This window comes from Gallinula chloropus (genome assembly GCF_964237585.1).
Source record: "Gallinula chloropus genome assembly, chromosome: 14".
Taxonomy (NCBI): Eukaryota; Metazoa; Chordata; class Aves; order Gruiformes; family Rallidae; genus Gallinula; species Gallinula chloropus.
Genome location: NC_140099.1, coordinates 1853804 through 1975699, shown reverse-complemented (window position 1 = coordinate 1975699; position 121896 = coordinate 1853804). Strand labels below are relative to the sequence as shown.

Below are 121896 nucleotides of genomic sequence, written 5' to 3'. Positions count from 1 at the left end.
AAGCACAAAAGAATGATAGCTAAATCCTATGGCTGATTTCAAAATACCTGATCAGAGAGTATGTCCCAGCACACCCCGGATGACTTGGTCCCAGAGTAAGACCTGCCTGAGCACTGCTGCTCTTGAACCCTGATTTCAATGGAAGGAAGATGAAAACCTGCAAGAGAGATCAGATCCCCACAGTCCCCAAATTTGTCCCAGCCTAGAAGGTGAGGATGACCATGCCCTAGCACAGTATGGCCCAGCTGAAACCACAGGGAAATGTGGGTCCAATCTGTGAAACCAGCAGGGCTTGGCCAAACAGAGCTCTCCTTGCACTGTGCATGATATTTTTTCCCTTCACTTTCTCCTCAGGGTTAATACCTTGAATTTGGCTGCTTTGAAGAAGGCTGTTTTGCTGGACTCCTAGCACTATGGAGCAGAGGGATACATTAACAGCAGCTGGAGAAGTCATAAGATGGAAAAATCTCAGATATCCATCCAAATATCCCATTAATTGTCAAGAAAAATCGTAGCAGAATGGGAAGGTGGAGCAGGAGAGAGCTGGAGGAGGAAGATGATGGCTATGAGACCACATCAGTTTCCTCCAGAGAATCCTTTCCTCACTTCCCATGAGTTAAAGCCAGTGGGGCTAAAAACTTTGCTGCTCTGAGTGATTTGTGTAGTAATTTCAGAGCTGACAGGCACTACATGGCAAATCCGAGTTCCACTTTTAGCCCCGTTAAGAGATAAGGAACAGTGATTATTATAATTACCATGTGGTTACTTTATTGGTTAAATTAACATTTCGTTGTTGGGGTTGCTGTGCAATACACAATATTATTTTACCTACTGTGCCTTCAAAGTCATCTTGTCACAGCAACAGCGTGGCAGCATGGAAAAAGCCTTTTAACAAGTAGGTAAATACATGCCTTTGGGGAAGTCAGAGCGATAATTATGTCAGCTTCAGTACATTTGACAGAGAAAAAGAGGCTAAAAATAAGTTGAAACAAAAATGATAGAAAATATTGAATGTTTTAAATAAAGTCACTGGAATTCAAAAGGTGCAAAGAATTTAATACAGTGACATTGCCCTTTGGATGGGTTGTCAGTAGTCCCAACTACTCACACTGCTAGGGTGGCTTTAGGCTTACAAGGGTGTGTAAAGGGATCCTACTCCCCTTTCTTTGGGGATAGATAAAGATTTATTGCTAATCCCATCTAAAATAGGTAGAACAGCTCCTTCCATACATGACCTTGTATTTGCAAAAGCCAGCCAGTGGACACCTTTCATCTCCATCCTTCCCTGGTGCATGATGTTTCTCCAGGTTCCACTGCAGAATGTGATTTAGCTGGACACTGAGAGGGGCACCTGTAGATTTTTGCTTGAGCAAGTTGTTTAGGTTGTGCTTTTGTGAAACTTGCATTGTGCAAGAGACAAAACAAAAATGGTCCTTGCTTTAGGGCTGCACCGTCACCCAGACAGAGGAGGGGAAAAGGGACCATGGAAGGACAGTGACAGAAGGGATGTTTTATGCCAGTTTTGGGCTATCAGAAGGAAGACAAAGCTACACCTCCTTGTAGGCACACAAGTCTTGCAGCAGTAGCTTTGCTGCTCAGAGTGGTCTCATTGCAAATCAATCTGGTACAGCTTGGCAGATCAAGGTGGACCCTGGGCATCGTCCCAGATATTAAGGCTGGCTGAGTATGACATCAAACCACCAGCACAGGTTAGAGTTGCTGTGGCTTGTTCCAACCTTTGGTGCCTGGGAAGAGCCAGAATAGAACATGCACGTGTTTGCTGTGGGATGCACCTTGCTGGATTGCTTTGGGACTGACTCTCCTGTTCCTTCTGCAGTGTGGGGCAGGAGAGATGTTGTGGCCCATGGAGTGCCCCCCTTTGGGATCTACAGGCCAAAGATCACCCCTAAAATGCTCTTGCATTTCATGACTGTTTTGCCACAGCTCCTGCCTGGTACCACAACCAGGCTGAACAAATGGGGCTTCGAACTGTTGGGGAAGAAGAGTGCTGGAGGCTCACAGCTTTCTAAAGGCAAGACCTGGGCATGCAGATCATCAGCAGCCTCACCAGCCAAGGGCGCCTAACACACAAATCCCACCCCAGGGGTCTGTGCTGAGCCTGGGGCAGGGGTCAGCACTCCCCAGACCTGAGGATGAAGGACTGGCAGCTGCCCTCTCTCACTTGTCTTTGTTTTCACTCTGCCCCCAGATGTCAAGGAAAGGAGAAGGGAAACACAGAAGCACTGAGGAAGTCCTCCTGTGAACAAGCACTCCCTTGGCTCTGGTCTGTGGGCCAGCAGGCATGAGCAGCAGGAGAGAGAAAAGGGATTTGGGGCTTAGCTTTCCCAAAGAACTGACAAGGACAGAGCTGGATTTGAGGTCATTACTGCAAAAAACCATCAGCCCCAGCCCTGCTCTCTGCTGTGCACACCGGCACACAAGAGCCGAGGAGGAGGCTGCCAGTGGGTATTGTTCCTGGGTAGTAGCAGGCCCCAAGCTTTATAGGTCCAAATCCTGGAGATGGTGCCCCCTGCTTGGACATCTGAGGTCAGAACCCTCCCCAAATACACAAGTCCTGGCGTGGGACCCGCTGCACTGGAGCCAGCACTGCCACGAGAGAGGAACTACTGCGCTTAATCGCTGTAATTATTCTTCCAGTTAAAACCATTCACTTGGGCTTTAGCTGGGCACGTTTCCCTTTTCTTTCCCCCAAAATTTTATCCCATAGATGCATCAGTGCTTTATTACCTATAAAATAAAATCTGGGACGCTAGTCAGAAGAAGGATGTTTCATGATGGGCGTATGAATTGCTCCTTGTCTCCGCTCCCCCAGCTCAGCTTCCCCTCCCTCTCCTTCTCCACATCTTATTTAAAGTCAAAAGGTTCAGTGGAAATTGCAGCTATGAACATGCAATTACTCTTTTTACAAGCTAACGAATATCCCATGCATATGTGATCACTATATTCAATTACACAACCACTTAAACAATACCCACACACTAGTTTGCATCTGTATAAAGCTTTGATTGGACACTTTGCAGGGCTTGTTTGCTGTGTACCCTGGTCTCCGGGAAGGAAAGCAGCAGGACTTTTTGCATAAAGCACACATCAAGTCAGCCATATGCATAAAATGACATTATTTTTCAAGAGAACTCGATTTGGGATCAGGGAAAATCCTGTGTACTGTGCTTTTTCCTAAAAAGAAGGAGTCCTGGGGGGGGTGAAAGCTTTCTCCCAAGTGTAATCTTCAAACCTTGAGTTTCCTTTCATGAGGCTGGGAGCGGGAAATAATGGGGATTTTTTTCGTCCCCCCACAATCATAAAATCATAGACTGGTCTGGGTTGGAAGGAACCCCAAGGATCACAGAGCTCCAACCCCCCTGTCACAGGCAGGGACACCAACCTCCAGGCCTGGAGCTACACAAGATTGCCCAGGGCCCCATCCAACCTGGCCTTGAACACCTCCAGGGACGGGACACCCACCACCTCTCTGGGCAGCCTGTTCCAGCCCCTCACCACTCTGGAAAAATCTTCTCCCTAATATCTAATTTAAACCTTCCCTCCTTCAGCTTTAACCCGTTCCCCCGTGTCCTGCCACAATAAAATACTTGTTTCTGCCAGTCTTCCCTCCGCACGGCACAGCCCATCCAGAGCAGCCTAAGATGGGACTAATCTACCTCCAACACTTCAATAAATAAAATGTAAATGTTTGTGGTAATAATGCCTCCATTGTCAGCACCATCCCGGGATTTTTCAACCTCTGACTCCCGGCGATGACCGGCTGAGTAGCAACAGCCGAGTGCTGAAAGAATTTTTCAACAGCAATTTGCTTGTTCCAATTTGCTTTTCAGGGCTGGTGCTCAGGATTGCTGGCCAGCCTGTAAAAGGATCTCATCCTATTAATTTGGCCCAGCCTCTCCTCTTGTTCTCGTCATATTTAGTTTCTCCGGTAGTTCCAGTGAGTAAGTTAATTGAATTAGAAGTGCCACCGGGAGCTTGCCTGTGGATCTACGGTTTCAGGTAGGAAAGTAGCTCCCTTTGGCTGCAGAAAGGGATACGTGCACCTGTTGAGAAGGTGAAGAAATGCCTAGAGATGACTTATTCCCCCCGGTGATAGCTCCTGATTCACTTCTCAAATCGGTTGGACAATGAACCTCCCTTCATCTGGCACCGGTTCTTCTCCAGCCTGCTCCTTGGACCAACACAAATGAGGCTGAGAAGCATAATCAACGTGTTAGAGGAAGGGTTGGGAGTCTGGTGATTCAAAAAGTGATTTCTGTGGGAATGGATTGATGTTGTTTCATGCTGCTTGTTCTCTCTGTGTCTCGAGGCCAAATGTGTCTGGTTTAAATGAAGCATTATTTTTCTAATCACTTAGTCTGCAATCTCAGCTTATGCACCAGTATCAATAAATACAGTGGTACCAACTGGAGTCTGTTGGCTTTCGGTTAAGCTCAGGGTTAAGTATGGACACACTTTTTCTGCCAGTAAGTAGATCAATGAATCGCAGAATCACAGAATCGTAGGGGTTAGAAGGGATCTCAGGAGATCATCGTGTCCAACCCCCCTGCCAAGGCAGATTCCTTAGGACAGAAATGAAAACAACTCCTCTCTCATGCTTGCTATTGCATTTTTACTGCAGTTTAGGGGTCAAAGGCTCATGGTATTGAGATCCTGAGCGCTGCAGGTATTGCATCTGGAAACTGGTAGAAACCTCAAAGAAGTCCTTGAAGTGGCAAAAACATTTTAGTAGCAATTTGAGAATATAACCCTGAATCCATTGCAAACCTTTGCACAGCTTGTCGTCTCATCAGGGGTTTTCCCAGCATGATGCACCTCTGCTCACCTGGATGATCACAGGGAGCTGCTGTGGCCTGGGCTGCAGATACATTTGCTCCAGGCTTGGAGGGTACTGGAGCTGCTGTGGAGAATTAAGTTGAGAATCAGCCTGAATATTTGCAATGCTCCCACTATACAAGGGTGCAGCAAACCAGTTGCACTAGTGGCCTGCAGGACAACCCACAGGACATATACAAGCAACATCGACAATCGATAACCCCAGACACTAGTGGGCTTCCCCAGGGCTCTTGTTTAGGGCCAGTTCTTTTTAACATTTCCAGAAATGACCTGGATTCAGGACTAGAGGGTGTCTTAAGTAAATATGCACGTGACACCGAACTGGGAGGAGCTGTTGACTCCACTGAGGTGTCGAAGCCTTATAGAGAGACCTGGACAGATTAGAGAGCTGGTCAATCACCACTGGCAATAAGTTTAACAAGGGCAAGTGCACCTGGAAAGGGGCAACCCCGGCTACAGATACAGACTGGGGGATCAGATGCTGGAGGCCAGACATGCTGAGAGGGATTTGGGGGTCTTGGTCAACAGCAAGTTACCCATGAGCCAGCATGGCCAGCTGGTCCAGGGAGGGGACTGTCCCGCTCTGCACTGCGCTGGTGCAGCCTCACCTCAGCACTGGGGGCAGTTTTGGGTGCCACAGGACAAGAGGGACACTAAACTACTGGAGAGTGTTCAGAGGAGGGCAACAAGGATGGGGAAGGGTGTGGAGGGGAAGGCTTACAAGGAGAGGCTGAAGTCCCTGGGTTTGTGCAGCCCAGAGAAGAGGAGGCTGAGGGGAGACCTCATGGGGTCTGTGGCTTCCTGATGAGGGGGAGCAAAGGGGCAGGGGCTGATCTCCTCTCTTTGGGGAGCAGGGATAGAACCCGAGGGAATGGTGTGAAGCTGCGACAGGGGAGGTTTATGCTGGATATTAGGAAGAGGTTCTGTACTGAGAGGGGGTCAGACACTGGCTCAGACTCCCCAGGGAAGTCGTCACAGCTCCAGGCTGGGCTGAGGTCAAGAAGCACCTGGACAATGCCCTCAGTCCTGTGCTCTGACTTGGCTGGTCCTGTGTGGAGCCAGGAGATGGACTTGATGATCCTTATGGGTCCCTTCCAACACAGGATTCCATGATTCTCTGAAATGACAAGTGAGAAGCCACCCCTCCTGCAAGGCTGAGGCTCGCCTTGAGTGCCACCACCGGGGGGCAGGAAAGGCCTTTGCAGAGCATCAGCCTTCCCCAAGAAAACGGCCCTGTGGCTCCGGTATAACAAAGTTCTTCCTTTATTGATATATCCCGCCTTTCCTTGAAATTAGGAGGTTGACCTGTTGTACTTTGCATGTAAATCAGAGCTCGGGGGCAGAGGTTTAAGGTGTTTCTCCTCTGGAAGAGCTGCTGAGGGCCGAAAAGAGAAATGATCCACGTACGGAGGATGTTGGAGGTCTCCTGGTTTTGAACAAACCCTTATTTCTTAAGAAACTGAGCGACAGACCCCTGTGATTAATTAGGAAAGAGCTTTTAATGTAACCAGGATAGAATAACACCCTGTATTATGCATTTGGTGACAGTTTGCTACCGCTCCATGTGGGGAAAAGCGAGATGGAGTAATGCCAGTCAGGTGTTTTGCCTTAAGATGTTTCCCATCTTATTTGTTCCACGTCCTTATGTGTATGTTGTATATATGTGAACACAGTCTCACACTGCAGAGGAAAAACACCCCCCTACACACACCCCCCACACACACACCCCTCCACATTTTCCTATTTGCTTAAAATCTCCAGTGAAGCAGTTGAGGCGTTTTCTGTATCTTACCTAAACACAACCCAATCTTCCTGAATAGTATTTGGGAAATATATTTCTTTCATTAGGGAATTTGAGTCATGGATTCTCTGTCCCCAGTGAGGCAGCACGGAGACCAGCACGGGGCCTGTGGGTCCTTGCTTTGCTCGCTTGGGGTCACGGTGTTGGATTGGTTAGGCCGTAACAACAGGCAGACAACAGCCCAGACTTATTTTCAAAGCTTAAATTTCTCTCCCTCCCTGGCTCATTGCAGAGTTCATATAGTCAATATAATAAATACAGAACAGATTTTTAAATCCTCCCTTTTTATTTTTACTGGGTCAGAAGGACGTGTAACATTATATTTACCAGCAAGACCCTAAAGCTGTGCAGACTATCACGTTACTCCAGATTTTGGCCTTTCTTAAAAGGGATTTTTTTTTTTCCCCCTTAAACCTACTACACTGTAATGGCTCTTAAGAAGCTGTTACTGTCTCGAGTGCAAATCCTTCTTAGTTTGTGTATTATTGACCTGATCGAGTGTGATGGGGGCCTTCGATGAGCCTTTGGGGGGGGGGGGGGGGCGGATTTTACAGCTCTTGTGTGCAAGGAGTCCTGCAAGGAAAGACTGGAAATTTTCATTGGGAACAGGAGTGAATGAGGAGGGGATGCAGCCAGGTTTGGGGATGGGGAGGGGATGTCACCAGCACAGGCTACAGCCCCCTCACATGAAAATATCTGCTCTGCGGAGAATCTTTTTAAAAACTCATACTATTTGACACAAAGGAATTAAAAAGCCAATAACATATGTGAAGGATGGTTTATAGGCTGCTTGTGGAACACAGAAATGCCAGAATACAGCCCCCGGTTCTGCAAAGACATATGTACATGTGTTTGCTTGAGGTGGTTGATTTTAACAGATTCTGCAGACAAAGAATTTGTTTGAGCAACTGCCTGATATTTCAGGATAGGTAAAGTCCTAAAAGTGGAATACAGTATTTTTTCTCCCCTCTCTCAAGCATGTTTACACACAGAACCACCCCCCCTAAAATCAGGGAGCTCAGAGTCAAAATCCAAACGGCCACTTTAACCAAAAGAAAAAGAAGAGGAGCAAAACCTGCAAATGATCTTGTTCCGCCTTTCCACTGGCAATAAGAAAATACAGCTTTACACCCAATCCTGTAATCAGATTCTCACGGGCTGACCCAGCTAAGCCCTGGATCAGGACCGCGCTCCCGTGGTGCCGTCTGGATCACGGCAGCAGTTTTTTGTGGTGTACCCTTCTACAAAATGATGTCATAATTCAGCAAAAAAACCCAACACGTTGGTGAATGCAAAGGGAAAAAAAAAAACCCAAAAAATATATTGCTTCAGATGTCAGGCAGCCTTAAATCTTTTCTTTTAGCCAGCTATTGCTGTAATCTGCCGCGATGTGTTTTCCTTCAGGAGCAGGCTTGGGCACAGAAGTATTGCACCATGCCTGTACTCGCTGGAGAAGAGGGAGAGAAAAAAGAAATAGTAATTAATATTGTTTGCTAATTAATAATAACAAGCAAAGTGAATCCTGAGGAATATTATTGAACAGATGAAAACGTTGCGCCTTATCTGCCTTCTCAAAAGCAGAGATCTCCTACACGCGCCTCGTGCTGACCTGAAATAAAGCTTCAGCTTTGCAGGAGGGAGGCAAAAACCCAGCTGCAAAACAAGGTCTGGGGTAGGTCACAGCACAAATCAGTTAGTGGGAATATCTTGGGTTTGAAGACGATGTCTCAGCCGTTCGTCCCGTTCCGTCAGGACCAAACACCATTTGGTATTCAATTGACTTTCTAACTTAGGAGACAGGACTTTCCATCTTCAAATACTGAAAATAGATTGCATTCTTGGCCCTTCGCTTTGAACGGTTGGGGAGAATAAACGCACACCCTGGTCGTGTTCTAGTGATCTCCCTAATCTCGGTTGCACTTTGTCAGGACGAGGTAACTGGTAGTTAAGTGAAATACCTTAGATCAAAGGGGGATTAATCGCCAACTGAATCCTTGCTGAATAAACCTGTCATTCAAGAAAATTATTTCCACTGAACTTAGCAGAGGATTGAAGGTATTTGCATAACAGGGACCAACGTACTTCAGCCAGGTTAAAAGGTTCAGAATTCAGGCAGTGTTTAGCTTTTTGGCTCCTTTTCCTTTCAGCGGCCCTGTACAATGGTTTTTAATCTGATAATACAGCTAACTATCTAAATGATGTCAGAACAGGAAAGTATTGCAAAGTTTGGCTGAGGGATGGATCAATTTCACTTTCAGTAACTCCTAAATCTGATTTGTTGGAATTTAAGATGTAATCCTTAAAAAAAAAAAAAAAAAAGTCCCTTTAAAGCAGAGGGCTGTTTATTAACATCCTTTTCTTATTTGACCTTTGTCTTAGAAACACCAGGTCTTGCCTGCTGCCTTTCCCGGGGCTCTTTGGGATCGCTTCGGGCAGGTTTATACCCGTGGCTGGAAGCGATGCCCGCGGATCCGTGTGCCCGCCACACGCGTGGGTCTGGGCAAACACAGGCACACAAACAGATTTTCAGGCTTTGGGGTTTTTTTTTGGGGGGGGGGGGGGTTGTTTTTTAGTCTTTTTAAGCTCATCTTTCAGAGGTCACGCTGGATCTGAATGTGAGACGGAGATGGTTAAATAACGGGACCCATCAGGCTGCCACTGATCAGTCCTCGGAAGAGGTTTAAGCACTGCAGTCCTCTTCAGGGCTTGTCTTGTGGTTGTGGCAACAATTTTTAACTGGATAAATTATCCCTGCTCTATGGCAGTCGCTTTTCGCTGTCACTTTTCACAGAGAATTCATTTCTTGAAGAGAGAAGGACTCTTCCAGGGCTGGAAGGCAACAGCTCTTTACTCTGCTCTTTAAGAATTGGGGAAAAACAGGTCAAAGAAACAGATTTCTGGAGAATGTTTTCTTGCCGTCTCTCTCCCTAGCCTTCCTGGGGTTCCTTTACCAGCACTTCCACTTCTCCTGCCTTTTGGGCGCATGGAAGGATGTCAAACTCCACGGAGGACGCCAGGTTTCATAATCAGATTTTGACAATAAATGGAATTCAGCCACTTCTGCATCTAGCCCGTGCCTGACGCCATCCATTCTTTCGGTGGGCGCAGCTCATATTCATCGCAAACTCAAAGCATCTTTCAAGTTATAAAAAATCACAAAGAATGGTTATCAAAGAAAATGAATAAAATCCATATTGAGATAATTTTTTAGAAAATGATTGAAGTTTTAACCCAAGAAAGGACTCTTAGAGTTTCTTATAGCTTAGAATAAGAACATGTCAATCACGATTAAGCTTCTGGAATTGGAATCCCTTTGAAATGCAGCTGTTTCTTCTTTAATTGTGGCAGCGGACTCAAAAGAAAAGAAAGGTCCAGCCTTAAAGATGAGTAAGGAATACAAAATAGCTCGGGATTAGTTGTGGAGTTCAAAGGTCGCTAATTACACTAAGGAGTTCCCAGACACAGGGAAAACATTAAACAGGTCACCTACCAAACGGGAAACAGACTTTGACTTCAAAAAAAAAGGGAAAAAAAAAAAAAGGAAAAAAGGGAAAAAAAAGATCCTGAAAAGATAGGTTTCTAGAGAAAATCAGAAGCGACCAGCTGATCTTATTGGGAAGAAAATGGGTTGGGTTTAGTTCTCTGCTGTTACGTGGTGCTACAGATGGCATCAGGGTTTCCAAAAACTATCTAGAGCTCAACCAGGTTTCTAGGAGGCTCTGTGAAAGCAAGAAGGGGAAAAGAGGGCAGGCCTTTGCCTTAAAATACGTGGGTTTTAGTCACGTTGTGCGTTGTGATTCCCTGCAAAGAAACCCACAAGGGTTGAGAACCCCCCATCAGTGTTTGACTCGATTCGTTGAGGATGAGGCATCTGTGCGAATGGGCACATCTTGGATGGGGAGCCTTTTGGGAGAGCACTGCAGCCTCTTTGTGAGTGGAGAGGTGAGGTTTGGGGCACAGTGGGGACAGCCCTTCCCATTGGAGAAGCACAGCTCCTCTGTTTTTCAGCTCCTGTCCATTTGGGATGGACTGATGGGACTGCTGATCCTCCGGGCATTCTGCTGATGAAGCGACCCACGATGGACCAGCATTCAAGTTCCAAGGGTGCTACTTTCTCCTGAAAGCCTCTTGGAAACACGCTGCTGGTTGTCCTGTCTCCTGGAAGGCTGTAGTAAGCAAAGAACTTCTGGTCCTCTGGATCTGGGTGTGAGTGGAGAGAGCCAGTGGCTTTATTGCCAGTTTGCCCATAAGAGAGAGAACTCAGCTTGCTGGGAGAGGAGAGCCTTTTCTTTTTCCTCTCAGATGCTGCTACCTTGCGTAAACCATCATCTTATTCTTGCAAAAGCTGGCAGATTGGTTTGTGGAAATAATTAAAGTGATTTTTAGATAATTGAGGCAATGCACCTATGTGAGTGGGCTATGCTGGGGCCATACAGGGTCCTACTTGTGCCCAAGGAAATTTTAGCATTGATATCAACAGGAGTCAGACTGAGAGTTAACACTCTAATTTCTGTTCTCTGAATAACTTGTGGTGGAATGAAGGGAAGGGTGTTTAGGAGCAACCCCAAGGTGCCTCTCTGGGATCCCATGCTATTCTATACTATAGCAGCTCTTCCAAGGAAGCTTGCACTCCCCAAACTGGGATCCACAAAACTCCCACCTAACCTTTGGGATTCAGAGCTGCAGGGATGTCCTGCCATGGTGCTGTCAGGATGGACACAGTTCTGTGTGGCCTTGGTTTTCTCTGTCCTAAGAGGTGCTGTCAGTAATACCTTGTATTTTCACAGAATCCAGGCACTCATCCTGCATTTTGTGTATTCAGGGAGCACCCAGGGTCTGGCCACAGCAATGCACACCTAATCCACCTTTAGGTCTTTCTGACACTCTTTGGCCCCCTTTTCCTCTCAGCCTGTACCAAAGGCATCTGTTCCCAGATCCACACCTTTCCACCTCCTTGTGCTGGAACATCTTGTTATTGTTATTATTATTTTTCCCTGAGACATTGAATCCATCAGTGTTTCACTGAGGACTTCAGCTCCTTCAGTTGAAAGAGCCCAGCCAGGGCTCTTCCTTATGAGGAGAGGCAGAGGGAGCTGGGCCTCTTTAGCCTGGAGAAGAGACTGAGGGGTGACCTTATTCATGTTTATAGATATGTAAAGGGTGAGAGTCAGGAGGCTGGAGCCAGGCTCTGCTCAGGGGTGGCAGCGACAGGACAAGGGGCAGCGGGTGCAGCTGGAGCAGAGGAAGCTCCATGGGAATGTCAGGAGGAGCTTTGTCACTGTGAGGGTGCCAGAGCCCTGGGACAGGCTGCCCAGAGAGGCTGTGGAGTCTCCTTCTCTGGAGACATTCAAACCCATCTGGATGTGTTCCTGTGGGATTTAGTGTGGGTGATCCTGCTCTGGCAGGGGGGTTGGACTAGATGAGCTTTTGAGGTCCCCTCCAACTCCTGACCTTCTGTGATTCTGTGATTGCACCTACTGCAAACTTCATTCTTCACTTCTTCAGATTCCCCATGTCTTTCCACACCTTCCACAACGTGTTAAATAACAGCCAGTCTCCAGTTCCCCATTGCCACTGCATTTGGAAGCATCAGCCTGTGTTAACTCTTTCACAGGTTACACATGGACTTTGGATTATTTTAGTTTCTTTGAGGTCTGTTACATCAATTCTCTTTGCTGCTGCATGTGCACTCTCATCTAAAAAGTTTGACTGTGTATATTTGCTCCAAATTCCTGTTAATTGGCACTAGTTGCATTCCCCTAAAATTTTAATGAAATTAAGCAAGCTCATTTTATTAATGAAGTGAGTTGTCTATTAACTTCTTATACCCTTTATTTTGTTTGGGAATATGTAAGTCCTTCTGTTTATTCTTTTCCAGGGTTTGCATATACTGAGTTTTCTTCCAGCCTGCTGAAATCCAGTCCTAAGTCTGGGGAACTCTCTGGCCACCTCTTTTGAAAGTCTCTGGGCAAAGCTTTCTGCAGAGATCTCATACAGTCAATGCCTGTAATGAAATTATAAACTACCAGGAACAGAGACATGGACAGCAGGGTTTAGTCATTTACAACTCCTTGACTGTGTATTTATAACTCCAGTGTCACCTTCCCAATGTCTCCACTTGACCTCCAGCCCTGGAGACTCCCAAAGCCTCTGCACATCACTCTCTTCTCTCCACACCTTGTGTGCTGCAGGTTATGCTGAAGGCACCTCACTCATGACCAACCTGAGTCGCTAGCCATCTAGTTTACTAAGCTTCCCAAGTTTACTACTAAGCTTGCTTTTACTAGCTTAGTCAGATTTATGAAGCATCTGGGCCCTTCCTAGAAGCCAAGTGCAGCCATCAGACCGGGAGAAAGGCTTTGTCTGACTTTCTCCACCAGTGTGGGTGTCTCACAGTTGCACAAGAGTGATGGATTACAGTGTGTGCCAACTTTAACCTGATCTGTTTTGCTGTCTGACTTATTCATGGGTGCTAGAGATGCAATCAAGCAGTTTATGGATATGGATTTATTTATCCCTTATAATAATTTAAAACAGGTGGTGGCTTGCATGAAGTTGCAGAAAACTGCTCAGGGCATACAGAACCACAACCTAAATCCTTCAGAGAGAACCTCCCCTTCCTCACTCACACCGTGGTGTCCAGGCAGGCAGACAACAGTAACGTGGAGGGGCTGGATTAAGGTGAAATCCTTAATTCACCTTTTGCCTGATAATGACAGTGGCCACATCACCCAAGTGAAACAGATCACAGTGTAGCTCCAGTTTCTAAGTTTGCACTGTTGTTTCAGCTGAACGGTGTTTCACATGAATCAATCCACCTTTTAGGACATTTAACCAATCAAGTAGTTTTATATCTCAATCTAAGCATTTTTTTAAATTATAGCTTAGTGGTTATGTAAGGAGGAGAAGTTTTAACCTTACTTAGCACACAGTGTACAGTGAAGCAAGAGGTAGGGCAGGAGCAGCCGGCACGCTCGGTTATTAGACAGCATTCTTCTCTTCTTTTGTGCTGCTCTCCAGGTTCTCTCAGTTTTTCCCCAGCCTTTCAGAACTTGCTCATTTCCTGATAACTCTCTTAAAGTCCATTTCCTGTGTCCCTGCAGATACCAATTTTCTACTCAAAATTGGGTCTGCCTCTGTAAACTGAGTCCTTTTCTTTTGTGAGTATTTTTTTCCAGGGAAAGGGCTCAGTGTTGGTTTTGGGGGCCTCCAGCTAACCCTACTCAGTCTTGTGATTTGAAAAACCAGGTTCACACCTCTGGATCCTCACAAATACCAACTTGCACTGAAAGAACTGGGGCTGTTCAGCCTTGAGAAGAGAAGGTTAAGAGGGGATCTTATTAATGTTTATAAATATCTGAAGGGTGGGACACAGGGGGACATGGGCAGCCTCTTCTCAGTGTCTGTGGGGACAGGACAAGGGGTGATGGGCTCAAGTTGGAGCACAGGGAGTTCCACACCAATGTGGGGAAGAACTTCTTCCCAGTGAGGGTGAGGGAGCCCTGGGACAGGCTGCCCAGGGGGTGTGGAGTCTCCTTCTCTGGAGATATTCAAGACCCATCTGGATACTGACCTGTGTGACCTGTCCTAGGGACCCTGCTTTGGCAGGGAGTTGGACCCCATGGGCTCTGGAGGTCCCTTCCAACCCCTGTGATTCTGTGATTCACAACAATGCAGCTTCCAGACACAGAGGAAGGGGACACAGTAAAGGCTCCTGTGTCATCTCCACTTCTAGAAGCACTACTTGTGCCATACTTCCACTCTTAAAATTCTTGTAAATTATGGACTCACATGTATTCTGTTCATGAAAAAAACAGCCGATTTGCTTTTAACTGTCCTGTTCTCCTGGGGTCTCATCAGATTTTTATGACAGGAATAAGCCATTGAAAGCTTTCACATCCTGTGAGCTCTTACAAAACAAGGGAAGGAACTGGGAGACCTCATGGCAGACATACCCAGTCGTGCCAGCCTGTGTCCTAGGTACTTGTTTTGTACCAGTTAATATTACAGAATCACAAGGTGGGACAGCACTGCATGCTGATTACCCTTCTGCTCTAAATCATGTAAAATTATCTCTAAGATAGTTGCCCTATGTTTGCTTGTCCCCCACAAACACTGCAAAGTAATAATCTGATGGAATAGGGGTGTGCCCAGGGCCAGAAACAAATCTCTCAGATCTAGCAGCACTACCTGTGATTGGTAGGTCTTGATAATGACTATCATTAATTATGTGTAACATCATAGTTCTTAACTGTAGTACACCACCATTAATGCATCTGTTAAAAGCTTTAGGGCCATCAGGTTTGAAACAGATGACTTCCAATCACCGAATCATTAGGTAAAATTAACAATGGTCACAGTAAGCACATCTCAGATTGTCTTCTCCACGTGGCTATCCAGGACTAAACAATTTAAAACCAACTTCTGTTTTTAAGAGAAGTGACTTTCTTTTTATCCTCAACAGAAATTTTTAATCAAACATACAAGGTACAAGTGCTGGAGTATATTTATTTTCACTGTATCATGACCTCACTCTCATTAGGTGTCTTGTTTAAATACACAACTCATTTACAAGCACATCAGTCGAGTAAGGTTTTGTACACCCTAGGTGCTGGTGCGTTGGAATTCCAGATGTAGTAATCAGTAGAAATCAGTTCCCGGCCTAAAAAAACAAAAGCATGAAAAAAATAAGCATTACAGGGGGCCTCACAATCAGACATTCCTTCATCCAAGTTAAGAGACTTCTAATCCATCCTGACTAGTTTACAGAAAAGGTATAATGGCCTCTTTAAACTGTAAGGCTCTTATTATTATTTGAAAATCGTTTCTGATAATGAGACATTTAAAGTCTCAGCTTCAATTACCTTTACTAATGTATCAGTCATGAGCTTAAAATTCAAACAGAGGTTAAGTCAAAAGCAGGTGGATGGCTTGGATTGTGTTCAATGAATATAAATTGCACTCCATATAAAACATACAGTATGAAAACGTTGCCTTTTTTTGTGATACAATTTGAGACCAAACCTGACCTGTCAGGAAATTAACAGTGTAAATCACAGATCTCACAGGGTATTTACAGACTTCTGCTAACATGACTGACAGGAGTTGTAACAGATAGATGGCAACAAATAAAACTGCTTCCATTAGACAGCACTGCTCAGATTTAATGAGCCCCTACTGTGCTCCCAATCAATGTATTTTTGGTGCAGACTTGGAAGTAGCCACATGTTAACTTGAGAAGAAGCAGATTTGGTTTCTGCTCCACAGATTCACTGTAGAGCTGCATCCACCAAGGGGTGCTGATGACACCGACAGCAACAGCCTCCTCTGGCAGGCAGGAGCTGAGTTCTGTGCCTGGGTGTTGCCAATCCACATCTCTGACAAAAGTGTCCTAAAAGTGTCCTGAAGACATTCTCTGCCCCCACCGCAGTAGAAGTTCTGCTGTTATACCAACCATAGTAAAACAGAGAAGGGGAGAGAGCCCAATAAAGAGCCCACCTTTGTAACTGAGTGCTAAGCTTTTATCTGAAAAGGAGATCCCAGTCCCTACCCAGGGACTCTTTAAGCAACAACAACAAAAAACCCAACCAAAAAAAAAAAAACCCACCAAAAAACAAAACAGGGAACAAAATTTCTGGGATGTCCCAAGCAAATCAGGAAAAAGCTTTGTCCAACTTCAGCTATGCAGTTTTAGTCACTGACATCCAGTTCATATCTTCAATAGGCAGTCACAGTTAAATAAATGACATTTTTAGCAACTCACATGTGGTAATTTTGGGTTTTCCTGGCGCAAAGATCTGAATGGAATGCTGGTCTACAGAACATCCAGTAAGTGTGAAATCTGGGATCCTAAAGTACAGCTATAAAAAGAAGGGAAAACACAATCAGATGCACATTGTCATGCCTGCTGCACAAACACTGCCAATCTGTGTGACATGCTCTCGGTGTGCAAGCGTTCTGCTAAATGACAGGATGTCAAACCCTGTAAGGAAGAGAAAACTCCATGCTGAGAACAATTATGTCTGATTTACAATCAACACACATTTTCCTAGTAAATTTAAGATAATAAAAAAATGACTGCTAAGGCCTCTTTTCACAGAGCCTGTGACTTACTTTGACATAAGCAGCGTTGCCAGTGCAAACATTATCAGTTGGGTGCTCTTTGCCTGTGGTGCCAAAAGACACGGTTCCAGTCAGAGAAACTTCCAAAGATTTAGGGAACTTCTGTCCTAAAGGCAGAAACAGCATCCATAGAAATTAGGCACAGAATAACAGAATGGTTCATGCTGGAAGGGACCTTAAAGATCACCAAGTTCCAACCCCCTGCCATGGGCAGGGACACCTCTCACCAAACCAGGCTGCTCAAGGGCCCATCCAACCCGGCCTTGAACACCTCCAGGGAGGGGGCAGCCAGCACCTCCCTGGGCAGCCTGTTCCAGTGCCTCACCACCCTCAGAGTGAAGAATTTCTTCCTAATATCCAATCTAAATCTACCCCTTTCCAATTTAAAACCATTCCCTCTTGTCCTATCACTCCAGGCTCTTCTAAAAAATCCCTCCCTGGCTTTTCTGTAGCCCCTTCAGGTACTGGAAGGCTGCTATAAGGTGTCTCTGGAGCTTTCTCTTCTCCAGCCTGAACAAGCCCAATGGGAACTCCAGAACTGGACACAGTACTCCAGGTGGAGTCTCACAAGAGCCAAGCCAGAGGGGCAGAATCACCTCCCTTGACCTGCTGGCCACACTCCTTTTGTTGCAGCCCAGGATACAGTTGGCCTTCACTGTGCCTATGCTACACCAAACTGACTGAGGGAGGAAGGAGGAGTGCACAGGGATATTCTGCTTACCGATGGCCCAAACCAGCAGGCTCTTCTCTCGTGACAAATCCAGTTGGCCGTAACTAACTTTGTATTCTAATTGAGAGATTGGTCCCCTATAGTACGACAGAGGAGAAATAAAACCACTGGAATTAGTATCATTCAGTATTTTTTTAAGATCCATTTTGTTAAAGAAAGCAAGAAAATGCTGGAAGACATTATTTGTGTGCACACAGGCAAACCACACCTATCCGAGCACAGGGCTAATTTATGGAAAGAAACTACAGAGCAGGAGGAAATCACCATGGGCTCAACCCAGTAATCACAAAAGAGCTGTTGATATTTTACTGTCTTTAGTAAAACACTGCCAGTAAACTAATGCTATGATCAGCATTGTCTCATCTCATCTCTGAATCCTCATGATAATTACGTGACAGAGTAATCATGGCAGTTGTCAGAGGGGCTTAAATGAAAGCTATCGTTTTAATTTTAAATAACTATATTTTTGATAAGCTGATCTGTAGCTAGGATTAGCAGTATTAAGGAACAGGTAACCCTGGGTTGGAAGTGATCTCAAGGCTTAATCCACCTGGAGGATTGTGGCACAATCCAAAACACCACAATGAAACAGGATGTGCAACAGAAGAATTCAGAATGATATCAAGTAGTCTGGTATGATTCTGTATTCTGGAAATCACAAGAATTCCAGGGGACTTCCCCACATTTACAAGGTCAGTGTCCATTTGGAGTACTTTGCTGGAGCACAATCTGTCACACTGACCCCTGACAGGTTGACTTCAGGACAATCACAGAGAAATGGAAGAAATTTACTTAGGATTTCTTTATTCTTACCTGTTATCAAAAGGTATATAGGCTTTACAGTAGTCAAAAGAATTCTTTATGCTTTCATGAAGCTTTAAATTAACAGTTATTTTTAACTGTGAACCCTCTTCAATGAGTTGATAACCTCCCAAAATTGGTGGAACAGGAACCTAGAAAAAACTATATTCATTCTCAAGATAAATCAACACCATCATCAGAAGATCAGTTATACACTCGTTTAACTGCTCAAGTACTTTAAAAAAACAACAAACACATTAATTGCTGACTGCTTTTGAACAGCATATGCCAAGCTCTACAGGTGGCTTGTGACAGATCTGTGCTACATGCACTTGGATTCCTTTTGTCTAATTCAGGCATCGTTTGAAGGAAGAGGAGCTGTGCCAAGCAGGCAAAGGTGCTGGCACCTCCTGAACACGACTCAGGTGAATCACATCTTGAAGTGCCTCCCAAGCAGTTTATCATACCAAAAAGCATTTTAACTGCCTGAACTGGACTGAAACTCATTTGGACACAAGTGGTTTTATTCCCTGTTTGAAGACTGGAGTAAAATGAGGGTCAAGGATGGGCTTACCTGGGAAGTGTAGTAGCACAAGTCGAACGAGACTGAAGGAGGAACAAAAGGGAATTTGTAAGGTCCATTGAACACAGAATCATCCAGTGGCTCAATACTGCTGGACAGCAGCATGGCAGGGTCAACAGAAGTCACACAATGATGCACCACGATGTCTTGGAGCGGAGGGGCGTTAGTGGGGAGATTCAGAGTGAGGGTTACGTTTGGTGCAGCTCCCTCGATGTCACACTTGAAATAACGAAGTGAGGAAGTTATTCTAAAGAGTCTCCCTCAAGTCTGAGTTAGATGTTCAAAAAATCGAATACAAGCATTCCAAAAAGTCTCACTGAAACCTTTCAGGTGGCTTCAAACATCAGGATTGATAAATAATTTCAAAATACAGTCCCTTTCCCATTTCTGCAGCCTTTCTGACAGTGGGGCCAGTGATGCAGCCTTAGCTACATGTCTGTTAACTGACAGGAACACAGCAGATAAGCGAGCCACAGACTTACTGCACAGCTACACCATGACAAACGTTATGTAAACCCACTAGGTGATAGCCTAATTAACACAGTTACTTTTACAACATCCACTTAATGGATTCGAGCATGCTATTAATGGCCACCAAGGTCCCATGTCAGCTTCCTCATGGTAACCATGTGCAGCTCATCCATTGTCTCATCCCTCCCTGTGCCAGCTCAGCAGCACACGATTACACCAGGGCTTTCTCCTTATGTAAGGCCATCCACTCTGCAAGATGACCTAGAAACTTGTCCCTCAGAGCAGGAAGCTGTGCACCCCCATACTCCCTACCACCACAGCTGGTGGGAAATCACCTAGTCTTTGGAAGCGCAGTACTTATGTGGGCTTCCTTTGGAAGATGAGCATCCCACCTCTTGCAAATAATTAAACTACCATCATCCTCTTTATTAGGTCTTTCCCTTCTTAAAATACTGGCAGTTAAAAATACAGTGTTTCCTAAGTGTAACTCAGGACAAAGAATGTGAAATACATCAATTACAGAAAACACAAAATTTAAAGCATTTCATAATTGCTACTGATCTACTTCACCAATATCCACCAATCTTCAGCATTAAACAATGAAAAACCATTGTCACATTAAAAATAATTACACAATCACATTATGTACCAGAAGTTGTTACGTCAGCCAAACCAACAGCATTTGTGGATTTGAAATGTTGTAATAAAATAGAAGAAAAGATTAAACTTTCCCTTGATAGGAAAATTAATTAAAAATGCTGACACAAAGGCACTTGTAGAAGACATTCAGAAATTCTGTCTCTGATCATTATTTAACACACTGCTTATTAGATAGCTGGAAATAAACTCCATACAAGACTACCATTTCTTAGCCTCTAGACACAAAGACCATATGAAATTATTTCTCCCTATTTAATTTAAAATAAGAAAAAATTGGGAAAACACATGCACTGAAGCTACTGCTGGAAATTCAAGTGCCACAGTCACTGAGAAACACATGAAGCATGTGGGAAAAACCAGCAGAGATGAAAACGAAGTATGTAAAAGTTTGTCATGCTTCTAAGTATTACAGTGTTGCAAATTCACTGATCACATCCCAAAGGAAAACAACAGGTGTATTTACTTTCCCAGAGTGCCTGCATGAATAATACTCTGGTCACACTTGCACAAAAGAACCTTCTCACCTTGCAATTTACAGCTCCATACACTTGCCACGTGTCCACAACGTCCCTTCTGTCATACTGCTTGCTCTTGACTTTTTCAGTGATGCAGACATTAACCTGAGGTTTGCCTCTGTAGGTGCTGGATCTCCAGGCCGGTTGGTTCTCATCTGTGGGCATCTCCTGAATGTCATCAAGCGAGCCGTTTAAGCTGCGGATGTTGGTGTTCAGGGGGGTGCCCAGCGGGCAGGCCTGGATCAGCAGAGTTCGAAGCTGGCCTATTTTTGCAGTCACCTCAGCTTCGTTCTTCCGGCTTGGAGAGAGGTAGTCCAGGATGCCTAACAGAAGAGCCAGGCCTTGTGAGAGTCCCGGGACGGTAAGGAGAGGCGGCTGCGGCTCCAAGGTCTCCTCGACCAGGGGAAGGCAGGCGTAGATCAGACCGCTCTTCTGAAAGGCCAGCACGGGCCAGAGATCCCCTCCGTCGGTGCGGACCGAATGCACACAGGAGTGGTTGATTCGAGTGCACGTGTCCCGATGCTCCACAAAGACATGGTCGTCTACCAGCCTCAGTTCAAGAAGCAGGGCTTTAAGGAACGCACTGTCGGACGGCACGGGCACGTGTGTGGACCCGTTGAGGGTCTCAGCACGTATTTCCACGGTTGGGTAACGCCTGCAACAGGGAAATCAGAACATCTCAGCGCTACTCAACTTCTCCCGCCCAAAACATCGCACCAGCAGAGCTCCCAGAGCCACACAACCCCTCTTCTGGCAGTCAGAGAATGCTAGAGCATTATAAATTTTTTGGCATATTGGTGTAATCAAGGATGGGTTTCTCTCAAATAACTCCCAAAGGTTCCTCTGGTCTTAAAAGGAACCTTGTGTAGGTGGAAACCAGGTGTCCCATCCCGAGAGAAACAGGGATGGGATCAGAATCTAAACCACTCTCAATAAAACTATTTCACACTGTTAATTAGGAATCACTCTAGCAGGTGGATCTGTACTGGAAACTTTGAGGAAATACATTTGCATTAAGAAAAACCCCAATAATCTGTCTATCTACCCTTCCAGTTGCACAAGGGTACAGGATGTTTAAAGGACACTAACAAACCCAAGCATGACTCACCTTCAACAGCACAATATTTCTACGAGGCCAGATGACACTGAAGGGAAGTTTTCAGACAGTTAAGAAAACAGATGCTCCACACCATAAAATTCAGCTGTAACAACTTTTTGCCTAGATATAGTACAGTACTGGTACAGCTTTGCTGCCCTACTAAATACTGCATTTACAAGACAATATAAATTACTTAAACATAGGGTTCTCATTGCTGCTCTGAGCTTACACAATTGATCTGCGACAGTTGCTTCAATTGACTAACAAGATTTATAATTAATCTTTTCACTGTATCTAAGTCCAACTTTTCCAGCAAGGGCTGCATGGTTGAAAGGACACAGGGGCACACAAAATGGATTCCAAGCTGCATGTGCAATATATAGATGATTTAAAGCTATTTCATGACTATTTCTCTCCTGACTATTTCCTAATTTCATTTTTTTCAACGATTTAAGACGTAATCACAATATCAGAGACAGGAGGTTTTGTATATCTGCTGTGCTCCATCACCATAATGTATTTCATTTCAAATTTCCTAGAGATAATATTTCAGAAAAGGCATGCCAGCAGTTTAATGCTACATCTGGGATTTTTTTTTCTTCTGAAGCACTATTACTGTTTTAAAGGAGAGAGGGATGAATTTCTTCTCAAGCTAACCTAAATCTATCAAGAGGAAATGAAGGGTTGTCATTTAATAGCCAGGAAAAGAAAAATTTCCACTAATGCACTGATTTTCATCCTTTTTTGGAACTGCAGGCTCCCCTGAATCTCTCCTACACCAAGTTTTCTAACAGGCTAGCTTTTCTGTATTCTCTTTTGTGGATTCCCTTGGTGGGTATCCACAGACCTTCCAAGTGTCTGTCACAGGTTATACGCCAGGCAACTGGTTAAATCACTTTATGCATCATGTTGTAGCAGATCTGTTCTCAGGCTGGATGTTTGCTTGGACTGAGCCATGCTTACACACAAACACGGGAGAAAAAAAAATTAGAGATACATAAATGCCTTCATTTATTCCCCTTTTTACATCATCTTTCTAAAGACACCTTGACAGCCTGTTTCTTAAACTGCTGTGGAACTTGTAATCCCAGCAGTGTGGTACTTTGATCTGTCTTCGACCTGAATACGTAGTGTTCTCCTCCTGCCCCTCAACCGTAGCATGGTTCTTATCTTGTTGCCCACAAGTCCCACCTACACCATCTTTTCTTAACTGAGTAGCAGAGTCTCTTGCTGGAGGCAACACCACTTCCTCAGGCTTATTTTCAGCAACTGTGCTGTTCTTGTTTGATTCCTCACCAGGCATCTAGAGCTTTTTTTATTTAGTAAGGAAAAAAACAAGTCAGAGAGAAGCCAGAGCTATGAGACCTGTAAACATGATATAGATGACACTAAAACACCTCCCTTCAGGCTCACTTTTGTTTTGAAGAGCAAAGAAACAAAGTGTTCTTTGCAGCTCAAAAAATTTGAGAGCTTCCAGGGCAAAGGTGTTGATAAGAAGCTGTGTAACCTTGGTGTGCACCACTGATTTTTGGCTGCTGTTTCCAAAACAAAGGAAGAGGTGATATTTCAGTCTGGTTTTGTCTTACTTACACCCCAATCTGTCTGCTCCATTTGCTGAAGCTGTCCCCATGTCACAGCAATCTTCTCCTCCCACTGAATCTTCCCAGCTTTAGCTGAGTCATTAGATGATTAGTTAGCCCTTCAGATCTCAGTTTTTCAGTATTCCCTTCCAGAAAGTGATGAAAACTTAAAAAGATGAAAGTTTCCAGGGGATGAATGAGCTTTAGGCGATTCAAGAGAGACCATACGTGTTGCCTGAATTAAGTTATGATCAGCTCAGAAAAAAAGTGGAATGCTTTGATGTCCCAGATGTCTTCCCTGAGGTTAAAGATCAGGGCTCACGCATCTCCAGCCGAGTGCGTAAGTCCCGACACCAACAGTTTCCATGTGCTCCGGCATTCTTTGTATTGTCTGTGCGCTTTGTTGAATTTAAGGTCAGTTAGGAGGATAAACTTGGGGCTTCTACAGACCTATTATTTCCTCTGGGAACTTGAAAGATCTAAGTCTGGAAATCACTTGAAGTATCAAGTCTAGCTTGCCCTTTTCAAAGGAGCGCTATCCCCTGTCTCTGCCGCTTACTGTGTGACAAGTTACTTCACATACCCCTGTCACTAGCCACCCCCCCTCCTTCTTCCATGGCGATTACACTCAGATTTTTGGGACAAGGCTTTCTCTTTCTCTCTGTTTGTAGAAGGGAGGCCTCATCTCTAGTCTTGTAGGTAATACAAGGACCATAATACTAATCCTAAAACAATCAGAGGAATGCCCAATGCAGAGATCTGTCTGCACCAGAAGCTGGAAGAACGTCTACTTACTCTTTTTTTTCTTCCCTCAGCCTCCTCCTAGGTTCTTTCTTCAGTTTTATTGAACCCAGACTAGGACTGTGTAAGTGACATCTCTTTATCCAGGTCTCAGTACTTTTACTTTCCCTAGTCTCAGTTATTTTTCCTTGCATTCTCTGGAACTGCATCCTCTGAAATCACAGAGACTTGGTGGAAAGGGCAATGCAAGCAGTCTGCCTGGCTCAAAGTCTTACCTCAAACCCTGTAACACTGAACAAACACTCCTCCTTTGCTTCACTAGCTTAAAAAAAACCCCTGTCTTTGTATGCAACAATTAAAATCAACCTGAAAGTTAAATTTCTGCTTTAAAATACCGCACTTTTTGTACAGCTCCAAACCAAAGAGAATATAAACAATACATAAGCTGTCTACGTGGGCTGTTTTGTTCATCTGGCAGTCCTTGGCAGGACAGAGGAGAGCTGGGGAAGGTCTCTGCAGCAGCTAACAGAAAGAGGAACGGAAAGTCATGTGCAAAACGCAGGAACTGCAAAAAAACCCAAACCCCCAGTAAAACAGATTCAGCTAAAAGCACATTATCCGAGCCCCGGCGGGTCCAGAGGTGTACAGCGGCCAGCGGGGCTCTGAGGAGCGAAGGGACTTCTGAGGCATCCGGCTGTTTCGGCATCTCTCCGCCGGCTTCGGGACCCCGAGGCAGCCCCGGCTGCTGCGATTCCCCGGCGCCCCCGCCGCGAACCCGCCAGCGTTTCTCTCTTTCCCCCCCTTACCGAGCCCAGAAGCCGGACGAGCAGCGCTCGGCCCGGGGAGAGGCGGCCACCTGCCAGCGCGGCTACAAAGCCCCAGCCCCCGGAGGGCGCTCGGGCCCAGCCCCGCCGCCCCCTCCCCACACAGGCCCAGCACGCCGCCGTTACCTGGAGAAGAGCACGGCACCGCCGGTCCCAGGGTCGTGCCTCAGGAGCCAGAGCGCCCGCAGAGCCATGGCTGTGGCAGCGCTGAGGGCGGCCGGAGCTCTGCGGAGGGGAGGCCGGGGAGGGGCCGGGAGCTGCGCACGGCGGCGGCCGCCCGGCGCAGGCCCATTTCCGGCGGGTGGAGGCGGCGCCGCGGCGGCTGCTGCTGCTGCTGCCGGGACACAATGGGCGGCAGCGGCGGGGTGGTGGCGGCGGGTCGCTGAGTGGTCCCGCCGCCCTCCCCGCCGTCATGGCGACCACGGCCGAGCTCTTCGAGGTGGGTGCGGGTGGCGCCGGGGCTCCCTGCGGGCTTTCCCGCGCGGAGGGGGCCGCGCTGTGCTTGGGGGTGGTGAGGCGGCGGCGGGGCCGGGCGGCTCAGGGGCGATGCGGCGGCCTCCTTCAGCCTCAGCCGCGGCTGCGGCGCAGCAAGCGGGGCGAGCTGCGAGGCCGCGGGGAGGGAAACGGGCCTTCCCGCCTGGGGCGAGCGGCGCCGTGCCGGAGCCTGAGGGAGCGGGGCGTCCGTGCGGGAGGCTGAGGGATCGGCGGGGCGAGCGTGAGTGGTGCCTGGGGAGGATGCGGTCCCTCACCTTACCCCGGGCTAGGGTTGGCGGTGCCGGTCCTGAACGCCGGGGCCTCCCTTCCCCAGGGCTCCCGGGTCGTGGCAGGGGATGGGGGAAGCTGCTCTCAGCAGGGTCACAGGCCATGCCAGGCCCGACCGCCAAGCAGATAACGTGACTCTTCCTCTCCCGAAGGCACACGCACTCAGTTGACCCCAGCACAGTTTCTACCTCTGTGAAATAAGGAAACAACTTTGCCCTCCCTTTAGCAGCTCTGGAACTGAGGCAGAAGAAGCCCGATAGCTCATCCCAGCCCGTGTGGGAGCAGGGCAGGATCACAGCAGCAGCTTGGCAAATTCTTCTCTCCTGGCCTTGACTGCAGGCTCTAGCGATGGGAGCTGTGATTAGCAGAGTGTTTGTCCCGGGCTGTTAAGCACATGGGGACGTGGTATCCTTTCCAGGTATCCTGTGTGTGCTCTGAGTCACTCAAGAGGCGGGTTGTTCATTTTATGTCTCAACCCTGGGACGCTCAGCCCAGCGTGCAGGACAGATCTTGCTGTTTCCCTGCAAGGTCCTGTGGCTGTGGGTTTATATAAATGCGCCGTGTGCGCCTGTGTGTGTGAATCATGACACGAGCCTTGTGATTCACATCTTTTGGCTTGCACGGTTTAAAAGCTAGCAAGGCTAACATGCCGTGTTTTGAGGAGCTAGATGACAGGTTTTATAGCCTCTCTACACCTTTCTTGCTGCCCTTAGAGTCGGGTGATTTCTCAGTGTGATGACAGCGCAGTTCTGTGCTTTGTGAGATGCTGGGTGTGAGATTAATTGGGACGTGGAAGGAGGACTCTTACGTGTTTTGGCTTCTTTGGAGCATGCAACAATTTGTTCCCTTTTGCATTGGCAATAAAGATGAAATTGCAAAGTTGGTGAGATCTTTGCTTAGTGATAGGGCTTGGAATGGTGTTTTCCAACATGGAAACCAGTATTTATTTCTCTCCTGCCCACTTCTCTCAGTCCAAAGGCAAGAGAAATTTTTGTTGGTGTTCACTTAACTACCTACCTACTACTTACCTACTGTCTTAGTTTGAAGTCACAGCCATGGAGGTTAGAACATGAAAACCTATACTTCTCATGGGAGTATCCCTCAACTGCATACCGAGGGTGGTATTTGCCTGCCATGTTTGCATGACAGCGTGTTTGAAAAGCATTTTCAGCATAGGTATGTGACATTGTGTAGAAGGATCTATGCTGAAAGTGGACGCAACCTGGTCTCAATTCCCCCTCATGTAACTCAAAGCATAATTTAACAATGATTACTTCTAAACTGGATTTTGATGTGATAGTCCCAGTTTAGTTTCATTTACATTGGCCAGATCAAACCAGGTTACCATCCCCTTCAGTCATATCTCTTATTAAATCAGTAGTATTGGCTGAACGGCTGGGATCACGTTAATTCATCTAGAGCAAGAGGGAAGTTCAAAGCTCTGAAGAAATTGACTGTTGGGGCTCATCTGATAACAGGCAAAGGACTTGCAAATGACATTTGTAATAGCTGATTTTCAGCGATTTCTGCAGAATTGGATAGGAGGCTTTTAAAAGAGGAGTTAGGCTGTCAGCTGTGGGTAACCCCATCATCAGGGTAGCCTTAGAAAGAGCACTTGTGTAGGGGAGATGCAGTATATGAACAAAAAAAGGTTTGGATTTGCAGTGGAACCTGTGAAGTCATGTCTTAAAATGACACTGCTGAACTTCATTTGTTCTCTACTTATAAAGTAGATTTTTAGCACACTTTTTTTTGAAGGAAAAAAGCCCATTTTGTTTCTCTGTTGGTTGATATTCTGCATGTAATTATATCCCCTGTGGTTACTGTGAAGTAATACAGAACAGGATTTATATGATTTAAAAAAAAAATAAGGACAGGTCTCCTATGTAAGTGTTCTTGAAAAACAGACCTTTCCCAGGTTTCCCCTTTATTATATCCTTACACCTGCCTGTAGCAGTGATTCTGCCATCACTTAGGTCCAACTAAGCTAATTAAGAGGATGAGGTGGCCATACATGAGTGCCCGTGCTATGGTAAGGGCAATGGAGAGGACTGGGCTGCTACTGGTTCAGTTTGGCTTCGTGACTGGTCAAGTGACATCAGGTTTGGGGTCAACCACAGCATTTGTTGCCATGTGCCCAGCTAGCCTTTGGGATGCAGGAGAGGGAGCTGCAGGTACTCTGTGTACACAAAGGAGCACTAGAGGAATATAGACTCATAATGGATAGAGCAAAGCTGGTGTTGGTATGTTTTCTGAGGGTCTAGGACACGTATATCAGGTTTCCTTATGAGAGCAGAGGCTTGCAGAAAAGCTCTAAATGTCATTCTGCCAAAAAAAAAGGACAAAAGGGGGGGGGGGGGAAGTCAAGGTCATGATGTGCACGCACGTGAATTATCTTGTAGTGCAAGCATCTGAACTAAGGAAATGGTTTATACACACATGGAGCATCAGTAAAGTGTGTCCTTTACACAGGGTTCTTCTGTAGAACTGTCCTGGGCACTGGTACCCTTGTAACTTGAGTGGTACTCCTGCTGCACTAGAGATCTTTGGAAGAAAGATTGTGGCTGTGATTTTCATATAAAGAAGAGCCCTAAGATAATTAGGAAGCTGGAGGACTCCCCTGAAGGGAATGTTACTCTATTCAATGGCTCATTTCACCTATAATTAGGAGAACATGAGGAGGGAATTTACACTTGATATGAAAGGGATTGCATTATAACTTTGGATGGAAAGGATTCACATAAAGGAAACTTAACGTGATGTTTCAGGAAGAACTGGGTTAGAGATGAGTGACTTACAGAGAAATTGTTTGTATTTGGTGTCATCCAGGTGGTTTTGAAGCTTAACCAGTGAGGCTGAGCAAAACACAGTTACTTTAGTCGGTGAATGAGGAGTTGCTGAGTGATCTGTTAAAAGGGTGAAACTTCTGTCCTGTCTAGGAGGGCTTAGCATGTTGCAGAGTCTGTTTGAGGAACTTCTGTGTGTCTGTTTAATAGCTGGGCCTGGCTGGATAGGGCATAATGTGCTTTGAGGAATAATGTGCTTGAACTAGCAATGTTTGCTTTCCACCCCGTGTTTTTAGTTATTCATACTGTAAACTGCTGGTTTATTTCCCTCCCTGTCACTCTGGCAAGGTTTTAGATCTATTGATACAGAACCAATTTGATACCTGTGGACATAAATTTTTTCTTTATTACTTTTATATTTAGAAACCAAGCTTTATTGAAAGCTGTGGTGGCATCTTCACACGTTTCACTATCAGAAATGAGCCGTGGCAAATAGCAGTATTGACCAGAGCTACTCCTGGCTCTGTGTTGGGCTGGGTTTCACAGTTTTAGAAACACTGCTGCATGTAAATTAGGTTTTCTATGAAAACCTGGTGGTTTTGAGGCTGCTTTGCATACGGATCTTAGATGTGCTAGTGTTAGCACCTAAACAGAGCTGCTAGATTGCCAGTGAAACTGAAGTGGTAAATACTAGCTTTTTAAAGGGTAGGTGTTGGACCCTGTTTTGGGTATTTAATATTATCTATGTGAAGAAATATTTGAGCTGATTTAAGTATTAGGCCAACTAAAATTGAAACTCTTGGTTTTATGATGAGGCCTCTGGCTTCAGAAGACATTGCTGGGTCTAAAAGTATTCTGAACTCTCCACCACTCTGTGTGTTTTGCTTTTTTTTTTTGTTTGTTTGCTTAATGGAAGCCCCAGCAAATATTTGGAAGACACTTGAGTAATCTTGTGTTTCTAGCATCACTCACGCCCTGGTTTTTTTTCCCTTTGTGGGAAGGTCAAGTCCATCATCTGTTTTTGTCTGCTTGCTTTGTTGTTTGGGTTGGTTTTTTCCCCTTTTAATCAGCTGTGTTTCTGCAGCTGCAGTGTGATGTTGTATAGTGGCCAGTGGCAATCTCGTCCTGTTTTTGCCAGGGGGTAGTGCCTTGGTCAGTTCTCTTGTTATGGTATGTGAACTGCACCAGAGGTTTGAGTGACTAAGGAAAACTAACTTTGCCACAAAACTTTTCAGACAGATCAGTTCTCCTATCTGATTTCCCTCACAGCTGATGGCTGGGCCTTGTGATGGGAATACCTCAGATCAGCATAGCTGCTGCGTGGTGCAGACACCTTGTAATGACAAGCTGTAAGCTCAGCTGGAAATAAGGATGGGTAATTTAGAGCCAACTCATCACAGCCCTGCAGCAAATCCTTTGCTAGCAGCCTGACAATCTCCAGACTAGATGTTCAAACCCACCATATTAAGAACAGTGTTCTCTATATTAAGTATGTAAACATAAGAGGTGACGGGGTAATTGTCAACACTGTACTTGCTCTTGATTGTAGTAAAGCTTCTAAACACTTTCAAAATGATGTGTAAGCAGCTGCTTAAGGAACAACCTGCTGTGGCACATTGTAAGGAGTTTTTATTCTGTGGCTAGGAGCCTTTTGTGGCAGATGAATACATTGAACGCCTGGCATGGAGAACACCTGGAGGAGGTTCCAGAGGTGGAGAAGCTTTTGATCCGAAAAGGTAAAATGAAATTGCATAATGGTCAAAGTGAATGTATCTCTAATTGTACTGTTTTATTACATGTGTAACAAAAAGCCTGTGTGTGGTGTTGGTGTGTGTCCAAGGAGGTTTTCATTTGGGAGAATTGCTAGAATTTCTGACCATGAGCCAATCATTCAGAACCAATTACTCAGTAACGAGAGTGGGGAAAGTCGCTTTCTGATTTAGACCTTTTGAATGAAGGAGAATTGATGTTGTTTGTCCTTACCAGGCATGAATGTTCCAAAGCACTAGAGTTGCTGGATTAAAGTATAATATGAGGCTTCACTGCTATGATAGTAAATTAATTTAACGAGTTTCTCGCTAGTTTAGCTCCTGGAGCTACTTCTAGTAAGACCTAATACTTTATAATCACGTTGCAAATAAAATGCACAGATAGGTAGGGTGGGAAGAAAGGCAGGAACTTTCCCAAGTGTTGATTTAGATTGTTTAAACTGAATCAGCATGAATTTATATAGCCTGACTCAAATGAACAGATTGCAGCTGCTGAATGGAGATGGTCTTGTGCCCTTCTTCCTTGCTCTTGGCTCCGTGCTGCAGTGTCTCATCTTTAGCTAGCTCTAAACACATGATCTCATGTTAAACTAACCTAACTCAGTGAAGTGTCAGGAAACTAACCTGGCAAGAAAAAGAAATCAACAGGGTGGGTTTTGTTTTGTTTGGGTTTTGTGTAGCTGCCTTAGCAATTTTGGGGGACTGGAAGAGCCTGGGAGCAGGTGCAAAAGGAGGAGATTGTGTGTCCTTGAGCAGGTGGTGAGAAGGAATATGGGTTTGGAAAGGAGCAAGGGGAGGGGAAGTGGGGAAGGAAGAGGTAGTAAAGGACCTTCTTTTGTATGTGGTGAGCGGGTTTGGCTCTGAGAAACCTCACCCTAAGAAGCAAGCCCTGTGGTTACTGGGTCAGCATTGGGGGTGCATTGCTAACTCAGGGGCATGGTTTTATATGCCATTGTTCAACATCTGAGCTGCTCTGCCCCAAACCTCTGGGTCCTCTTTTGTTTTGAAAAGTGACTGTTTCACAAACACTACTTTGTAGTTTTTGTGCCAGTGTTGGTATTCTTTCTGAAGATGTAATTAACTGAAGTGTTTTCACTTTTCACTTGATTGTAACCAGGCAGATGATCTTGACCTTCTTCCTCTTATGGTTATTGTAACATGGTTGAGCTAGCAGGCTTCACAAAAAGCTTAGCTACCTGAATGTTAATCTAGGTTCTGGTGATGGGAATTCAAAACTGCAATAGCCTGTTCCTCAGTGACTTCTGCCCAACAGGATCTTATTCCAGGCTGAGATTGATTGTAGTAACCTGAGCTGGAAGTCTTAAATTTAGGTATTGCCAACTTCAGAGAGAAGGTTTTTTTTGCTACTCAGAAGCAGATAAGAAAAAGCTTCAGTAGCATGGTCAAAGGACATTCCTTCTGCAGCAATCTGGCTCTTTGGAGGCTATGAGAGGAGGAAGGATATTGTTGGGAGTCCTAGCAAGGTGCTTGAACCCTTGACATTCTGCGTCCTATGCAGAGCTGTACATGTGAGTGAAGCAGGAAGAAGCCTGGAAATACACAACATTTCCACCCAGTTGTGCCTAGTATATATTTTAGGGTAGTTAATGGTTTGTTCTGATACTGAGTTCAACCAATCTTCAATATTTCTGTTGTTTTGCTTGTGTTAACTTCTGTGGAGTGCTCTTGTATTTTTCAGGACCAGCAGAGAAGCCTGCAAGAGTAAATATTTTTTCTTGTGGGATCTTCTAGTATTGGGCAGGGAGCCAAAATTAGTATCAAAAAGAAACAGACCTTTAGGTGTATATATTTTTTCTTTTCTGTTTTTTGGAGATCATGCTTTTTGGCAGAAAGAACACTATATTCTTTATTTCTAGTTTGAGAAACTTGACCAGCAGCTACCTCTTCTACTTGAGCATTCTTTCCCCTCTTGCTGTATTGAATACTTTTTCAGAATAAATGCTGAGTTGGCACAATACCTGTTTAAAAACCAAAGCCCAAACTGAACTGAATCAGCTTGTTAAAATTAATAGAAACTATCTGCACTTCTCTAGGCTTTTGTTTCAGAGTGTGCTTTGTGTCACTAACTGCTGTTTAAATTTTATTTTTAAAATACTTCTGTAAATTTAAGTCTGTGACTTGTGGTTTTCTGTGGACTCTAATGCAATGTGCTTACTCTTGGGCTCCTGGCAAGCAGGAAGTAGAGAGAAGTTACAAACATCTGTGCCAATCCAGTTTTCAGTTGTTTTCAGTCACTTACAGTTACTTACTGTTGTAAAGATAAAGACTTGGAAGACAATTCTAGACCAGTACAGGCAGCAGAAACGCAGCTCGTGTGCTCCAAGCAGCAGGGGAAAAGCCAGTTCTTTTAGCAGCAGAAGGTAAAACTGAAAATATAGAGACCCTCCATGCAGCTGAAGAGAATCTCTTCAGTATCATGTAGGTGTTGCTCAGGGAAAGCTGTGGATGTTGTGCAGTAGAGGTGCAGTAGGTGTTACTGGGTGGGAGGCACGTGAGGGTGCAGTAATACATTCTGATTCTCCCCTCTGGTTGCCAAGAGCCTCTGGTCTGTACGTGGGGAGCCAGGAGGGGAACAGTGTGCTCACCCTTCCTTTCAGCACCACTGCACCCTGGAATGGCTTTGCATTCCCACTGTACCTGCTGAACAGAGTGTGTGGAAAATGCAGATTCTGGGGTAGTCCACAAATAGCTCCCTGGAAGGGATTCCTATTTCCTCTCCTTTTCTGCTTTGACATTAAAACTGGACAGCAGAGCACTCAGATCTTTCATGTTTTCAGTTATCAGCATGAATTTTATGGCTGTGGAGGTTCTGGGAATAGTGCAATCCTTGAGCATCAGTGACTGGCATGTTTAGAAAAGTATAAGCTGAAAAGGTGACTGGAATGGGACAGAATGGACAAAAATAGGAATGAGAGAGAGACATTGAGAATGGAATGAAGGTAGAGGAAATTTAAGAATGCAGTCAGATGTATAGTGTTTGGGAAGAGTAAAAAGTGACTGAAAGAAAAATCAGAGATGGGAAAAGGCAGGAAAAAACCCAGCATTAAAATGATATGTGTTAAAGGAATTAAAGAAGCAAAGTCAGGAAGCAACATGGCTATAATCAAACAACATCATGAGACTGTGTGATTGTATTCATTTCATTGCCTGTTAATCACAGAATCAGTGAACATGAGCAGTTAGAAGGGACCTTGCAAGATCATCTAGTTCAACAATAGGATGCTGATTTACAAGTTTACTATGTACAGTCAAGCTAAAGTCTGCTTTCTTTTGTTTTATCTTCTATCAGATTATTGGAAGAATTTGTGAATCATATCCAAGAATTACAGGTGATGGATGAAAGGATTCAGAGGAAGGTGGAAAAACTAGAACAGCAGTGCCAGAAAGAAGCAAAGGAATTTGCCAAGAAAGTACAAGAGCTGCAGAAAAGTAACCAGGTAAAAACTAAGCTGTGCAAGTTCTAAAAGCATCACAGGGTCTATTAACATTTCTTGGTACAGCGTGCTACTCCTTGAGATAAGAATAAAGAGGGTTCGATGGAAAACAGTTTTCCCCTGTCAAAGGAGGCTTATCTGCATGTTCCCTTAATGAGTGTTGGCTGTTCTGGAAGCATTGAGTCTTCACAGTAGTTTAGAGGAGGACACTACGTTTTAAGCAGTGCTGTGTACTTGATCGGTGGTTCTGGGGTACAGCAGCTGGGAAGTTGATGCCTGCATTTGCTCTGCTTCTTACTGAAGTACATCTAGCATTTCCTAAAGTACAGCAAATGGAAACTGTGACTTTTGTGTCCATGTCTCTGTTCTCCCAGGTTGCCTTCCAGCATTTCCAAGAACTAGATGAGCACATCAGCTATGTAGCGACTAAGGTCTGTCACCTTGGCGACCAACTGGAGGGGGTAAACACGCCACGGCAACGGGCTGTGGAGGCTCAGAAGCTGATGAAATACTTTAATGAGTTTCTGGATGGAGAGCTGAAGTCTGATGTTTTTACAAACTCTGAAAAGGTAAGAGCTGTCAGCGGGATGAAAGCAGTTCAAAGCAATAAGCAGTACTGCCCTAATTACAAGCTGCTACCATGACTTACCATGGTCAGACTTCAAACCAGTGAGTGACTGACTTGTTAAAGTTTCATTGTTCTGAAATGTAAATTAACAACACTAGGCTGCAGATTGCTGATAAAGCATTTGTATTCAGTGATGCTTAATGTGGCAATGTTGGCATTTTTCATTTTATGAAATTATCAGAGATTTGTGAAGTGCTGGGAGGGCAACTGCAGACTGCATACAATATCTGCCTCTTTCCTTTGAACCCCTTGCCTCAGATCCACCCTGTAATGCAGCGTGCTTCTGAATGCCACTTCTTTGTGAAACTTCACTCTGTTGGGTCAGTCCACTGGCCTTGGATACCTTTTTGTCACAGCATGCCTTTGGGCTTTGTATAGTCCTGTGGTTATGTCTCCACCCTCTGAATTTAGAGGAACCGGGCAGGAAAACTTCAAAGAACTGTTAAAGCATTTTGTTTTTCTTATGCCTCAAGAGCATGTTCATGAAGCAAATATAATCTGAACAGTGTGGCTAATAGAAATAAACTGAAGGAAAAGTGTCCAGCTGTCAGTGCAAGGGCACATAACTAGATTTCCCTGTGCAGTTTGGAAGATAGGTAAAATTGCTTGTTTGGGTTTTGTTGGGGTGGGGTTTTTTTTTTTTGAGGTATGTCCTGAAGAAGAATCTTCCTGGTCTCCATAAATTCTGTGTAGTGATATGATTGTAGTCAGGAAAAAAATACAGTATGTGGGAACAGCAAAAGTTTGGTTTGCAGATTTGGCAAAAAAAAAAGGTGCTTGAAATGCATCTTATAAGGGACCTGAAAATAAGTTAATAGCCATTGCCTCTCTACTGAGCTGAAGTTTCTCAGGGAGACAAAAAACAGTTTCATATAGCTGTATTCCCAAGAAGTCACATACATAGTAACTTTTGATTCAGGAGATGTGGATATATGGCAATTACCAGTTAACAGCTTGCCACAATTAAAAACTGAGCATGTAAAATCTTCTCTGACTTCCAAGGAAAACAGAAAGGTTTCAGCATTACAAAAGTTCTTCTATGGACAGCCTTTTCCAGATCTGCATCAGCTTACTTAATTTTTCCCCTAAGTAGAAAGAAAACATGCATTTAAAAAATATTTAATGGCAACATGGTAAATAACAAAGTGTAAGTTAGAGAGTTAACGTGTTGTCTGGTCAAGAGTCTCATATGGAATTGAACTTTCACTTTGCTTTGTAATGTTTTCTTTTGGAAGATCTGAAAAAATCTATTAGATAACTTGGTTAAACCTGGAAATTGCTAAACAAATTCATCTTTACACATCCTGAAAGAATAATAAGACATTCATCAAATCTGGAGGAAGACAGATACAGTAAAGGCCAGAAGTCTTGTGCCAGTCTGCAAAGGAAGTGTGTGGGAACACAAACAAGCTTTTCTGGATATAAGTTTTCTTACTGAGGCTTATTTCAGTCTAGATGGGTTAGTACTGTTCTGTAGCTTTTTGCCTTCTAGTTTAAATAGTAAGAAGTAGTATTTATAGAAAAACCTGCCTAGACATGTGCTACCACATCTTAATGCATCTTTGGACTAAAATTAGTTCTGAAGTATGAGATAGCAACAGATGTTTTTACATGTAAAATCTTAATGTCTTGTCAATGTCTTTTGATCTTCAAACTGATTTGGGTATTAGATAGAGTTTTGGAGGATGTTGCTGTTTCCTGTGCTATACTGTCCCTAATAACTGTGAATTTTTTTTGACACATTGAGGGCAGAGGATACTGTGAAAGGAGAGGCAAGAAAATAATTATAATGCAGTTATTTCTTAGGGAATTCATGTTTTTCTCAGTTGTGTCAGGTCCTAAAGTCTGTTGTATTCCTTTTGCCCCTATACTCAATCTGTTGCTTCCCACATTATTTTCTTCTAGCTGTACTGAGCAATTTCTAACTTACTGTCTCTGTGAAGGTTTTTTACTCACTGTCTTGTCCCATATTATGTATTATCTGTCTTCATCCTCTGAATCCTTATAATTTCCTTTGCACTGCCAGCTCCTGTACTGAAGAGTCTTAAATTGAGCAAATCATGCTGGTTCAAAGAATTAAACTACCAAAATGATAGCAGCTCACTTGTTCACCATGCAGCAGTGTTGCCTTGTGTTTAATGTGTTTGCTATTATCCTTACACCTTTTCCTCCACTGCTGTTCTGTACTCAGCATTATTCCATTATGCCCTAACATGTTCATAAAACACTTTATGCATTAATTCTCTCTTGCTATTATTATTTGTCTATGATTTTTCAGTTGTATTTTTTCAATGTTACAGCCTTTAAGTTGTATTTTACAGAATATATATTTATTTTGATTAAATGTTTACTGAAACCTGATTCAATTAAAAATTAAATATGTCCAGATTTAAGCAGAAACCACGGAAAATCGATTTGCCATGGCTTCTGTTGTGCATAAGAAAAGGACCTGAATTCAGTAAAATCCAAGTTATGGCTGTTGTTTGAAGAGGAGACAAAGAAAATGTTTTGCTTTGGGGTGGTTTTTTTCCTTTTTTTCTTTTTTTTTTCAGTAACACCTGTGAATAACTGCTAATATATAGACTATTCTAATGACATCAGTATTGATCACAGTTGTTACTTAGGTATTAAGGTTGCTGTAAGCTAATAGAAATAGCTGCTGTTTCATTGGATTTATTTGAGGAGCGAGGCTGCTTTTGACTTAAGAGGCTATTGTAAGCTGACAGTTCAAAACATAAGCTGCTCTTAATAAGCAGAATGGATACGCTTTATGAGAGCCCCTGTTTTTGCTGAACACCCAGCCTAGCATGATGCCTGTGCTCTGTATTCTTACCTGTGTGTCTTGTTCTAGTCTTGAAAAAGTTTTAATCCCAACCTGCTCTAAGTGGGAGGAGAATAGGTTTTTGTCAATTCCTTTCCTCTTGCTCCAGTTCCCTGGAACATGACTAGCAGGAAGAACAAGATAAACTGCATCTTCTCCATGTTCTCTGTTGTGTCAGCTTACAAAGGGTTTGCTTCAATGTAGTAGCTAGAGTTTTCATGGAGCACCCTTCAGGGTTCCTTCCAGTCGTCAGGGCAGCATGATAAAGCCTCTGAAACCATCCCAGTGCTGTGTCTTGTCTGGGTTTGGCAACGCTTTGTGTGTGTTGAACCCACTGAACTTCAGTTGCAGCCAGCCTCGTCCCCCACAGGCCAGGTCAGCCCAGTGACACAGTTGCTATATCCACTTTGATGAGCCTCCCATGCTGATTCATCAGGGGAGAATAAATGATAAAAGGTTTTGCTGTGCAGGACAGAGGAGAAATTTGCATGCTATGTTACTTGTCAGCTGTTGTATTGCCATGACTGTTCCTATTCTGTAGGTGCACGGTTAACTAACTTTGATCTCGATCTTTCCATCAGACCTAGGAGTCTCTAATTTCTAATACAGCTTCCATTTCTCCTTCCCTGGGGGAATTTGAACTAGTCCAACTGTGCTCTGCTTGGATCCCCTTCTTCCCCTCTCCATGCTGAGCATTGGCTTTTTTGGATACAGCTATAACAGCTAAATTCATCAACGGCAAAGAATTCCATAGTGCTTTTCCTGACACATCCAAAAGAGTTGCTAACACTTTACTTCTCAGTTGAAGAGCTCTCTTCTGGTTGGGCATAAGGCAGTAAGATTTATATCCATAAACCCTTATGAAGTACAATATTGCAGCCAGCTTGGTGTTACAGTTATACATTTTATTCCCCAATAGGAAGGTGCACATTTTTTGTGAGGTTGCACATTCCTAGGGAGCCTGCTTTGGCAGGGGAGTTGGACTCAATGATCTCTTGAGGTCCCTTCCAACCCCTACGGTTCTGTGATTCTCATCTGATCTAATCTGTCCACATTTGCATCTAATCAGCCCTGAGGAGTCTTTGGTCTGCAAGCTGTGTCACTGTGTTGGCGTAGTGCAGTGATGAGCTATTTGTCCAGGTAGCTTAGACACCTACACAGGCATGCCCAATGTGAACATAAAAGACTTTATCATGGTTTGATTTCTATAACTTTTATGTTTAAAAACAAAACCCAAAAAAACCCCACAACCTTAGGCATGGTAAAAGTACATACAGGAACTTTGAGGGGCTTGATCTCTTCCATGGGTGTATCAACTGAACCAGCTATAGAAATAGGAACTATGTATATAAAAATTGGGCAGGAGTGGGAGGAAAGGAATAGCCCATTATCACCATCAGACCTTCTTTAATAATTCTGTCGTGTTTTACTCTTAACAGATTAAAGAGGCAGCTGACATTATTCAGAAGCTGCATTTGATTGCACAGGAGCTGCCTTTTGACAGGTAAAATTCTATCTGAACATCTTAAAAAAATATTCACATAGGTCTAATTTCCTGATGCTTCCCTTGTCTGCTTCTTCGGTGCTTTACTTAGTGATTCACGTAGCTTTTGAGATGGATTGTGTGCTTATTTCTCTCTCCTCTATTCTCAGATTTGTATTCACGCACTCATGTTGTAGGATCATCTTCACATACACATCCTAAACTGCTTAACAGACTTTTAATGGGATAATTCTGCTGTGCTGACTTAATGCTAGATTTGAATTAGATGCTTGTAGGTTTTTATGGATATAAAGCGTGTAACTTTTCTGTCGTCTTTGTGTTACATGTTTTCATTTTTAAGTAGAGTGCCTGTTACTCATGATCTAGGATGTCTGATTTCTCTGGTGATGTGGATTTGAATTTAATCATGGATTTTTTTTTTTGTTGTTAACAGGTTTTCTGAAGTAAAATCAAAGATAGCAAGTAAGTTATCTCTCCAGTTCAATCCATATTTGTGTATTTGAATTGTTAAAGATGATTAACAAAGTATGCAATACTGTCAGCATTACAGTTTTTGTCAGTGCTTGTATTGCATAGCTTGATGGAATTTTGTTGTTATCCCTTTTCCTCTCCAGGTAAGTACCATGATTTAGAGTGCCAGCTAATTCAAGAGTTTACCAGTGCACAGCGGAGAGGAGAAATCTCCAGAATGAGAGAAGTAGCAGCTGTTTTGCTTCATTTTAAGGTAAAAACTGAGGGGGTTAACTTAAATGCATAAATAGAAATACCCACAATAAAATGAGTACCTGTTTTAAGTGAATATACTTGAATGGACAAAACCACCGTGTCAGATAACAGGTGTAACTTGAAAAATACTGAGGTGTTCTGTCTGCAATGAAATGCAGTGGAATAAAGGAGGCAGGTGATGTGGGATCTGAGGCAGTGTCAGTAGAGACCACTTCAAGATAATCTTTTCTTGTATATGTGTGAACTGACTTCTGTATTTGAGGGAGATTGTTGAAACCTGTGGTGATAAGCGAAGTTTCATTAGGTTAATGACAAAAATGGCTTTGGAAGAGTCTATGCTTCCAATGAATCTGCTTTTCTTAGCAAAAACTCTTTCACAGGGGTTGTATTTCCTTGATTTCATGCTATACTGAAAGCATGGAGAACCTGCTCTAACACTGAGTCGTTCTGCTCCTTCCACAGGGCTATTCCCATTGCGTTGATGTGTACATAAAACAGTGTCAAGAGGTAATACATTTTGTTTTACATGTACCTCTCTCAGTTTTGATTTATTTAGATGTGTAGGTCGTAAATATATTATGAAATGTGCTTCTGAAACCCTAGGGTGCGTTCCTGAGGAACGATGTCTTTGAAGATGCTGCTATTCTCTGCCAGCGAGTGAACAAGCAAGTTGGAGAAGTCTTTAGCAATCCAGAGACTGTGCTAGCCAAGCTCATTCAAAATATCTTTGAGGTTAAACTTCAGGTATTTCAAATTTTAAGATGTTGAAGTTCACTGGGGAGACTTTTCATGCAAAGATACTATACTGAGTAATAACAATTAATGAGATTTTACAATGTTTGTAATCTTGTTTAAGGAAGTATGATCGTAGCTGATTGGTTGTAACGCTTCAGATAATCAAGTCTATATCAAATAAAGCTGCTTGTATTCTGAATACAACACAACTGAAAATACTCAAGTTCAATATATAAAATTAGAAGGGAATCAGCATGTTCATTGGGTATTCATAAGATATCATATGCATGTTTGATTTGTGCTGTATGCCCCCTGCCAGGGAAAGAAATTTTACATTTCATAAGTATCTTTAATCTGTTCACTCTTGGAACTGGGCTTTGTGTGTTAGGTTAGCACTGAACAATTGAAAATAACTTCTGTTGTGAGTACTGTATTGCAATATTCATATGGAAGTTTGGGATAGTTGAAAATACTGAGTTTTCCATCCTGCAAATAAACTCCAGTGTGTGAAGTCGACAACACGACTGTTTGTTGCAAAAGCAATTTCCCTGTTGATGTTGTTCTCCTGATGTGGAGATTAAGCTCATCTTTCAATCCCAAATTTGTGTGTCAGTTTTGACTTAGCATTTTATGGTAAATAATATTTTTTTAATCCAAATATTTAATGGCAGGAAGGCACTAAGCTTGTATCTGCTTTGTGTGTGAAGAACGATAAGCAAGTATGAGAGCATCTCCTTTGCTTACTCTCAGTTGCAGAAATGCCCCTAGGCCTCCAGTGCTTTTGATTCTTAGAAAGAGGGGATTGTGTGTTTGTTGGTCAAGCTTGTTTTCCAAGTAATCTGTCTTTTTGTCTTTGCTTCACACACTACTGCTTTGTATTATTAAATATTTTTCTTCTAAAAGATGCATTTAACTCAATCTGTAGATAATGCAGGATCTGTAAATCAGAGATTTCAAAACAAAGAATATAAGAATTACCTGAAGAAAGATGTATGCTTTGCATTAAACTATGTATAGTCTAGCAAGTAGTGAGTAGGACCTGTGGCTGATACTTACTTTTCTAACAGATGTTCCAAAATTTTGCAGAGTTATGTGAAGGACCAGCTAGAAGAACACAGGAAATCAGATGCAGAACAGTATCTTAAGAATCTCTATGATCTGTATACAAGGTATTTGTCTACTGATGATGAAATTGCCATTGTAGATATCATCTTGTAATAGATTAATATTAAAATGTAGCCAAAAATAAATGTTTCTCAGAAATTATGGCCACTAACCTTTACAATGTTTGCTTTCCTAAAGGAAATTTAAAATTGCCAGTGTTATTTTTAATGGGAAGTGTTTAGCCTAGTGAACTTTAAGAGTAAGTTTAAAACTCTGCAGAAGCCAGTCCTCTGCATTTCACTGGCAATTGCAGTTTTACTGTATGTAATTAAACATTAATAATGCAAAATTCTTTACTTAAATGTAAATCTGGTAGATGTCTTAATCACAATCAGGATTCCATTGTTCTGTGTGCTTTATAAACATGTAATGCTGTTCATAGAAATTCAACCTTCTCTTCCTCTCCTCTTCTTTGGTTTTGTTTTTCTCTTTTTTTTTTTTTTGGCCTTTTTTGCATAAAGGACTACTAATCTGTCAAGCAAATTGATGGAATTTAACTTGGGTACTGATAAGCAGACTTTCTTGTCTAAGCTTATCAAATCCATTTTCATTTCCTACTTGGAGAATTACATTGAGGTGGAGATTGGTTATTTGAAGAGTAGGAGTGCTATGATTCTGCAACGCTATTATGATTCCAAAAACCACCAGAAGAGGTCCATTGGCACTGGAGGGTAAGTTTCTTCTGTGAAGTTTCATAGTTCTTAAAAGGGAAGGGAGGTGGTGTGGGGAGAACCACAGGGTTTGCCCTGTCAGAATTAGTGATGAACTGCAAAAGAGCAGGCTTCTGAAATGACCTACAGCTTTTTATAACTTGCTATCACTTTATGTTAACTTCTGCTAAAAAGTGTATTGCTCTTGATACATGTGAAAGGTGATGCATGGTGTTTAAACACTCATGGGAAATGAAAAATACCAGTTAAACCTATGTTTCAACTTAGGATCCAGATCCACAAAAGGACTGAAGCAAAATTAAGGTACCTAAAGCATGTATATGTGTGTATCTAAAAGCATACATTTTTTTTCACCTGCCCAGGTCTTGTGGTCCCCTCCCAAGACCTAGGAAGGGGAAAAGACCCATAGCAATGTCAGTGAGAAAGCTCTTAATGAGCCCAGAAGATGCAATGGACTTAGAGAAAGGTAAAACAAGACTTCATTATCCTCAGGGTAGAGAAACTCTAATAAAGGAGAAGTGGGAAAGGAAGAATTAAAACTTGTGTGAAGCAGAGGTGATAAGACTACTGCGCCTTTCAAGGAGCCACTGGGTTCAGTGTGTGAGGCATGAACAGAGATTTGGAGAGAGCAGCAGCAGCAAAGTAATTAAATGAATTAAAAAACAAAGATGAAAATTTAATTTTCTTGGGGAAAATTAAATTGATTGTAGTGATCGACTTTATGGGTTGTTTTATGCATGGAAATGTGTTGGAGCATGCTTGACTAAATCAGGACTGCTGAGGTAGTGGATGAGGATGAGAGATTTGTGGGTGTGGATGAAACAGAAAGCTCTCAGTAGTGTTTTGAAAGTACAGAGGGACAGAATGTGTGCAGGCTAAACTTTGTCCACAGAGCATAAGCGCCGTAGGATTCGAGTGCAACCGCTCTCATTCCACAGTGGGAATAGCTGGTCCCGTGGTGTGGACGTGCTGTGGTAGAACACACGTGACCATGGGTTCAGAGGTGATAGTTCTGCACTTACTGGCAATTCTGTTAAGCTTGCAAGACTCTGTTAATGCTTGCACATCCTAAACTGTGTCTTGGATTCTGTTTTTTTTAAGTTAACAACTAAAATGCCCTAAATCACTTATTGAATTTGAGCCTGGAGATTTCCATCCAATGACACCTTCTTTTGGTGTGTTTTTGTTGTAGCATTCAAGACCTGAAAGAGAGAATAAGGCAACGTACAAACTTGCCGTTGGGGCCAAGTATTGACACACATGGAGAAACTTTCCTGTCGCAAGAAGTGGTGGTTAACCTTTTGCAAGAAACTAAACAAGCTTTTGAAAGATGTCACAGGGTGAGTTTCCTCCCTCTGATCTCCATTCATGATAGAATTTTGTGCCTGAAATGAAATCTTGAGGTTCTGTTTTCATTTGAAGTGTGATACGAAGAAAGGGAGGACATCATTAAACACGTTTATTCTCTCTTGTATTTTTCCTTGTGTCAGGGTCATGGTGGAAGCATTTGCTTTCTGAACGTGGATCTAGTTTTGTTTTCTAGTTTTTAATAATGTCTATTTTTGGAAGAAGTGGGGAGGGTTAAACCAATTGTCTACATTTGCTTTCCTCACTAAATTAGACCCAAGATTTGAGAAGCCTTCAGCATATATGTTTTTCCTGCTTAAAAATACAGACAGTAGATCTAGCTTTTATGTGTCAAGTGCAGTTTCTTCTAACATGGGGAAATAGATTGCTGAGCAGAATAAGCTTTAACATGGCCTGCCTTGGTAAACCTCTACTGTTCTTTAAATGTTTTAGACTAACAAAAAAGAGGTGTCTTCCTACTGATTAAATCACTGTTTGTTTACTCGCTTTTACTGTAGTGTAAACGAAAACCCTTGAAACTTAATTGCAAACTTAAATGCTGGGGTTGTGTTCATTAGCTAACTGCACTGATTTCTAACAAATTTTAGTGCCTCTAACATTCTAAATTAGCCTAGAGTAGGAAAAACTAAAATTTCTAAATACTTTGAGTGGCCAAAGATAATACACAGTATGGGCAGAGGACTGGGCACACTGGTATGACCACCTTCCTAGTGGTGAAAGTCAGTGAGTGGTATTTGCTGGAAACAGTAAATTCATGACAAATAGACTTTCTCCAGTTGTGTGCAGCTTGTTGCTCTCTTTTTGTCCCCCCTGCTTATTTTTTTTTTTCCTGTTGGGATCAGAATTTTTCATACTTGGCCTTAAAACAACTGTTTGTGTTGTGGTTGAAACCAGTGCTAAGATCTCAGAATCACAAGGTGGGAAAAGACCTTTAAGATCCTCGAGTCCAACCATTCCTGTCCTGTGCTAAACCATATCCCTAAGTACCTAATCCACCTGTATAAAGAGATTTTTAGAATTACAGGTGTATGAATTCCCTGTTACCATAGCTGCTGCTAGCATTTTATTTGTGATCAGGGCAACTCACTGCCTGAAGAAAGTTGGATATGTGCCTGGATAAGGAATTGTAATACTAATACTGCATAAGGGATGTGTGCAGATATGCTGTGTGTCCCAAATATGACTCTTTTAGGAAAAATAAGGTGGTGATTGTGAAGATAACCGTATACTGCAACGTTTTGGTGTTTAGAAATCTCTGCAGCAGTGTTTTGTTGGGGTTTTGGGTTTTGTGTGGGTGTGTGTTTTATTTCTTTCTGGAATTCAGCAGAGATCTTTGGGAGTGTTTCATGAACTCCTTGAATTGCAATAATAACCTTTCGTACTCCTGGCTTCGTAAAGTCTTCACCTAATTCCTTAAAAACCAAAGCTGTGTTTCTTATGTGCAAAAACCCTATTGCTTTTTTTTTCTTTAGAGAAGGGATTTACTGACAGGTTGCTGTCAAAATCCCATGTCGCTTACAGCTCATGAAGGTACAGATGCTCTGTGTGTATGTGGGCATTACTTCACTTAATAAAAACGTTCATGCTCTGTTGACTCCAGCTGAACTGTGATAAATGTAGCTCAAGTTCAGTTTGGATTATCTTTTTCTTTTTTTTTTTCCTACAGCACCATGGCAGTGCAAAAAGAACATCAATGCTGGGTGAAACTAAGGTCCATCTGAACCAGCATCCTGTCTCTTACTGTGGCTGTAGCAGAAGCTTAGTAAAACAAAAAAAGGCAGGGCATGGATACAGGCATTTTCCATGTGGATGTTTTTCCAGCATCCAGTGGGATGCAGTTTAGGCAATTCCTGAGATTGCAACTGGAGAATTGTGTTTTAAGGACTAATTAATTAATATCTTCCTTTATTATTATGTTTATCATTAGAAAGTCTCTATGCTTTTGCTTTTCGGTAGCACCCCATGGCATGCTAGCTTCAGTTGACTTGTTAACACTGAAGTGTCTATCGATATCACAGGCTGTTCCTGAATAGTCAGTTCTCTGGATGGATCCTTTTAAATAAGAATAAAATTCCAATTATTCTGGAATAGTTATTGCATGTTAAGCTTATCCCCTTTGCAATCTCAGATAAACTTTAAAATGTTTGCAGAACTGACCTTTAGGACACTTTTTTTCCCTTCAAAGCTCTCTGATCCATCTGACTTACCGAAGAATGCTTTCAGAATCTTCTCTATGCTTGTAGACTTCTTGTGTACTGAACACATCGATTATGCATTAGAAACAGGCCTTGCTGGTGAGTATATTTTCTGAGCATTTCATCTCATTGGCCTTTTTGTGCAGATGATCTTTGCAGGTCCTTGCTGTGACTTATTGATTTGCCTCGTTCAGGGCGTATCGGTTAAATGAAATTTGGTTTGTGTATTCAGGAATCAGCATTTAATGTATTCTGAAGTGTAACTGCCATTCAGGGAATTGATACAACAGAAATATTTGTGTCACAGAAATTGGGGCACAGCACTCCCTACCTCTTTTAATTGGTCTCAGTGCCACAGCTGGAGAACATTTCTATATGAAGGCTTAGTGTCTTACATTTTATAACAATTCCATGCTTGTTTGTAAACCTGTGCATTTTGAAGGGTGACAGTAAACACAAAACCTGCTGGTGTTAAAGAAGTTAAAATCTTGACAGTGAGAGCCCGTCTTTCCTACATGAAATCCCAACATTTGTGTTCTGAATTTAAGTTGGCTGTTCTGTTTTGCTCTAAAATTTCTAAAAAGCAAGATATTTTTATGGTTATTTCCTGATATAGCTACAAGAAGTATTCTATATATGGCACCGTGGTGAACTTCTGCTACTCTAAGCCTGTGATTTTAAGTATTCATGGAAAAATTCTGCATATTTAAAAAAATCATCATGCTAATTGTAAGAACTACATATCATTATAATCCTAATGAAACCTTCTTTGCTTAAGGCATTCCCTCATCTGATTCAAAGAACGCGAATCTCTATTTCTTGGATGTTGTCCACCAAGCCAATACTATCTTCCATTTATTTGACAAGCAGTTTAATGATCATCTGATGCCATTGATCAGGTACCTGATTTTGATTATCATTTCTTTCAGTGCAGAAAATACTTATTTTGAATTCTTTTCTTTGCATTCCTCATGTCTATTTGGAGGACATTGTTCTTGGAATGGTTCATCTTGATATTGTGGGAGGACAAAATGCTGTAATGAGAGAGGGAAGAAGGGAAGTTAAATTGATAACTTGGAGAACTAATGGGAGAGAGGGAGCACCAGGAGCGTGGATAGGAAGGAGAGACATGTTGCTCCTTGCAGACCTCATTGCAGCATTACAGGCCAGGAGTAGAGGGGGTCTTTGGGGTGAGCTGGCAATGTTGGGGCTTCAGAGATTCCTGGGGGAACCTCACAGGCTCTGCAGAGGGAGCATCTGGCTGGGTTGCAGAAGCTGTGTATGAACTAAACAGAAGCTGTATGTTGTTAAGGGCCATGGGCTGGATACAGCACTGATGTGCTGTCAGTTAGTGTGTGAGAAGCTGAGTTTGCCAGGCAGCACTGCTCAGTAGGTACAGTGCTGCCTCAAGCCTCCTGCAGTACACTACAGTACTGCCCATTGGCACTCAGCAAATCCTGCTCAAGTTCTGGTGCTGCTGGGGCTGTTGGTTTATTGTTCTGAAGCCCCCTAGCTCCATCTAAAGTAGCCCGTTCTGATGGGACAGGAAATCTTTGCAAAGTCCTGTTTCAAGTGGCAGGCCCAGCAGACAAATTTGTTTCAATGTTTTAATACTCTGTCCCACACCCAACCCTTTTATAATCTTGCAGTTCTTCTCCTAAATTATCTGAATGCCTTCAGAAGAAAAAGGATATCATAGAACAAATGGAAGTCAAGCTGGACATGGGCATCGATAGGCAAGTAGAGATTTCAACTTTCTGTTAATCATTGATTCTTCTTTATGATGGACATTAGCTTTCCTTCCAGTGATGAATTATTTCTGAGCACAAAATTGATTTTATTTTTCTAAAATGTGTGGTTATGCATAGAAAATTTAGATTTATTTTTTTTAGATCTGGGGCCTGCAGTACAAGAAAGATGTAGAACTGTTGGAGAGGGTTCAGGGGAGGCACGAAGATGCTCAGAGGGCTGGAGCAGCTCCCCTACGGAGAGAGGCTGAGGGAGCTGGGCTGGGTCAGCCTGGAGAAGTGAAGGCTGTGGGGGGACCTCACTGCAGCCTCCCCGTCCCTGAAGGGAGCAGAAGAACAGGAGGGAAATCAGCTTTTTAAAAGGGTAGATAATGGCAGGACAAGGGGGAATGGATTAAAACTAAAGGAAGGAAGGTTTAGATGAGATATTAGGGGGAAGTTCTTTGCAGAGAGAGTGGTGAGGGGCTGGAACAGGCTGCTCAGAGAGGGGGTGGGTGCCCCATCCCTGGGGGTGTTCAAGGCCAGGTTGGTTGGGGCCCTGGGCAACCTTGTGTAGCTCCAGGGCTGGAGGTTGGTGGCCCTGCCTATGACAGGGGGTTTGGAATTCTGTGACCCTTGGGGTCCCTTCCAATCCATGCCATTCTATGACTCTATGATTCTATGCTTTTGTTTGTTTAGAGGGTCATGTTACTCATGACTGCTTTCTGACCCATAAATACTTCTGGAAGGATGTTAAGGGATTATGTCAAAAGAGAGCAGTAATTCACTTCTACCCTACTGTCTCAAACTACTACTTTTCAACTTTAAAGGAATGAGGAATGATGATTGAAATAGGTTAAAGACTTGCAGGATTTCCATTAGGAGCAAAGTTTGACAAAAATAGGTTAGATGATTTGCTTGAATCTGTGCAGTGCTATGGATTAGACCTAGTCACAGAAGTCTGTAGACCTGGAATAATTTTGATTCTGACATTGACTTGCTTTGAGGTTGTGACTCATTTAATCTCTCTTCTTTTTTAATATATTTTTTTTTCCTCCAAATAAAAATGAGGGGGCAGCTGTAAAAATTGTAAATTAAAATCATAGCTGTTTTGCAGCAGAGGAAAATAACAAACTAACAAGCTTAGTACTAAGAGATGGAACTGTTGCATGATGCCCTACTTTAGGCTGGGAAGCATGTAGGATTCACATATTTCGAGGTGGCATTAGTCAATCCAGAAGATCTTACCTAAGCTTTCTGTGTCTTTTCTTTCTGTGGTGGTGGATCCTGTGGGTAATGAGGGCTACTCTGGAAATGAATTTTTGAGGATTTTATAAGGATCCTGGAGAGGGATGTGGAACAGCACCATGTAGAAAAGCAGGCATTGCATTTGTGTGCTACTGGGTCCTTCCTTAGAGATGAGGAAGGGATTTGATATGTTGTTTGCTCTGGAGTTTTCTGTAGGTGCATTAAAAAACGGTTGGAGACAGAGGGATCTGTAAGTGGCATTTGAGATGTTTGGGGTTTTTTTTTTAGCTGCTTCTCATGGAAGAGACCTTAGAGGTTTTAAACATGAGGTTTGAAATCCTTGAACCATTGAGGCCATAAGCTTAAATCTATACAGGTGTAGATCTGTCATCAGCATTGCAATAGTTTGTTTGTGCAAAATAATTAATCTCTTTAAAATGATAATAAGACATAGGAGAACGAGTCCCAGTTGGAAAATGGTACCTTCAGAGGTTTGTGGATGGAGACTTCAAAACATTTGTGCTTTGGAACGTACAAAAGAGATTAGTTTTGAGATGAATGTTACATGTAAAATGAGTTTGTGTGCCTGCTTATATGCTGCATCGTGCTGATGCTGTTGAGAATGTCTCTTCTTGCTTAAAGGAATGTTCTTCTTTAAAAGCAGATTTCTAAATGTTGGTGGTTTAAATGTTATCTAACCTGAGAAAGTCCAATAACAGCTTCTTGAATGGCATTCATATCAGTTGTCTGTCTCTGAGAAAGTGACTTAGCCAAAGAAAATCAGTTCAACTGGGGTTTTTTTTTCTGAATTTTTCCTTTTTTTTAAAAAAAAACCTACTTGCATAAAATAAAGATTTGTTTTTCTCTAGAGTATTAGATTGCAACTTCAGTATAGTGTGTGTGAATGTCTGTTAAATGAAGTCATGTCCTAGCACCACTTGCTTCTTATGAGTAAGTGCTTTTAGTCCATCTTAATGTAGATTACAGTAATGTTAGGTAGTGGGGTTTTTTCTCATTGCTTTATGCTATTTACTTTTGTGTAGAATTATAATAATACATGAAAATGTAAGGAAATTAAAGTGTTCCCTTCAAAACTCAGTCTGTATTTGTAACTTTAAAGGACACTGAATTGTATGATTGGACAAATGAAGCACATCTTGGCTGCAGAGCAAAAGAAGACAGATTTTAAACCAGAAGATGAAAACAATGTTTTGATTCAATATACTAATGTAAGTAAGTCAAGTCCCCAGCTCCTCAGTATAGCCTCAAAGGCTCACCAGTGTTGCCAGGTACAAGGTGTTCCTTTCCAACACATGGTAGATAACACATGCATTTGATTATGTAGCTCTTCCATCTTGCACTAATCACCTCCAGTCTCTGTTCTGGACTATTTTCTCAAGCTGAAAAAGAACATTAACAGTATTAAATCTACTGTCAGTCAGGAATCAGGTGTTAGGCAAAATGGCACATTCTTTCCCCTCCCAAGAGGGCCAGACTTGGAGCAAGGTGTTTAGCTGATAGTTAAGCTTTTAGCTATCAGTTTTGGAAAACCAGTTACCAGGTACTCTCTAGTTGCTGGACAGTTTTTCCCCTTAGAATGGCAGGAGCATGACAAAGCATCACAAGTATAGCATGAACATTCATTGCTGTTGAGAGACAGCAAAGAACAGTTGTCTCTACCACTGAATCTGTCTGAATCCCAGCTGCTGAGAGTTACATTAGGCTTTTGTTAGGGAGCAATGCAGAGAGTAGGGAACAAAACAAAGTTAATGGGAACAAATGAGAGTGTCTGCAGCTATGTGGGAATAGGAGACTTTGGTGAGGCCCTGGCACAAGTTACCCAGAGAGGCTGTGGATCCCTGGGAGGATTCAAGGATGGGGTTTTGGGCACTCTGGGGTAATGGAGGGTGTTCTGGCCCACAGCTGGGGTTTGGAATGAGATGGCATGTAAGGTTCCTTCCAACACAAACCATTCTATAAGTCTATGAAGTGGAGCACTAGAGTGTCATGCTACATAGGGAGCATGAAGATGAGATGCCTGTATGGCTATTCATTAGGGTTTATAATTGCAGCTGGCAAGAGGGTTGTAATATCACATAGAAAACTATTAATTATTAATGTCAGTGATGTGGGAAGTTAAAGACTTGGTGACTGATGTTCAGCTTGTGATGTGGAAACCACTTTGAGAACACATTTCTAGAATACAAAATCACCTACTTCTTTTTGGATTTTTTTAGGCTTGTGTTAAAGTCTGTGGCTATGTTAGAAAGCAGGTGGAAAAGATTAGGAATTCTATGGATGGTAAGAATGTGGACACGGTTTTGATGGAGCTTGGAGTTCGTTTCCATCGACTTATCTATGAACACCTACAGCAATATTCCTACAGTTGCATGGGAGGCATGTTAGCTATTTGTGACGTGGCTGAGTACAGGAAGTGTGCCAAAGACTTCAAGGTAAGCACGTCCAGGTTGGTGGTGTACAGCTGTGTTGCAATTAGTGTCAGGATTCTGTAACCTGACATTTTTTCATTCTGGGGGTTGGACCTGATGACCTCTTCGGGTTCCTTCCAACCCCTACAATTCTGTGATTCTTCATGAAAATAGTTTGGTTTTGTTTGTATGTCACTGTTTTGTATACTGATGTTATGTATTCTGTTAGTATAACTTCAATTGTATCATGTCCAAAAAAGCAGTTTCCTGATACTCTGTTATTGCTTGCAGGCTGTGGGTGTGCACTGAAGAAGCATTGATTTTTGCATTAAATTTTCTGTGTATAATTTTGCATGCATGTGTATGTCCCTACAGGGGTGTGTGTGTGTGTTTCTGTATTTATGCACACGTGAGGAGAGAATGATGCATGTAAATCCTCTGCAGGGAGGGAGTATTTTGAGAATTTAGGTGGATATCGTGTTGTAAGAGTTCAAGCGACTCTTAACTCATGATACCTCTCTCTCTGTTTTTCTCTTTAACCACAGATTGTGCTGGTGTTACAACTCTTTGATACTTTGCATGCACTTTGCAATCTTCTGGTTGTAGCCCCGGATAACTTAAAGCAAGTTTGCTCAGGAGAACAACTTGCTAATCTGGACAAGAACATCCTTCACTCCTTTGTTCAGCTCCGTGTTGATTATAGGTCTGCTCGTCTCGCTCGTCACTTCAGCTGAGAGTGTGGAAAGAAACCTTTGGGCAGGCCTCAGTTGTTAGAAGGCACAGGGAATGATTTCTTACCAAACCATGGTTGTGACTTTTGTGGGGTAACGACTGTTCAGGATAAAGCAGCAGCTGTATTTAACCATGACTGTGTAGAAGGGGGGAGTGGGTGAAAATCTGAATGATAATTTGCATAAGATAAAGTTCTCCTGGTGAAGAATTTTGCAAATCTACTTGCTACTTCTTTCTTCTTTTTTTCTTCTTTTTTTTTTTAATTGGAAACACATCAGTGTAGGAAAGCAAGTGGTGCATTGAAAACATTTTAGTCTTCAATATTGAATTATCAGATACCATTTTAGACTCGAACTACAGAGCATAGCGTAGGTAATGGATTACATAGAATAGACCAGTGTAAAAACATTCTTCATCAATTTTAATGACTTAGACTTCAGCACAGCTAATCATAATCAAATTATCTTTGATTGGTGTTTCTAAGTAATTTCTTTCATTTAAAACATTATCCTGCTCAATGTAATTTCTTGCTCTAATTAATTAGCTGGGAATTTCTTTGAGATGGAGGAGGAGTAAAAGCAACACTATAGCAGAAGGATGTAATTTATTCCTTGTGTAGCATTCTAAACCAAACTGAAGTGGTGCAAAGTTTTGGGTTGGTGGGGTTGGGGATTTTTTTGTTTGGTGGTTTGGCTTTGGGGGGTTATTTTGCACCTAATAGTTGAGGACCCACGGGAATTTATTGGCATTGTATGGTCTGACATTCTTGTCTCTGATACAGACACGCTGAATTTTATCTCTACTTCTAAAGTAAAAGCAGCTGCCTTGTCTGAGGCAAGGTGAAGGTGCCCAGCGTTGGGTTAATGTAAGAGAACTTTCTGCTGTCTCTTTTTTTTCCTCTGTAAATAAATTCAGGTTATAACAAAGTGAAAGGATAAAATGTAGCCCAGTTGTTCATGTGTAGGAGGAATGGACAGGGATCTAGCAGAAACCTAGAGTGGAAAATTTCTGTGCTGATAATAACTGATCCTCGGTGCCTGAGCAATATACAATGTTGAAGTGTGTGGAAGCTTCTCTTCCATGGATGGTAGTTTTAGTACTGGAGACAGGCTACTCCTGTGTCCATTATGCTCCAGCGTTTATTCAAGGTGTGTCTGAGATGGACCCACAGTGTGAGCACAGTGAATTGAAGCAATGGTGATGTTTGAAACAGCATCTGGTGTAGCTTTTACACAAGCACTTGAAAATTGTTGTAAATAGACCTTTGATCAGACTGAGCTCTTGTGGAAAACGGGTTGGAACCACTGTGGTTTGTGTCTTCAATCTGACTTGCATCATCCCTGACCAAATCACCAGTAACACTTCATTTCTCCTATGGGGTCAGCCTGTATGCTATGGAAACTTCTCTCTCTCCCATCTTCAGAGCAGCATTTCTATCCATTTACTTCATGATGGGACAACTAAAGTCACTTTCCTCTTCTGTTACTGACTTCCCAGGTGTAGTCGATGTTGACAGACTGGCGTGGAGCTTCTCTTGGTTAGTTGAGGTGGTTCTGCTCCATTTCATGTTGTAGCAGAGCACTGTATCAGTAAACAAGAGAATAGGTGCCAGGCTGTCTCAAAGGATCTTGGGGGAGACTAGCTGCTTTGTTGAGCTGTGTAGCTCTTATTCCTTGGCCATGGCAAAGCCACAAAGAGTTTGGGACACTGGAGGAGGAACATGCTTGTACTGCTGCCATTTATTTTTTCAAAAGCTCTGATGTGAATTCAGATAATACCTCTCTGTTACCTCTGTAACTGAAAGCCAACAATTTTAAGGCTGTGGTTTTATTAACCAGTACAAAAACCTTTCTACAAGTGTCAATTTGTAAACGCTTCAGAACAGTGAACATCACTTTACGATTGCCGATCACAGAAGTGCTTCAGAATTTGTTGTATGATTGTTTGGATTATTTTAAAGTTGTATGAAATGTATTTACCATCTTTCTTGCTTTAATAGCTGTGTTTTCCATGCATATGCTCAGTGCAATATTTTCATTATGCCTGTTAACAGGAGGCAGCAAAAAGTAGGTGAATACTTAGATATGTAAACTCTTCCTCAATAAAAATTTTTCCTCCAGATCCTTTTCATTTCCATGTTCTTGAAATATCTTTATACTCAATTGTATAAGCCCTTCTATTTAAAAAAAAAAAAGAGAGAATAAAAGTAATTTTACTGACCAAATTTATCAGTGGTGTGAGCTTTCCCTTACCTTAAAAATACCCAAAGCAAACAACCTCCCCATCCACATGCTGAAACAGTTCCTATTTCTAGAGAAGACGCCCTTGTCAATAAGTTTACTTACAAGTTGGATTGGGATGGGGTGGGGAACTATAATTTTCACACATTTTTAAGTTTAGAGCTCTTACAGCATGTAATTTAGGAAAATACTTCCAGCAGCTTCTGAATACAATAAAGTACTATCCACAATACAAATATGCCTTTTTAATGTTCATGTAATGAGTTAAAGTATTGCCTTTCGAATGTTTGCTCCTAGAACGTAGGCATTTAGCAGGCTGGCAGCCAAATGAACGCCTGAGAGGAGGTGTGCGTGTGTGTGTGTAATTATGTTGTCTGAAATTGGTGCAAATGGCTTTGCAGTAAACTGTTGTAGGCTGGGAAGTAAGCTGTGCTTTTACAAGTCCTGTAATTTATTAACATGATTTAGTATTGTGCTCTTGTGTATGCACAGAGGGCAGGAAGGAGTCGGTGTGCCTGAAGAATGCTTCTCTGTGCACGTAAAAAAATGTATCTAAAAGTGGGAAATGGAAGTGCTTGGAAAAATGCAATCTAGATCTTGAGAAGTAGAGGTGAAGAAGTGAAGAAGACGTGAACTAAAATGATGTGGAGGATAAGCAGCACAGGATGTGGAAGGAGAAGGTTAAAATGTGATTAATGGAAACCTGGCATATGCATCAGCCTAGGGGAATGAGCAGGACTGGAGGTCAAATCAGCGCAGTGGGTCTCTAGGGGCAGGAGGGGAAATGCTTCTGCCATGGAGCTGTTCAGCTTGGAACTGTTGGATTCAACAGGAAGAGGCAATCCATAACGAGTGTCAGTGAGCTGTGAAGGAAGGTGGTGGTGCTGTGAATGTTATCTCTACTGTGATGTGTAGAAGCCCATCAGCAATATGCAGCCTGATTGAAGGGAAGGAGAATTTGCCAAAGCTGAGCTGGTTGGTTGGTTGGTTGGGGGTTTTTTTGACCAGTGATTGGGATACCAGGGAGCAACTGGTTTGTGGATGGCATGGCATTGACTGGTGCCAGGTCAGTTTATCTTGCAATCAGTAAGAGAACTTGGGTTGAGTTTTGGGTGGAGTTTTTTGTGGATTTACTTTGACCTTAGCTTTCACAAAGTCATTCTCAAGCACTGTTTGCTTCAGTGTTTAACCACCACAGATAACTCACTGGTGCCTAAGGAGAGCCCCTCCACCATCTTGCTGGTGCTGGGGTGTTGTGGTTGTGTGGTGTCTGTTTTGGTTGCTTCATTTTTGTAGGAAACGTGGCAAATAACGTAGCAAAACCACATCTTACCAAGTGCCCTGAAGATGGAGAGGTTCCTTGGGTTCATTCACAGGTCCAGTAGACTGTTCTTCAGAAGCCAGTCCCTCCAGGGTTCTCATGCCCATGTGTGCATGTCGGTGAGTGACTCTAAACTACTCCATTGCAGGTGTCTTGATGAATTTCAAAACAGATGGATGTTCTTTGGGTTAAGCTTTCATGGAAAGAACTATATTAATTTGGTTTAGTGGTTGAGTTGAACCAGTTATGGATTGGGAAACAAGGCTGAGTCAATTGGTTTTCCTACATGAAAGAAATAGACACCTAAATGACAGCTTCTCTAATTACAGATGCAGTTAGAGATTTTTCCTTTGCACCAAAAGCTGCTCTTCTAGAGGACAACTGAAAGGTAGGAGCACCTTTTCTATCATTGGCTTTGCAGCATTACCCACCACCTCTGTGCTAGTTCCAAGTGGAGATGGGAGGACGCAAATCAGTCCACATGGGACTATTTTCTTTCTGGACATCAAGGCTGGCAATGTCTATTTCATCTTCCCTGGTGTTTCTACACCTGTCTTTTTTTTTTCTTTTTTTCCTTTTTTTCCATCCTTCCTGATTTCTTTGGTGGTAGGAGATTTCTATACCATGTCTTCTGCTTATCTTAGTGTTGGGAAGCAGCTGTGTTTGCCTATCGTCTTTTCTCTTGTGTGGGGCACTGCTTGCTCTGTCAATACAGCCCTTAGTGTATGTGGCAGCCTTGGTTTTTACTTCTATTAGCTTTACGTCCCCATGCCCTGTTTTCCTTCCCAGATCTCAGGATTGCACTGTCCCTTCCTCTCTGTTACCACAATACCAGAGAGAGAAACCTTTAACTGCAGCAGGGCTTCTAGGAGACCTCGTCAGTCTTTTAATATACAGCATTGTCTCACAGTTGATACTTTCAGATTTTTCTTGAAGTGTTAAAGTTCTCTCTCTTCTTTCACTGAAACCCAAAAACATCCGCAAGGCTTCAGGAGCCAGAGCGTGAAGAAACAAGTGCTGTTCTGAGAGACAGGCTTCACAGCAGCAGCAGCTGTTGCTGGGAGTCTCCTCACATTATGGTGGTGGTCTCCAGCCTGGATTTAGCAGGGATAGAGGACAGAACGGACCAAGAGATGTTGTCCCTTCTCATTCCTCCCCTTTCTGTGCACACTGGAGCTCTCAAAGGTTTCAGCTTCTGCTCCCTTACCTCTCTGCCAGCTGCAATTCACACAGCAGCCTTCATTTGCAATTTATTCACCTTAACCTCACCCCATCCGTCCTCAGGTCTGCCTGTGTTCTGCTCAGCCCCATCCCCACTTCACTTCTAGCCAAAGTCAATCCTGGCACAAACCAGCCCTTGAAGTATCTTGGTTGCATGTCTCCTTTTCCCATTTTGATCATCAGTCCGTTGCACGCAGGAGCTGCTGTTCTACCAAGTGTCTGGCCCTGCCCAGGCCACCTCTTTGCTTGAAAAGAAGGATGAGGCTGTGGAGAGATGAAGTCCTCAGAGTCTATTCATAGGTAGATGAACTGCGTGGTGTCAGGGATAAGTAATTCCTGCTGAAAGCCGTGCTGAAGGTTCACCTCGGGTGATGCTGCCAGTTGAAGATGGTGATTTTGAACTCTACACTGGTTTGACATGAGGTAGCTGAGTGGTGTAGAGAAGCCAGCTAACACGAGCTTCTGTTTAAAACATTTTTACAACATTCATTTTACTGTAAACAATTCATTAAAAAGACTTGCTAAGTCTTAGACAAGTGGATTTTTGAAGGTTGCTCATTTTACTTATCCACCCAAAGTCAATTTGAGTATGAATATATAACGTTTTACTCATCATAGCAAACAACTTCAGAGAAGAGACATTTATTCTGGAGGCAGAGATTCAAACTAGACAGCAATGATGCATTACAAATATATAATTATTTGCACTAATATTTGAGCAGGTGGAATGGATTAGTACATGGTCAACATTGCCCTGCTGATAACATGTATTTTTCTATATTAATATGTACTGTGCAACATGTATTAAAATTGTCAATAATTCATTTTAACAGAGATAGCAATATTTATATTGCTGTGTTCTACAGACAGCAGAGTGAACTGCTAAAATGTGCAAAGCTGGGCTGGATTTAACTTCACTTTGTTCCCTGATGTGTGTGGCTTTAATTTCTCATTAAGAAAACCCCAACAACCCAGAACCCAAACCAACCCAAAACTCTTCAACCTAGAAAGATGTTTGCTCTTCTGTGGCATTTATTTTGTGGCCTACATTTACTGCAGCCTACAACTACCTGAAGGGAGGGTGCAGAGAGGTGGGCGATGGTCTCTGCAGCCAGGGGACAGGAGATGGGACAAGGGGCAATGGGCTCAAGCTGCCCCAGGGCAGGGTCAGCTCAGCTGGGAGGGAAAAGTTCTTCCCTGGCAGAGTTGTCAGGGCCTGGCACAGGCTGCCCAGGGAGGGGGCTGAGTCCCCAGCCCTGGGTGTGTTTAACAGAGGGGAGATGAGGTGCTCAGGGATCTGGTTTAGCACAGGACAGGAATGGTTGGACTCGATGGTCTTAAAGGTTTTTTTCCAACCTTGGGATTCTGTGATTCCTCTCCTGCTCTCCCTAGCTTCTTAGGAAATACTTGAGACCTGCAAGAGAGACCAATGGGACCTCCAAGACCCAGCCAGCCCCCTGTATTAACACTGGGATAACAGCCTTGGGTTTGGTGGATTCTCCCTGGGGATTTTCCTGAATTAACTGAAGATCACTGTTGCCTTTTTTGATTTTTAAGACCTATTTTGTTTCTTGCAACATTGGTTGTGGGTTTTGCCTCTTTGTGGATTTTTCTGGAAACCCCTGAAGGGAGTTTCCTCTCATGCAGTGAGTGTATCTCCTGTAACAAAGGAGGAGTAAGAGGAGAGACTCCTCTCTGGTCCTTGTTGTCACTGGAAAATCCCATGTTAAGCAGAAAGCACAAAGTGGGGTGAGCCAAGAAGTTTGGGAAGGATATCTTGAATCATGTTGTCTGCAAGTGTTCCTTAATGGTTGTTTTGCTCTGAGATGCCGGAATGGGGTTCTGTTCAGGGAAATACAGATTTTGTTGCTTTTTCCCTCCCAGGGATATCTGTCTGATGCCACAGCAGAGTTCAAAGCAGGCAGAATCCGTGCATCCATCTGAAGACTTGAGAATAAATTCCCTGTTCAGCCAGATACAAGTTCTAGTCAATCTCTCTGTTTCTGTGTCTGGCTTTTTTTTTTGAGTACGTGCTGGTATATATTAACCTCAGAAGTGGCTCTGGGGATGGATTGCTCCCTCTTCTTGTCTAAGCAACTTGTTTATTCTGGAATAGTGGGTTGTATTTGAAAGGCTTCTTTAAAAGTGCAGTGGCATCCTTTAAAAGTGTAACGGCATCTATATGGTGTCTGAGCATCCCCCGTCAACGCCTACATGAACCGAGCCCCCGGTAGCGACGAAAGCCAAGGAAGTCTTGTTTAGCTGTTGAGAATCAATTTTGCTGGGTTTTAATTCACTTTTTTTTTTCTTCTTCTTGCAACAGTAAGAGCCTTAAACAGTAATTTTGAGGCAGGGCTTGAAGTCCAGGTCTTCTGAAGGAGACCAGAAATAGCCGGCTTATGTTCTCTCAACGTACAGGGCGCCGTGCCAAATTCACTGCTGGTGTGAGCAGCTGTAACTTTGCCAGCTTCAATGAAAATATGAATTTTTAAAAGTCCATAAGCACGTTAGACACATACCTTTGTCTTTCCACAATTAGTTTTGTTGCTTACATAGCGTGAGGCTTTCTGTAGCACATAATCCAGTGCCTAAATATAGTAATTCCAATGCACTTGAGATCAATTAGATTTGTACTTTTAAACTCAGTTTTGTCTATAAAGATAATGTTATACTGCTGAAGGGATTTGGTATTTAAAGTGTCTGAACAAGTCTAAGTGGCTCTTGGGCATTATAATTTTTATTTAGCTGCTTTTAGCCCAATCACTAATCAAATTAAAACCTACCATGACTGGTGTATAACTCAGAGCAGACGGCAGAGCGTGTTTAGCTGATAGCACTTAATTTGTTGGCAAGTTAGGTGCTAAGGTGGTGCTTTTGTTACTCACAAAGAATGCCTCTTTTCTGAAGATTGAAAAGTAGGCTAAAGGGGCTTTTTGGGGGGACAAAAAGACATGTCCCAGGTGCAGTAGGTGGTGGTAGCCCCTACAAAGACAGGCAAAAGACCCCTCTGAAGTCTTTACGCTATGGAGGCATTTTGCTTTAAAGGAAATGACTTTATTTGGTCCTGATAAATAAGAATAATGCTGCCGGTTGTGTGTAGGGAGGAGGGGCAAGGGCATGAAAGAGCTGTCAGTTTCCCTCTAGGAAATTATTCTGGTCCATACCCAGGGATCAGACCACTGGAGGGAGAATGCCTCGTGTGGCAGCGGTACGATCCAGAACAGAGTTGGTTTCCCATTTAAGACACCGTGCACATTAAATAAGAAACAACCCCCAAGCCCCAGCCCAAGCTATTCTTTGTGCAAGGCATAATTCTCTCCATGGTGGTGTTTTCAATTCAGACCCACCGTATGAGGTAACGAACGGGAAGGTGGGCAGCGTTCTGCTTTGTTTCATGTAAGAAATGGTACGTTTAGAAACGTCAGGGGCCTAGCTTAGAAAAGAGAAGGCAGAAAATTGTGGTTCAATGGGAGTGCTTAGTGCTCGACTTGTTCACTTGTGTTGCAGGGGCAGAAAGCAGCAGCAGTATCAGCTAAGGGAGGGAGTTCGTCTTGGTTCTTTATTTCCAGGGCTGGATAAGACCCTTGTCAGGCTCAGGAAACATCTGCCCTTTACTCTTAGAAACTTGTAAAGGTCTGTCAACTTGGTTTGAAAACAAATGAGTGAGTCAGGGGGTGTGCTGTTAGGGGGTGTTGGGTGACTACTGACTGATCGTGAGCCAGCAGTGTGCCCGGGGGGCCAAGGAGGCCAACAGCATCCTGGCTTGTGTCAGGAATAACACAGCCAGCAGGAGGTGATTGTGCCCCTGTACTGGGCATTGGTGAGGCTGCACCTCAAGTGCTGGGTCCAGTTCTGGGCCACTCACCATAAGAAGGACATTGAGGGCCTGGAGTGTGTCCAGAGAAGGGCAACCAGGCTGGGGAAGGGGCTGGAGGGCAAATCCTCTGAGGAGCAGCTGAGGGAGCTGGGGGTGTTCAGCCTGCAGAAGAGGAGGCTGAGGGGAGACCTTCTCCCCACCTCCACTGCCCTGCCAGGAGGGTGCAGAGAGGTGGGCGATGGTCTCTGCAGCCAGGGGACAGGAGATGGGACAAGGGGCAATGGGCTCAACTGCCCCAGGGCAGGGTCAGCTCAGCTGGGAGGGAAAAGTTCTTCCCTGGCAGAGTTGTCAGGGCCTGGCACAGGCTGCCCAGGGAGGGGGCTGAGTCCCCACCCCTGGGTGTGTTTAACAGAGGGGAGATGAGGTGCTCAGGGATCTGGTTCAGCACAGGACAGGGACGGTTGGACTCGATGGTCTTAAAGGTTTTTTTCCAACCTTGTGATTCTGTGATTCTGCTGTCAGAGACACTCTTGAGCTTGCCTAGATCTTTGCATTCAACTGTGCTTTCCTTTAAGTGCCAGCAGATTGCTTCATGCCATAAAAGATGAGAAATAGCTCTTATCCTTGGGCAGAACTTACTCAGTATAAAATAGACATATAAAGAGCTAGAAGTGTGCAGAAAACTGGGGAAAGTGACATGACATTTTTTAATTTGTTGTTTTAATGTAGTGGGGTGGGGGTCTATTTGGATGTCAGACTGTGGATTCCAAGGGGAAAATGGATTGGAGTCAATTCTGTGACAAAACAAGGTTGTAGAAGAGAACACAGGTTCTTTACACTGCCATGCACAACACAACTGGAGCCAAAAGAGACAAAAGAAGCAGTTCTCAGGGCAGGGTAACATCATGCAGGGCTTGACATCACCAAATTCCCACTCTGTGAATTTAAATGTGTGGTGTGCTAGTTGCTTAGGCTGCCTGTATCATCACAGAGCTACTCCAAAGTCTGATTAATCCTGGCATATAGCTAAAGTAGGACAGAGAAATTGCTTCCTTGAAGAGTCTCAGCTGCTTCATCAGTTATAAAGAGATGCAAGCAACTTGTTTAGACCAGCTAAAATGAAATGTCTAAAGGGTAAGATTGCCTCTCTTGTAGAGGCTAAGGAAGCCCAGTGATATTTGTTACATTGACCCCTGAAGTCTGTAATGTGTTCAGCCCCTTCAGCTTCCTTGGCCCATTGGGTTTCATTTTTCCTGGCAAATGGAAGAACCTGGAGCTGATTTTGTTTCATTTGGAAGCTTGGTGGTGGAGAATAGAGAATTTGATAGGCAAATCCCACCTTTTGGTGCTGGGTAGTTGTCTTTATGAAGGCTGCAGAGTAGCTCTGGCTGCTATGGCACAGCGTTGCCTGTGGGTTTATCTCCAGTGACAGTGCTGTGTGAAGGAGCACGTTAGCATATGTGGAGATGAGGGCATGAAAACTGCACTTCCTAAATCGCCTTGATCTTGGTCTCTTTGGTGATCTCAAAGCCAAGGGATGAGTCTCTTCTGGAGGAGCCATTCTGTCGTGACTGATGAAGAAAATGAGCAAAAGGAGGAACAAGAGAAGAGAGGTTAAACTGGACAAAAGGCTTGGACTGAAATCTGAAAACCACTTCCTTTATTTCTCTTTGCTTCACTCTAAACAAGTCTTTGATTTCTTTAATCTGACACCGGCTAACTTCAAACAAAATGAGTTTTCTTCTAGCTTGGTTCCCTTCTGCTTGGCATCTCTCTCCTTCCACACCTGCTGGTCCTTGGCAGAGAAGAACAGGCCCTCATTTTGCTCCCCCTTGGATCCCAGCTCTGCCTGCATGAGTGACAGCTGCTGTCTGACCGTTTGGTCGGCTGATGATTGTGCATTTGTCGCAGGCTGCACGATGAGGCACGATGCAGGGTAGACAATCTACAGATGCCATCCGTCTGTTCCATCACTGGCTTCTCTTAGAAATGGACTTTCATCCTTGCAAGTTTGTTTCCTGGATCTCTTCTACCACGCTGAACACAGTGAACTGCCCTTCACAGGTGGAGTTCTGCAGTGCTGGGTCCTGGTCTGAGCGGCTTCTCCAGCGTTTTGCTGTTCCAGAGCTGCTCTGGCAGTCATCGGTGTGCACCTCATGGCTGTCTGCTTCCTGCAGTGCTCTGTGTATGAGCTGCCCTCGTATGTTCTCACTACTTTTGCCCTCATGTTTTCCTGGATCCATCTTCTAGCCAATGCTTGTCAGGCCATAACAGAAGTAATGCCTGCCGTCCTTCCCAGGGAAGAAGTAGAGGGTTTTTTCCCCTATGTAACAATGAATGGTATTCCTACCCATCCTATTTGTCCTCTCTGTTACAAACTGTGAACCACAAAACATCTCTCAGTCCCAATACAGGACCACTGGGGCTTCCTAATAATTTTTATTTTTAAGAAAAAGGAACAATTCCCTCAGGTTAGGACTTTGAAAGTCCCTAAAGCTGAAAGCTATTACCAACATCAAGGAGAAAGCATTTATCTCCTCCTGAAGAAACCCCTGGGTCTGGCTGGACAGCCTCTCAGGTGCTCAGTCTCTCCTAGTGTGCTTCCATCTGACCTACCGCTCTCTTTCGACACTGCTTTGGGCCTACCTTACCTGGGGACCGTTTTGATCCCCAGTACCCCCTCCCCTCTTCACTCCTCCTTCCCAAGCCACCGTACACTCTTCAGCCAAGATGTATTTGGCACGATAGACAGGAACTATTCCAAGAATAGGATCTTCATCAGGCAAGCAGTTGCTTGTCATCTTGTCCCCTCCTGATTCACAGGTGGCTTTGAGCTTCCCCGTCTGGCAACGCAGGAGGCAACTGCTGGCAGAGCCTGGTGGATTCAGCTCACTAAAACAGGACGATTTGGAATGCCAGGATGACAGATCACCTTTCTGCACTGTGGTACTCTGAAGGCAGGCTGCCTATTCTGCAAAACTGTTGACGTTTTGGTTACCATCAGCCTTGATGGGTGATGGGTCCTGTCCGACCCAGAGTTGCCTTGTTGTGTGTAATGTTTAAGAGTTGGCTCGTGGGATTGTGAGCTGTTTCCTGTACCTGTTGAGAGTACACCACAGACTGGCTGTGCTGGTGTAGCACATGGGAACTTAATCTATATTGACTCAGATTTTTCTGGAGTCCAGCCTTTGCAACTGGCCAATTCAGCTATGGCTGTACTTAGTTGTACAGCAGATAGAGTTCTTACTGCAAGTATTCCTGGCTTTACAGGATCATTTACTTTTGAAAGGACCTCAGAAAGTCATGTGGTCCAACCCTCTACTTTGAAGCAGGGTGGAGATTGAATTCTGGCCGTAAAGAGCAATGGGTTTCACAGCACTGGAAGGAAGGTGGAGAAGGTTCATTTCCTGATTGTGTAATTAATGCCTATTTTTTCAGGAACAACTAGTCCCATAGCAGGTAACTGCTGAAAACTGCTGTTACTCTTGCCATTAACTGTTCTGCCAGAAAAAGCACAGTCTATAGGGCCATCAGATTATGTACTGGAACAAGTCACAAGTCCTTGTGTAACAGCCCATCTCCAGTTCTCATCTGGTTTTCCTCCTGCCTTGTGAGCATTACCTCAGCTGCCTCTGGTGTAAAGCTTAGCTGGCCAACTCTGCAGGCAAGAGGGTCTTGGCTCAGACAGTCAGGATTTGCTTTCCCAGAGCAGTGACACAGGACTCCCCATGGAAAGCAGTGCAGGGTTATGTCTGTGCAGCAGTCCAGAGGCATGTGTCTGAAGGAACTGGTTCCCAGCCTTGAGGGCTTAATCATCATTATGGTGTCCTGCAGCACCATGGAGCTCAAGGTGGATATCTCATGCAGATGTTTACCTGGAATTCTTCATGGTTCTTCATTCTTCTTGCATGAAGAAGGTAGCTTCTGCATAAGAAGAGGCTATGGGTACCCTCCAGAGAAGACAAAGAATACTCCACGAAGGTCAGGGTGTACCAGGATGGATACTGTGAATGAAGGTTTTGGTGAACAGGCTCACATGACAGTGGGAGATGAGTTTTGGGGCCACATCACGCAGAAAGGGAAGCGTTGTTAAGCTGTGGAGTAGGAGTTGTGTCCTCCAGAAAGGTTCCTAGGGACGTGAGGCTTCCCTCCTCATCCTTGCCTGAGTGCCATGCAGCGCTGTGCTTCCCTCTGGCTCGCTGTCCAGATGTGAGTGAGACTCTTGTGGTCTGTACTCCTGGTATTCAGGCTAGCTCAGGTACTGCTTGTGTGAAGGGCAGTCCCCTTTTACATAAGAATAGAAAAATAGCTTTAAAGCATATGTAGAGTAATAATTTCTCAGTCCAAGATGGACACTAGCCATTTTGGAAGTTCCTAGAATCACAGAATCACAAGGTTGGAAAAGACCTTGAAGACCATCGAGTCCAACAGTTCCCATCCTGTGCTAAACCAGATGTCTAAGTACCTCATCTCCCCTTCTGTTGAACACATCCAGGGATGGTGACTCAACCCTGTCCCTGGGCAGCCTGGTCCTAGGTAAGGAAGGAAAATACAAAACACTTTCCCAAGCATTTTAGCCACTTAAGTTCCCAATTCTTCAAGGATAGCTTTCCTTCCCTCCCCCCTCCTTGTGAAATTTGGGGAGGGTTTTGCAAGGCAGCTGTTGCCTGAAAGTTGGAGCATCATGGCTAGTCACCTACCCAAAGGTGCCTTGGTTATAACCCAAGCAGAGAAACAGTTAAGCATCTTAAGCTGTGTAAGCAAAAAAAAAGAGGAGAGAGGGGGGAAAAAAAAGTTGCCAACGTATTTTTGACAAAAGACAGGAAAATGACAGGCTGATTGGGGTATGCAAAAAATGTTTCCTTTCATACATATCGACAGCCAGAGGGGGGTTATTATTGAGAATATGGGTAAAGTTACTGCCAGTTTCTGCTGGTACTCGTGTTTAAAAAGAAACTATGGAAACCAGGAGTAGGAATATTAATTAAGTTCAAATTTGGAATGCCTTTGCCAGGAGTGGCTGCATGAATTCAATGAAGCAGCCTGTTGGGTTGCAATTCACTACGTTGTTTGCAGTTTAATAGAATGCTGAACTTTTCATAAATTAACGTGTTGTTTCAATAATCTGATTAAAAGGTTATATGTTGATAAGATTAGCCTTTACTGAGTTTTTTCCCTTTCTTGCTTAAAGAGCCAGTATATATGTTCTTTAATTAGTATGCAGCTGTAAAGTGTACCTTTAGGGGCAAGACCATTGACTCGTTTAGACTGTGAAGTGCAGATGAAAAGTCAGTGCAGCTGTGGCACTTTACACCAGCTCAGGATATGACCCTTGTCCCCACATTCTGGTGAGCATCATTATATTATAAAGATATTCTTTATATTATATTATAAAGATATTCCAAAAAACATTCATTTTGAAAAAGATTTTTTATTAGCTGTGGAAGGTGGTCTAATTCTGTTTATATAGAATAGGGTAGCAGTGATACTTTATTCTTTTCTAGTCTAGTTTTTTCTTCCTCATAACTTGATTATATTACATGCTTTATGTTTTTAAATGTTATAAATGTGTATGAATATATACATATATAATAGGGGAGACACACTCATGAACAGATGCAGGAAGAAACCTTTGCTTGTTGGAGCATCACCTCTGAGGACATTTGAGGTGTCGGCAATGAAAACTGAGTAGACTCAACACCACAGCATTCAGTTTAGAAAGTCAGATCCCCCAAAGTATTGGGGTGTCTAAATCCCATAGGTCTGAAGAGGTTTTACAAGCCTTAAGTAACTTCAATGGGTCAGTGCCATGATGTGATGTTCTTTAGTGCTCTGGAAGTGATAGCTGAGTCCACAAGGATGATGGGATGTGTGTTATTGTCTCTGGTAGTAGTCAAAGAAGTAGAGCACAGAATCATAGGTGGAAATGCCTTCAAATAGAGTAGACAGGTGCTTATTCCTGAAGATACTTGCCCTCTCTGCCTGATTCCTTGTGTACTTTCTCTTCTGCACTCAAGCTACATTGAGTCCCACAGCTGTTCGCCTGTGTCCAGCTCACCGTGTAACTCGCATGTGCTGGTACATAAGCTGGCAAGACAGCTGTTGAGCAGAAATAACCAAACACCCAAGAACAGCCTGAATTTAACATCAAATAAGGAAAATCACATACCTGCTTGTCTGAAAAATCAGGTACAAACTGATGAGTTAAGGGCCAAACAGGGCAGCCAGCTCTAGTAACGCTTCCCACAAACTGTTCCCAGTTTCTGAGCCAATCCTGAGCTCAGGTCACTGAACTGATTCATGTCCCTCTCCCATGGCCCTTTCTGACAGCGAAGGAGAGACTCTGCTCTTCAGAAGTGCCCTGTAGCTCAACCAGGACAAAGCAGGAGAAGCTGTGGGGGGCAGAGCAGGAAGGCTGAGTGTTGACCACCTTGCAAGCAGGAGGACAGGCAGAGTTACCCATGGGATGCTGCTCTGTTTTCAGGAGTACGGTGACATCTATCCCACGTAATTGTCTCCAAACCCTTCACATGAGAGGCAGTGAGCACTTCAGGAAGGCTGCCAGCTCTGTGTAAGAGCAGAGTAGCTGCTCTGGTTTTTCACTGCCTTACACCTTTGCACTGGGAATGGTGACTGTGTTCAGAAAGCACTTATTGACCCAAAAATAACCCCCCAGTTTTTCTGTGGAAAGCGAGTTATAAATATAATCACAGTCAGAAGCAGATCTCAAATCTGAATTGTATGCTGTGCTGAGACTTCACCCTCCCCCCCCCCCCCCCCCCTCCCCTTCCCCCCCAAGCAGAGGTTAGCAGATGGTAAAGATGCACTTCCCGGAGATGGTAGAAGGGAGGCAGCCTTGGTTCAAGGAACACTCTTCCTGGGCGATAATCCAAAATGCACAGTAGGCAGAAGTTAAAAGGAAGTGCTTGCTTTTAGGTTTTTAAACTATATCCCTTAATCCTGGGTGATGATTGACAATCCTGATTTAGAGTACGAGGTGCCCCTTTCTAATCCGGCAAGTTTGATGTTATTTGCGTATCTAGTATGGCTTTATTCAACTAAAACTAAATGGGAGCCTGTGCAACTGATGCCACGTTTGAGAGATGAGTCCTGGACTGGGAGTCTATTTACAGATTAGTGGATACACAGTATCCGTAGTACTGGCCTTTTTTAATGTGTGTGTGTGTGTAATTTAAAGACTCCAAAAGGCAAATTTACAATTAAAATGTTTCTTGTTGGGCAGGAATACTAGTGGGAGACTTTTTACATAATTTAATTCACCGTGAAGGGAAGCAATAGACAAGATTATATTAATCCTAGTTCGATAATTATAGTAAAATAAGAGTACATGTTTGCATTTAATAATGATAAAAAGCTATCACTCATTGGCTTTGTGGGATGGTGGGGTTTTTTTATTGTAACATCTGGGCTTGATCTGAGGTTCAACAGAAATGCCCCTCCTCTTGATGAAGTTCACCTTAAGTGAATGTAAGATGAAGAGGACAAAACAGTTAATGAGCATTTGCCCACGGTATGCTGTTAGTAAAGGTGAGCCAAGGCTTCTTATCTTCTGCAATCAGCAGCTTTTAAATCAGTTTTCCTTAAAAACAAGCAGCAGTAGATCACGATGCATTAGAAATGGCAGGTGTAGGGAAAGCATTTTTTTTGGGGGGGGGGGGGGGAAGCTGGATGCAAGTGAAGCATGTAAAGCTGTGCAGCATCTCCTGCCTTTTACAGGGCTTACTGTTGGCTTACCAAACACAGCCTAGAGAAGATGCACGCCTGTGCTGATTGCAGCTTGGCATGTATATTTAGCAATAATCACAAGCAGCTGTAGCAGAGGGAAACCTCCTTTCTAGCCAGCCAGATTATATTAGATTAGAATGATCCATATGTAAGGTGTTGCAATACCTACTACCAGGGGCAGGAGGGAAATCACATTATACTTGCAACTAGATTAACACAGGGATTGAGCTGACAAATAATTCTTCCCCTGGTTGTTTTTTTTTTCTTATTTTGTCAGGTGGGAGAAAGAAAATGATGCTACACCAGCAAAGCACCTCGATGAGGCATGCTTCTGTAATTGCTTTGGATGCATGCACTGGCTCCTGGAGTTGACAGAGGATCCCAGCAGAGCCCAGTGCCTTCGGATAAGCGTGTTTAAACCCCGGTTACACAACCCCCTCTGTGGGGAGTGTGGCTGCCTGTGAGTTGCAGTGGGCATGGTAGTGGTGTGAGGATGGTGGGAGCATCGTTTTGCACCTTGGGTGCTGGAGAAAGGGGACTGTCAGCTGGCTGAGGGGGGAGCCTGCTGTTGGGACAGTGCTGAGAGAGGGCAACATCAGCTGTGGAAATGGGCTGTGTGCGATTGTATTCAGGTGTATGATACATTGTGAGAGGGTGTTGGCACGGATGCATGTGCTGGGTGCTTGTAAAACTCATCCCAGAGGGCAGGGAATATTTTCCTTTGTGGCTTGAGACTGTCACTGGAGGACAATACGTGATGTTTTCTGTCCTGTCCTAGAGAAACAATAGCTCAATAAAATATTGCACAGAGCGAAGGAGCGGAGGGGAAGGGGGGGCTGAGCTGGATTTGCATAACTCCAGTGTTGGAATTTGGCTGCCAGCGGGGCAGGGGGAAGCAGGGGGCTATAGAATTCACTCTCTTGATCATGAATAGCACCAGGGGCTCCACGCTGAACTACTGGGATGGAGCCGTGGTGGGCCTGGGCATGGATCCAGCACGCTCTGTTGCAGAGGAAATTCCTCTCTTCAGTGGTTTTGTCTGAGGGAAGAGGACAGGGCCAGGATCCTGATCATCTGTGACTCTTGAGGAACCTGTCTGTATTGTCAGCTTGCTACAGGTTTTGCTGATCTATTACTTTTTTCCATAGCCCCTAGCAGCACAGATTTTAGGATGCCACTGGACCCTCTCTGGACCAGGTCTGAGGCTGTATTCTGGCATCCATTCATTCCTACGTGAGCAGCACCTCCTTACTGCTTTCCTGGTCTCACACATTGAATGTGAAGCTGAGCTGGCTCCTGCTCCCTGAAAATGAAGTCCTGTGCTGCTCTCTTACCTGGTGAGCCAGCTGTAGCTGTCTTGAGAAGGGCCTTGGACTGTGAGAAGGACCTTGGGTCTCGTGTCTCCTCAGCATCTCGTGCTCTTCCTGAAAGCAGCAGCGTGTTGTTGGGTTGCAGGTGAGCACTCAGCCTTTCCTGGTGCTCTACCCCACACAATGAATGTCACATGTTGAGAAAGAAAAGCCCTGGGATGTCTGGTGTGTTGCTAGGAAATGAGGTGCAAGCGGTGAGTGCCTGTGGAATGGGTGTTTGCCATCCACACCAAGGTGCTGGGGCAACAACAGAGTGGCCACAGGAGTAAGGGGACTTGGTCAGCTACAGTTTTGGTGTGTTTCATATTAGACTTTGATCCCTACTTGCTGGGCAGAACAACTAGTGTGTGGGATTGCATACACACTAGAGAAGGTGCGGGGAGAGCTCCAAGCCCCTTCCCATCCCTCAAGGGGGTCCAGGAAAGCTGGAGAGGGGCTGGTGCCAAGGGCAGGGAGGAACAGACCCAGAGGAATGGCCTTCAGCTGCAAGAGGGCAGCTGGAGAGGGGCTGGGAGGCAGAAATCCTTCCCAGGGAAGGAGGGAGGCCCTGGCACAGGCTGCCCAGAGAAGCTGGGGCTGCCCCTGGATCCCTGGCAGGGTTCAAGGCTGGGTTGGATGGGGCTTTGGGCACCCTGGGCTGGTGGGGGTGTCCCTGCCCATGGCAGAGTTTTGGAACTGGATGTTCTTTAAGTTTCTTCCCAACCCAAACCATTTTATGATTACTACTGCTTCTCTTCAGGCTCAACAGGCAAGTGTGCTTTGGCTAAAGTCCAGCACCTCTGTCTTATGCCTTGTCTCCATGCCACTGGTAATGGACTTTCACTTCTGCTCCTTTTCTACTGGTTGGCCAGAAGTTGTCCACTTCACTCAATAGAAATGTGGGTTTTTGTTTGTACTGGGCACCCTCCCTCATTGTCAATCTGCTCTCTTTGTCAATCTGCTTCCTAGCTGCTTCTCATTTTACACCTGGCTTGTGTCACTAAATAGTGAGATGAGAAACTATCTGAGTCCTACTATACTCAAAGCTCTATCTGCAGATGTATTATTGTACTCTTTGTGACATAATGTCTGTATTATGCATTTGAAGGACATGCTATGGTCTGAGGGTTGGTATGGTCTCCAACCAAATCCTACAGGTATTAATGCTCAACTAGCAGTTTAGTTTAGCTTTGGCATTCCATACGTACCTGGCAGTCGGGTGCTGCTAATGCATTTAATTGATGGGACAAGAAGGTCCAGGTAGGAGTTTTCAAACGTGCAGCTTGCAGAGGAGGGCTTCCTTGGAAGCTAACTGATGCATACTGCTATGTACCTGAGAGAGATTCCAGCCATCTTCCTACCTGGACCTGTTAAACATGACACCGTGGGACCTTGCCTGATGCTTCAGGCCATTCACGTGTGAAAGATGCAGGGAGTACTTGGGTTTATACCAGGATTTGGTTGTCTGTTGCTTTTTTGCACACAGTGACTCCATTTTCAATGGGATCTTGGGCTGCATCTGCTGCAGCATCATTGTTCAGTAACAATGCTGCAGCTGGAGGCAAAGCAGGGCAGGGACTTCAAAGAACTTTCAGTAAATCAGGAATGGAAAGATCTGAAAGGCATCAGGGTTTGGACTTCTGATTCCACTCAGGAATCCTTGAAAATTAAATCTGTTGAGCTCAATTAAACTCTTTCCTGTTTAATGAATACTCTGGGTACCTGAAACACATGCCAATAAACCTTAATACCATATTCCACAGCTTATGGCTTCTTATTGTTTCTCCTTGTATTTCAAAGTGTGCCAGCAAGTTATCATATGAGGGATCAGCTGAACGACTTCAGGGTAGCATCACTATTTAAGTATGAAATCAGAAAGGTCTTTCAAGTGGTGCTTACGAAACCTCTGTCCCTCTTCAGTTTAAGATGTGTATTTCTCCAGCAGAACTGATGGGAATGAACTTTCATATCCCTCTCTTTATTTGGGCTGGTTTTTAAGTATGTGTCTACCTGTGAGCCCTATGTCGTTGAACCACGCAAGGGCATCTTCAAGAGGGTGGAAATGACAACTGCAAGTAACTTTGGCAGGTTATAATCTTATATATTCAGAAATCTAATCCCTCATAGTCTAGGACACGGCCTCTGCTCTGGTAATATATTAAGAGAGGCAAGCTCTGTGCTGATGAACTGCTGTTTTCTCCTTATGTAGGTCATAACTTGAACAGGGCTTGTCACTGCTCTAGGATTAAATGTTGTTACCAGTCTTCTAGGGAAACTCTCTTTTCCACCCATGTGAAAACTGCATGTTTCTTGTAAATTTGTAGATTTAAACAGTGGTTGTTTGGACAGTTGATGTCTTTAACAGATGTTCTGTACATCTCAAGGAGAGTTAGAAATCAATCAGAGTCTGAAAGCTATATATACTCTCTGCAAACCTAATGAATGCATGCCTCTGAGAAATTGCAGCTTGCGTTATATTTTGAATTAATTGGCAAACAGTTACATAAAGAGATCATATTAAGGTCTCTGAAGAAGGAAGCTGGGTTAAGAATGAGCTTTCATCTTTAAATCTGCTTTTTCTGACTTTCTAAAAGCTTGATTTGTCAAGATGTAGTTGACTCTTCTATTTTGTGTATAGATTTTCTATCTTTGTTTTTCTTTTAAACAAAGCATGTGGCAGGGGGAAGCCAATATAACATCAAAGCATTAAAATAAAGAGCTTTAAGGGAAGGAAAAGAGATGTTAAGATTAGGTGAACGAGGGAAGGCAAAGGTGTGGAGGAGATATAATCAAGTAAATAAAGACATGGCAGTGAACTGCTCTAATGAGACACAAGGCTTATTAAAGAAAAGGAACAGCTTTAATTATTGTCAGATATTTTACAAGGCATGAGATGGGCTGAAATCTCAGTCCTGCTGCAACTCCCAATTTTTAATCTATTTATTTTTTTTAACCCTTTTCCTCTGAAGGCTCTGAAAACCTCCCTGAGATCTGGCCTCATGAACCACGTGCTGTTTTCCTTCTGGTGACTATTTCAAGACCCAGGGTGTGTGCTGCGTCCCTGACCCTGCTTTCCACTTGAAATGCAAGGTTTTGAACACTTTGCAGCTTCCACTCCATCAGATGAGTAGAGTGCTGGGTTTTGTATTTATTCTCTCTTTTGGGACTTGATTTGTGAGCCATAACATAATTTCCTATTAATCTGAGCATACTTAGAAGTGAATTGCATGTCCCTGACCCATCCCTGCTGTCTTGAGTGGATCTAGCAGCTTGGACCTAGCCTGGCATCTCTCTGATTATTGACTGGCCTGACTGCAGGAAAGGACAGAGAAAAATGGACATGTGAGTTGTTTGGACCATGCTGAATAAATGTGAGAGAGTTACTGCTTCAAGCATGAGCTGTGAAATGCTCACCAGCAGGATTCAGAGGCCTCCAGCTCTCCTCATCCATTGACCAAGGAACCTAGACATGCCTCACAAAGCTGTAGAGTCTCTTGAGCTGAAGCAGCTGGAGATTAGGCTTTGCAACCTGAACTCACCAGTGCCGAAATACTGCGTTGGTTCTGTGAGCCTAAACCTGTGAGTGCTGGGTCTGCCTCACCTGGAAAGGACAAAGGTTATATCCCAAAAGTCTGGCACATTCACACTCGGGGCTGGGGATGCCCATGTTTGCCACACAGGGGCACAGGGACTCGAGCTGCCTCTGTAGAAGTTAATGGCAAACCTTCTGTGGCCTTCCACACCCCAGCTCGTTGTTGACATCAATTATGTATCATCATATAGTGACAGGACAAGGGGGAATGGCCTTCAGCTGGAGGAGGGGAGATTTATGTGAGATACTAGGAAGAAATCCGTCCTGGGGAAGGGGGGGGGGGGGCCCTGGCACAGGATGCCCAGAGAAGCTGTGGCTGCCCCTGGATCCCTGGCAGGGTTTAAATCCAGGTTGGATGGGGCTTTGGGCAACCTGGACGAGTGGAGGGTGTGGGCAGGGAGTGGGACTAGGTGGGCTTTGAGGTCCCTTTCAATCCCAGGCTAATTTAATGGGTCTATGAATAAATCGGAGCTCTGACGTGTTCAGCTTTCAGCCAAGATGCTTTTCCTCCCCCCCAACCACTCCTTACCCCCTCCTCCTTCCTTTCCCCTCATCCTCCCAAGAAAACTCGTGCGCGCTCGCCTCGTCCGCTGCCTTGGCACTCTATTAGACTACTTGCAGCAAAAAGGAAAGAAAGGGAAGAATAAAACCCAACCCCCAAATCCTACAAGCCATGCTTTCCCCTGTAGGTTGGCACCACCGCTTCAGCTTTCATCAGCGGGAGCAGCGTGCCAATCTCACGCCAGCACACACAGATGTGGCTCTAGAGCTTTGAGTGTCCAATGAAAGAGGCATTGCTCGCTGGGCTGCGCTCTGAAAGCGGCCAAATCCACCAGCCTGAGGATTTTCCCATTGAGAAGAGACCGTTTCTCAGAGCTCTGCTTCAAGGTGCCTGGATATTTTTTTTTTTGGGGGGGGGTTTCTTTATTTATTTCTTTCCCCTCCCTTTGTGTGCTGACATTATTCCAACGTTCAGCATATGATTTCTGCTTCATCAGAATGTTATCAGACCAGGGTAAGTGCATGGGAAGGCTGCTCGCTGCTCTCTGAAAGCCACTCTATACATAATGTAAGGCTGGATGTATAGATGGGATGAAATGTATTCCACATGCATTGGGAGCTCACGTGTATTGAAAACTCGTGCAACAGATAAACTGTATTTTAATTTCCACAAAACCAGCCAGTTTTCGTGCTATTTGAAATATATAAAGCAGCAAAATACGTAGGGTTCAGTACGCTCCACTGAAGCAGAAAAAGGAGGTGCTTAGTTGGCAAAACCACTTAATCCAGACATCTACAAGGGAAATCATGTAAGTCCAATGATGCTTAGTGGCAATGAGTGCCACTTAATAGGGATTGTAGTTCTGCTTAACTGGGACACCTCCAGATGATTTAGTAGGCTTAGTAGAACGGGGTGAACAATTTGCAGGCTGTATTCTTCTGAACACATCCCTTTTTCTGATATGCAAGGAAAGTCACCGAATGGCTCCCCTACATCTACTTGCATGGCCTGCATGTCCATACAGTAAGAAATCAGTCCTTGATCGTGAGCCCGAGCTGACACTTGGCCACAGTGGTTTAGCCAAATTTTTGGATCTACTGTGATCATGGGTCCTGACATCTGGTCTATATTGGGCAAAGAATTTTATCCTGAAGTCTGTCTCCATCAGGCCCATCAACTTCAGGTTGAAACACAACTTAGCTTTTGTCAGGGTAGGAGTCAGAAAACTGACTTCCTTCTTCAGTGATGTGTTCCTGGTATTTATACAAAACCCCCTGATTAAACCTTTTCAGACCCAAGGTGAGAAAAGAAATTTTCTTTTCTCTTGAAAAGCATCTCAAGATGCTTTTTGCTAAACATCTTCAGAAGCAATGATGTATCTGAACCATGGTCTTCAAGACAGGAATGGATTTTAAAACATTCTGGGCATTTTGTTTATGTCAAACAGCTTTAAAAGCTGTGTACACCCTGGTGTCTCTTGGCATGGTTCAATTATTTCACCGATTCTGCTAATATTGCCACATCACTTGAAGTCTCCAATAGCATTTGATGTCCTGCTCCAGAAAGCAAAAGGTAGGAATACAGTAAGAAACTATTTTGTAAATAGCTTAGGATGTGGAGAGACTGGATGGACAACCAAGTCTTATCATGCCCATTCTACAGACAGAAATCTGCATCTTGGGGGGATTAAACAAATTCTTCAAAACTCAGAAACAGGAGTGGGACTTGAACTCTTCTGACTTTGCAGCCTAGTTCTGTCTTAACTGCAAGACTAGCTCCCTCCTGAGATAAGGAACGCTCAAGGTAAGATTAGATCCAGAGACTGGAAAGCAAGTTGAATGCTGAGCTGTGTGACAAGATGTTCTTGTGAATTTTTAATCATTGGCTGAGTGGACATGTGGGTAAGGCAATAACCTGAGGAAGTCTGTCCTACATTTTGGGAACTTGGAGTTTTGCAGCTCTTGGATTGAGGCTGAAATGAAAAATCTGTTCTGCAGTACATTCCCTATCATCTTCCCTCTAGACAAAGCTTTAAACTTGTCAACTTAGTGGCTGTTATTCCAGGAATTTTTCCTTGGAACCAACTGACAATATCCCTAATATTTGGCTAGATAGAAATCTCTTCTGGGAAAGACTAAGATGGTGCAAGCTGATTGCAAATGGATAGTTGTCCCTGTCTCTGTTAGGCAGATTAAATTCTCTATGATTTTCCTTTCTCTTTTACTTGGTTCATACTTACTAGTTTCTCCTTACAACTAACAGTATGAGTTTAATTCTAGGAAACTAAAACCATGTTAACTTGTCTTAAAAAATACTTAAAAATGGAGTTGTACTGCTGTGGCTCCCTGCTTTGAGAAAGCTTCTTGAAGGGTAGGCTGAGATATCTTTGGAAAGTAGGATTTGCACGGAGATTCTAGAGCTGGATTCAGCAGAACACACCTTAACTTCCAGTGTCCAAACAGCCTCAGCTCCACTGACAGTATTCATATCCTCTTAGTTAGCAGTGCTTCCAATTAATGGTGCTCATAATTTCTAAGTTTCTGCCTTGCTTTTGCCAACCATGTGAACACTTGCAGTCCCTCTCAGCGCAAAGTCCAACAGTGGAGTTCATGTTACCAGCGAAGTAGCCGAGGAGCATCCCAAGAAGCTGCTCCTTCAGCCTGAGCTCCCACTGCACCATCTATGGAAGGAGGTTGCACCTCTTCCCTCACAGCTCTCCGAAACAGCTGGTTCTGAGCTTCTTGAAGATCTTCACATATCAAACTCTAGGTGCACTGAGGGTTAACTGAAGAAGGTTACTGAGTTAAAGGTCAGACTCAGGCACGAGCTTAACGAAATGTATAGACACTGTGAGACACTGGGAAGCTTGTGAAAATCTCACTTTAAAGGTCCAACACAACTGCAGTGCTGACTGCAGTGGAAATTGGCTGGATCCTTAGCAAGGAATGCTATACTTAGATTTTTACAGTATTTGTTTTGAAAATCACTTTTAAACAGGCATAATGTGCTGGAACACCATGTCAGTGTGCTTGGGATAATTAAATGGGAGCAAATGGAGACCCTTCCTTTCTCCTAAGGAAAGGTAAGGCAGGAGAAAAGCTGTGGTTGAAGCTAACTCATGCCTTTCCTATGAATTTGGTCTAAAATCCACATTATATAATATTTCTTCCTGTTCTTTTCATCTCAGGTTTTAGATGTTTCTTAAAGGCTGCCCAGCATGAGGTGAAGTCCGTATTTCTAGTGAAGGATTTTGACTTTGATTGCTGTGTCTTAAGGTCTCTGTTGCTAAAATAGAAGGAAAAGTAAATCTTGTGCGTCACTGTCTGTAAATTCTTGTTCCATAATCAGCTGTCTTCACACCTGGCATATAGAAAATGGATGTCTGCTGGTTTCTGAGATTTCCCCTTGCCCCATGGGATGAGTCAGGAGCTGGGCCTGGTTAAAACATCCTTTAAAACTGTGTTCAGTTGTGGAATCTGGAGGAGAAATAACTTTTAAAATCTAGGATCTGGGATGTTGTATACCAGCTACAAACCAATTTATTATTATTATTGCTTTTTTCAGTGGCATGGGTCTTAAGATGGGTTATAGGTATCCTATAAAGTGTAATTAATTGCTTACATTTGGCCCTTGCCTGCCTGTACCATCAGAGGATACCTATCTAGCAGTAACCCCTGTGCATGGGTATTTGCCCTTTCATCCTGAGCTGATGCTTGCTTGTATGTATCTTCATGTATCAGGTGTAGATTCACTCAGAGCTTAGAAACAATTAAACAACCCTTACCAGTAAGTGGGACAGAATGTGTCCCTGCACTGAATGGCAGCTGCACATTGCTCTGTGTCCCACTTTCCTATTTAGAACAGGCTTGTGCCTATGCATCCACATAATACCCAGATGCAGCAGCACTGCTGGTGAGGAACTGCAAAAGAACCTGTTTGCTGATTAATTCCCACTAAAAAAGGAACAGAACTTCTTCCCTGAATGCATTAAGCTCTTAACTACGTGGGTGTAACCCACCCTTGTGGAATGATTTTATCATTGATTAAGATCTGAGAGACACAGCAACTAGCCCGGGTTGGACCAGAATTATCAGTTGATCATGGTTAATAGCACAGAATGATTTTCACACACAGATTGTCTGTTTGGCAGGGACCAAACCTGACTTGGATGTCAATTCACCAGCAGGATGTGGAGACTCTTTAGGAGACTATTCCCTCTACCTGATGAGGCAGAGGAAGGAATCCCATAGCCTTATACATTCCTATGTTACCATCCTTTTTGTGACTGGACCACTCCAAAGTCAGTCAACACTTTTGATGGTAGCTTTGTCCAGCTGAAGGCAATAGGGAAAGTCCTATGGACTTAAAAGGGCATAAATATTTTGTATCCAATGGATTTCTGATGTGATCCCAATGGTAAACACAAGGAAGGGAGGTGAACGTGTGTGCCCAGATTCTCATCCAAGACCTGCAGATTTTCTTACACTTTAATAGAATTAGAGCTGATTTCCACAATTAACTGGGAGACAGATGCATATGCATGTGTAAGACTACGTTCATAAGCTTCAGTCCATATGCAGAATCAGTGAAAACGTGTCTTTGTGTAACTTCTAGTCCACCTCATGTAGCATAATATGCAATTGGCATTTGTTTTGATTATGAGACCAGTGTTTTGTGCCATGATGATCTCAATTCCACACTTGACTGCACGGCCATTTAACCAATCTTTCACAAGGAGGAGATCTTTTTTTACTAAAACTGTTCCTTTTCTCTCCCTTTTGCTCTTGCTTTAATATGTTGATGAGACAAACCAAGCATCTACTTAGAAGTCGGCGTGTTTGAAATTCAGCTGCTTTATAACCTGTGCTGATGAAAAGGTCTCACAGTTAGCCCAGAGAAGTTGGGTTTGTGGGTTGTTTTTTTTTTTTTTTGCTGTCATTTCTGTCCTGTTAATTTGAGCAGAAACTGTAATTAGATGTAAGTGGTCTTGTTCCCACAGAAATGAATGGCAGCATCTGGAGAGAGACAACCGTTCCAAATGCTTTTGGCTACCAGCTCTCTACAAGTTAGCAGTATGGAGCAAGGGCCTGAATCCAGACTTCTGTCGGCCTAATTTTATATCTGTGGAAGCACAACACTAAATCCAATATTCAGATGCCGTGCTGTGATGGGTGTAGGACAGAGCACATTCCAGACTCTTATGTGACCTGCTCCTCTTGGGAGGCCAATCCTCACCGTATCTCCGGGTGGGATTGGATGTGTTTCTCCAAATGGCCAAGGCTAGGAAAAGGAGGGATGCTGGGGCAAAGGAATTTGTGGGGTTGGGTTTTTTTTTTCCTTCTCTTTTTTCCTTTTCATCTCCAGTTTGACAGTATCTGGGCTCTGCTTCCCCAGACAGGAACATGGCTGTGTTTGTAAACAGTAATTGAGTTAAAAGATGTTTTGTGTCAGAGCTGAGCTCGTTTCTTTCTTTGCTTTCTCTGCAGAAGGGCTGCTTCTGTACAGAGGCACAACTGCTGCCACTGGAAGTGTCCTTATGACCACCAAAATACATCTTCAGTGAGCATTTATCACAATCAGCACCAGGGTGTTGCACTTTCATCAAAGCTTCTGTCCCCTAAAGGAGAATCAGACTTGAACTCGACAGTGCTATTTGGGAGTGAAGTTTTTCCACTCAGCCTTCCCAGTTAACTGAAACAGGATGTATTTCTTTCCTTTCTTCAGCTTTTTTAACTTCTCTTTCTTCTTATGGCCAGCAGAAACTTGCACTTGCACTCTTTCAGAACCATTTCTCACCTCTGACCAACCACTATATGCAGATAAATTTACAGTGTCCTACGTGGCATTGCAATATTACTGACTTGACATCGTGTGTGACATCTACATGGGCAGAACAAGTGCAGTGGCACTTCTAAACACCTTTTATTAAACTTTCCTTTAATATAAAGCCAATTCTCTTGCTTTGTAGTCTCTTCTGTGTTTGCTGCTGTTCTCTGGGGCCGTTTCTAGTTTCTTTAAAATATGCAAAGGGAGGGGGAAGGAAATTAGACCGAAATCCTTTAAGAGCTGCCCGAAAGATTGATGAGAACAGTTCCCATGAGTCTAATGGGACTTGTGTATCTAAACCCTCTCAAATCTCTGCCTTGTGCTGTTATGGAGGCATCAGCGATGGCCCAATAAATGAGGGGAATTGAGATTTACAGTTGAAGGGTTGTCTCAAACTTACTGTTGTGTATAAAGGAGAATACAGTCTTTCTTCCTGAAAGCCAGGGTGCTTACCCCGAGTGCAGAATGCAAGTCTGAGCATTTACAAGTAAATCTGTTATTCAGCGTGGGAATTAAATTAAATTATTCATCCTTTAAGAAATTTAGGAATGTCAGACTCTTCTCTCCTTGATAATTTCAGTAACGGAGTGGGAAAGTAACTTCAAAATTGTCATAGGGCAAAGGTTCAGTGACATTTTTTTTTTTTCTCTGTACATTTGCCTGTCCTGGTTTCAGCTGGGATAGAGTGAATTTTCTGCCCAGCAGCAGGTATAGTGCTGTAGTTTGGATTTAGGATGAGGATCATATCGATAACACACAAATGTTGTTAATTGTTGCTAAGCAGTCAAGGACTTTTCAGCTTCTCAAAGAGAAAGTGGGGGGCACCCAAAAAGCTGGGAGGGGACATGGCCAGGACAGCTGCCCCAAAATGGCCAAAGGGATATTCCATGCCATATGACATCATCTTCCATGTGTAACTGGGCAGGGGAGGCAGGCCAGGATGCAGCTTGGCTCAAGAGCTAGCTGAGTATTTGCTTGTGTTGGTGAGCAATTGTGCTGTGCATCACTTGTTCTATACATTCCTTCTTTTTTTTTATTGTTGTTATTATTATTATTATTATTATTATCTTCCTTTTCTGTCCTATTAAACTGTCTTTATCTCAACCCACAAGTCTCACCTTCTCTTGTCGATTCTCTCCTCCATCCCACTGTGGGGTAGGCAGTGAGCGACCGGCTGTGTGGTTGTTTTAGCTGCCTGCACAGCTAAACCATGACATGGACACTATTGACTGTGTATGTAAAATTATCATGGGCTCACAAATGGGTGTATTCTTTGGACAGTATTTTGCATTGTTGGACTTAATGAATATCTCTTATCCCTAAATATTTTTCCTCCTGATTTTGTGGACACTAGAAATACTTGCTTGCTGTTAAAAGTTGCTCTTTTTTTCTCTCTCTCTGTCTAGGACATGCTGGTGGTTCTCTGTAACGATTCATGGACCTCTGAATTTTTCATAAATGCTCAATTTTATTTCTCTGTCTTCTGGTTGTGCAGTAGGCTGAATGCCTGTCACGTGGCCTTTCTGCATCACACTCAGTATTTGCATCCTCTTGCTACAGTTTGGCTTTCACTATGCTCACTGTATTTGACTTGTTCCTACATTTTCTATAATTTCCCACTGGATCTTCTCCAGGTACACAGCCTGAACTCTCCCACTGGTTCCTATCCATGCTGTATTTTGAAAGGAAGGGGATTTTTGCGTTGTATGGAACAAAACTGTATAGAACAAGTAGCCCCACTGTGTTCCAGCTTGGTCTTTTTCTAACATTAGTGGTGGTAAGCTGAAGATGTCTGATCTTGACTGCAATTTGCAAGGCCTGCTTAACGATCCATGGGAATCCATGATCACAAACAGGAGGAAGAGTAATTAATTTTTTTCTTGGTTGTTTTGGTGGGGTTTGTTTTGGAAACTAACAGTGGTCTTTTTAAATGATTCCCTTGCACAAGTGCTATTGGCATGGGACTGTAAGCTACCTGACTTACTGCTTCTGGGTAGTGAGAGTTGGACTTATCCCAACTCCGACCCGTCTCTTGCCATTTCTTGCCATCTTCATATTCTGGTGCAGGCTGATTGTGAAGGGCAGGAGAAGACTTTAGGTGATGATAATGTAGACTACAAGGAAGAGATCCAGGTGTTTAGACTCTTAATTACTGTTTTAATGAGCTGCTGTGAATCGCTTTGTGAAAGGGTTTCTCTTCATTACCAGGGTAGAAATACAGTTGACTTATCTTCCCAAAAGCCAGCCTGGGAAAGCAGAGAATGGGGGCTGAGACATGCAGAGGATCCCTCCTGCATGCACCATGGAGGTGCTGTAAGAGACCTGGCCACTTTTGCTGTCAGAGCAGATGCATACCAGCACCACTGAGCTATTTGGTCAGCGATTTGGGACCGCAGATGTTTCTGTTGCAGGGGAGCTTTGCCAGTCTCCAGTGCAGCCTTGCACAAGGAAAGCAGGAGGTGGCCTGAAGGCTCTGTGTGCTTGGGCTTAGTTGTATCATGGCATCCCACCTCCTAGATGGGGGAGAGGAGGAGTGCAGAGAGCAGCTAAACCATCATGTCCAAGAGCTTTTGATGCTTTGCAAGGGAAGAGATCTGAAATTGCTTCTGCAAATGAACTTGATTCCATTAAAGAATTTCCTGGAGTAACACAGGTAACATCTCTAGCAGCTATTAGCATTGTATGATGTATTGCTTCACTTTCAATCCTGTGTATAGATGAATTATTAATTACTTGAGATAAATACTTTTCCCAGTGATTTTCCCTATGGTGCTGTAAAACCTGCCCAGTTGAGGATGTCTCTTAATCCTGTTTGAGCCTCCCGTCTCATTGTGAATGTGACAGAGCAAGAGTACAGGAGGCAGGAGAACACCAGGAGGCAGAAATAACTCTGGTCAGTCTCAGTGTGAACTGTACTTCACACAAAATCCTTTGCTGAAGTGAGTAGAGGTAGGTAGTAGCTAAGGTGATGCTGATACCTGAAGAACAGAAGACATGTCCTGGGTCATAGAGTTAGGTCACCTCCTGACCCACACAGTGATGAAGTGCCATCTGTAAACAGATAGGGGTCCATTTTAGTCCTTGCTGGGGTCTGTGTTCTTGGGTGGAGAGGGAGAAATGCCCTGTCAGTCCTATTAGGCAGGCAGCTCCATGCCCCCTTGTGCTCTGAAACCTTCCTCTGCTTTCCAGACTGAACGAGATCAAGATTCCCTTATGCACGTGTGTGTTACTGTCCTTTAGCTTCAGTAGTTTCTCCTGCTAGGCAATAAGTCTACAGATTTATTTACAGCAAATCCATCCCCTCTCAGCTTCTCCAGCACGAAGGCTGGAGAATTACTCTTTCTGTGCTGCCTTGCCCCATCAATCCCTGTGACAAAGCCCGGTCCCACTTCTCAAAGACTTACTGGATATCTGAGGCTGCTTTAATAAGGAGTCACTTAGCTTTTCTCTCTACCAGCTCTTGCATTATTCCCTGAACAAAGCCACTTTGGTCTGCAGAGAGTCTAGGGTTGGGCTCAATGTCAGAGTGACATCCAGTGGAAGAGCGGTGGAGCATCCCGGCAGCACACCCACCTGGCAAGATCTCCCTCCTCAGTGCTTTAGATTTCTTTTAGTCTTGCTCCACCGAGCAGGGCAAAAAACTTGCCAAAGTCAACATGTGATGAATGGAATGGCTTTCCTTGTGAGACCTGTCAATACTCTTCGGCTTCCTTACAATGCGAGGGTGACTCCCTTGACGTCTGGGACTTGCACCTGTCCTGCTGCTGACAGCAATACATTCTAGATATGGTGAAACGCCACTCTGAGGAAATCAGCAGCCTTAATCTATTGGGAACACGGAGGTCTCGGGGCCAGCTGTTCAGCTTTTCTCAGTATCAGAGCTCCATTGATCTAAAGCAGCTCTGATGAGCCACACTGACTGCTCGTACCAGATAAAATCCCTTTTTTTTTAGTTATTTTGTGCGAGGAGAATAATGATTGAGGCTGATCTGGGAACAGAACAAAATGGATTATCATAATAAGTAATAACTGTGAAAAGGGAGGTCCCTATAGTTTGGCCATTTAATGTGTAACTTTGAGAGGGAAGGGGTGGGGGGGAGCAAGAGATGCTCTGGGCTTTTTCTGCCTATATTAAGTGTTGGGCAAAATGAACCCTTATTTCCCACTTCCTTGTGGTTCCTACGTGGCCTTTTCTTCCCATAAACCACCAGCATCAGTGTCCAGGACTCAGTCCCCTTCCCTTCCTCTGCTCATAGCATTTGATCACCAGGATCTTTCATTCCATGGGTTGTAAAGACTCCTGACATTGAGCAGACAGCAGTTGCTGCTTCAGCCCCATGACAAGCAGCTGGAGAAATGTCAGTTATTGACCCATTTATTTTGATGAGTTTTTATCATTTTGTTTAATTCTCCATAGAAGATTGCTTAATTTGTGGATCCTGGAGAACTGGTGGGAGAACCTTTGTCCAAGAAGATTTCCCCATCTCTTCCAAGTGTCTTACAGGCAAGCAAGAGGAGAGCTTAATTCACTTGAAGAAGCACCAAGTGTTTAAGGTAATTGCAAATCCTTTATCTGTCAGTATTCTTGACAGCAATCAAGCACAATAGGAAATAAATAAATAAATTAAAATCCTGTAGCCATGGAAGCACACTTTAGATCAGATTTCTATTTGCATGCTTCATACATATACATAAAACATATTTCATGTACCAAGTTAAATAATGCACAATACTTAAACTATTCTTACTTTTTATCCTTTGGTTATTGTAATTACAAGTAATTTTGTGAAGGATTTTCTATTTTTAAGAAATCACACTTTTGTACTTGATCCAGCTAACAGGATTTTCTTACATTACTTCATAAAGAGACCATCTTTAAACTTCTAATGTTATTTCTTATTCATTAGTACATATGCCTGTAGGGTATGTTCATAAATGGGTTAAAGTTACAAAGTTATGCTTATAAAAGCTCATGGTAATTTGGAGTATCAGGAGGATTTATTAATTTTGAAATCTTAAAAGAGCAAAAGCTAAAATGAGATTGGATTAAGTATATTCTTGCATGCAGTTATTCTAAACACCCTTAAGGACCGCAGACTAACTTACAGAGGACATTATGCAAATATGAATATATCTCTAAGTGCCTCATAGGCTTGCTGATGTAATATTTTACATGGTTAGTTAAGTACATCAAGTAAAAGGTTTGACCTTGATATACTGTAAAAGGTACTTATCCCCCAACACCCAATTGTTTTCAGTGCCATTGTGAAACACATCGCTCAAACGTGCAAACAGTTTTGTGCATAAATCTCATTAAATGTGGCTCCAGCAGCCAAACAGCTGTCCACAATCCCCCATCTCTTTAGAAGACCAAAGAGCTGTTTTGTAATTTATCTTTATCAAAATGCTGTTTGCATTTATCAACAGTGCCAGGCTGTACTTATGTAGGGAGATGACAATTTCTTATGAGGAGAAATAGAGTTCCTGGGTGTTGTTACTGGCACCTGCTCCCATTACACAGTTCTTTTTTTTGTTCTTTTCTTTTTTTTTTTTAAGGACATATAGAAGGTGGAAGACGATGATGCCCTAAAGTCAAACAAGGTTTTTGGGGAAGGAAAACAAGTTGCAGTTTTGATCTCAGCTCAGAATTTCTGTAAATTCTTGGATGCACTTTCCTTTTTGATTATGCAGTAATAAGCTTGACTATAGGGACTTAAATGTTACATTTTCCTGTATCTTCACTCCTCCTGCTCCCACTCCATTATATGTATGTGTGTGTGTGTGTATTATATATTTTTTTCCCCCATTGAGGTGGCAATGGAATAGAACAGAAAAATGGATAGCTAAATACTGCATGTTATCTCTTCTGTATGTGTATCTGAAGGGAAGATTGGCTGATGTGGCACCTGCAGATTACTTTAGGGTAAATCCTTGTTTGTTCTGTTTAGCATTTTTGTGGTTATCACTAACTGAACTGGAGGGAGAGGCTCTGTAGATGGATGGGGTAGGCGTGGGTTCCTTCTATTAATCAGATGGAAAAAACAGATATTCAGTCTTTCACACCAAGACATCAGCCCCCTTCTACAGTCTGCATCGTATCAAGCAGTTCCTGTGGGGTTCAAGCAGTAAAAAGTATAATCTCTCTCCAGTCCTTCTAAAGTGACCAAAGTGCTCCAAAAATGTTTATGGCACATTACACTGGACTGTAAATACCCCATTCGGATTGTCTTATTGTGTGGTGGTTTGAGCATGATCAAATCCTTGGGGAAAGGGGGGCATATAAAAATACATATATATAATTAAATAATGCAATTTAATTGGGATGATGTTGATGATGTGGGATATCACTCTCCAAGTAGTGGGTTTTTTTCATTAGGTCCATCTTAGGAAAATATTGAATTAACTGTGGAGCACCACTGAGAATATTTCATTAGCATTTGCCAGCTACCTGGGAAAACTTTGCCTGCTGGATGTAGCACAAATAAAGGAGAAATAAGGAAAAAGGAGAATACAGCCTTGTATGAGTAAGAGCTGTGTCTCTGCTTGCCTGCCAGCCATGTTGTGGTTTTGCTCAGTGGAAAAAGCCCATGGTTTCCATATCAGTTTTGTATTGGCTCTTAGCTCTTCTGTGTAGCAGGAGGTTACTTCTGAAACCAAGGTGGTGTTTTGTGGTGAAACATCTGCACTGAGATCTGTTTGTTTTGGGGCTGTCCTGAAACCAGGACAGGGGCTCTCCTATTTTGAAGGCTATGTCCCCTGAGAGGAGAAGAATTTGGAAGCAAGATGAGGTTTGAGCACTTCCATCCCTCTCAGCTTTATTTATAAGGAAGTCTGTAATGGATACGTATCATCAAATGTATGGCTCTTAGTTGTCTGGCATTGGAAACTAACCCATTTCCATGCCACAAAGACACATCCAAGAGTGCCTGTCAGTATGTCAGACCAATATTTCTGTGATCATAGGGATAATTCTGGATATTTGTTTATTTTGTTGGCTATATCTGCCCAGAGTAAACCTGCTTGCCATAAAGGATAATGTTCTGGGAAGGTTTTCACTTTCACAGGGAAAATGTAATTACTACAAAAGGTTATTTTACGAAAAGTAGAAGTTGCTGCTGGGATCCATGAGGAGATGGTGCCTCTGAACAGAAGTTTCCATCTCTGCAGGAGTGGATGTTAATAAGGAAAGGGTCTGATCTTTAACAAAGTCTGGTACTTGAAGTAATATGCCACACACGTAGTAATTTAGGACCTGGTCCACAGAAGTGTGGTATTTGGATAAGCAGTTGGGTGCTTTGTGAATTTACAAACACAATTAAACAGATTAGGTTAGGTTGGTAACTTGCTGGAAATATTTGTTGGCTCCTTTTGGCGTCTGTCTGCAAGTTTGGTCTCCGAGAAACCTGCCTGAATGTGTCTTAATTCTGCATGGAGTTTGAAAGAATTTCTGTTCTTACGATGAGTTAATTAAGTAGGTTCTTAGCTATGCATTTTTTTTTTAATCCCAGTGTACTGCTGTGTATAAGCACACTACATTTATCGTTTTTATCTACTAAAACCTCATAAACAACAAAAAAAGTCATTATTACTACATTCCTAATGCACACACATATACAGGACCTGCACAGAAGCACACGTGGCACAGTGCATATGCACATAAAGCAGCAAGAGGCATTCCTCCTTCCAGATCTGACTCATTTTAAATTCAGATAGTGGGGGAAAAAATACCACTGGAAAGATAACTTATCGTGCCACTGAAGATAGATTTTCTTTTTCTTGGGTTTTTTTTTCTTTTTCCCCCATAGTGCTGAGTGTGTGTGTGTACTTGAGCTGTAAAAATGAAACCAAAGAGAAATACAGATCTCTGAACACAAGAACAAGTGCAACGTGGTTCTTTAGGGTCCTACAGATTTGTATTAAGGATTGCCATGTACATTCACTTCTCTCAAGATGATTGGAGCGGGGAAGATCTTTGTTTTGAGCCGAAGTAGAAAACTGCAGGGAGAAAGAATGAGATTCTTCTACCTGTGCCAGAGAGGCAACGCAGCTGAATACACAGGGACCTGGGTGGGATGCCGAGACCTGGGGCAGATTAACCCCAGACACATGCAGCAGAGTGAGCATCTGTGTCTCCGTGTCAACCAGCTGTGCTAGTCACCCTGTGTTTCTGGTGGCAAAGATGCTTTTAGGGTGCAACTCAGTTGACCAGCTTTTGATAGCTGCTTTGAGAAAAAGCAAATTGCACCCTGCGCTCCACTGATGTCACTGACGACATCTCCAGTGGCTTTGGAGACAACCCGGGCTGATGGGCGTGGACGTGGCCATGTACATACAGGCAGATGAAACGTGTCACTGGAAGCTAATGCTGACTGTATAACTAACTCATTTTTATAATCTTATAGCTCTTTCCATCCTGTTTATCCTCTATCATGTAGCTTTGAATTGGGGTTCACCTCTGGCACTCTATGAAGTGTAACACAGCGTGATGCTGATTCCAACTGGGCTTTCTTGGTGTTCCTGAAATGCCAATGACATGTTTATATTTCTTTTTTTGAGGAAGTGTAGCAAAATGTTTTGCACAAATTAGAAGAACATTAGATGTTTCCTAGAAGTAAAACAAACAAACAAATTAAGTAAAAACATATAAAAATGCAAAACCTAAAGTAAAGAACCACTCACCCCCAAAACCAGTACTGTTCAGGAGAGCCAAATCTATAGCTACTTTTATTCAGCTGACCCTTCCACTTGTTGACAATGCCTTCACAATTATATCTCTGCTCTCTCCTCCTGGTGTTGGGATGCTCATATCTGGGGGCAGTGTGGGAACTTACTTACCCTTCTTGCTGGTACCGACTTGCATCATCAGAAGGTTGATGTATAAAGGAGCTGGCTGGCTCTCAGCCTTATTGAAATTATTGTGGTAGTGTAAAACAGTGCAGCTGCATTGACTTGCACCTGCTGAGACTTGGCGCTACAGAATCTTTATGGAACAATTCCTGGGAATATATTAATAGCAGATGATTAGGTCTTGTGGAAGGAAAGGGGCTGTAACCTTAATATATCTGCTCATGGCTGTGCTTCCAAAAAAAATGGTGACAAATCTTTTTGATAACTGGGATCTGGGGGCAGGGAGTGTCAGTGTTGATAACTGAAAATTGGGACAAATGCTGTTGTCCCAATGCTATAGGTGGGTTTTTTAAAAAATTGAATATTCCAACAAGTAGAAAAAAAAATATCTCCTTAGGTGGAATTAAGGGTCTTTGAGCCCTAGCCAACAAATTTCAATGTGGTTTGAAGTATTTGAATTAATTTTTAAAATAAAATTTAAATTCCATTTTAAAATGGAAACATTGGTTTCAAACTGAGGGACCAAAATATTTAGTTTAGAAAGTATTTTCCATCAGTTTGTGATGGTTCTGTTTACTTGCTGTCTAGTTCGGTTGACCTCATTTTGTCTTTCAGGAAAGATGTATTGTGCACAAACATCCTCTATTCCCTTCTGTTTCCAAGGTCACTGTCAGTGTTTGCAGATGTCCCTTCTTTTTCTGTCTCTTGCCCATTTTATGCTTTGTCTTTTGCCAACAAACCACATAAAAGGTTAAAGTTTTTGTCTCTTCAGGTGTTTGGTTTTTTTTTTTTAACTTCCAGCTTCCCTGTATCTTCCATTTTTCATAAAGTGCAGGTGATGCTGGGCATGGTAAACTACTATCTGTAATTGTATGATTCTTTCCCTAGCACATCCTTCAGACCTCTCCTTCCATCATGCCTCTCTTCCAGCACATTTCCTTTTGCATTCCTTGTGTGGACTTCTCTTCAGAGACCTTTGTCTCTCCTCCGAGTCTCTATGACCACAAAACTTGCAACCTCCCCTCTCTCTGAGGATACTCAGCTGTCCTTTGGTTTATCTTGTGTTTGGAGTCCTGGCTTACTAAGGCATAGATTCACCTGCCTGTATTACAGTATTTTTATTTGGGTCAGAGTTTTCATGGAAGGAAAGCATGGAAGGAAGTGCAATAAAGTATGGCCCTGGGGATCACACCACTGACTGCTCTCCAACCTAGCTGGACATAAGTTTGAGACAGTTTGGAACCTGTGTAGACACATTAGCATGGGGCTGTGTCTGAGTTAATAACCTAATATGGCTTGTGTCTTCTGGACCAAACCTACCTTATGCTGTGTCAAGCTTGGATCCCCCTGTACCAGCCTATATAAATATAAAATTTTATTGTTTCTTGAATCTGTCTCCAGAATTCCTCACGTCTCCTGCCTGTGCTGTCGGGAGCCTTCCTGTTGGGTTGTGTTCCAACTGCCAATCTATTGTGTGCAGGAATACAGTTGTGGCCTCTTTCTTGGGTAAGATTAAGGATGAGCCCAGTGGCTGCACAGCAGCTCATCTCTGACGTTGGTGGGCACTGTAAACACACTCGTGGGCTGGAGACCTGGGTGCAGGACGTCACTAGCTGGTCGCAAGGAGCGGCAGGTGTAGGAGTGATAGGGAGGGTCAGCTGAAATTTAATTTCCTCCAGGAACGTTCTCCACAAGCTGTGCAAACTTTCTTTAGCTAAATAAATAGACCTAAAGACAAAGATTTCCCATTTTCCTAGAAATACTCATGGTAACAACTGCCTGTGCTTTCACTCCTGGAGCCTTAACAAACAGCCTGCGCATTTGCATTTTCTCTAATAGTCTCAGCAGTAAACTTCCCTCCAAAAAGAGGGGGAAAAAAGGAAATCTTGTGTTCCCTGAATGCAGAAAGAAATTACACATTCTGTCTCTGTCTCTCATACTTACAGATACACAATTTAGTACTTTACATCTTCAAAGCACTGCTCAAATAGGGACTAAATTGTGTTTGTAAACTCTCGCTTTGGGAGACAAGTTCAAATGGGGCTTAAGTCCCAAATGAAATGCTGATGGTCTCGGTCAAGCTCCTAGTGAACGTTTGCCACAAAAGCACAGCACTGTTTGCTTGTATTGATAACAATTAGTGTTATTACTCTGTGTTACAGCACAACCCAGATCAAAGACGCATTGTACGATGCAATGGGTGTACACAGAATAAAAGGCTGGCCCCACCTCAAAATGTGAACAGAAAAGAAAAAAACAAACCTCTTTTTAAAATATATATATAAAAAAAGGGAGAAATGATCTGTTCTCCTTCCTGTTTTGCAGAGTAGGGGGCTACAGTCCACAAATACAGTTCAGCCTTACTACTGTCCTGATTTATTACCTGGTTTTTTTTCTAAACCCAAGGTAAAATTACCAAGTGGTGTGACCATGGTCACGGTGTGGGGGGGGAGTCTATGTCAAAGCCAGGAACAGAACCTAGCTCTCCCAAGGCCATAGAAATTGTGTTAACTGGAAGGTTACCCTTCCTCTCCAAATAGAGTTTAATGAATATAACACACTTCAATAGGTGTATTCATAAGAAGTTACCCATTATGGATGTAATGCATGAGTTTTTCTCTCTTGGAAATAGGTTACTCTTACTGGCCATTTCCTGGTCAGGTTTTGATGAGTCCCTTTCAGGCACAGTTCCCATTGAAATAGGTTTGCCTGAATGAGGACTTAAAGAAAAACTGAATAAAGACCTCTATAATTGCTCTATAATGATTAAATGGTTCCCATGAGCAAGGCAGTTCAGAAAGACGTGCTTTCACTTAGCAACATTCGCACTGCCAAAGTGAAATAGCCACATCTACTGCAGGCAGAACTTAATTCATTATCGTTGCTGCTGTTATTGTGGCAGACTAGAGACTGGGCAGGATCCATCCAGGAGAGCAGTAGACCTTGTGCATGGCAGTCTAAGTCCATCCAGTCTTGGGGCTCTGGGTCTGCTCCCCTGTGTGCTGATGATGTGCCCATTTGAAACAGTTTCTCTGCTTTGCCTTGTTATTGCCCTATTTGTTCTCCTTTTGAACTTGCACTTGGGTACAGATGTTAGTGAAGCAGTTCAAAGGCAATGTTTCTTCAGAAGGATTGGGCTGGAGAGAAGACAGATACCCAACCTTTATTCTGAGGTGAGATGCAAATCATTGCTGCTGGAGTGGCCTGTTCTTCAGCTTCCACAAGGTTAGACCAAAAAAGATATTTTATTTCCCCATTCTCTCAGTTTGTTTTCTGCTTTGGTTTGGGGTTTTTTTCTGCAATTTTTAAACTGCATACTGTGGTTTGAGAAAAGGGACAAGACCTGTACTAAACTCTTCAGTAATGAAAAGGGAGGAGTAGGATATCTTAAGATGTTGACTTAAATCCTACCTGATAAGGTGGTATTGCCCTTGGGACCTGTGGATACTGTATCTGGTCTCAGGAGCACTGTGGAATGGTAGGAGGCAGCAGGAGATGGTGGGGGATGGATTGTTGCAAAGCAGCAGGAGGCCATCACAGGAACAAACCAACCTTCTCAGGTTTTCCAAGAGCATCCTTTCATTGCCCACTCAGCTTCCCTGAGACTTTTGAGGGTGTTTGTTGGAAGGCTGAGGGTTTCCCCAGTTTGTTCTGAAATGCCTAGCCCTCACTTTGGGCACGCAGGCTCAGTGTCACCCAGTGAATGCTTGCACCCCAAAGGTAGAAATCGTGATACTCAAAGCTGAAAGATCTTTGGAGATTTCCACTGAAGTTGTGGATGCCAAACAATGGAGTTGAATCTCTTGACAATGAGGAGATGACAAAAACAAGCCATGTATTGTCAGCTGTGCAGAGAGAAGACCGTTTTGCTCCTTGGGGCCACATTCTAATCTCGGATGCACAATGTGCATTACCATATAGCTTAAAAAAGCAGATATTTCTAAGATGATATGTAGAGTTGTGTGCAAACCTCTCACAGAAACTGATGTCCTTCAGGAGTCTTTCATGCACTCGGTGACATGGATCCCTGATGGAGCATCCTCGGTTGAGGAATAAAAGCAAGGATGGGAAAGGCAGAGAGAAGCAGAATACACCAGAACTGGAGCTGGAAGCTGGTGAGAAGCTTTTCACTTCTGAACGGGATGTGAGGCTGCAGCACGGTAGGTAGGTTGTCTATCCCATGATAATGCAATAAGACACCAAAGGAACAGAAGACTAGAGAGTGCCTTATGTAAGACTAGAGTCTTGAAGTGGTACTGAAGCAGTCAGGGAAGCAAATATATTAAAAGAAGAGGCTGGGTTTTGTTTGTTTCTTTGTTTCAGGTTGGGTGGTTTTTGTGATTGTTATTGGTAGTCTTAGCTTGCAATATGAACAGATCATTTGGGCCATTCAAGCCAGAACTAATTGGTGTCAACAACTAACTGGTGTCTGACCTCAGTCTAGCTGCTGGGAAACAGCTGCCAGCATCACAAAACCATCCTGACAGCAGGCAGTGGTGAGTAATCACAGAAAGAAGGGGCCAGGAGGAATCTCTGGAGACCATACAATCAACAAGCAGGTGTCTCTTCTGTCCCTACAGGCCAAATGTCAAAGTCTTAACACATAAAGAGTCCCAACAGACATACCTCATACCTTTGGGAAGTCAGGGAGCAGGGGTTTCAAGAGTGCAAGGTGGCAATAACTCCCTGTGGTGGATGCTTCATGATGGGGCTGAGCTAGGCAGGGTTGGGGTGCAACGATGCTTGGCAAGCCCAGTCAGCAGTCCTTGCTAACTTATCTGCAGAAACTGCTGAGTGGGACTGCCAAGCAGCCCTTGTGCTGGCACAGGTCTGTCTGGCAGCCCTGGGATGCTGTCTTCCAGGAGAGCTGTGCTCAAGTTGGGTGAGAGCCAAATGGCTGGCCCTAGGAGCTGGAACATCTACAGCTAACAGCTAGGCTTGCAATAGTTAATAGGTGTCCAGCTTAACTGAAGATGATTGTGATCGTATGGTAATGTTTCTTGTCTAGGAAAACATGTACAAAGTCCTATATGTGTCAGTGTAAAGAATGTGAAACGTCTCACCCAGCAGGTTGGGGAAAGCTTAGGTGCAGTGCCCTAATTTTGCTTTGCCTGGGTGGTCCTGAGGTGGTCCTGAGAAGGTGCTTTCCTCAGCTTCATATTGCATCTTGGGTTACAGGGGTGCTGTCTGAGATGGGACTGTCTGAGTGAGTGCTTTGCAGGTTGGCTCCTGATCTAAAGGGGCACAGAAACCTCATGCAGCAGCTGAATGCTCTCCCTGTTGTATGTTAACCTGTATCAGTTGTCTCTTGGATTTGGGCAGTCACCCTTGGGTGGAAGAGGAACCAAATACAGCTACAGCACAGTGGTGGCAGCTCCAGGTTTGTATCTAAAAGGAAGTTGGCATTTCTTGTGTAACCAAAGTGAGGGGCAAAACCTCCATCCCACATAGGATAGGAGCTGTAATAAATCACCATCATCCTGATGGGTGTCTTGAAGGGGTTGCAATTTTAGGTTATTTCCTTTGCATGTTTTCCTTATCCCCAACATCAGTTCCCATAGCCACGTGTTGGGTCTTAGCCAGCTTCTTATTCTTTCATCTAGGAGCTTTTCTTTTACGGGCATTGAGACAGCTGGTGGAGAGAGGACAATTCTGGCTGAGATAGGGAAGTGTCACAGTTTGGCAGGCACCGAAGTCAAATAGCATCTCTGAGCCTTGCTCCTGGAGTTCTCACACAACCTGGTAGTAAAAAGAAGACACAAGTGAGCCTTGTGCATCCTTGAAAAGACAGAACAGATGCTAGTTACAGCCCTCTGGGATCTGCCTGAGACGAAGCAGCAAAGCCAACTCCACGACTCCGTTCATCTCCGCCAGGCCTATAGGATGAATTCAGTCGTGCCAGTGTCAAGAACTGCTGTCAGGTCTAGGAGATGAATATGGAGATTTGTCATCTCCAGAGCTAGAAGCTCTGCTTGCTCCAGCAGGTTCATTCCTGTGCCAGTCAACAGCCTAGTGCAGCGTCCCTGGTCTTTGAGAAGGAGATGCAGTCACAGGTTAGTCTCCTGACACCACTCAAGGTTTTTTCCCTGCCTACGAGGTTAAACTAGCATAATCCTCAGTAAAATGGTTTGGAGAGTGGTGTTTCCTCAAGCACTGTCTGAACAAGCAGGCATGGCTTGAGGAAACCTCTCTTATAATCTCTTAGGTATCAACCTTCACGGCCAGCAGTGACCTTCCATTAGGCTGTTCTCCAGACAAAACTGCTGCAGTTTTGACCTTCAGGTCCTTTCCCATCCTTTTTGAGGAAGTTTGGGGAAAATAAAGAAGACAACAGGCTGGATTTTGATGGGAGCTAGGGTTCTTCTCTAAATGTTCAAGCAACTCTCCAAAGTCTTAATTGTGGTTTCCCGTGGCTAAACAAAGCCATGACAGTGGCCAAGACATTCCCTAAGCCAGCAGAGTACTTAGATGAGTGTAACTTGAATCCTGTCGAGCCCAATTGCTCACAGGCTTAGACTTGAGCACATCTGTAATGCCTTGCTGGAGGTGGCCTGATGCTCAGCACTCAGACTGCAAGGCAGGGATTGCTCAGGATGTGGCTCAAATAATAGGAAAATAATGGCCAAAAAGCTGCCTGTTCATTGCAACCTCTCTGGAAACACAAGAGGCTGGTTGGGGAGCAAGGACAAAATGAAAGTGGCAGAACAATAAGCTGTTTCAAGCACCTGAGAATATATTTCAAGCAAGAGAGAGAGGGGAAAAAAATAGACAGTGAAATTTCTGAAGCAGCACTTGAGTGCATTTTTTTCTGCTTCTGGTTGATGTATCACCTTTCTTATTGATTTTTTTTTCCTTTGCACTGAAAACATACATTATCTTCCAATCCTTCTTCAGTGAAGTAAATCTAAAATGAAAACAAACCACGCATTTGGCCAACCCTGCCTTAAAATTACACATCAAGAACATTTCCAGTGACAAATACTTTCAAGGCAAACAAACTGAAGAGAAATTAAAAAATCTCTGTGGGGCATAAATATGTAATTACACTCACACAGGGAGCATTTTATCAGGTAAACCATCCTACTTTGTTAATTGAAATGCTGCAGCACAAGGTTTTTTGACAAAGGGGCTGAATATGCATGCATATTTCTCACTGCTGCTGTTCCATTTCTCTCTCTCCTTTCCCTGTGTGCTCCAGCGATGGGGTAGTGATCACTCCTGCTTTCTTTGTTCAAATATCCTTGTTTCCACCACCTCCACTTAATTCTGGCAGGGAAAGTTTTCCTTTCACTGAAGGCACAGGTTTGGGGGGGGGTTGTTGATTTGAAAAAAATAAAATCAAATCAAAACCCCTAAAAACCCAATTCTCCAGAAACAATAAAACCTCAAGAATTGAAAGAAAAACAAAAAAATAAACCCCAGAAAGAATAAAATGAACTGCAGGAAGTAAATGCAGCTGTGTTGACCTAATCCCACTAAAACCATCCTACCAGGATGAGTTATGGGAGCCTATGTGAGCGTGGCTGAAGTTTGAGGCTGAAGAGATTTGAGGTCCAGATCCAAAGGCTTTGTTACAGCAGCGTTTGTCAGTATTTAGTGGCCATGGGCAACACTCAGTGAAATATTTACAGCACGATCACTTCCAAGAAGCATGGCTGCTGGCAGGCTGTTTAATGGTCTAAATGCAAAGCTGCAATGCCAGCTGTGGTTTTGCTCACCCATCTGCGATGGCTCTGCCATGCCAGTTCTCCTGCCCTCCGAAGGAAGCGGGGCACATCCTCCCCAGGAAGGAGGGGTACAGGGGAGTCCCACACACAGACCAACTGCTAACACTTGCTCAGTGGTGGTGACCTACTGTGACAACAACTAGGCAGTGAGAAGATGCAGTGCCCAGTCTTTCTCTACAGCAGCATGGGATGCCAGCATCTCTTCTCCCTCCAGGTGAATGGAGAATAATATGTTGTTCCTCTCTTTCATGACCTATGGCCTAGTTTGGTCTTTCTCTTGTGTTTTCTCTCCCTCTCACATGCAGCACAGAAGTTGCTTGTGTTGCACAGCCTTTAGCCATTTCCTGGAAAAAACAGAAAGGGCTTTTAATGCTTTTTAAGTTCCATATTCCCTTTCTGCCTCATGCCCATCTCTGCTTCCCTGCCTAAATCCTTCATTTTGACAGTCCTCATCATCACGTCCCACAAGTATATCCTTGACTCCATTTCCAGCTATTTTTCCAGGCACTGCTGTTTCTTGTGAACAGAAGAAGATTGACAGGAGCAATAGAGGGGCTGATGTTTCCAGAGAAGCAGGGCTTTACCATACCGTGTACCTCTCCAGGTAAGTCATGTCAAAAGCTGATAGACATGTAAACCCCTGGGAATCATTCTGAAATGTCCAAAACAAGTTTGAGCTCTCTCTCAATCTGTCTCTGCTTCCTTTGTCTGGCTTTGCAATGTGATAGTAACTGTGTCCTCTGACAGGAGAGATGTGATTGAACGGCTAAGGGATGTAAGTTAGTTAGAAACTAAACCGCTGTGGTTAAAGATGTTTCCAGGACTGAGAAGATGTTGTCTCCCTTTCACATAATCTTGCCACACAACATAAACCTTTGCTGTGATGTAGGTGGGTCTGAGGCTAAGACATCTCAGGGAAGGGATGGATACTGAATACTGATGGGACGGTCATGGCTGGGCTAAGAAACAAGTTAGACATACAAATCCTATTCCCAGGTACAGAACAAAAAGCTTGTGCCTGCCCCAAGGAGCTGATAACCTCAGTATAGCAGGAGAGTGGAGGAGGAATTTAATTATCTTGAGAGTAGCCCTTGGTAGGGCTTTTAAATCTAGACATCCAAGTCCACTTGTGGTTCTAGATTGTGGTACACCAAGTGTTTTATCCTTGGCCTGTTTCATTAGACAAAGACTTCTGGCAACAGGATATTTACCATTGACTCTTCACTGTCCTTGGCTGGTTTGTGTTTTTCCTAACTCACATTCACAGGGATACTTGCCCATCTTTTTCTCTTCCCTTTCTTTGTCTGTCTTTTGAGCTGCATGGTGGATGTTTGCTCAATAAACAATGTTTGAAGTCAGTCGTCTCCAGGTATCTGTGTTGACTGAAACCACTGTACTGTGGCAGAGTGTGCAAACAGAGCAGCTTAGTAGATACTGTTATGGTTCATGTGAAGCCCTCAAACGTGGCTGATGAGGATTTCCTTAGTGACAGATCAGTGGGTGCTTGAAGGAGTTTGACACTGGGTGATTTTTTTCCACTTTATTACCATTATTTTCCTGAAATACAAGATTATCTTACTTGAGTTTATATAAAATGCAAATAAGGCATCTTGCACCAGTTTGGCTGGCAAGCTGGTTATTCAGACATTCAACTCGAATTCTCCACCTGGTATTTTCCTGGGCTACATGGAGAGAGTCATGGGCTGGTAATGGGCAGAAAGAGGGGGTCCTGGCCATGGAGACATGTCTTACAAACACATGAGGAATAACTGCAGCTGTTGAAGAGTAGGAGGAAAAAGACTTCTGTGTGATCATCACACTTGACTGGTTGCATAAAACCCCTATTTCTCCTTCTCTCCAGACTCACTGCAGCTATTTTTTGAGGAGAGGTCCAGAGAGAGCTCAGGAACTCTTCAGACAGTTTTCTGGTCTGCGTTGTCCAACATTTCTTTTTAACAGAACCCTCACTTGTATTTTAAAGTATTTTTCACAGCTCTTTTTCAGCTCAAGCTGCTTGTGGGTAAACAGTGGTGATTCTAAAGCAATTGCCTATATTCACTTGCTTTGACCCTGCCAGCCCCTATTTTGACAGCATAAACCTTTACACATCTTTGCTGGCACATGGGTAACTCTTGTTCAGTAACTCAGGTACTCACATAGTTCTGTGACAAGAAGTCAGGTAGCAGACTGTACTTCAAGGGTGACCTTTGCAGCAGTGTGAGCCTCAAACACAGCTTTGATGGCTCCATCCAATGGACTTCACCTCTCATGAACCTTGATGACCCCACGTGAACCCTGGTTGTCACCTGATGTTGTCTAAACACACCTGGGATAGAACAGAGTACGTGGCACGTGATGAGCCTGAAGGATGCTGGAGGGCTCAGGTGTTCAGCTCTGGTGTCTGCTGGCGTGGGTTCTGTCTGCAGCCTGCTCAGCCCAGCAGCACAGTGCACGCTCTGCACAGCCCACGGGTGCTGTTACACGGTGTCACTTTGCTTGATGGACTTGCAGACAAAGGTTTTTCTGAACAATGGAGATGAAAGCTTTGAAGGGAAATCAGGCCCCTGGTCACTCACATAAACAAATCCAGCTTCCCTTTAAAATGCCCACATTTTCTGGGCCCTGCAGCACCTGTCAAAGTGCTGCTTCAGGACCTGAGCACTTCAGAGCTGTAACTTCACTTCCACCCTGAAACTGTCTGGTGGCTTCTGGTATATTCTTGTGCTAATGTCATGTTTTTCTCTAAATAGGCTGAATTGTTTTGTTATTCTTACTTCCCCAACATATATCTACAGGGAAAGCTGAATATTTTTGCATCTTCTCTTGGAAGATTGAACTTCCCATCTCCCTGACTCTTTGTACCTGTTGACATGGGGGGATTTCTCCTGAATGGGGCACCCTGCTCTACCAGTGTCCCTGGAGAGGGTCAGTGTCACTTCCCCAACTCCATTGGCTATATCTGGCTGCATTTACCCTAGGACTGCACTTGGTTTTTCCACTGCCACAGGATGCTGGGATCCTGTAGGCACCCTGGTAATAGCAGAGCCCAGCTTTGTGTGTCTGCCTTTTGTCACCTGAGGGGCCTTGCTTAATGTGAACTCTCTTAAACTGCTCTTATATCTGTGAGTCCTGAGACCGTCGTATTTCCACATTTCATCTCAACCTCATGTCTTCAGCAAATTGAAATCTTCCCATATTTTTCCCTCCTTTGAAGAAACACCTTCCCATTTCTTTTTACACTTGGATAAACATTTGTGCTTCATTACACTTGGACTCCTTTTCCTGGGCAAAACCTGGAGTCTCCCTGTGAGGCTGCCTAATGTGATGTGCCAGTGCAAAGAAGTGTCCTTGCCTGGCCATCTCTACAAGGACTTGCCTGCCTGCGCTCTGCAATTATGTGATTTTAATTGGCTTTTAATTTGGGGAAGATTATATAATATACTTAAATGAAAATCACAGAGGTGTTGTTAATATGTAGGTTAGGAATTGCAAACAAAATGATAAGTGGCTGAATTGCTCCTGAGCTCATACAGGAAAATTCACATTTACTTTCCCATGTGCTTAATGTGAAATATACCAGAAAGTCCATAATTATAAAATTATAAGGATTTAAAAACCTGTATTACAAAAATACATTTCTGTGGCTCTGGAGGTTGCAAACATGCTTTCCATGTAGAGCTGTATGTTGCATTTATGCTGATTTAATCATTCATTAAACATTAGTAAGAGGCCAATTATGCTGCTCAAGAATAAGATGTTTTACGAGAAAATGACAAAAAGATACATGTAATCATTGAAATGCCAGTTTACAATCAGATAGGATGGGAAATAATCCCTTTAGCAAGCTTAAGCTTTTACATATTAATGGCAACATTGGGGAGAGTGGAAAGAGGGCTTTAACAGCCTTGCGGCCTTCCGGCCCTAATCAGAAAGTGAGTGCTTATGATGCTCTGGACAAAGATTTAATGCACTGTTTTTATTCTGTGGCAGAGATATCATGAGACCTGCTCTTTAATTGCCCAAGCTGTAGTTTAGCAAGTGTGTGTCTGCATGTAGATGTATAAACATAGACAAAATAGGGACTGGAATTATTCTCACTCTTGAGAGAGGGGAGATGTTTTTTGGAGGGAAGACAGTAAAGATCCATCACATTTCTGTACTTCTGTTTCTGAAGGCTCGTGTCAATCACTATCTGGGAAAGGGAGGAGGATGGAGGGAGGGAGGACATACCAGTAAAATCATAGCTGTGAAATCATGGCTGTTGTAGAAGCAGGGGGACAGAAACTAATTTTTCTGCCTCTCTTTCAACAGAAGACTAAGAGGCATCAGACAAAACTCTTGGGTGAGAGGTTAAAAGTAAACAGAAAGAAGTGGTTCTTCACACACAGGGCTGGGAAGTGGTGGAACTCCTTGCTGCAGGATCTGCTGGATGCTCTAAGTTTACGTAAGTTCAAAAAGCAAGTGGGTAAATTCATGGGGAGAAAGTTGCTTGAGAACATCATCTGCCTCTTGCTCTGGGAGTTTCTCAGCTGAAAGTTTTTACACACTGGGAAAATATGCTATGGAAACATCAGTCTGGTTCGTAAACCTGCCCTTTGCTTTCTGTGGCTACTAGAGGCAGGATGAGGAATCAAATGGACCTTTGAGCTGAACCACCATGGTCGTTCTTGCTTTCACAAGTGTGTCTATGTGTAAATACATCAGTAAAAGATATTTATAAAATCTTTTTGTGATCTTGCACAGAGTCCTGTAAGAAAATCATTCAGCATTGTTTCTCTCATGTATAGCATGTGCCGAGACCTAAAGAATCACAGAACATTAAGAGTTGGAAGGGACCTCGAAAGATCATCTAATGCAACCCCCCTGCCAGAGCAGGATCAAGATGACATCCAGCAAACCACAGGCTGAGCTGCTGAAAAACCTGAGACTGCTCTGGTGCCTGTGACATCACAGTACAGAAACGGCTACTCAAGGTGAAAAAAACTACAGAGGTAAGCTAAAAAAGGAAGAAAATAAGACAATTGTTAACTTTAGTGTTCTCATGAATTCTACTCTGAAGTGACTCACCTTTGACTTTACCTGGGTATTTTCTATGTCTGAAAATCTCGCAGTTCTCAGGTTTCCTCTGGGATCTGACCTCTCCTGACTTTTTTTTCTAAGCACATTTCAACTGCAGTCTGAGTAGGGCTGGGCAGAGAAAAATCCATTGTGATCTGAGAAAACGCTCAATCCTTCTGAAAAATCAAGGAGAGGAAGCCCAAAGATATGGGGACTTATTTGCAACGAAGAAAATGGATGTGGGACCAAGGGGTCCTGGAGCAAGAACAGAAAAAACAGGGAAGAACCAGGTGAGCAGAAGATGGGTTCCAGATAAACTTCAGCCAAGCATCACTCCAGCTTCCCAGGGCCATGCCAAGCATTGATGTTCTCCGACTGCTTTACCGGCTCGTACATCTGGCTGCCCAAACATACAGCCCCCTTTTCCCAAATCCAGTTGGTCAGCTGTCCCCGTTGCCATGCCGGCCTCTGGGCAACGGACCCGAGCGATGCTGTTGAGAGGGAGAAAAATGTATTCCAGCGATAATATTGAAGGGTTACAGCTGCCAAACACACTGTGTCTGTGGAAACACCTGTTGAGTAGCTGTTGCAGTGGGAAGAGCAAGATGAAGAAAGACAGCTGTAAAAGTGCCAGCAGCAGTAGGAAGCTCTACCAAGACTGCTTTGTGCCAGTTAGAGATGTGCCAAATTATTTGGCTGCATTTCAAATATCTGGGTGTCCACTACATTTGCCAGCTCGCGCTCCCAGGGAATATTTCAGCATTAACACCAGTCCTGCCACGCTCCCGCTGCGCTTCCACTTTAATTTCAGCCTTTACGTTTCTGTGTTTCTTTTATTTTTTTTACTTCCTTCTAGTGCAAAGGGAAGCCCAGTATTGCAGTGCAGAGCCTAAAATAAGGGCTGGGATCTGCAGCTGGTAGGAAGACAAAGCGTCGCTATAAAGGTTTTTGGCAATTGGCTTGTGAGATCTGCTGGGTTATTATTTTGTGTCTCTCCTGTTGTTGTTTTGTTGGTGTTTTTTTTTTTCCAGACAATAATAATTTTATCTTTTACAAACAGTTAGCTAACCTGTACACTTCTCCTGCCTCTCCATCTAGAAATCCTTGGAACTGCAGAGCTCAGCTTTGGGAAGTTTACAATGGGAACAGTGCTGAAATTGGAAAGTTTAGGTGGGCAAGAGAGCTGGTAAGGTGGAAATACAATTGCAGAATGCTGTAGGGAAATATTTCCAAATGCTTTGTGCCTATTCTGGAGGGCTTATGTGCCATCCATAGCACTGGCAGGCAATACCCTAGGAGGAATGAGAGAGCTCACAGCTGGAAGAGGAATTTCTCTTTTCAAAGACAAAGTTGAGTGAATTAAAATCCCTCCCTATGTAAACAAGGAATGGAAAGAAGATGAAGTTGTAGAGTGATGAGAATCTGTGTAAGGTAATCTTCCTAAAGTGCCCAAAGGGTGGAGGTTCATATCCTGGACCATAACCTCCCAGGTCTTCCTGACTTTGCTTTCAGTCCCTCTGCATCACCAAAGCCCTGTAAGAAGGCTGCAGTGTAAATCTGCCACTTGCCCACCAAGGAAGAGGCAGAGGTATGCCCAAAGTTAAGGTGGCATTTTCAAGGGTTTCAAAAGCCAAAATGACAAGTCAATCTCAAATAATTAAACTGTTGATCAAATAATTCTTGTAACTGTCCCAACCTCTCACCTTGCCCCAGTGAATACTACAGAGGCCAAAAGACACCTGAATTGCAGTGTGCTGCTGTGCCTTTGCTGCTGCAGCACTTCCATTGCTTTTCAGTTCCACACAAATGCCTGTTGTCAGGACTTCTTCTAATTCCCAAATCCAAAGAATGATAAAATACTTCCCTGGTCCAAAGAGCTAATATTTTTCTCAGGGAGATTTTTTTCCTTCCCAGAAAGGTTTTTCTGTTAAGTGTTTGTGGGGAAAAAAATAATCTTCTGTCTATTTACATGTATGTCCAAGATATCCTTATCCATGGGAGTTGATTAGCTGTGGAGGTGACGTTTCTCTGTGAGGTACTGTTGCTTTGCTGGTTGTAGACAAGGATGGAAAGGGCTGAGCACCCAACAAACAGAATTATGATGTCTACCTATTTTGTGTGCCTTCCCTCACCATGTGGTAATTCTTCTGGGGCAGAGATTCACTCCTGTTGTTTATTTTTTAACAAAATAGGATCCTATTTGAGAGGGGGTCTCTGGCCCTGGTTATAATGCAGACAACAATGGCTAAATCAAATCTCTTTTACATGTTTTCCCTCACAACAGGATCCCTCTTGAGAATAAAGCTCATTTATTAGAGAAATACAAATCTGTGCTTTTTGAGTGAGAAAGAGAAAATATCACATTGTACAAATTGGCAGAAGACCAAATATGTCCAGGACAATTCACTTCTCCCTTTTGAGGTAACTTTCCAAACACGCTTTGCTCTAATTTGCCTTTTCTCTTCCCAAGCACCACTCAACCTGCTCCCTTTCTGGATTGTTTAGGCCAGGATAGGTATCTAGATGCCTGACTTACTGTGATTTTACCTTCAGTTGCTGGTTAAAGAGCAGTTGGTTGTACTTCAATAGGGCTTGCAAGACTCCTTGGTTGATCTTTGCTCCAAGACAATGGGGTTGTTTTACAGAAACCCTTGCCACTCTGTTCCTGTCTCCATGCAAGGAAAGGAGAGGGCTGCTCCCTCAGCTTTCAAATAGCCAGTGGAACAAGAAAGCTACAGCCTCTTGAAAACTCTCTGGTTGGATCTCATAAATAATGAGAGAAGATTTTTGCCTCAGCCATGTCAAACTTCTCTTCAGACAACCGTAAAATTCATCTTTCCTATTAATCTTCCTGACTGAGATGCCGGATTCATGGGTTATGGTCTGTTCGCCCTGAGAAAATGTTACCCAAGTCAATATTTAGACAGAGTAAGCCTTAATCACAACATAGTTATGCTTCATTAAAGTGGTTTTCCATTCACTTCATTCAGAAAATAATGCAGAATGTACCAGAAGCAAACAAATTGGGTAGATTTCCTATTCACGAAACCCTTTCTTTCTTCTGTAGAAATAAAGGGATAATTACTTGTTCAGAAGCCTTTATTTTCTTCCTTCAGAGGATGAATAGGGATACATTTCCTTGGCCCAGGTCCTCACATAGCTGATGAGTAGACCCAGAATGACACAGGCAGTTTTTCTCTTTATTTTTTCTTTAGGTGCCACCCCAAAATCATGTTCATCAATGATCCTTCTCTGGTCATGAAGGTCATTCTGAAAAACCTACTTTTAGGAGCAGCCCTGACCTTGGGGTGCTCCCAGGCTTTCCAGGTGTTGCCTATAGATCCCATCTCACCTTCAGGTGGGAATCATCCAAGGAGGACTCCCCAGCCTGCCACCTCCCATGTCCCCTGGGCTCATACCCTGTCTTTGGCCCCATGGCACAACCACAGGGGCAGAGAAAGTAGATGGAGGGGTTGAGACTGGTCTAAACAGCTGTCCTTTGCACAGCTGGGTGGACACTAATGGTCAGGTCTCAGGAGCACGAATATGTAGAGTGGAGTGCAGGCAAATATGGCCTCAGAGCCCCTCTACACAGCCATGTAGCTGTATTGCCATAGTAACTGGCCATTCAGCTGTCCTCAATGTAGTTCTTTATCCTCACAATATCCTGGCAAGGTAAAAAAGTGCTTTTGTCTCCATGTTGCACAGAGGAACCTGTGTGCGTTGGCTCACCCAAGGGCATCCAGGCAGGCTGTGGCAGGATGATGCCTCCTTGCCTCCCGTAGCCTGGGGCAGCCCAGAAATCGTGACATTGTCCTTCTTTCTTGCACTAAGAAAATAAACTGCAGCTCCTTTTTCATTTGCTGTCCCCCTCCATCCATGAGCATGGACCAGACTGACTGGGGGAGGCTGCAAAGACGCCGGTGCTGGGAGGAGACCAAGCAGTGCATCGGAGTCTGTTCCCTTCTCCAGGGCATGGAAGAGCAGATGATTTTGCCTGCAGTGCTCATATAAAAAAAAAAAAAATTGATTTCTTTCATCTCTTTCCTGTGCAAAGGCCAGTGCTGAGCCTAGCAGATTATTCAATAACATCCTATAAAAATATTAAACTTCTATATCGGAACCAAATTAAAATTGTATTTCATGATGTGAACAAAGGTGCCCAAGTCGAGTTCATCTCTCTCCCCCCTCGTTTTTCAAATTTAATATCGTGGAGAAGAGAGAAATGAAATCTGTATTTAAATGTCTGTGGAACATTGTGCATTTAAAGTGCACAGCAAGTCACTCCCTAAAGCACTCCATATGATATGTAAATCTTTTGATCTTTCACAAAATGCATGAGTTCCATAAAGAATAATGAGTACGAGCTTGGGAAGTACAATATTGACTGTCACTGTAGTGCACTTAGCCACAATTATTATTTGCATGGCTTTTGCAACATAACTGGAGGGGAGAGTCCTGTGAATATTTTTAATGCATTCTAATAGCTGCTAAAAGAGATTTTATTTTATAATAGATGCATTCTTTCTTTTGGGTCTACAAGTATTACTTTTTTTTTCAATTTATTCATTACATTTTTTTACTCTTTATAAGAAAGCCTCTATGGGGAAAAGCAGAAGAGCATACAAGTCCTGAGGAAAGAAACAATTGACATCCTGCCCTGCCATTAGCTGCAATAAAGAAGGGAAATTGACAATAACATTTATTTATTCTTTAAGCCAATAAGTAAAGTTTAACTTGATAAATGATCTTAGGTATGATCCGCCTGAGGGAACCTGAAGTGATAGTTCCCCTTTGAGGCGTTTCTGAGCACCAGCCAGATTCTCTTCAAGGTGTAAATGCAGGGAGATCCCATAGGATCAGTTTGTCAGCCCCTGCTGAGGTCAGTGGAGCCTTTGGCTCCAGGCTGGCATGCTGCCTCTCACTTTCAGGATTTAAATGCATTGGGCTGGTGGTAGCTGGTGTTTATTTCCAATACGAGTGATGGGCAGGGAGAAGCTGAGCTGTTGCAGTCTGTATGCTGGGTTCTTTTCCATCTTTCTCTCCAGGTTTCCAGGGATGCATCAGCCCAGACCTCTCCTGGAGGTAGGAAGCTGAACTCTATCTTGAAGAGATTTCTCCCATGTTTCTTTTGGACACCAGCATCCTGTTTATTCACTGAGGAAATTTGAAGACTGCAAGATCATGGTGCAGGAAAGTACGGTAGGAATAAGGGCTATCACATGCATGCATGACAATGAATAAAGTAAAAGTAAGGAATTAACTTATTACACCTGATTTCCTGCCTGAAGCTCTCAATATCTCTCTGAAGGTCTATTCCAAGTAGCTCGATGCATTTGTTACTCACATGACAACAAAGCCCGGGAGCTATAGAGCAAGATTAGAGCTGGTTGAGCTGGCAGGGGGATGGTCAACACTCCCAGGAACACAAAACGCAGGAAATGGTCATGGATGGTGCTGTTGCTCTTGGGTTGGCAGGTTATTGGAGATGAGAATTTCTTGTAATGCCATAATGATCGAGTAGCCCAAAGAGACTTTCAATGACATCAAGTGCTGTTTTACCATCAACTTACCAGGGATGCCTGGGACAGGTCATGTGTGTGATCAGGCACTGATCGCCCAACATCTCTTTGGTGCACAGTTCACCCATTCAGCAGAATAGATTTACAGCTGAAGGAACAGCACATGCACTAAAGACAAACCCAAATATCAGTCTGTGTCTGTGGTGACTACCTGGTTCAGAGAACAGACCTTTCCTTGCATCAGGAAATGATAATTCTTAATACTCTGCATTGATCTGGTCTCAAAGTCCAGCCTACAAGAAGAAAGCAATGTTTTGTCCTTTTGTACCTCAGTTTCTCTGATTGTAAAAACAGGCATAGTGCCCTTTTCTTTCTTTATTAGAGCACTTTGAGGGCCAGAGAAGAAAACCTCATCATTAATGGTATGGATGAAGGTGATAAACTATTGCAATAGAAAATTGGTCCTCTGATTTGACTCAGGCCTCTGCAGGCTCAGGTCTTAAAAGTCTCTTTCTGAGCTCACTGCAGAATCAAAGCCCATTTTCACCCAAAGCAGAATTTATGAAATTTTTTCCAACCTGTTGTAGTTTCATCCTGACCTAGAACAGATGCAGGATTTGAAAAAATAGTTCTGTGCATGGCAAGAAATCATCACAATCCCTTTGTCTGTTTGGCCACTTTGTTTAAACACTGACACACCATTGGAACAAATTGTTCCCATTTGTCATTGCTTTTATCTTTGAAGATTTGACCCCAGCTCAGTGTTGATTATTCAGTTGGTCTTTAAAAGACAAATTACACTAGTGCAGAGAATGATTTAGTTCTTGCAGAGTTAATTCTCTCTGGTGTATTTCCTGATGTTGAATTGTCCTGTGTTTTCTAGTGTAATTTTTAGTTTCCCACCTCCATGCACAAACCCATTTTTAATGATGAGAAAAAGACAAATGAGTTTGGATTGAATGACCATATTGTCTGAGAATGAGAACAAGACTGTTGATTTTAAGTCTTTTTTTTAACCCTGGACTATCAAGATAAATTTTTTAAAAAAAGAAAAAAGAAACAAAGCCACACCAGTTCCCAAAAATCTACTGAACTTGTTTACTTGGTAAGGCTTCTAGTAATTTTCCATAACATATTGCCATTTATTATGCTCTGGAAAGGCACTATAGTCATTTCAAGAGGAGAAAACCAAGAAAGATTATTCATTTCACATCCTCATGCAATTCTTTTGTAGGTGGCTTTCAACAAAGGGTGATATTGGATTACATTCATTTTGGTTCTTAATAAACTAGTAAATCTCCCATTGTTCTATGTTGTCCAATTATAAAAGCAATGAATATGAGACTAAGCACTTCAAGATAACCATAGCTTTAAAGATAGACAAAAAGCTTTATAGATTAGGATCAGAATAAAACTGCCATTTTTGTAGCATTTTGATGAATAATATTTTGTGAATTAAAGTGTTCTCTCTTAGGAATGTCAATAAATTACTCTTTAAGTAGGAGCCACTGCAAATCTCAGGAAGAGTTTCCAAATATCTAGGGTACTGAAAAGGAAAGGCAGTAAATCCTTCCTAGAAGTTATTTCCTTGCTGCCTGAAGAGGTGATTATGAAGGGTTTTTCCTGAGGTCTCTTTGCCTGTAGGAGTCATCTGTGGGGATTTTCTTGAACCATTTCAGTTGCTTTCCCTCTTAGGATGTTGTGCCTTTTCAAACATACTTCTTAGTTACGCTGTGTTTCAAGAATCAATTCTTCAGTACTTTGTGAAGGCTTAATTGGTAATAAAAAGAGTATTTTGAAGTTAGAATTTCCTTATTTGCTTGGTCAAAAGCAAGGGTTTCCAAAGTGGTCCAAGAACTGCTTCTGAGAGGCCTCTGTAGGTAATGAGGAAGAGCAACATTGGGAACTGGTTTAATCACACTGAGCAGGGGCTGGACCACTGGAGTAAAATTTTAGGCATCAAAACTGGGGAAAAGAGAGCTTTGCAAACCACAGCTGTAGGTATCACAGACCAGAGTGCTCTGTGGGTTTATCGACCGAGATCATTGGCTTCCTCAACTCAGTAAGAATTCATGAGCCACTTACAGAAATGTCTATTAATCTATTAATTGCCAACAGATTCTTTGTCAGCAAATCCTTAATGGAAAGCAGAGCCCTCCACCCCTTTAATCCTCATAATCCTACCTTGAATGCAACTTTCCAAAATTGTAATGTGGAATGGATTAATACTGTAAATTTGCCCGTTGATGGGGAAGAAACAATGACATATGGCTCTCTCCAGTGATGACACAGGATAAATGTCCCATCCAGTTGCTTATCCTAGTCATATGCTGAAGTGCAGCATAAAGGGAATGTGCACCACAGATGTCAGTTTGATAGAGAGGAAAACACATAATGAGGAGATGTAGTAAGATGCCCATGGGCAGATGTGGGGTATTTCTAGATAGCTGAGTCCAAGCATTAAGCCTTTGTCTCATCTACGTGAAGGTCCAGCACACATCTCTTCCCTTGGCTTGGACTAGGATGGATTTTTGCATCAGGGAACTGCTACATCCCCAGAGAGATCCTGAATCCCCTCTTTGACTGCAGCCTGGGAGGGACACCATGCCTGGCAGATCTGGCAGCAGCATTAGTGGCATAGCTCAAAGGAGAAATGAAGGGTAGAAGAGAAGATGCTTCCCTGCAGTCAATCCTCTCCTCACATCCTTACACTCTTGCTGCTTCCAGGATTTCCAGCATCTTCACCTCTTCTTGGATTCTTCCATTTGAGAGTGAGCTGCTGGGTAAAAATAATTCTTTCACTCAGGATTTTCAGTCACATCATGGGACTGTGCCTGAAACTGCAATCACACTTTTTGATCAGTTCTGCTGAAACAACCTGTTGTCTTTTATAATAACATTTCCATTGGGAATATTCAGATGCTGCAGCTAAAAAGAACCATTTCATACCACACAGACAACTACACACACGGTGACTTTGCATTTTTATCTTTTTGATTTTCCAGTGGGTGTATTTGCCTGGGATTTTTTTCAGGCCACATCCATCTGCTTCGTAGCTCTTACAAAAGCTAGTTTACATGCAATAATTGCCATTAAAAATGTGAAGGGAAAGCTCATTGCACTAATGCATTGTTTTGCTCCTTTTAAAGCACACAGAAGCTACAAAAACTACATGAATCTGATTGATGGACGGGGTTATTTAATTATTACTTTCAGAAACGTGTTCTCTATCTTGCCCATAGCAGGTGCAGGCTGTGACGTGGCATTTGCTCTGGTAATTATGCAGTTTTTTTGTAAATAGCAGAACAAGTCAGGATGAAAGATAGCACTGCCCTCAGGTTGTGGGAAAATATTCAGCTTTCTCTTTACCAAATTTCAAATGATACGTTTAAATGATAAGGTCGCTTTGATTCCTGTTGCACCTCCCACCCCACCCCCTCCCTCTTACTCCTATGACAAGAAACTGGGAGAGAGAAAGAGAGGAACAGGGACTGAAGGATGAACGTGGAAGGGGCAGTTTGGGATGGATCTTGTTAGTTACAGCAGGACCTGAGTGAATGATAAAGCAGATTTCGGTACCCAGCACTGCAGTGCAGCTTCAAAGGGCACTGAGATGTAAGAATAAAAGTGATCTTTTGGTAAAGCTTGTGCTTTTCCAAGTGAGGCCCTGCAGCTAACGTTCCAGCCATGTGCCCACAGACTAACTCAGGTCTCCTCCATCCTATGCTTCATCTTGCTCTTCTGTGCTTGAAGGAGTCTGTTCAGGTCATTTTCCAGCATCCCCATCCCGTATTTCTTTCCCTAAGAAAGGGGTAAACAACAGGTACTGTGCAGGCCAATGGATGTACTAGAATTCTTCTCTAAGAGCATGGCAGCCAACAAGGAATGCCAAGGCAAGTGTTCCCCAGTCACCAGGAGATCCTTCCACAGAGACATGGGACCTCTAAAGAGCCTTTGTCTTCCTCTTTCTGTAAACTGTTCCCTGAACATCTCCTCCCCTTGGGGTCCAAGAACACAGCATGTGCTTGATGACAGTCAGCTACACTAAGATTTGGAGCTGAGGCTCCAAAGGAGCAGCTGACCACTTTCACATCGATTTCAGATAACACAAGATCAACAACTAAAGCCTATTCCTGTAATCTGCTCAGAGCAGATCTACAAACAGCTCTATTGCTGTACTGTGGGGCAATGTGAGGATGTATCAAATCTCCAGGCAGTATTTCTAACCTTGGGTTCCTAAAAATTCCTACCAGGGCCAACATTGTCAAAGCCAGGTAAGAATCTTGTGAACTTTTTTTTTTGACTATTCAGTTTGGTCCCTTTGAAGTGGCACAGCTGGGTTACCCAGGACCACTAGCCACCCTGAGTAAATCCTGGGTCTAAAGCCACATCTAGGAGAGTGGGTATCTCAGCATCTCCACTCCCAGCTCACGCTGCTGTGAGCTGCCCGATGTTTTATCTGATGTTCTGAACACTTGTGCTTCCCAGTGGAATCGATAGGAATTGATGGTGTTTGGCACCTCACTGAAGACACAGTCTTACTGATGGCAGTGTGTAAATAACAGGTTCTGAAATAGGCACCCTTTGGAAACATTAGCTTCCCTGCTCTCTGTCAAGCATGCAATGAAATGAGAATAAACCCCACAATGAAAATGTGTGTTCAGTTTATAGAAGAGCTTAACTGAACAATATAATGTTTCAATGGAAGGTGCAGGGTACGTATATGAATGAAAAATCACTTGATTGTTACCATGTGCCTATCAAAATGAAAATAAGGTCATTCCTAAATCTTAACATTTTGCAGAGGGGAGGAATATATTTTTTTTTTAATTAGGATTAAAAATATTATCTACTTAAAACGTGCCCATGCATATAGTTCTGGCATAGCCTATGGCAACACCTATAATTTTAAAAGAAAACTTTTTTTCCAAGAAGGAAGTAATTTTGAGTGATAACTAATTTAGATAGCACTAATTATATTGGTTGGAACTTGCAAGGGAGTCAATGGATAAAAAGTTGATTAAAGCAAAGTTATAAAACAACAATAAAAAAGCTCTAACTCTGTTCCTTAAGATGTTCTGAACATTTTAATGTTTGTTCCTGCCAGTTCTCTTTAGCTGGGCTGGAAAGTGAATGTTTCCACACACCTGTGTGATGTTAAATGAGAGGAAAAATTTTTCACAGAATCACAGAATCACATGGCTGGAAAAGACCTTTAAGATCATCAAGTCCAACCATTCCTGTCCTGTGCTAAACCATATCCCTGAGCACCTCATCTAACCGTCTGCTAAACACATCCAGGGATGCTGACTCAATCCCCCCACCCTACATTTATGTAATTTCTTCTGGAAGTGCTGGCATCCCATAGACTGTCTACTTCCAGATGCTTCATCTTTGGTTTCATATCTGCAGCAAACCCTCCAGCCTTGCTGGTGCACAGCTAGACACGTGGTATCTATGGAGGAGTGGGCGGCTCTGCACGTGGCTTTGTGGCCATGGAAAGCACAGCCTTGTCCATGGTGGAGACAGTCAGGGTTGTTTTGCCCAGGCTGAAACTCTGCCTTTTATCTTCAAGTTCTTGTGCTGGAAAAGTGAGTTTAACTGACCCTAGCAGAGAGTGACCAAGGCACAGGCCTCTTGAGAAGATGGGGAGAGGCAAATGAAGAGCAAGGTGTAGTTAGTTCTAGTTGAATACTAATTCTGCTGATCACCTCACCCTTTCTCAAGCCACATGTCCCCTACCCTCCAGGATGAATAATTCACAGAGGAAGATGGCAAGGTTGATGAGATTCTCTGAGAAACCAGGAAGATCTGACTCAGCTACAAGAGGAGGCTGATGCTTTTATCCCAACTGCTGGATCTTGCCTGTGAGTCTCCTGGTTTCCCACCGTGCTGTTGCTCAAATTTTGCTATTTCTGTGGAACAGAAACAGAGTGAAGACTGTGATCGCTTTGCCAGCTGCAGAGAAGTGGTCCTGCTACAGGGTGGAGCATCCCAGCCCAGTGCTTTGCTGTCAGGAGACACAAACAGCAGCTGCAGCAGCAGGTAAAGACGGGGATATATCAGCACTCCTTGTGCTTTGCTTGTGTGTTGTGCCTCTTAACCAGCTGCAGGAAGGTTAGGTTTTTGCATTTCAGGCTGTTTTCTTACACAGATAATCATCACTGTGCACAGTGACGATCGTGTGTGCCTGAGGATTTTATGTGGAACACAAAATTCTGATCATGAAGGCAACTTTACCTCTCCAGCTCATATTCAGCATTTTTATTAGTGGTGTTTCTAGGGCTCATATTTTATTTCATTTTAGGGCATATTTGCTTAATGTACAATCTGTGGCACCCTATGAGCACTTGAGGATCTTGACATTATCAAAAGAAGAGATAGATGTAAAAAAGAAAGGAAAAAACAAATAAGAAATAGAGATATTTAATATACATCAACTAGGCAGTCTGTAAGCAGCCTGGCGTAAGTCGTCCTTTAATAGAGCTGTAAGAATAATTAATTTTTCAGTTCAATGGTCAAACTGAAAAAAAAAAACGTGAGGGAGGAAGGAGAGGAGGTGAGTGGGGTGGAAAGAAACAAGGAGAAATGTTTGGGTCACCCTTAAGTAACAATTTCTCATTTTCTCTCACTGAAGCGAAACAAACACATGTAATATCTGCTCCTTTGAAAAATGGCCTTAGCTGAGTTTCTAGGCAAAACCTTCCTTCTAGAAGCAAGGTCTGAAGATCCTGCCTGGATGGTGGTGACACAGAACTTCTTTACTTTTCTGAAATCTCTCCTCTACCTTTCACTTCCTGGCCAAGCTTTCTCAATAAATTTAACGTTGGGGCATAAAGACCTTTATCAAACATATAATTTGTCAAAACCTGCTGACCAGATTCAATCTGCCTCTGCAGTGTCGTTTTCCAACACTTCTCAAACTGTGGACCCTGTAAGATATTTGGAAGCAAGACCACTGCTTTTAAGTCTATTAACAATAAGGGTTTTTTTTTCCTCAACTAAGTTTTCAAGGATGTTTTAAAAGGATCCTCTAAGTGCCCAGAAGTACATTGCTCAGGTTAGGGGAAGTACAATGGATAAAGCCATCTCAGAAGACCTGGATTTTTCATCATGCCTGTGCTATGAGTTGGAGGTCAGGCTTTGTCCTAGCATCTTCTTCTTCCCTCTTGTAGGAGTATCACAAGCAACAAAACAGACCAGAAAGAAAATAAATATAGGTTAGATAGGTGCCTCACTGCTATACTCACAAGGGTAAACTTCTTTGTGGGTAATCAGCAGAGATCCTAAAAAACAGAGACTCCTTAAAAGCATGCAAGCGGAGGAGGTTGCTGTAAGAAAAAAATCTTTGAAGGGGTATTATCCAATTAGTACTGATAGCTCTGCTAATATGGCAGCAATTAAAATGTTGTTTGTGAAATAAATAGGAGAAGACCTAAATATTCTTTGGACTTACATATAAATAATGCTCTAATATCTGGTGGAATAATTATAATGAAGCTGTAAGTATTCTCTCATCAGTTGTTTACTGAAATAGCAGTCTATTTAATCAGTAGCAATGGATTCAAGGTGACTAAATATTAAATATGATTGGCAGCTTACTGCTTGGACTAAAACGATTAAGTAACATGAGAAAGAAAGTGACAGGTGACTTCAGTCCCCTCGAGGAAACATGCCCCAGCCAGGAAATGGGTTGAGACTTCTAATAATATTGGTAACAAGTAAGTGCTGAAATGTTTGCTTGCAGCAGTCAGCCTGGAAAGGAATGCAAATCCTGTTATACATCTTTTTCATCTTGGTGAGGTTGCAGTGGCAGCACTCGCCAACTCTGAGGTACCGTGCATTTTAACTATCCTGTCGAGACACACGCTTGCTTGAGATGTGTCAGATTGCCATGCCAAAAAAAGCCACTGGAATCCTCAGCCCTGAAACAAACACAGCCGGGCCTGCGCAGAGCGGCTGAGCCATCGCGGCCTGGTGCGCCATTCACTGCACGGTACCTCACCTGCCCCACTGCTGGAGGCATCCCTTGTTACGTATCCCATCACCTTGGAGTCAGCTAGGCAGGTGGGTGAGGGATGAATTGCAAATGTAGTCCATGAGCCTTCACAGGTCAGCAGGGAAATGTATTAGTTTGTCGTGGGTGAGTCGACATCTGCCCCAGGCTCTGATCTGGGGCTGCTGGTTGCAGCTCTGGAAAGGGAATGCAGCACATGGGGCATTTCCAGCTGTTTCACTGGAGGATGCAAGGTGATATTTCCTCTAAACTCCACATCCAGGGAAAGCATTTGACACTTTCGGTAAGTCCACGTTTCCCTTTTCAGAGGGCTGAGGTTCCTATCTCCTTACCCTAAAATGAGCTTCCATGCCCTAATTGCGTGTTAATTGTATCTAATGCTAAACCAAAGCTCAAGTAAGGACAAACATTTGAGATGTCCCCACCAGAGTAGGCAGCAGTGGCACATTTCCCTGGGCCACATCCTGAGAACCTTGCTGGAAGAATATTTTGCTCCCTGGTAGACCCAAATCAAAGCACCACTCTTCTTTGCCAAGCACAATAAATTCTCACCCTGCTGCTAGTGAGTTCCAAATTAAAACTAAGAAATTGAGGCAAAAGCGAGAATAAGAAGCTGGCCAGGGTGACACAGGATATCCATAACCAGACCAAAATCTGAGTCAAATTCTTCCAGCTTCCAGCCCAACACCCTCTTTTCTAGCTGGTCCTTCCAGGTTCTCACAAACATCTCCTTCCCTTCTGGCTCCGTGGGATAGGTGTTGAGTCTAAAATCTGCTGCATGGCACTCTGTAGTCCTTGTTGCTGCTGTTGTCTGCTTCTCAGCTGAAGTAGCCCAGTAAAGAAGTTGGGGAGCTTGGGGCAGCTAGAGGAGCAGGAAGAGACTTGTTTCTCACTCTCCGTGTCCCTAATGGGATCCTAAGTGTAGTATAGACATGAGTGTCAATGCCCTTTTACACAGAAAATAGAGAATGAATTCCAAACAGTACTGGAGACAGCTGACCCTTTTAGCACAATGCTTAAATATTCTAGTGCCGTGCCAAGGCAGCATGTGCAGAGTAAATATTTTAATCCCTAATTAATCACTTTGGTTAGATTGGTAAAACAGAAGTCTAATGAAAATAATTTGAAATTTCCTTCATGAATAATTGCATTGTTCAGGGGATTCTGGGAAGAGTCAACTGGCTGACCTTCCATTCTTGGGCTGCTCTATTGCTATGAGACTTAATTTGTGTCCTTCAACCCTTTTCAGTCACCGTCACGAGATTAGAAATACCTTTCATGCAGTTTAGCAGCAACTATGCAAAAGGACAGTGCAGTCAGCAGAGAGGTAAGATATTAGCACATGCTTCCCTGCGGTGAAACACATACAGTATGGCACACAGGACAGGGGCAAAGCTCCTTTTCCACTTCGTGTCCCTTTATTACGTCCTGAACATGATGGATTGCATTGTTTATTGAAGTATTCATGGCCATTTTTAATTAGAGATGTGAGGTCTGCGGGTGCCAGGGCTTTGGGTATTTGCAGGATTGGAAAAGAATTTGCTTGTTGATACATCCTGGTGACCAGCACCATGGTTGGTCCCGTGGCTCCAGGGGAATTTATTTCCTCCTCTGCAGGTCCTCTCTTTCCGGTGTCCCAGTGTAAGGCTTCAATCCTGCCAGGACAGGGTGGGCTGGCTTCTAGGACCAGACCTAAGTGGTCCAGTGAGAGCAGAATTACACCCTTCCTGCTCGCTTCAGCTTGCATTTCTCTACAGACCAGCTACAGTATGCTGAGGAGGGATTATGTAAGTGTAACACGGTCTGTGGTCCTTCCACAGACTTTCCCCTTGCTAAAACACCCACAGTACAGTGTCCCCTATCTCAATATGCTTTTTCTTGTGTGTGATGGCTGCAACAAAAGATTGCACAGCTGGGATTGTTCATGAGAAACAGTTGTGCAGTCAAGGATTTAAAAACAGATCTTGAATTGATAGACCCATAAGTATCCTTTCTGGGCTTCTCTTTCTCCAAGCTTTTAAGGAGTGGACCTGTTGTGGGGAGACTTCTTTGCTGTAGAACTGCAACTACTGTGTCTACTGCAGGTGGAGTTTCTGTAGAGAGGGCACTGCAAAGCTGTTGGGTTTGTCTGTGGTTTTTTCAGAGGTGCTTCTTGTCCAGGATGGTGTGTTCAGCCTTTGAAGTGGCCACCAAAGCACATGGGGTTCGTGTGAGTGTGTATGTGGGGGAGCAACTGTATAGTACGTACTCCAGAGAGGGAGAGCAAAGGTTTTGCAATAAGTGGTCATGCAATAATGTGGCAGGAGGATTAAGAAAGGCAAGGTAGCTTTGATCCTGATTTGGAGGTGTGCTGTCTAGAGAAGAAGTAGAGTTATGAGTTGCTTTGGGAGAAAGGAAGGCATCATGGAAAATGATTTCTCGGGCCAGGAAGCACTGTGGTCCTTGGCAGCACCTCTGTCTAGCACGCTGTGGATGCATGTGAGCATGGCTTAGAACAGGGGCTGGTGAAAAACTCCACTAGAAAGTGTTTTCTGTCAATCAAGGGGACAATTTTTGAGACAAAGAAACAGACCGAACAACTTTTTGTTTTCTTTTAGAGGACTATTAATAATCACTTTCCTTCTGCTCATGATTTTACCTGACGAAGCCAAACTTTCTGCAGGGATTATCACTTCATAGCATCTTGCAGTCCCCACTTTCATTTGTATTTTTTTTCCTCCCACATCCACTCTGTTACTTTTCTATTCGTCTGCGCAGTTGTCGCTTATCAGACATGGAAATTTACAGATATTAAATTAGCTACAGGAGGTCTCTGATATTGTTCCCTCAATGCTAGAGAAACCTATTGAGAACTAAAGGAAAAATTATTAATGAAAACTGAATGAGAAGGCTATAATGTTCAAACAAAGAGTGTTCCCTACCTCACAAGATCTGGGTGCATGCAAAATTTCATGAAAATTACTCATAAAATGGTGTATTATGTTTTGCTTCTTCAACCAAAAGCGTTGTTGAAATATTTTCATTCAGTGAAAAATATATTGGATGATAACGATAATTAATGTACTGAACCATTTAATAAGAAGATAATAAAGGATATGAAGGGTTTATTATAAAAAAATGTGACCCTCACCACAGGACTTGAACTTGCTACTTTTGACAATAAAAAGCAAAGCCTCTACCCTCTAGGCTAGAAAATGCCTTCTCCAGTGAAGATGAAGATCATGAAAGAATGTCATGAAAATGAACCTTGGTTTTGTGTGTTGGAAAAAAGGATGTGGGGAAGGAAACTGAATCTGTGAGTGTCTCCAGCAATGGGGTAAATATTCAGCAGTATGGTGTTTTTGGGGAAATTGTGACTGGACCAAAACAGAGGGTGAAGCTTGAGATCTCACCCCTCCACTATGGGGCTGATGCTCAGCACAGCGCAGTCTTTCTACAGGAATGTAAACCAAAGTGAAGTAAATCCAAGTGAAGGAAGCAGCACCAACAATCCTTGCAAGCCAGTGGAGCTTTTGCACCCCAACCCCACCCCATGTTATGATCTGAGTGTGGAAAAACCTGCACCTGTTCTGAAAGGAGGTTGTAGAGAGGTGGGCGATGGTCTCTTTAGCCAGGTGACAGGAGATAGGACAAGGGGAAATGGCTTCAAACTGCCCCAGGGCAGGGTCAGCTCAGATGGGAGGGAAAAGTTCTTCCCTGAAAGAGTTGTCAGGGCCTGGAACAGGCTGCCCAGGGAGGGAACTGAGTCACCGATCCTGAATGTGACAGGTAGATGAGGTGCTCAGGGATATGGTTTAGCACAGGACAGGAATGGTTGGACTCAATGATCTTAAAGGTCTTTTCCAACCTTTGTGATTCTGTAAAAGACAGAACTGAACATCTACAGCTCTATGGTGGTCCAGAATATTGGCCCAGCATTGGCATTCTTGGATCTTATCAACAAGAACTACCCTGAGAAAATCAGAGCAGGTGCCATTGCTGATATTTGAGAGGCTGGAACCTTGTCCAGAATATTGAACAGAGCCCAGAGAGAGCTGAAACCCATCTGAAATCCTGGGTGAAATCCAGACAATATTTTTGCAAATTAAAAACTGGTGTGTTAGAGAAATACAGTCAGAAACTACAAAGGCACAGGAAGCCTGATGCTCTGAGCAGCCTGCTGACTCCGACTTGCTGCTCTGGGTTCCTAGCGAGCCGTTTTAATTGAAAGTGAGAGCGTTTGTTGCAAAAGGTTGGGAAGTCCTGCTCTAATTGACTCTTTCTGGGGTTAACTGTTGAAAAGAACGAGCCGGGTCCCAGCTCTGCCGTCAGCACCAGGAGTCAGTCCTCCCTCATCATTAATTACTTTGGTTACATTTCTTAATCAGCCCCGCTTGGATCTATCGGCCAGATCCCTGGCTCCGTGCCAGCACCGCCACTCTGACTAGATAAAACACGCCGTGTGGGTAAGGGGAGGAGGGCAAGTTTGCTTCTGATTTCTTCTCTCTTTGATGCTGAATTGGTTGGTTTTCTGACACAGCCCTCCTTTCTTCAGCAGAGCTGCAGGGGCTGTTGTCATTGTGGCTTTGGTTTGGTTGTTTCTTTAATCGACCTTCCAGCATTTTGAAGGGTTGTCGTCCAAGTGAACTGTTACCTACACGTGGCTGTGGTTGGGCACTTGCTCCCAAAACATCAGCAAAACACAGACCTTGATGTAGCTGTAAATTAAGGCAAAGGTGAGGAAAAAGAGACCTTTGAGACTTCTCCATGCTAAATGCTAGTTAGATCTGCCTACGACACTTGCTGTGCCACAGCTGGAGGTGGGACCCCATCTGCACCTCCACATTTGGTGGAAAATCTGGCCCTTCAGAGCCAAACAAGTCTGAGACCAACAGGTACAGGCTTGGGGAGTTTGGGTCCCAAACAGGGAGCAGTATGTGCCTTGGAGCACAGACCTGTCATCTCCCACTCTGCTCAGGGTTGCTGCCCAGGAGTTTTCTGTGCTTTCCTCAGCCTGTTTTCATTCCCTTGCCCCAGCACACTTTATTCAGGTGAAGAGTTACAGTTTTGTCCTCTCCAGGGTAAGCAGAGGGGGTGACACCCACGCCACACAACTCCTAGGAACTCTTCACCAGACATCTAGGGATTGCAGGGGGTGGGAGAAAGGACATTATACCTCCATGTTGCACTTCTCTTGCAGCCAGGACATTGTCAGAAGTTGTCTGCCGCAGTCATGCTCCTGGGAAGGCAGTTTTCCTGCAGGGACACCTTTTTTATCTCCAGGAAAGATGCTTCTGTGAACTGGCCAGCCAGCTACTAAACTGGGGGACCCACAAGATGCAGGGATGAGCATGGATTCTTGCTTGGATAAGCAGTTCAGGTCCTCACCGCTGCCATTTGCTTTGTCAGAGGGAAGATGAAAAGCAAGCATGGCCGGTTTCTTTTTGATCTTCCAGATTATGTTGTCTCACCATGAGACCAGTCAAGGGGGAGAAGCAGGGTGAGCCCAGAACAATCACAGCACATTTACTGTAAGGGATTACTCTTTTTTTTTTTTTTTCTCCTTGGAAATTTCACAACTGACTTTAATTAAGTTCTTCCAAACCCAGCAATGTGCAAGGCATTAGAAAGGGAAAGGGTATGTGTGTGTGTGCCTGTGTGTGTGTTGGTGGGATGGGATTTTTGCAAGTTTTCCTTCACCTAATGAAAATTTGGCTGTCCCCATTGAAATAGGCTGTAGCCAAGATTCAGGTGGTCCGATAACCCGTCGTGTGGCCCCAGGATCCCATCCTGGTGCCAAGTGGTGATAGCTGGTAAAGGGGTAGCTTTTCACTGCTAGCAACCCTATACCCTGTGCACAGCATGTGCAAGAAGTTATAAACCCAGGGCAACCTTGTGTAGGTTTAGGCCTGGAGGTTGGTGGCCCTGCCTGTGGCAGGGGGTTGGAACTCTATGATCCTTGGTGTCCCTTCCAACCCATGCCATTCTATGATTCTATGATTTTATGATACATATATATTGCTAAGACCTCCTCTGACATTGCCATATAACATATATAAATATACTCTCTGGGTTGCTGATGGCATTTCTGGTTTATACTGCCCATAGGACATCACTGCCAAACCGTGAAGGTGCTGGTTTTTCTATCGCTCCTGCTTGTAAAACGTGTTATCTGGAACCACCTCTTCCTCAGCAGGATGTTTCCTGTAGTGGTCTCTCACCATCCCTGCAAAACAGTGTGGGTTTCTTTCCTCGGTGCTGGGGTTACTAATCAAGGATGTCATGAGCTCTCAATGAAACAAAGTCTTTGGAGGTGGAGACCCAGAAAAATGGACACAGTGTACTCGCAAAATGTTCTTAGTAGCACATGTGAATTTCTTTGCACTCAAATTAAGCAGGATTAAAGCAGCTAAACTGTTGTTGCTCAGTTCTCTTGGATCATGTGACAAAGCCTGAATCGCTTTTAGTCACTGGTATAGGCCTAAGTCAGTCCCTTGATCTCCAAATTAATTTTTGAATTGAATGATTGTGTGGGGTTTTTTTGTCCTAATTGAGTCTTCAAGTGAAAAATGCTTAGCAAACAGATGGAAAACTGAGGACAAAAGGCTCCATTATGTAATAAAAAAAGGGAGAGTTCACTACAGCAGTTTGAAATCAGTACTTGGAGGCTCTATTTATTTTTTCTTCATGAAATCCCAAACAGTAAGTGATATGCAGTGTGTTTTGCACAGCTTGGGGGAAAACCATGAAAAAGGAAGAAAGTGGTGAATTCGTACTGGCAGCACTCATAACAGACACTACAAAGTGGCTGAGTAATTTATTGATCCACTCTTCATCTTTCTTTCATTGATATAGCAGAAGCAACAGTTTGTCTGGGAAGAAAAAGGTTTCAAGTGATAGCAGTGCAAAGCTCAAAGCTAATTGGCATAGGAGTTCCTAAAAAACCCCAAACTTCCCCTTGTTTCAAGTTTTGTGGGACCCTTGGGTCACCCCAGGGGTTTCTTGCCCTTCCATGGACATTGGGAAGTAACTGCCTACAAATATGGCTATAAGCAGACAAGGTTTAAAGTTGTACTGAGCATATCTACACGAGGTAAGGACTCTGCTGCAGGAGGCACTGCATGTTCATTGCATCCCAGAATTTGTATTTTCCAGAGCTAAAGGAAGGGTGGTGGAGGGTGAGTGCTCTGCAGGTAGCTGGGCTGATGAACAGAGGGACTCAGAGCTTGCAGCTCACAGATGAGGTGGAGACAGGCACACAACCCCCACCTCCTTTGCGACAGTAAATTAACATTGGGGGGGGGGAATTTCTTGTCTGCTTCAGGCAGCCAAGATGAGATAGGTCTCAGTCTCACATATCTCTTGCTGTTAGTATTGATTTGGGGCTGGTGCTTTTTCTTTTACCTTTGAAATGCTGAAGCAAGGTACCTCAAACCACTCTGTTTTTTTTTTTCTAGTGGGCTGCTTCTGCCTTCCAAAGTATCAAGTATGGCTTAATGGAAGAGTCAGTCTTGGATCACCTGGACAGCACTGGGCTGGAATGAGGCAGAAATAGATGGAACTGCTTCAAGGTGCTCTCTTTCTTTCGTAAGTGCAGAGCTAATTAACATCCTTCTCTGCTAATGAGT

At 43.4% G+C, this 121896-nt stretch overlaps 2 protein-coding genes across 2 annotated transcripts; one reads left to right on the top strand and one right to left on the bottom strand.

Moving 5' to 3' along the window:
- Positions 1–15152: 15152 nt before the first annotated feature.
- Positions 15153–21203, bottom strand: AP5M1 (adaptor related protein complex 5 subunit mu 1; the record flags this gene model as incomplete). Its single annotated transcript, XM_084270670.1, has 7 exons — positions 15153–15320; positions 16422–16518; positions 16772–16887; positions 17502–17587; positions 18324–18463; positions 18886–19113; positions 20550–21203. Coding segments are annotated over 7 exons (1404 nt in total), but the record flags the coding sequence as incomplete, so codon positions are not given.
- Positions 21204–25196: 3993 nt separating this feature from the next.
- EXOC5 (exocyst complex component 5) lies at positions 25197–52092 on the top strand (the record flags this gene model as incomplete). Its single annotated transcript, XM_084270669.1, has 18 exons — positions 25197–25223; positions 29977–30068; positions 33412–33559; positions 33931–34125; positions 38445–38509; positions 38943–38971; positions 39124–39233; positions 39698–39742; positions 39839–39979; positions 41057–41139; positions 41596–41805; positions 42998–43145; positions 45359–45467; positions 46147–46267; positions 47018–47104; positions 49464–49572; positions 50581–50796; positions 51318–52092. 18 exons carry the CDS (start codon positions 25197–25199, stop codon positions 51504–51506), a joined length of 2124 nt encoding a protein of 707 aa, XP_084126795.1. The 3' UTR covers positions 51507–52092.
- Positions 52093–121896: the final 69804 nt, after the last annotated feature.